Raw genomic sequence first — 144179 nt, forward strand, 5'->3', positions numbered from 1 at the left:
CTGTTAATTACCAGAACTTTAAATATCACATGTTTCTTCAACTACTAAAAATAATATTTGAAACATTAGACCTACATTGAACAGTCTGTATAATTAGAAGTATAAGAAAAAATCAGAAATTTTAAATTAGAGTAGGGGCACTCTATAGTACTGCAATAAAAAGCACTGGATCAGAGTAGTACGTAATGTCCAATAAGAAGTGAATATCCCTACTCAGCAGTGATATCAGTGGAGATATTCACCTTCCCTACTCTAATTTAAAATTCCTAATTTTCTTATACTTGTTTGTGACCTTTTTATGCAAGCTCATGACTACTATATACCCTGGAAACCAGTCACAGTATTATTATAGAGTAAATAATAAATGTAAATATAATAGTGTTACAATATAATACTCTCAATAGCATCTCGACATATTATTTTGAAATACATCAAGTGATTAGCCAATAGAATTAGTATTACATTTGTTTGTCAAGGTCCCTTGACAAAAACCTGTAATACCGGCTAAAATAGTGTGGCGTATTTCTATTAAAAGTAAATGTCCTACTTGACAACTAGTGTTACCATAGTGATAGATGCTCCAAGGCATGGCAACAGTATGGTTGCTTAGTAACTGTTGCTAGTTGCTAAGGTTAACATCATTTTGAGACCATAGCTGTTGCTAGGCAATGATCACCAAGTGTGATTGGTATTTTGCAGTTTTTTTTTTTTTGAAGTTGCTATGGTTGTCGGATTAATTTGCATTGGACGGATGGCTCATGGTATTTGGGATTAATAGAGGAAGGAAATAGTACTCGGCTTCACCTCACACTATTTTACTCCTTCCTGTTTACAATGCTTACACTATTGATCTAGAATACCACAGCCATCCGTCCTATTACATATACTAATCACAGCACTATCAACTAGTATAACACATGTGCACCACTATAGCTATAAATTGCTAAACTGTAGTAAGTTGGATTCACCTAACTAAACATATTGTTGGTCACAGCAAAGAAATGCGTTTATCTCGGCATTTAGAAACACGAGCAACTTTGCCAAGTTGTAAGATAGATGCAACATCGCTACATGCAAGACCTTGCCAAAAAGGGTGTGGCAGCCATTTCTATCGTGAGTCATTACCCCTTATTGTGAGGGATAATGACTCGCAATTGAAACGGCTACCACGCCCCTTAATTGGTGAGGTGTTTAATCACTGGAACTTGCATGCATACAGTACGTGGTAGCTACGTTCTATCATAGACTGATCATCAAAAAATTCAGGTGAAGCGCCATTTGCCAAAGGTATTTTGCTGTTGCCAATTTTGGAATAGTGGGTTTTTGTCACACACTTTACGGCCAAAGATTTTTAACGGTATCAGTTGCCACTTCTGAGCCATGTGTGTTCAAATAGTTTGATACAATGCTACATGTATTTGAATAGTTTGATGCAATGTGCACCTGCAGATGGAAGCCCTACTGTAGTCTAGTAGAGAACCTTGACAGATGGCCATGGTAAAGAAGGATAAAAGGCAACAAAATAGCGCACTTTTTGTATGTTTATCAATATACCAAAGGGTTTTTCTTAAGCGAACTAGAAATGTTTCTGTGAAAGAATTAGGGCTGTAGCCAGTTTTCCACTATGCTTGACTGAAGGCATCAGGCAAGCAGGCAGTAGAAAATTCTGTTGAATAATTTTTTTAAAACAATTCTGTAGCAACTGTATAGACACATTTTGGGTCGATCTGAAGTCACTTTTAGGCTTAACTTTACCCACTGTCATGTTGTTTTGAGGAAAAGTCAAGGCAGGTGTTTGAGTTATATTATATCACAGGCCACGCCCACACCTTTGCAATCCCTACTATACAGTACTATCATACTGTATGATATACGTACACTGGAGGTGTATACAGAGTTTGCATGCATACGTTTTGTGTATGGGCTGATAAACCTATGTGAGAGTTTGTTATGTAGTATATTACAGTATCATGCTACAGTGCATGTACCTAATAACTACATGTATGTAGTTACAGATGTAGGCATGTATGTATGTACCATGTGCAGTATATGGTTACTCACCAGGTTTTCCAAGTGTGACAACACCTCTAGTATCCATGTTCATTGATCTTTACACAATGACAACAACTAAGATGTATGGGACCTAGTTTACTATCCTACAGTACAAAATACATTGTTATGGATTTATATGTAGTAAAAATTCCTCACTATGTAAGAGCATTAAGTGATAACATATACACATGTACGTATACGTGTGCACTATATTTAGGTGTGTATAAGCACAAAACTTAGACCTACAGTATGTACTGTACATGCTGTAAGTATCAGTGCACACTTGATTATCCAAGTGTAAAAATGATTAGCAAAAAGATAGTAGTGCAGTAAAGACCTGACTCTTTACTGTATACTCTGCGTATAAGAACAGGATTGATTTACATTTACCTTTATAAATACTAATTCACTTATCTGAACAGTGCTGAAATTTAATGAGTACTTAGCTGTTGGGAAAATTGAGAACCCATTGTTCTTGTAAATGTTCAAATGTAAATGTTCCTGATTTGTTACATGATACACATTTTGAAAAGACCTATGTAGAAGTGCCTGAGGCCCACATTAACATGTATATCAATTAATCAACAGATTCATTGCCAGTTACTAAATGATCACAGCATTTGAAACTTGGACTTAAACCTCTGAACATCAACATGATGCTCAAATATTGTTGGTCAACAAAGCTACAGTACCTCCTTCAAAATTGTTAGGCATACACAAGGAGAAAAAGCCGAAACGTGGCAATACTATATAATCAACTCAGCTACCCACAATTCTTTTCCTACAATCTCAAATTGTCACCACTGTGTAATGCTTCTTACATTATCAATCTCACAAGGTATAATGGGTGAAACTTTTGTGGCTACTCAATACCACAGCGAAACACTGTAAAGCTTTTAAATAGATGACACCAGGCTTTTGCCCCTTTTAAAGAGGTGTTCATATCATGGCTTGGTGTAATGTTCCATGCAACTATGCTAGGGTCTGCAATCCGAAAAATCAAATTGATCCCCTATCATTGTGGAATATTTATTTTAGTATCCCACTGCTAGATCCACCATGAAACGGAGGTGTGATCATTGTCTTCATAGAAATATCAATTTTAGTATCTCATTAGATGCAAAATTTATTTTTAAAATATTGTGCTCCACACATTGGAGTGGGTGAAACTTGCTACTTAGCCAGATCATATCCATAGTTGATGTAGTTAAACTATGCACAGTGATAAGCAAATGATTTACTGGGTGCCCAACATAGGGTTGCTTTCTTTGAAAAACTACGATTTTTTAAAATTTTAAACTGCCCTACAACACAGGGCAAGAGAAGCCAACTCTTCCTCATTGTGTTTCGATACAGTTGGATGCATACATAGTCTGTCTATGGAAAAATCTGAGTACTCTCACCATCTGGGTGACGAGTGCTAAATTTTTTTTGCAACATCATAAAGAACTATATCACCCTAATTGACTAGAATTATGACAAAAGATGTCCCTGGAGATTTGGTACCAACAGTTGTCAATTATTAGTTTGTCAATAGCTTCCACATATTGTTCTAAGCTCTGTACCATGGGAAGCAACTAAATAATCTAAATTTGACTTCACCTCTCATGGTCCACAGCAGCTTCAAATCTTTACAAGATCACCCTATACACTGCAAAATATCCCAAAACAAACTGAATTTTTCATTTTCTGGGTATATATTGCATCATACATATGAAATCACAGAAACGCCAACTGCCACTACTACCAAACGTTACTGGAAAGGATTTGGCACCATTGAGAGAATCCTGTGGAATGACACACGAAAATTTTGGCACTCTTCACCCAGATGGTGAGAAGTCTCAGATCCTTTTCAGACTAACAGCATAGACAGACTATGCATTCAACCTTTACATCACTATGAGGAAGAGTTGGCTTTTCATGCCTTGGCTGTTAGGGCAGCTTGAATTCGAAAATTTCTGTTCATCTTCTAGAGAAAGCAACCCTGTGCCGGCAACCCAGTAAATCATTTGCTTATTACCAGTGTTGGGAGTAACATGTTACTTATGTAATGCGTTACATAATATTATTACTTTTGTGGTAACTAAGTAATATAACGAAATACGCTATAAAAACAGGTAATATAAATCAAGTTATTTTACTAACAGATGTAATGCGTTACCTAAGTAATATAGTAACTGTAACGAGTCTAATATTATGTAATATTATTACTACAGGTAACCAAGTTACTAATCTCGTTAGTAATCCACTGAGTAACGCCTAGCCGCAACGAAGTAATGAAGCCTACTGAATGAAGCTTATTCACCAGCTTCTTACTTACAACCAAGATTTGCACATTGCCCAACAACGCCATCATGGCACGTATTAAGGTGGTAGTTTCACTTCGTGACAGCTTAAAGCTGTGGACACAAAGTAACATATGTATAGTTACTTTATTTTTTGTGTAATAACTGTAACTAAATAGTCCTGTTGCAAGTAATATGTAATTAGTTACTTTTACAAGTAACTTGCTTATTACTAAGCATACCTCTCAATAACTCTAGCTAATACGTACCTAGCTAAGTAGAAAGTTTTATCCGGTCCTTTGTGTGGAGCACAAATTTTTGAAATACGTAAACCGGTTTTGCATCTCGCGAGATACATTCTATCATAGATTATCGAGAGAGTCTATGATTCTATGAAGACACGAGTGACGAAAACAATCAGTCTTTCCTCGGGTTTTAGTGGAACATGTAGCACTTAATGTGATACTACAATGAACATCCCACAATGGTAGAGGGATTTACAAAAGGTGGGGATTTTCGAATTGCGGACCCTAGCCTATGGAACGAATCGCAGAGGCTAAAGTTTCAAGTTGAAGCCGCCAGTTAGGCGTAGCCGGTAGACTAGACTAGACGATAGTTTGGAAAGTATGATGTGAGGATTGCAGTATTGTACTAAATTATGACACTTTTACCCACCACACCACTCACCACTGATCCGAGGGTCCTTTAGTACTAGCTGACGCTGAGCCTACGCCTACAATATAGTTCCAACTAACGCACACTTTAACTATGCGCATGCGCTTCTTATACGAAGCGCGCTTATTTGAATTTACTGCTGATTGCACGAATCTTTAAAAATATGCGTGTGTGTGCATACAAGATTTAAAAACATTTTGTTTCACGGAACAGGTTGCTGATGTCGGTGAATAACCAACGTAAGCAACTTGTTCCGTGAAGCAAAGCATTTTAATTCTTGTGTGCGCATACACGCATGCGTCACGCAATTTTTAAAGATTCGTGCAATCAGCAGTATTGTAGGTGTAGTATTCACATTTTATAAATGTGCCACGTGCCTTATTTTTGCAGGCCCGGTCACAAATTTGTTATCACCATTTTAAGCAACTAATTAATTCTCCAGTTCATGTGTCAATTGATCAAAATAATTACATGTATTAAATCATAGATGCATGGGGTAGCTACTAGCTAGGTAAGGAGTTAGCTCCATGTGACAACCTAGCCAGCTAATTGCTGAGGGGGAAATTTTTTTATTATTTTATTATTATCAATTTTTCCAAAGATGGGTAACACAAAAGGCAATACTGCCTGTACAAGGTGATCCCCAACACAGAACATACATTCACATGTACAATTACACACAAACAAATACAAAAGGAACATGAACTACTTAATAATTACAAAATCAATAACCTAATTACAAAAAAAAGATAATGTTTTAACCTAGTCTTAAAACTGCCAGCAGTCCTTTGAGATAAAATTTCAAAAGGAATTGAATTCCAAAGAAAAGATGTGGTCACAAAAAATGAGTGCCGAAATGCGTTGATAGTTGACGATGCAAGATTTAATGTCAAAGTATGTGACCTTGTAGCCAATGTGTTAAAATGAAAATACCTTGAGAAATTGATGGCACAGTTCTTTTATGATAGCTAAATGGAGTAGAGGGTCCAGATAGATATATAGCTTCGACGTGTTTTAAGTGAAGGCCATCCCAGTTCACTGATGCAAACCGATGACGACTTAGACCATTTTTGAGCAGCTGCATCCCAAAAGCTTTTAATCCAGCGTGCAGCTCTATTCTGCACTGATTCCAGCAAACTAATATCCTGTGCTGTGTACGGCGCCCACACTATACGCAAGCATATTCAAGGTAGGGTCTAACCAGTGCTTTGTAAGCACTAACTTTAGCTGCTTGGGTACAACCAAACATAGCACGGCGTATACGGTTCAGGCACTTAGTAGCTTTACCGACTACATATCGACAATGATCATTCCACCTATAAGTTTTGAGCTGATTACAATGCCAAGATATTTAACTTTCTGTGACCATGGAATTGGATGAGATCCAATAAAGTACTCAAAGTTGATAGGATGGCGTTTATTAGTGATGTTAACTGCTTCACACTTCTTTGGATTTAATTTAGGATGCCACTTCAAAGACCAATTATGAGGGGGAAATTTGAATGCATATTAGTCATAATTATTTTATCATAGCCAAGTAAAACAGGAGAACCTGGCGGCAAAGGTTGCATGATGGCTCCTGGTGAAAATGAGTTTGAAAAACCTTGAGGAAAGGTAATTGCAGATTGTTAGTTTTAGAATTTTTTGTATAGCATCAATTCAAAACCATTTTGAAGATTTTAACTAAGGAGTTGCACCCCTGAAATTCTACTTTATAGCTACTACACTATAACAGCAATGCATGCTTGCTGTACCTCCCTTGTATCTGACAGTAGGGCTGTTGGGTGGCTTGGGCCCTCTCCCCAAAAAATCTCAGACTCACCCCCTAAAATTGTGAGTGACCACTACACTATACTTAGGTTAACCTTGTTATAAAAATAGGACACAAAATTATCAAAAGTGCCTTCAGATTTCAATCTCAGAGTATTTAAGACATAAAATTTTCCCAGGTTAACAACTGCAAACACAACCTTAAAAATGTTCTCAGGTTCTGAATCATTTTTAATTTAAAAAAATCTTTTATTATATACTTATTATACGACTGACAAAGTTCCTATATGATGGCTATTTTTAAAGCTATTATTTTCTGAGAGCCAAGCCTATATAAAGTGTGCCCAGGTCCTTAGTTGTTATCTGATAGCTTAACTCTCAAAATTGTCTTTAAATTCAATCTCAGAAATTAAGTTAGTTTTCTTTCAAAGTGGCATGCATGCACAAAATACACCCAGATTTAATCTCAAAAAGTCTGATTTTAAAACTTTCCTTGTTTTACTATAATCATGAAAATACCCTAACATTTCTTTGTAAGATATCCACTCAGATCTTTAATTTCAGTGCTGCATGGTATCATACAATTTGGCCAATACAATGTCACACAGAAATTGTTTATTCAATTAACAGATACAATGTACAAACTATTCACTACTAATAATGTACATAAGGTACACGTGGTTAAGTTGTCCTAAATATTTCATTATTGCCATCATTACAACACTCATGTATCAAGCTCTACCAATCTGGCTTCACCCTATCACCAAAATTAAAATCAACACTTGTAACCTTAAATAAATAGTTTGGCAACTGTTTCAACTGTTTTACATAGTACTGAACTTGGACATGTACTTAGCTAGCCTTTACCTGGTCACCCCAGCCCCAAATTCCTGATTCCTCCCAAAAGAGAAATTCTATACAGTAAACAATGGTCCAGAATCGGGGGTGGTAAGGACATGAGAGAAACACCCATGCATGCCTCCTTCCCACCTTTGCTGGACAATGGTGGAGTGTTTATAAGTTAGGAATCCAACCCAAGCTTCTAAAATTATGAAGAACCAAAGGTGTGGTTCCTAACCAACTTAGAACATGTCCTAGTGTTTAATTTCAACCATGTTATAATTTTGAAACACACAATATAAAACTAATTTTCATATTTCTAAGTTAGTTGTATCTATGATTACATTCCATTTTTCTCAGTCAGCTCCTAGCTATACTATATACTTTGCCCTGTTAGCACCCTCTTGTGAAATCCTAGAACAATTTATTGCTGAGCCCTGTTTCAGACTTTCATTAGCTAATTTTCATCGTATCATTCAGTGTGCTCTGTCATTAGCTCACTTGAATTTTATGTCAATCATTTAATTCAGACAACTATGGGAGTGGAGTAGCTATGACCATCAAAATGGGATGGTGCAGAAATTATATTTCTATAAGTGGAACTGAATTATAAATCTGCAAAAACTTAATGTGTCCATAGTCTAATACAGTACACAAATACCCTAATAGTGCAGTCAAAATGCTTCATAAAAGTGTGTACTAAAGCACTGCTCTTACAAGAGATTGATCCACTTACCCACCTATCATATGTTATAGTCATGCACATTAAGTCTTCATTGTACAAAGCTTTTCTCCACATGCCTAAAGACAATATATAACATTTTTATAGTTATAGTTTACATTGACATGGTTAATTTACACAAGGTCCTAGATTGCACTCAGTCATAACTTATAATTACAATGTATGTATTTAATGGTACAACACCAATCCATCTCATATTCCGATAGGCTACCATACAACTAGCAGGTAATTCTAGCTAACAAACTATAAGCAAATAATTTCCCTCTTCTAAATTCCCCAGCCACTTGATCGGATTGAGTCTTCCTAAGTGGAGCACAGCCTGCATGTGATATCTACCTATACCAAAATGTAAAGCTGTAAACAGGGTGAGATCATCAAATTTTCTAGGTTGCAATTTTGTATGTAGGCATAGATTATGAAAACTTTACTTATAATCTACTGCACTGCCATTGTTAGTTATAAATCATTTAAAAATAATCCAAGAAAACACTTCATGTCATTTTGTAAGGATCATGACATTTTATTGTTTTGTTGTGAAACAATATGGTCAAGAAAATGGATGCAAGCTGGTTCAAGTAGCTTATCCTAACCTAAACATTTTAAAGTGATAAAACGCTTAGCAACACCAGCTCCTGGAAATCATCAATTAAAACAAAACAGCATGGAGTTAGATGCCCACCCATGATAGTGGTATAATTTTGAGCAGATATCTGGAGCATCAAGCCTTTAGTGCTACACTGTAAAAAATTAGTAGTGAATTGCTCTGCCACAATACTCACTACTTTTTGCAGTTAACGTCACTACTTGGTGGTCAGTGTAGTGACGTTCACTACAAACTTAGTAGTGAATGTCACTACACAAAATAGTGAGTATTGTGGCAGCCATTAGTAGTGACGTTCACTACATTTAGTAGTGACATTCACTAGTTTGTTTTTACTGTGTAGCAAAAAGACAGAGTATAATAGACCAAATTGTATGTGAATATGCACACAATTTATCTACTCTAATAGAACAGTCAGTAACTGAACTATGGTGGAGCAGCCAAGTACTGTAAGCTAATTATATTTTTACAAAGCAGCCAAATTGATGCTCATAAGCTAAAATATAATCTTATTATAGATGGTTCAAAAAACTATATAGAACCAAGGCTAAAGTATAGTTGTGAGCACAATTTTAAAACTTAGTTTTTGCAGCATACTGTAGTGTTATAGGCTGGTGTCTACATGACATCCTACCAGTGTGCAATCCATCTGGAAATTGCAAGATGTCTAAAAAAAGTCCAAAGGGCATAATATAAATTGAACATGATCCACATTGCATGAAAATGTGATCTTTCTTGACTTTCTGCAGGCCTTGCTGATGAGTCATCACTTTTCAATGCAACAATTTTTGAACAATTTAGATATATATGCTGTTGTGTTTTCTATACTTTTACTAATACTTATTTCTATATAAGTTATTACTGTTATGTATGTATGTATTTATTACCCAATTGCATGGAAACTACAGGGTTATGCGCAAATCTGTACAAGGAGTCAAGGGAGTCTAAGAGAATCATATTACTAGCACAAAAGTATTTAGGCTAACTGTATGCTATATAGGTTGTACTATTATAGTCTGTTGAATAAGAAGGGGTGGGGCATTCAAAACAAAAAAAACTTTGAGTCATAAAATGAAAGGTGCATGGCAGCCATGTTTATAAAAACAACTAGCATAACATCCTTGTAACTAACCATTCTTGCCTGCCTTTCATTTCACATCTTTCACCATAGCTCTTTGTACATAGAGCAGACTCTCAGTTATCCAAAATGACTGTTCTGCCAGAGTATTAGTGTATGTTCTATTAGAGAATTTAAACAGAGCTGTGTATATAAATGTATGGACTTCAGCTGTATGAACAATTCACTTATCTGAACATTTTTTACCATTGCTGAAATTTGGATAACCAGGGGTCAACTGTATACAGTAGTAGAAACTGATATTATTATGCACTCATTAAACGTTCTCTGAAAGTCACTGTACATGAAAGTTTTAGAGTAAATTGGGTGGTAATTTGTGGTTATTTAATTGTAGGTTTGCAACTTTCAATCATCAAACTAACTAGGCAGATGTTCAGATGTTAACACTAACAACATCATGATGCAATGACATTTTGTATGGTAGACACTTAGTGTAGTACATGTAAACTTACAAAAAATGTATATACATATAGCTACCTGCACAAATGGTTAGCATAAGTTGAAAGTTGTTGCCCTATTACAATAATGCTCACAATAGAATTGTTGGTTCCATTCCATTGTTGTATACTATAAGAGCAATGAAAAAGCCTAACTTATGAGAAATAACTGATCGATATGCATGTGATAACTACTAAAAGGTAATAAAAAATGTACAGCATTTGACCACGCAATTTGAAAGTATGAAAATCATTGATGATGGCTCACTCTGTCCTTTTCTGTCACCTTGCTTTATAGTACATACAAATAGAGAAATAAAAGTTCGATTATCTGCAATGTCAATATCCTTACATATGTACTTACAGCCTTCAGGTATATAACCTAAATAGAATACATTTCAAGAGCATTTTGGACTAAGGAGGGACATCCTAACTTGTCTATTACACCCCTACTGCCCACTGGTCACTTCTAACTAGTGTCTCACATGATCCTAGTTATGAGGTGTGGAATGGTTGTAGGGCTGAGTCAAATATGCTCAAAATTTTTCCCAAATTGCTTTCAGGAATTTCTCAAATATTTCACCTATCATGTGTTTCCATTATGTTTGCATTATGCTCCTAGGTTAGCAACATTTCTTACAATTATCTTGGAATATTGTAATCAATAAAATAATGCTCTATTAGAGTATTTCAATACAAAGTGACTGTTCTATTAGAGAGTATCAATCTAAGGAGCTATGTACAATGAATTTGAGTTCTCTACTACAATTTGCACTTGCTTTATTAGGGAGTATCAAAAGATTTTCATGGAATTAAGCTTCATAATTTGAAATATCCACTTAATATGCTAGCATTATGCTGGCATACCACTCCAGCCTATTATGCTTTTTATTATGCTGACATATTTGACAAAGGCATAAATGGTTGTATGTTTAATGTCAGTGAAGCAGTAGCTATGGCATCACAGTATGGTAGGATTGGCACCATTGAAACTGAGCTGAGTATGTTGCCCAAGGAGGTCTGGTAAAGGATATCATTTTAGATAAACGTATCGAGACAGATGGTGAAACTAGTGATGAGTTTGTTGTTGACTCCAGTCACAATTATGTCAGCATTTTAACAATGTTAGTACCAAGTGCTGATCAGATGGTAAGAGTGAGTTGGTTAGATCTTTGTGCAGAGTTGTGCTTCACAGCAACTAAATCAGAACATCTAACACAATTCAAATGAACAATTGCTCATTTGGTTACTTCACATTTGAACTACTAGGAGGTGAAGAAAGACATGAAGAACCACCTCAGTCTTGTACCTGTCAACCAAAAGGTAATACATAGCTGTCAACCAAAAGATAATACATAGATGATAAAATACAGGTGTAATCCTTGGAATGAATGGACGCAGTGGTGTAGCTACATGGTTGCAAGTTTACCTATACACAAACCTATAATGTAGCTGATGTTTTCTGTCTAGCACAGCAAAGTCCACTTCCCACAGGCCATATAGACCTGTTGGAGACTACCATGCAGCCACATCATGTATGCCATGTATAGCCATGACACAGGTACCACAACATGACATGTAGTATCATTCCACAAGTGAATGTACACCACAATATATTTATAACACTGGTTACATGTGTTCGTAAGGCTAGAAAGTTGCCCTCAATCACAAGCAATGTCTGTCTGAGTGATATAACACTACAAATATAACTACATATACATGTTCATCTTACCTGTTGTTATTGTTTCTCAAAGGGTGATAACTACACTTGGGACTTCAAAATTATCAAGCTACTGTTCTTTTTTGTTATAGCTATAATTGTGCATGAACAAATAGATTTAACTGCTGTGTATATCATTGAGATCTTAGTTTGGAGCCTTGAGATGTTGTTTGCCTGTCCTGCTGCAGTTGTGGATTGAAAAAAAGATGTACTAAAACTTTTAACCATACATAGTTATGTAGTTACATTACAATGTGCATACAATGCACTTAATCCACCATAAGCCTATCAATTACACCATGACACACACATGTGGGATTGGTGTGTATGCATGGCCACACCCCTTTGATCCAGGTTATGAAGTGTGGAATGGTTGTATGTTTAATGTTGTAGCTCTGGTATCATGATGTGGTAGGGTTGACACTGTTGAAGCTGAGTATGCTGCTCAAGGAGCTATACCATTAGGTACGAGTATCAAGAATGGTAATGATTTTGTTTTAGACTCCAGTCATAATGATGTTAGTGTTTTAACAATGTTAGCTCCAAGTGTTGATCAGATGGTAGGAGTGAGTTGACTGGACCTTTGCAAGGGAGACACATGGAAACAACATGTGAACATTTGTGTAGAGTTGCTCTCTGCAGCAGCTATGTAGGAATACCTATATTCAAATGAATAATTGCTCATTTGGTTACTTTGAATTCTGAAATCTTGAGCCAAGTTATAACACTGGTAAGCAACAATTTTCACACAAAATAGATTTTAAAATCTTTGAATTACAGGATTTAAACTGGAAGATTTCACCAGAAAATTTTGTAGATCAATAGATTTCAGTAAGTTCAGGAAACCCATAAATAAGTCAAATAGATTAGAAGTCGTTTCAAAACATGTTTGTTTGAAACAAGCTGCTTAACACATCCTTGACATATAGATTATTATGTGACAATGTATACTTTTGTGTGTATGGTCCACACTGTAGTGCAGTAGGTAAATGTGAAGCCATTACGTTCACCTCTCTGTTAAAAATAACACAATCACTGTATGTATGTATGTGTATTACCTATAGGTGTGCTAGTTAATGTTCTAAGAGGATACCGCAGTTATGATGATCCAATGTACCGTATATGACCGTATTAAAGCCGGGCTCAAATACACGCAGGGGCTCAAGTATACGCCGGGTACAGCTAGTGGACTGTCATAATAAACGCCGGGGCTCATTTAAACGCCAGGGTGCTAATGATATGCACTGAAAGGGGTTCTAAACTCGTGTCAGCTGCTAACTATACAGTGATGTCTCGTCACCAGTCTTATGATGTCTTGTCTTGTTCGACTATGCCTTCTCTTCTGGTGATGGCCATAGCGTATTTATCGTGGTTATTGTCATCTTTCCGCCCAACTTCCAATGTTTCACCCAGCAGAGGAGTCCAAATGGGTTTATGTACGTGATGGGCTATGGATTTCGTATTTCGTAGGTACTTGTACTGGCACCTATCATTCTCAACGAGTGGCTAGTAAGAAATAAACGCCCGGGTCCAAATTAACGCCGGTCTCGTTTAAACGCCGTGTTAGGCGCAATCTGTGAATTTGCGCTGTTTATAAATTGCGCTGCGCATTTTGTGAATTCATAAAATGCGCAACAATTTATAAATTGCGCAGGTGTCGTGCTGCCATATGGCAAGGCGAGATGCGACACGTACAGCCTGTTGTATCGGTTGCCGCCCTACTGTCGTTCCAAGTGTTGGATCACGAGATTTCCTCGTGGCAGTGTATGCGAGGTGTGAATTTCACTATGAGTTTGTGAGGTACGTCAAAAGAGGGTCACAGAGAGCCGGCTATTTGAAAGGTTCTGTAGAGGAAAATATCTTGGTCCCAATCACACCTCCAAAAAGCAAAACAAAATAGTAACGGAGGAGAAGGTGCAGAAGATTATGTTTGATATCAGACCGTTTTGAATGGAGTGGAAAGAAGTGATGCTGTAATTAGCTCTGCCTTTCATTACTACAACAAAGAAGTTTGTTTTGTTAAACTACCCAGAGCTGAAGTTGGAACAAACAAAAGGTAAGAAACTTTGTGCTTGCCCTCACAAAATTTTGTAATTACAGAATGAGAATGACCATCATTTAGTTGCAACAGTTGAGAAATTTTATGACATAGTAGAGCGTGTGCACTCAACTGAAAATGGACATGTAGACTACAAAAAAATACTTGCAGAGATATGGAAGTATAGTGAATTATGTATGCTATCATATTCTCAAGCATCACAAAAATTTATAGCCACTAGTCATAATCATACGTTGTGGAGATGGGTGATACCAATAATTATTCTGTACTGAACAAGTAGTCCGATTCCCAAGTTTGTAATAATGCCAAGTTGTGAAGGACAAGTCAGGCTGGATTTTAGCTGATATTTTTGCAAGAGACCAAACCTTTGTGGTCCCCATCGACCTATCAATTTATGGAGCCCACCTATCAATTTTCTGATATATTAGTTTGCAAAAAGATTGTGACACTCTAATAGAACAGTCAGTAAGTGATCTCAGAAGGAATCTGTAAGGGCATGCCTCCAGACCCCCTAGTAAGACCATGTGTGTATTTTGCACACGGTATTCAGCTTTACAACTACCTGGAACCATAGATAATGTATGTCACATGGATTGGAAACGCCCGTATTGGGCTATCCTCGTTTCGCTGCGTGTAAACTTTATGGCCTCAACAGGTGGAAGATTTTGCTGTTCTTGTAACCAGCAAATTAGTGTTTGTTGTTTACAGCTGGGTGACATTCACTGCTTTGCTGTATATTTCCACTGCTTCGATAAAACTTCAGAAAACAGGCACTACTTTGTGCTATTGTTTAGCCCAAGCTGAGCAGTACTGTAGCTTAAAATTTATTTCAATGTATCACACATTTCTTTGGTTGTGTAAATGCGGTGACGAGAAGTTGGCTAATAGTACTGCTGTTGAATTATTAGCTGGTACATACCTGCCATTGTCACCTGTCGCAAACAATATTTCTCCCAGTACCCACAGACACGCAACACAACACAATAAACAATGTAAAAGGAATGTCCACGCCTTCAAACTGGCCTTCAAACAAGCGAGAGAAAGCCAAACAATCACTCAACAAATTTCCCAATGTATTGGCACACCGTAACTAGGATAAGAAAATAATTTAAAACTGGGATAAGATAATTTAACGGCCGTTTCCAATCCATTAGGAACGCATACATTATCTATGCTGGAACAGACCCCCTGCTACGGGCTTGATTTCTTCACTGTTCAACATTGCTTGGTACCTTAATTTGACATACTGCAGTACGTATAATGAGAACATCATGGACCTACTTGAGTCCTCCTTTATGTATCTTTGCTGACAGTGGAATGTGTTGATTTGTGGTAGCTAGCACCATGTAATGGCTTCCCTAAAAAATTATTATAATTATGCACCTATTAATTGCTTCAGCAATCAGTTCGATATACATCATCACATTGTGTCATTTGTACCATTAAGTAAACATGTAGTGTTTGTTCATGTTGTGGTAAAATGTATCTATATTAGCTTAAATAACCTTCTTGATGAATAGTTGGATTTCTTGGTGAACCAGCAAATTTCTTTTCATCGTCTGTTGTATTATACTGATGAGTTATGATGTGTCACATGAATTATAATGTAGAATCATTGGATGACTATTGTCAATCTTGTGGAATGATTAGTTTGGATGATGATACAACTGACATGGTGAGGTCTAGTTATGCATACAAATTAATGTATGGATTCCATAGGTCAGGTACAATAGTTGCTCATGGGGGTACCATGAACGGTGTTTAGGAAGACATGTGGTTATAGCCAGGCAAGATGAAAATGGATACAACTTTTCTGGGTCTTGCTGTTCATCAAATGGAGCTGTACCTTTGTAACTCATGTATTGGAGCATACTTAGCTATATGTGTAACACAGCATACCTGATTCCAAACACTATATGTTTGCACTAATAACTGTATCACACAGAAGTGACATTTTGTAGCTAACCACGTGTTGTGTTACATCTGGATGCATGGGATAATGTGAGAGTGAAACTAACTACGTGTACCATTTAAGGCTGGACATTAAATATATGATGTTGGACTTGAGTTACAATGTACCAAACATTATGTGCTAATATTCATTTCATTACTTGTGCAGTGCTTGCATGTGCTGGACAACTGCTAGGAAAAGTAAAACGTGCAGGCTGGACTGTGCCCATCAATCTCAGCTGATCAAAACGAATGGCTTAGCCTACCACAAATGCTGTAGTATACGTAGCGCAACACTGAGAGAGAAAGGCAGTGCACCTTATCCGGGCCAGCTGCAGAGTACGCAAAGGAACCTTGGAGGGAGAGATAGCCGGGTAGCCTGAATGCGTCTTCAGTTCAGTTTATCCATGTCCGATGAGAAGCCTGTCATTCTTCCCTGTGATACGTACTTGAATCGGCCAAGAACGTAACGGCGGTACCCAGTTCATAAAATGCGCAGCTCTTACGGTAGTTCACAAACTGCGCAACAATTTATAAATTGTTGCGCATTTTATGAATTCACAAAATGCGCAGCGCAATTTATAAACTGCGCAAATTCACAGATTGCGCCTAACAGCCGGGTCAAAAAATGGTTTATAGGAAATAAACGCCCGGGCTTCTATACGGTCATATACGGTACTACAAGTATTACTCCATGACAGTCAGGGTCACAAAGATGTACAGGGACAAGGGATCACCACCAATAAGATGTCACTCCACTATCACAATCCTTGTCAGTGATCTGTCTGACTTTGGTGAGAGCAAATGGCAAGCCTCGTAAAGGAAACATCCTGTTCATGGGATACCGTGACTCTGATTTCAACTTGGTTGTTAAAGAAAATGGCTACCTTGAAGCTTATAAGGGAGAAATCACCAGTAGAAAGAGACATGCTTGTTAACTTTTTTGTGTGTAAATTTGGCTATGGTCAATATGTGATTTAATCAGCACCTACTGAACACATGTACAACATGTACCTTTTGTCAGTTTTTTTTTGAAATTTCCAGATAAATGATATGCTTGCTGTAAAATTGGGTGTTCTTCAAAACTTTCCTTGTGTACTAAATATTTCCCATACAAATGTATGTATTGTCTAACACCGGCCAGCCAACAATTCATCTACTGTATTAATCACAACTTCAGACTCTGTGTGTGTGTTGCTTTATAACATCACTGTCTCAATATGTTTCTACTAATACAATGTCAACCTCCTTTTTAGCTGTGATAGATTTAGTTGTTCGTAACGTGGAAATTCCACTGTAGCCATGTTGGTAGTCTCACAAACCTGTGATTGTGTGAAAAATCCCACCTGGTAACCTCAGCATTTTTTTTGTAGACACTACCACAATTCTGGTGGAACCAATCATTGTTTTTCAATTGTTAAATGCCTGAAACCTCAAGGGGAAGGTAGTCTGAGGAAAGTCACCACAACCGTATTTCAGTCCACCGATAAGAAACCACCTCAGAGCAAAGTTCACCTGTGCAGAAGTTTAATACAGACTTCATTTCACTTTTACTTCTTACGTAAAAGCTGCTTTTACCGATATTAAACGACTTTGCTCACGTGGGTGCATACGGACAAACATAGATAGGTAGATAGGTACACACACACACTTTTATGAATTAATTTCAGTAAACCAGGCGTACGCCCATAGCCGGGCTTCGGCCGGCTGTGGGCGTGCGCCTGGTGTAAAAAAGCGGGTAATATCTACAATAGATCATGCAATCACACAAGGTGGAGTGTGCTATCAACAACAGTGTCAAAGTTTGGTGTTGTGTTTAACCACCTTGTTTTCAAAGTTCTCTTTAGTGTTGTGCAAACTGTTTACATACAAGTATAAGGAAAAATAAGAAATTCTCAGCTTGATTAGGGATCATAGAAGAAAAATTACTGAATTAGGGATTAAAAATTCACTAGAATATTTGCAGGTGTAGGCGACCTCCCTTGTTTTCCTACTATGATACATATTAAAATTCCTATATTTTCTTTATACTTGTTTGTTTACTTCTTTTGTAACATTATTACGACTGGTGAACCCACGCATGCTGTATCAAAGAGAAGTATGGTGCCAGAATACGGTTTTCGTCTGAACATGTGCACCAGCTATCAATTACTGACTTGAAAGTGAAGTGGTCATTACGCTTCGCTTCCAGCTATGTTCAACCTGTTACACAGTGCTACAAATAAAGAACAGTAGTAGAAGCACTTCTGCTAAGAAAAGTTAACAAATGAAGTAGTCTGCTGGTTTACAGACAACCATAATGTAGTTCCAATTGTGCAGTATGGTAGTCCCATTTTGTAAGCTGAAGCTTTAGAAATTCTCTATTGCACATCAGCAATAAAATCATACTGGAACCTGGATGGATTCCAGAGAGAAAAATGAATTGGCTGACTATTTCAACTATAATGTAAATGATAATTACATACTTAACCCATCTATATTTAGAGATTTGGCAGTTACAAGAGCTTTGAAAGCCCAGTATACAACTAACTGGATAGATTAAACACAAGATTTTGGGTCCCAAATTGTAAAATTGGCAAAAAGGCTTGTTGCAGGCCAAAGTGATAGTACATGATAAACACACATAAATCCTAAACATAAGTCTCTTGAACAACAAACACTAATGAACAGCATTTGATACAAGTTGCCCATTATACGACACGACACATACCTTTAATGACTTTGATCTTGATCAACAACAACGTATGCACATAAAATAAAACACAATTATGTATGTACATTCATACTAACCAATACGCACATTAATACACAACATTACAATCATGAACGTAGGTGCAAGATCACGCACAATGATCAAACGTCAACAAAATACTGACTGTATGCTAGGGCTGAGCAATACTGCCATTTTAGTATCATGATCAATACTAAAGCCACTATTCACAATACTAAACAATTCATGATTGGCGAGCCTTAGCGAGCCACCTCACAGTAGCTTTTGTTAAACCGTACGTCCGACCATTCCCAAAACGAATACGGACAGTCAAGCTAAGGCTTGCCCATGATGCCGTGTAGCATCTGTTGAGTACTTACAAATAAGCAGCTGGTACTACACAGTGTATTGCTCAGTCTTCCTGCAGGAAGTCCACATGCTTTTGAGGTTATGTTATGGTGTTCACACCTCTCTGCAGGGGTAATCAGGTTATCACTTACAAGGATTCTTAGCCAAGTATTGCATAACAAATGGATTTTTCTATGACAATAATGTACAGGAATGGTATCACGATAGTTAATAACAAAATATTGCGATATTGATACTTTCAAAATATCACAATATATCGCTAAAACAATAATATCGCTAAAACGATAATATCGCTAAAACGATAACATCGCTCAGTCCTACTGTACGCTATCCCAACTTAAATCACATATTTTGTACTCATGTATCAATTCACAATAATTTCAGCACGCATGCACACGGACACACACACAAACAGTTCTACACTTACTCAGGTTTATTCCTATTAGAGTTAGGACTGTAGATACTGGAGTTATAGCCGGGTAGTCTCAGTAGGTCCCTAGCACCTTCCTCATCCAGTGAACTACATCAATTAATATTATGATAGAACAAATACAGTATTGTAAGCACACAAACACCAGGGCTGGGATGGTTAGTATGGGTGAACAGTGAACTACAGGCAGTAGCATAGCCCAGTAGTGATGCACCGATACCAATACTAGTATCGGTATTGGCCCTATTTTGGCGGTATCGGACTTGTATCGGTAAAGCTATAAATTCCCGATACCAACCGATACTTTAAATGACGTCATTTTATTATTTATCAAGATGGCGGCATACATAACGCATCAAACAGAGTTGAGCAAAAGCTGATATAAGCCATGAATTCCTTAAAAGAAGCCAGCCAATAGCATTATTAGTACAGTGGAAACTGAAGTAAGCCACGAAATAAGATTCATTGAAGCCATAAACTATTATCTTCACATAATTAATAGCCACAGAACCAGCAAACTGCAGTTGATGAGATTAGAAAATGAGTTTAGTGAGCTAAATCACTAGTTGGTTCTTGTGAGAAATGCCTGTGGGGCAAAGTATCGGTATCAGCCATTTCCGGCTCAAATGTATTGGTATCGGATTGGTAGTGAAAAAGGTATTGGTGCATCACTATTGCCCAGCTCTATACCATAATTTGCTTTATTTTCATGCAAAAAATTTTCGTGCAAAAAAATTTGTGACAAAAATTTTCATTGTTAAAATGATTTACGTGAATGACTCTTCTATTAGAGTAGTTCGAACTTTATAAAAATTTTCATGCAAGAAATTTTCGTACAAGTTTTTGCATACAAAAATTATTTTACAACAAAAAAAAAACTATGGTATGCAATATCAGGGGTGTAACCAGAAATTAAAAATAGGTGAGGCAGACTCCAGAGGCAGATGTAGGATTGTGCTAAGGGTAGTAGAAGTGGTAGAAGTGACCACACAGTGTGCGAAACACACTCTGCGAAATGCGAAGCATTTTTCCTTCTAGGAGGTCTGGGGGCATGCCCCCCCCCCCCCCCCGGAAATTTTTGAAAATTAGGTGTTTCAACTTTGAATCTGGAGGCAATTTTAGTCATACCATGGTAATAATTATTGCAAAGAATGTGCACTGGAAAATTAATACAATGAAAATAATACAATTATTAGCTTATATACCTTCTGTAAATGCATGCCCCTTGGAGTTTTGAACTGTCAAAGAAGCACTTGGTTCAAGCTCAGGTGTTGACTGAGGCTGAGAAGAATGAGCAGCATACCCTACAAGCATAAAGGGCATTACTTAATCAATAGGACAAGGCTATTCTCTAGATTAGTTAGTTATTACTAGCCTATTATATGCAAACTAGCATTGGTGTGCTTATAATAGAATACTTTGGAATTTATTATAATATCTAAAATTAACTAAACTCACCCCATAAATGTGGAATGGTCTTTTTGTGCTTCTTTTTTTGGTTGTTGTGACCATAGGCGTAGCAAGATATAGTTTAGTGTTGAAGAGTAAAAAAAAAAAAAAAAAGGTCAACACCTACTAAGAATGGCTGCCCTCCACTAAATAATAATTTATATCACTGATAAAAATCCTTATTCACAACTTCATAGTTTGCTACATTGCTCAGTTCTCTGAATACTGTGACTGCTTTATTAGAGTAACTGACTGCTCTATTAGAGTATCTCGATCTTTTTTGAATTTACAATCATAAAATCACAAGGGGGGCTCCAGTCCCCCTTGCCCCCCGGGTTGCTATGCCTATGGTTGTGACTCAATGTGGTCCTCACTCTGATCATCCATTTTTAGCAACAAAAAAAGAATCGCCTAACCATTCAAAAAATTCTAATAAGTGCCAACTGTTGTTTGTAACGAAGCAGTACCGAGGGTAATCTGCTATGGATAGATTCGTACTAATTTCCATGGTATAAGTTGCACTAAATAACATAAATTGTTGTAACATTAAGTTTCAAGTATCAAAAAGTCCACTACTAGCTTCTCACTTCAATTGCTAATATTTGGTGAGGCAGCTGCCTCACCTGCCTACATGGTAGGTACGCCCCTGAATATAGTAGAACATTACCATTCCATATACTAAGACCTTCATTACATAACATGGCAAAATCTATCCATAATTGTATGAGTGAGAATACAAATGTATGAATTTTTGATTTTTAGAAATACAGTAGGTTGAACAAAACTTGATAGTTAGACTTCTTTCTCATTCACACACTGGGTTTAGTGTGTGTCCATTCAACAATGATACCTATCAAAATGCATAGATCAACATGTAACAGCATTGGTCAGTGTTACCAATAGCATACCATTAACATATCCAATGCTTCAAGAACTCAATGTCCTATAAATGGCAGATTAATTTAAAAAGTAGTAGACATTACGACTGTCAGCTAAGCCAAAGACACTAAACAAATCTTTCTTTGGTGATTTTCTTGGGTTACAAACTAACCACGTGTATCATATACATCACACTTTCACGCACATTTGATTACGCATCTTCAATCTTCCTCTTTTCCTTGGAGCACCAAATACTTTACGTGCTCTCTTCCACCCTGTGTGTACAAACAATAGACCAAGTGTGATGGTAGAAACAAGCTTGAGTTACTACTTTTAATTCTCAGGGTAAGCAGTATTCTTTGCCAGACTCATAATATAGAGGTAGCCAAAATGTATAGACACATCAAATGGGAAAAGCTGTACTTAGACTTCCAGGTATTTCAATTCTAACACCTTGTGGTTTACCACGTATTACCAGTTAGGCCAATGAAACTTGATTACCAGTTTCTCGCTCAGATTTTTTAAAATTTGATGCGGGCGGGCGGTTATTATTCATTATTTTTCCAAAATCACAACACACATCCAAACATGAAGATTTCTGCCAAAAAACAGTGAGATCTACACTGATTATTCTTGCATTAAATAGCTAAAGTACGTTACTAATCTATAACAAGTGATTTTCCATTAGAGTATAGCTGATTGCTCTATTAGAGTAAAAGTGACTGTTCTATTAGAGTATTTCGATCTGAAATACCAATAATGAAATTCCATGCGGGTGTATCAAAAGCATGCGGGCGATGACGCGAAACTGCTAATCAAGTTTCATTGGTCTTAGGCACTAGAGGGAGAAAACAGAAGGTGGCATAGCTAGTCTCGCGTGGCCAGACCGCTTTTTTTCGGCACGGCGCTTATAATGCAATGGATAAACGCCGTGCCGAGAAAAAGTGGTCTGGCCACGCGAGACTACGGCATAGCCTGTGTACATTGTAGTACCATGGGAGTACCGAACTAAAGCAGCAGAATCGTTGGACGAAACAGCAAAACAAAAACATAACCAGAACATTACGGCAACAGACAACGCATCACGTACAAAATTTCTCACTCACCACTCACGTCTACCCACCCGCTCCCAATAAATGCACACCATAAAGACGCGCATGCGCTAGTATTTTGTACATTACAGAAAATTGCATTGTCTTTGCAACTACCGGGGTTTTCAAGTCCGTTGTCCTATTATAATTGCGCATGCGCTAAAAACCTACTAACCAAAGGGCCATTCACTGGTGATAAAGGAGTCACAACAACACAGTAATAGTTTTATCACATTTACAATCATCCATCATAATAGGGCACACACAGTTACCTGATCTCAATTGAATCTGCCATTTCTTTCGCACTGCTAAGCGCATGCGCCAAAATACATAGGACAACGGACTTGAAAACCCCGGTACATTTTACAGTAATTTTTTCTCGCGGCTTTATCAATGCATGTACGTAGTTTGCACTACGGATAGGAACTGTCCAATGGTGGACTGACCCTGTGTCATGATAACTTCACATACATGGAGCAGTCAGAAACCCGCAGTCACTGGGAGAGACTGTTTTGTTAGCGTATAAATCAAATATAGAAACTCATTGTGGGACTTAGAACCGAGGGTTGTCACGCAGGCCAATTCTCATTCATCCTTCATGCTGCCTCCAATCCCTACTGCTGGCCAAACGTCGACGTAGCTAGCTATAGTTATTTGATGTGATGCCAGCAAAATGCTCAGTCCACTACAGCTCATATCTTAAGTGGCCGCCCTGTTGCTTTGTCCCAAGAATGCTTCACAAGTTCACATATCAACAGGATGAAGTTTTATAGTCCGGTAGATATAACTGAAAAAAGGGGTGAACCCAGAAAAAATACGAAGAAAGCTGATTTTGGTATCATTAAAAGCAAAATTTTCATAGAATAACATATCCAAAATCCTCTAAAATCCACCTTGGGGAAACTTTTTATAGCTAATTTAGTATTGAGGCATATGTGACTGGATTCAGGAAAGTGGATCTTCCACATATATCCAATTTACCAACTTTGACAACTCATAACTTCAGATTGGAAAATGGTGTTGACTTGATATTGATACTCAACTTGAACACTAAGTTGTGGTTTCTCAATTGGATGCATTTGCAAACCCATTTTTGCAAATCTGGTCATTTGTGACCAACAAAAATGTGTTATCCTTAAATTATTTTTTCATAAGAAACAGTTTCCTTAGCACTTCTGCAACTCTCTCCTCCACATTTTGCAACACACTAATAATCCATGTTTGCAACAAGAGCATAATATTGCTAGCTACCACATGGATTTGCAGTCAGGCAGGAAAGCTGGAATATATATTGTACAAAATTAATATATAAGATCTATGGGACTGGTCCCATGTCTATCATCATCGGTTGCAACCTTAATCGTTCTAGTTTCCAGCCCCATATTAAGTTCCCTCAAATGAATAACTTCTTGCATCAACTAATCAACTAAAACCATTGATCCTGAAAACTCCATCCAACTGCAAGGGTTAGCACACTTTCACAGCTCGCATGTGTAATAACTTTCTGATGCCACCATTTCCATGTACTTTGTTTTGTACACCTGAGACTCCTCAATGAATCAGACTGATTCCCATATGTCAAACTCCAACTTCTTCAACATGTGCAATTGTTGCATTATACAATCCATCATTAACTTTTCAATCCTTGCACATCATTTGATTGCTGATTAGACCGACTTTACCTATTCAAATGTTGCGAACATTGTATCACAGTCACCCCAGGCATGTGAAAAGAGGACCTACATATGTGCCCAATAACACATTTTTCCAAATCTTCAAATGTTTTACAATCTCTGAATGAAAAGAGATACGTACTTGTCATGTTCTGCTTCCAGCATGCACCAGTAGCACAAGAACTTCATTATTGTCATCAGCTACAACATTCACTCTACTTCCTTCAATTGCAAAATTGAAGTGCGCATTGGACCATCAGTATGTCAGAATCTCCATGTGTACAATCAGTGTGTAGGGCTGTCAGCATCCCCAGGTATGTTATGGTATGTGCAGGTACAGATATCTAATCCAAAACAGCCATGCTGTAAAAAAAGAGTGCGGCCCTGAGAAAGGCTATGGTGAAAAAAGATGTGAAATCCAAGGTGGCGGCCAAGAAATGGCTGTGATGGTAGGTTAATGGTAAAAATTTTAATAACGACAATTCAAGTGAATTTTGTGCCAAGACCAAGCGGCACCAAATTCACCTGAATTGTTGTTATTAAAATTTTTACCATTAACCTACCATCACAGCCATTTCTTGGCCGCCACCTTGGATTTCACATCTTTTTTCACCATAGCCTTTCTCAGGGCCGCACTCTTTTTTTACAGCATGGCTGTTTTGGATTAGATTTCACTTCTTTTTGTATTTGTATACCCCAAAGCCGGCCTATGGCCAGCTTTAGGGCTTTTTAACCTGTCATTTTTTCTTTACTACAGGAAGAAGAAAAGATGAAGCAGGGTGATTTCTTTGTAGCTGACCTCTCTGCAAGGTGATCCTTCTAGCTGATCTCTCTACCGGATGACTTGTTTGTAGCTGAACTCTCTACAGGGTGATTTGTTTGTAGCTGAACTCTCTACAAGGTAATTTCTTCTAGCTGATATTTCTACAGGGTGATTTGTTTGTAGCTGAATTCTCTACAGGGCGATTTGTTTGCAACTAAACTGCTGAACTCTCTACAATGTAACTTCTTCTAGCTGAACTCTCTACGGGTGGCTTGTTTCCAGCTGAACTCTCTACAGGGTGATTTGTTTCTAGCTGAACTCTCTACAAGGTAACTTCTTCTAGCTGATCTTTCTACAGGGTGATTTGTTTGTAGCTGAATTCTCTACAGGGCAATATGCTTGCAGCTGAACTCTCTACATGGTAGTTTCTTTGTAGCTGAACTCTCTACAATGTGACTTCTTCTAGCTGAACTCTCTACAGGGTGACTTGTTTCTAGCTGATCTCTCTACAGTGTAACTTGTTTCTAGCTGAACTCTCTACAGGGTGATTTGTTTGTAGCTGAACTCTCTACAATGTAACTTCTTCTAGCTGAACTCTCTACAGGGTGACTTGTTTGTAGCTGAACTCTCTACAAGGTAACGTCTTCTAGCTGATCTTTCTACAGGGTGATTTGTTTGTCTCTACAGGGAAATTTGTTTGCAGCTGAACTCTCTACATGGTAGTTTCTTTGTAGCTGAATTCTCTACAATGTAACTTCTTCTAGCTGAATTCTCTACAGGGTGACTTGTTTGTAGCTGAACCCTCTACAGGGTGATTTGTTTGTAGCTGAACTCTCTACAAGGTAACGTCTTCTAGCTGATCTTTCTACAGGGTGATTTGTTTGTAGCTGAATTCTCTACAGGGCAATTTGTTTGCAGCTGAACTCTCTACATGGTAGTTTCTTTGTAGCTGAACTCTCTACAATGTAACTTCTTCTAGCTGATCTCTCTACAGGGTGACTTGTTTCTAGCTGAACTCTCTACAAGGTGATTTGTTTGTAGCTGAACTCTCTACAAGGTATCTTCTTCTAGCTGATCTTTCTACAGGGTGATTTGTTAGTAGCTGAATTCTCTACAGGGTGATTTGTTTGCAGCTGAACTCTCTACATGGTAGTTTCTTTGTAGCTGAACTCTCTACAATGTAACTTCTTCTAGCTGAACTCTCTACAGGGTGACTTGTTTCTAGCTGATCTCTGTACAGGGTGACTTGTTCCTAGCTGAACTCTCTACAGGTGATTTGTTTGCATCTGAACTCTCTTACATGGTGGTTTCTTTGTAGCTGAACTCTCTACAAAGTGACTTCTTCTAACTGATCTCTCTACAGGATGACTTGTTTCTAACTGAACTCTCTATAGTGTGATCTGTTCATAGCGGAACTTTCTACTGGGTGATTTGTTTGCAGCTAAACTCTTTGCATGATTGTTTCTTTGTAACTGAACTCTCTACAATGTGACTTCTTCTAGCTGATCTCTCTACAGGGCAATTTGTTTGTAGCTGAATTCTCTACAGGGTGATTTATTTGAGCTGAACTCTCTACATGATGGCTTCTTTGTAGCTGAACTCTCTATTAGGTACCTTCTTCTAGCTGATCTGACTACAGGGTGACTTGTTTGTAGCTGAATTCCCTACAGAATAACTTACAATGTAATATAACCAGGGGCGGATCCAGGGGGGGGGCACAGGGGGCACGTCCCCTCCCTTAAAAAAATGTATATAAGATCGAGATACTCTAATAGAGCAGTCAATCACCAATCACTCTAATAAAGCAGTCACAGTGTTCATGGGGAAGTGTAGCTTACTTAGGAAGCTATAAATAGGATTTTATTTTTACATAACATACGTGATATAATATATTTGGTAAAGGATAACTAGCTATTATTGTTGTGACCTTTTTTTTTTTTTTTTTTGCTCTTCAACTTTTTTTCAGCAAGGTGCCCCCCCCTCTTTCCAGACTCTGGATCCGCCCCTGATAACTGTGTAAATTATACATGCAGCTGAATGCTTTATTAGGGTGACTGTTCTATTAGAGTATCTCGATCTCGCATTTGCCTCACGTAGTTTCCTTTCGAATCATAACTCAGTGATTTGTACTCCGATTCTTCTGTACTACTGCAAGAACTTTCTATGATGATTATTCCAGCTACATACTGATTTTCAGCTCGTTGCTCTAAGCGGTTTGCCTGGTAGACACGAAAACTAATAGTTTTTTTATTCATAAAAGTCGATCGCTTAATTTTGACACAGGTTGGGTTTTGAGTCATATCTCCATGGTCTTTATCCCGATTCTTTTCAAACCACAAAAAGGCACTCCTACGATGGTTGCTCCATCTACATATCAATTTTCAACGGATTCCTCCAAGGGGTTTACCCTGTAGGCGTGACAGACCTTCGACCTTATTTTACGCAAATAATCGGTAATAACTCCGTGAATGTTCATCGGATTCCTACCAAAGTTGGTACGGAGATCCGCATTAATGAGCCCTTTAAGTGTGCCAAATTTCAGCCCAATCCGAGCACGCATTCGTGTTTTATGGCGAATTTTGCGAAGTGTGCGAAATGAAGAAGATGAAGAAGAAGAAAAAAACGAAGAAATTAAAACGAAATTTGGTTCGCTCATATCTCGGAAATGGCTGGAGCGATTTTCTTCAAATTTGGTATGTAGACTCCCCAAACTGGGCGGCACGTCTCCAGCAACTTTGGTTCCAATCGGATAAGGGATCACAGAACTACATAGGTGTGACAATTGCGTTTTCTTTCTTCCTGTTAATATACTCACGGTGTGGCGCGCCGGCTTCTTGGGCCGCACGACACACTATTGTGTGTCTTGATTCAGTCAAGTGAATCTATGGAAGCATACAAAAGTCAGGAAGTTTTCTTGCAAATGAAAAGAGCAAACATCCCAATATCTGAGAGATGATGGCCAGGTTGTGCATCAGAGTAATTTGGATGCTGGCATACTGATTGTTCAATGTGCACTTCAATTTGCAATTGAAGGAAGTAAAGTGTGTTGTAGCTGATGACACTGATGTTCTTGTCCTCCTGCATGGTGCAGCAGAGCATAGCAAGTATATATTTTCTTTCAGAGGTTGGGAATAGAAAATCAATGGCATTATTGGGCACATAGGTCCTATTGTAACATCATATTTACATCTTCTCTTTTCGCATGCTTGCATGGAGTGGCTGTGATACAACATCTGCGACATTTGAACAGGGTAAAGTTGGCCTAATCAAGAAGAAAATGATGTGCAAATGATTGGAAGAGCAACGCACTTTCACAACTTGTATGTGCATCTACAAGTTATTCATTAGAAGGAACTTAATGACTAACTTGATCCATTACCATAATGGAGCTGGAAACTAGAAGGATCGAGGCTGTATGCAACTGATGATGACAGACATGGGACTAGCACCAGAAGTTGTAACTTAAATTTGTACAATATAAATGCAAGCTTTCTACTGCAAATCCATGTGGTAGCAATATTATGCTCTCAGTGTAATCATGGATTAAAGTATGTTGCAGCATGTGGCAGTTGCAGGGGAGAGAGTTGCAGAAGTGCTGAGGAAACTGTTTACAATAATCGTGACAAATATATTTGTTCAGAACTTACATGATAGGCACCTTTTTATTTCTATAACCAGACTTATTCTTATTTCATACAGCTAATATTGATTGGAATGAATTTCTTATGAGAAAATGTTTTAAGGATAATATATGTATTTTTGTTAGCCAAAAAATGACCAGATTTGCAAAAAATAGGTCTACCAAAGCATTTTATAAAGAAACCACAACTTAGTGCACAAGGTGAATATCAACCTGAAATTTTCTGCAACTAATAAGTGATGCTGGTGCTCACTGCTGATCAAATTTCAAGTCAATACCATTTTCCAATCTGAAGTTATGAGTTGTAAATATTGGTAAATTGGATATGTGTGGAAGATCCGCTTTTCTGAACCCAGTCACATACGTATGCCTCAATACTAAATTGGCCATAAAAAATTTCCCCCAAGGTGGATTTTAGAGGATTTTGGATATGTTATTCTATGAAACATGTGCTTTCTAATGATACCACAATCAGCTTTCTTCGAATTTTTTTCTGGGTCCAATCTTAAATCTACCGGACTATTACACTGCCTGGCTTCACAGTTTTTAGTACAGCTGAGCCAAGTGTCATTCATAATCAGTTATGCATGCAGATTTACCAGGATGAGAGCTAGCGAATCTCTGAAGAGTATACATCTGTAATAATTTCTCCTTACTGTATGAAACATGGAATTCCAGCAGTGGCGTTACTGTCCAGTGGACACCTATCATCACCTTGAAGCTGCAAGAAACTGCAAACTAAGCGATCTAATTCCAAAAAGATTTTAGATAATATTAGTCTTCCTTATAGTCTAAGGGAGACTAATATTATCTAAAATCTTGTCGGAATTAGATTGCTTAGGAATCCTATCACATCGTGACACCATTGAGCTTAGTATTCAGGGCCACCATCTACCAGCATGTATAATTACACCATATAACACCATGAATTTCTTTGATCAATTAATCTAAACTAGGAAGATTCTTGACAAAGCTGCAGAAATTGCAATCTCAACATCAAGGAAGATATTTCTGGCTAGACTAACAATTAATTTTATTCATTTTATCCTTGCCACACCCGTGGTCATGTGAGTCCATGCAAGAACACATCACATTAATTATTTATTATTTTTAAGTATATTGTTTATGCCTTTTACATCAATAATGATGGTTCTCTCTTTCACAAAGAAGCCAAACTGATGCAATTCTGTAACACATTTTCTCTAGCACTCCGGATAGCACTGAGCCAGAAGTCTAGCTATAGTCAGAATTGAAAGCATGCTGGCATACAAATAAATAACATGGACATAAAACTGAAGTAACATAATAACAATCGTGGGCAAAACATAGACAGAATTTTGAGCATATCATGAACATAGGGATATTAATATCTGCCTTCACTAGACAGCTGCATGCACATGCTCATGGTTGAATATTTTGGTGACTGGACTACATAGTACTATAGTTCTAAGAGATGTTTTATAATTATAGCATGTAGCTATATCAGTATTACTATAAGGGATAGTGGTGTTTATCATCCTAGTCACATGAATGCTATCAAGCTTACGCCCATGTCACAATGGGTTACTTTAGTAGGTGGCTTGTTTGTGTATATATAACTAGCTACCCAAAAGGGTTGCAATGATCGATAACATGTTCCAAACTAAATAAGAAACTAAAATTTTATGTTGTGGCAAGTTTTCTCAAAAACACAACAAATTATGTGATGTACCAGAATTTACTCTTGTGTAGGAAACATGGTTCCTACATGTGTAGGGCTATACTATTATTAAGAAATTTGTAGGAAATATTCCCGTGCTGTTGAATTTTGTACGAAAGATTCCTACACATGGCACAATGTGTAGGACATTAATTAATTTTTAGGAATAATTCATACAAGTGTAAGAATTAGGAACATTTTTTACACTTGTAGCCAGTTGTAGGAATGATTCTTACACTTGTAGGAATTATTCCTAGAAGATGTTTTACACTTTGCTCAATGTGTAGGATCTTTCTTACAAATTCAATGGTGCGGGAATATTTCCTACAAAATTTTGCAAATTTTCTCAATAAAGCTCTACACATGTAGGAACTATGTTCCTATACAAGTATAAAATTCCTTCCTGCACTTTATAGTTACCCCAAATTATGATTTCTTATTTAATTTGGAATATGTTCGATCTTGCTAAAGAAACTTTGTGTGCTATACATAATATTGTGTTCTATTAATTCAATGTAAAACTATATAGGAGAATCTAACTTGTCAATTAAACCTCAGATATTGGTACCTGCTCTACACATATACAGGCAGTGTTGTTGTCACAGAGCTGTTGCCAAGTGATTAATTTCACAAATGAAAATAATGTACAAAGTAAACAATTGTAATAAAATTCAATGCCGGAATGTCTATAGGGAGGTCACACATGCATATTATGTGGTACTGCATGTACTGACAGTTGATTGTGTGCATGCTCATTCTCAGATGTGAGCTATCTGGTGGCTTTATACAATACGCAGCTGTCATCATAATCACCAGAAAAGGTATTGTTGAATAGCTGATAATCATAGCACTTATTAATATCATTATAGAATAATTAGCTAAACTGTTAAAACTGTAGTCTATGGTATTAGAGGTTCTACTTTTTGATACTACCATAACACATCAATTTTAACAGTACATGTATGTAATTTGCATACGCATGGTATATCTCACATGTGCGTATTGTAATACACATATTAAACCTTGAATGTTTGAAAATGATATAGACTGCATGTATATGCTTGTCTCTAATTATAAAGGTAAACTGACCAACTGTGTTGAACTGACCATGGTTGAATGAGATATAGCTATTATGATCATGATGTGTGCATGTATGACAATTTTAAAGATAGGGAATTAATAATAATTTTGATAGTAGTATCAGTTTGCAATTGACTATATAGCATATAATTATAGTCTGAATCACATATATATATATATATATATATATGTAAGCTTCACATGACTACACAGAGCGCAAAAGAAGCAGTGGATGGGTTGTAGCTACGTACTTAAACAAGAACTTTAATTTATAATAACTATACACTATACATTACATGTTTAGTGCTCTTCCCTATAACCAAGAGTATATAATGGGGAGGGCTATACTCTTGCTATAACCAATAGTGTTATAGGCACTGCAAACCATGGTGGACATCTAGAAACATTTTCTGTCAAATCCAATAGATGAATAGAACAGATTAGCTAATACTCATAAAATTATCAAGGTTTTCAGCTATATCATTTAGTAACTCTTAGGGTAAGTGTGATAAAGTGTCAGTAGAGAGCACAGGCTCATTGTTAAAGAAATTATAGTGTGCTTTTCTAGTGTGCAGTATGCTTAACATCCTCCTTTTGCTGATCAGAGACACACTACTTACCAGCAAAAAATTTCAAAAAGTTAATTATCATGAAATTGAAGCTACAAAATGAATGGAGTGAAAAAGTTATGAAAATAGCTAACACAATTTTGTAGAAGTAATTGCGAATAAACTAAACTGAATTCAAAGAGAAAAATGGTAGTGTGTGGCATATGCCTGTCTGGTTTATATAATACATGTCTGTAAGATTGAAATTGATAGCTTCTAGCTAGCTATGTCCTATCACATTATTAGTACATACTTGTATATGCTTAGTTTAAAGTGCTGTAGGCATGACTGCTAACCCTTGGTTTTCCATCAATAGTTTTTACAAGATTAAAAAATTGTATTTTTAGATGAATGAAAACAGCTTTATTCATAACATACATTTTTATTGGGTCAGTAACCTCTCAAGCACACTTTGGAAATAAAATTTTCCTCACAAGGATCTATTAGAGGAAGCCATCTATATAATATATTCCTATATTGTCCTACATCTACGTCATGACAGTATATTTGTTGTAAAACCATTATACAATGATTTTTGTCCTGAATTTTTTTCTGCTTGTGCTTATATGTGACCGGGCCTGCGAAAACAGGGAATGTGGGCACAAACTACACTCTGTGACTCTACAGGTCATATCTCAGTACTGGAATAGAATATTTATATTCTGTAACTTGCATCATAAAGCCGTTTAAATGCGTACTAAGGGCTGAAAATTGCATTGCCATAGCATAATAATACAAAATGTCACGGGTGATGAAAGTTTGAAGAAGTAGGCAAAAATCATATGCCCACATGCCCTATTTTCGCAGGCCCGGTCACATATATTGTAGTAATCTTAAAGTTGCAAATAAACAGAGTGCATCTATTGTAGTAATATCATACACAATTATTTACCCATTTTGCAAATTTAATGACATCATAAATTAATTTGTATATACCACTATAATTACCATTATGTAAAGAAGTGCTGCTAAAAATTTTGTGATGATAGCTACAATATGCAAAAGTTATGAAGTTTAACACAATGGATTGTACACTTGAAGGATCGAATTTGTACGATTTGATGGACCGAAAAAGAAACAAAATATACAGCTATGATATAGCATCTTATGGTACTTATCAGGGGTAGATCCAAAGGGGGGTGCTAAGCTAGGGACATCTATACTTGGGGCTACAAAATGTGGCAACTGGTTGATACAACTACATTAGTTGTATCAACCAGTGACTGGATTTGCGAAAAGGGGTCTTCCACACACATCCAATTCTATGAACTTGGAAGACTGTAACTTTGTGTTCAAGTAACGTAAAAACCTGAAATTTTCTCCATCCATCCATTAAGCTATGTTGGTACTCACTATACTGATCAAATTTCAAGTCGTTAGCTTTTTCCAATCTGAAGTTATGGATTGTCAAAGTTAGTAATTTGGATGTGTGTGGAAGACTCCTTTTCGCAAATCCGGTCACCTATATAGTACCTAGTGCAGTGTGAAAAGTGCACTCAGCATGAGAAGCATGCTTTTTTAGGGTATCTGGGAGCATGCCCTCACAGGAAATTAATGTAGCTTTCTCCTTGTTGAATGAGTAATGTGAGCCACTATAACTAAGTGAAATCATTAGTTTCTATAACAGTGGTAACTAGCTTCCATATAAGGACATAGCATAAATGTTGCAGTATTGTTTAAGTTCAGAGTTGAGTCTAGGAGTTAGTCTTTTAATTTGTTCTTTATAATGATGAATGTTCTATTAGAATAGTTGACTGTTCTATGCATACTTGATTTTAGTAGCTTTTAAAGTAGTTTTACGCCTTTGATCCTTTCCAAGAAGAGATTAGCTCTTCTTTTCTCACTCTTTCCATGTTTTTCTTTGCCCATGTATGCTTTAGGTGCAACTGCACCTGTACTGTGGTTTCTACTATCTTTAATTTCTAGTTAGTACACAGTAACATTTTGGAGGGGGAAGCTTCTAGCCCCCCATGCATCCCCCTAAATCTGCCCATGACTTATAGTATAGAATATAAAGGAGAATATCTGATTCGATGATTTTAATTTTGCAGACTTGCAAAACTCTGATTATCATTAAAGTGCAGCTTGCTTTTTTTCACCAGAGGACTATCCATAACAACTATAACCTGCCATTTACCACTAATCATAGCATTTTGGCTCCTTTTATTTACCCCAGCATGGATTGGTGTTGGTGGTTATATAAAGCTATTTGCAGCAAATTGTATCACTGGTTCATGATGGCAAGCTAGCTAGTGTGGTGAAGTTTCTAATGATATTACACATGTACCATTTGATTAAAAGATATATACAGTAGTTGCTTTTCATGTTTCTTGTGACCCACCATTTGTTTGAAATTCAATTATTAGCCATTAAGGAAGTGCAGGTAAACTGCAAAATCCTGTAAAACCTGATCTAAAAATATAAACATTACTATACAATAAGTATTGGTAAGTCATTTTATTTACTAGGATCTAGAATTAAGTTTTAAACAAGTATCAATATTGGCAAGCTAATTATGGGCCATTCAGTTTCAATACTGGCCAAAATATATAAAAGAAATTTACATACAGCACACAGAGTCACTGTTCCATTAAGGTGTCAGACCACTTGTATAGCTCACCACTGGGCTTGGGTAAAGCAGCCAGAAAAAGCAGACCACTTATATAATATAAGCCTAGCTGATTTTGATTGTTATCATGATTATATTATCTAATCCAAAACAGCCAAGCTGTAAAAAAAGGGTGTGGCCCTGAGAAAGGCTATGGTGAAAAAAGATGTGAAATCCAAGGTGGCGGCCAAGAAATGGCTGTGATGGTAGGTTAATGGTAAAAATTTTAATAACGACAATTCAAGTGAATTTTGTGCCAAGACCAAGCGGCACCAAATTCACTGAATTGTTGTTATTAAAATTTTTACCATTAACCTACCATCACAGCCATTTCTTGGCCGCCACCTTGGATTTCACATCTTTTTTCACCATAGCCTTTCAAAGGGCCGCACCCTTTTTTTACAGCTTGGCTGTTTTGGATTAGATTTCACTTCTTTTTGTATTTGTATACCCCAAAGCCGGCCTATGGCCAGCTTTAGAGCTTTTTAACCTGTCATTTTTTTCTTTACTACAGGAAGAAGAAAAGATGAAGCAGGGTGATTTCTTTGTAGCTGACCTCTCTGTGATCCTTCTAGCTGATCCCTCTACTGGATGACTTGTTTGTAGCTGAACTCTCTACAGGGTGATTTGTTTGTAGCTGAACTCTCTACAAGGTAACTTCTTCTAGCTGATCTTTCTACAGGGTGATTTGTTTGTAGCTGAATTCTCTACGGGGCGATTTGTTTGCAGCTAAACTGCTGAACTCTCTACAATGTAACTTCTTCTAGCTAAACTCTCTACCGGTGGCTTGTTTCTAGCTGATCTCTCTACAGGGTGACTTGTTTGTAGCTGAACTCTCTACAAGGTGATTTGTTTGTAGCTGAACTTTCTACAAGGTAACTTCTTCTAGCTGATCTTTCTACAGGGTGATTTGTTTGTAGCTGAATTCTCTACAGGGCAATTTGTTTGCAGCTGAACTCTCAACATGGTAGTTTCTTTGTAGCCGAACTCTCTACAGTGTAACTTATTCTAGCTGAACTCTCTACGGGTGGCTTGTTTCTAGTTGATCTCTCTACAGGGTGACTTGTTTCTAGCTGAACTCTCTACAGGGTGATTTGTTTGTAGCTGAACTCTCTACAAGGTAACTTCTTCTAGCTGACCTTTCTACAGGGTGATTTGTTTGTAGCTGAATTCTCTACATGGTAGTTTCATTGTAGCTGAACTCTCTACAATGTAACTTCTTCTAGCTAAACTCTCTACGGGTGGCTTGTTTCTAGCTGATCTCTCTACAGGGTGACTTGTTTCTAGCTGAACTCTCTACAGGGTGATTTGTTTGTAGCTGAACTCTCTACAAGGTAACTTCTTCTAGCTGATCTTTCTACAGGGTGATTTGTTTGTAGCTGAATTCTCTACAGGGTGATTTGTTTGCAGCTGAACTCTCTACATGGTAGCTTCTTTGTAGCTGAACTCTCTACAATGTAACTTCTTCTAGCTGAACTCTCTACGGGTGGCTTGTTTCTAGCTGATCTCTCTACAGGGTGACTTGTTTCTAGCTGAACTCTCTACAGGGTGATTTGTTTGTAGCTGAACTCTCTACAAGGTAACTTCTTCTAGCTGACCTTTCTACAGGGTGATTTGTTTGTAGCTGAATTCTCTACATGGTAGTTTCATTGTAGCTGAACTCTCTACAATGTAACTTCTTCTAGCTAAACTCTCTACGGGTGGCTTGTTTCTAGCTGATCTCTCTACAGGGTGACATGTTTGTAGCTGAACTCTCTACAAGGTGATTTGTTTGTAGCTGAACTCTCTACAAGGTAACTTCTTCTAGCTGATCTTTCTACAGGGTGATTTGTTTGTAGCTGAATTCTCTACAGGGCGATTTGTTTGCAGCTAAACTCTCTACATGGTAGTTTCTTTGTAGCTGAACTCTCTACAATGTAACTTCTTCTAGCTGAACTCTCTACAGGATGACTTGTTTCTAGCTGATCTCTCTACAGGGTGACGTGTTTGTAGCTGAGTTCTCTACAGGGTGATTTGTTTGTAGCTGAACTCTCTACAAGGTAACTTCTTCTAGCTGAACTCTCGACGGGTGGCTTGTTTCTAGCTGATCTCTCTACAGGTTGACTTGTTTCTAGCTGAACTCTCTACAGGGTGATTTGTTTGTAGCTGAACTCTCTACAAGGTAACTTCTTCTAGCTGACCTTTCTACAGGGTAATTTGTTTGTAGCTGAATTCTCTACAGGGCGATTTGTTTGCAGCTGAACTCTCTATATGGTAGTTTCTTTGTAGCTGAACTCTCTACAGGCTGATTTGTTTGTAGCTGAACTCTCTACAAGGTAACGTCTTCTAGCTGATCTTTCTACAGGGTGATTTGTTTGTAGCTGAATTCTCTACAGGGTGATTTATTTGCAGCTGAACTCTCTACATGGTAGTTTCTTTGTAGCTGAACTCTCTACAACGTAACTACTTTTAGCTGAACTCTCTACAGGATGACTTGTTTCTAGCTGATCTCTCTACAGGGTGACTTGTTTGTAGCTGAACTTTCTACAGGGTGATTTGTTTGTAGCTGAATTCTCTACAGGGGGATTTGTTTGCAGCTGAACTCTCTACATGGTAGTTTCTTTGTAGCTGAATTCTCTACAATGTAACTTCTTCTAGCTGAACTCTCTACAGGATGACTTGTTTCTAGCTGATCTCTCTATAGGGTGACTTGTTTCTAGCTGAACTATCTACAGGGTGATTTGTTTGTAGCTGAACTCTCTACAAGGTAACTTCTTCTAGCTGATCTTTCTACAGGGTGATTTGTTTGTAGCTGAATTCTTTACAGGGCGATTTGCTTGCAGCTGAACTCTCTACATGGTAGTTTCTTTGTAGCTGAACTCTCTACAATGTAACTTCTTCTAGCTGAACTCTCTACAGGATGACTTGTTTCTAGCCGATCTCTCTACAGGGTGACTTGTTTGTAGCTGAACTCTGTACAGGGTGATTTGTTTGTAGCTGAACTCTCTACAAGGTAATTTCTTCTAGCTGATCTTTCTACAGGGTGATTTGTTTGTAGCTGAATTCTCTACAGGCGATTTGTTTGCAGCTGAACTCTCTACATGGTAGTTTCTTTGCAGCCGAACTCTCTACAGTGTAACTTATTCTAGCTGAACTCTCTACGGGTGGCTTGTTTCTAGCTGATCTCTCTACAGAGTGTCTTGTTTCTAGCTGAACTCTCTACAGGGTGATTTGTTTGTAGCTGAACTCTCTACAAGGTAACTTCTTCTAGCTGATCTTTTTACAGGGTAATTTGTTTGTAGCTGAATTCTCTACAGGGCGATTTGTTTGCAGCTGAACTCTCTACATGGTAGTTTCTTTGTAGCTGAACTCTGTACAACGTAACTTCTTCTAGCTGAACTCTCTACAGGATGACTTGTTTCTAGCTGATCTCTCTACAGGGTGACTTGTTTCTAGCTGAACTTTCTACAGGGTGATTTGTTTGTAGCTGAACTCTCTACAAGGTAACTTCTTCTAGCTGATCTTTCTACAGGGTGATTTGTTTGTAGTTGAATTCTCTACAGGTGATTTGTTTGCAGCTGAACTCTTTTACATGGTGGTTTCTTTCTAGCTGAACTCTCTACAAAGTGACTTCTTCTAGCTGATCTATCTACAGGATGACTTGTTTCTAACTGAACTCTCTACAGTGTGATCTGTTAATAGCGGAACTTTCTACTGGGTGATTTGTTTGCAGCTAAACTCTTTGCATGATTGTTTCTTTGTAACTGAACTCTCTACAATGTGACTTCTTCTAGCTGATCTCTCTACAGGATGACTTGTTTCTAACTGAACTCTCTACAGTGTGATCTGTTCATAGCGGATCTTTTTACTGGGTGATTTGTTTGTAGCTAAACTCTTTGCATGATTGTTTCTTTGTAACTGAACTCTCTACAAGGTAACTTCTTCTAGCTGATCTTTCTACAGGGCAATTTGTTTGTAGCTGAATTCTCTACAGGGTGATTTATTTGAGCTGAACTCTCTACATGATGGCTTATTTGTAGCTGAACTCTCTATTAGGTACCTTCTTCTAGCTGATCTGACTACAGGGTGACTTGTTTGTAGCTGAATTCCCTACAGAATAACTTACAATGTAATATAACTGAGTAAATTATAAATGCAGCTGAATGCTTTATTAGGGTGACTGTTCTATTAGAGTATCTCGATCTCGCATTTGCAGCACGTAGTTGCCTTTCGAATCATAACTCAGTGATTTGTAATCCGACTCTTCTGTACGACTGCAAGGACTTTCTATGATGATTATTCCAGCTACATACTGATTTTCAGCTCGTTGCTCTAAGCGGTTTGCCTGGTAGATACGAAAACTAATAGTTTTTTTATTCATAAAAATCGATCGCGTAATTTTGACACAGGTTGGGTTTCGTGTCATATCTCCGTGGTCTTTATCCCGATTCCTTTCAAACCACAAAAAGGCACTCCTACGATGGTTGCTCCATCTACATATCAATTTTGAACTGATTTCTCCAAGGCGTGTACCCTGTAGGCGTGACAGACCTTCGACCTGATATCGAATTCATATGGACTTATATCAAAGCTGCAATCACAACTGCTATTGATTTATCTACTCCAAGGGTCAAGCTTCGTTCTAAGGAATATCCTAAGTGGTCCACATCTGAAACCAGACACCTCTCTAACTGTACACGAACCTTACGCAGAAGGGTTAAAACCCATCCTACTGACGCCAACCAATCTAAACTTACTCTATATGAATCTCACCTTAGAGAAAAACTTCTTTCAGCTAAGCAAGAGTATGAATTTAAGCTAGTTCAACAATTTGCAGGCTGTAAGAATGGCAAAATTTATAAGTATATGAACAGTTTACTTAATCATTCTTCTCTTCCAACTATAATGTATCATAAAGATTTGTCTGTTGCAACTGACCCTGAAAAAGCAGAAGCCTTCAATTCATATTTCTTCTCAGTTTATACAACGTCAGATTTTATTCTTCCTCCAAATGAGGACCTAACTCATCCAGCAACATGTATCAGTGATATTACCATCTCACCTACAGATGTGCTGCAATCATTAACTGGTTTAAACCCCTCTAAAGCCAAAGGCTTTGATGGAATAGGTCCAAAGATTCTCAGAGAATGTGCTCACTCATTGTATATCCCTCTACATCATCTTTTCACCAAAAGTTTGGGGAATCACAGTATTCCACAAGAATGGAAAATACATCAAATTGTACCTACTTACAAGAGTGGCGACAAACAATGTATCCGAAATTACCGACCGATTTCCTTATTATATTGTGTGTCCAAAGTACTAGAACGACTTGTGTATGATAAGATCAGTGATTTTGTTGTTTCGTCAATCTCTCCGGCTCAATTTGGCTTTCTTCCTAACCGTTCTTGTCTTCAACAACTCCTGCTATTTCTCAATTTTATTACCTCCACTCCTAAAGCATGTGTTGATGTCATTTATTTAGATTTCCGTAAAGCGTTCGACAGTGTTCCACACAAAGAACTGCTTTTTAAACTTTATAGTCTGGGAATTACTGGTAATATTTGGAAGTGGATTGAGGAATATCTTACTGGGAGGAAGCAATGTGTATCCATAAATAACAACTTATCTGGCTACCTTCCTGTCACATCTGGGGTACCGCAGGGAAGCATTTTGGGACCATTGTTCTTCATTGCTTATATTAATGACATATCTCAATATATATCTTTCTCAAAGTTATTCTTATTTGCAGACGACGCCAAGCTTACCAAAATTATTAACTCTCTTCAGGACAATAAATCCCTCCAAGAAGACCTCTGCTCATTTATTACCTGGAGCTCACATTGGAACCTTTTCATTAATTATGATAAAACATTTTTACTCCGATTATTCTCATCGTATTTGGTTCATGAATTCACCTATGAATCCCCCAACAGCTCATCCATAAACATTGTCACTTCTCAGAAAGATCTAGGTATTTACATCAGTAGTGACCTTTCATGGACTCACCATCACAATACTATAGTCGCTAAGGCCTACAAGATGTTAGGACTCCTGAGGCGCACATTTGGTGCCTTTCACTCCATTACAACTAAGAAACAACTATATTTGACGCTTGTTTGCTCTCAGTTAACCTACTGTTCACAACTCTGGAGACCACAGTTAACTAAAGATATTACTTCCTTTGAAAGAGTTCAAAGACGCGCTACAAAGTTTATTCTAAATGATTACGATTCTGATTATAAGTCTCGTTTAATTACCTTAAATGTACTTCCATTGATGATGAGATATGAACTAGCTGATATTTTATTTTTTATTAAAAGTCTCAAGAATCCTACTGCAAATTTCAACATTACTGACTTTGTGATTTTCTCCTGCAGTTCAACCAGATCTTCTACCCATAATAAATTACAACATGTTAGACAATTTAACAACCGTGACAGACATTTTTATTTTTGTAGACAACCTCGTTTGTGGAATTCTCTTCCCCCCGTTAAACATTGAATCTTCAGTTGCTTCTCTCAAACGTCAACTAAAATCAATATTTTATAATCACTTCTTAGAAAATTTTGATTCTTCTAACCCTTGTACATATCATTACTCATGTCCTTGCTGTAAATGTATGCATACACCGCACACACCCCTATATAATTAATTGTAATTACACCTACTTTTAGTTTTAAACTTTTTAGGCTACTAGCTATGCTAGTAGACCTTCAGTGTATTCCTAACTAATTTCCGTCTTTGTAATCATATCTCTATTTGTATCGTACACTGTAAAGCATTATAATAATAATAATAATAATAATGACCTTATTTTACGCAAATAATCGGTCATAACTCCGTGAATGTTCATCGGATTCCTACCAAAGTTGGTACGGAGATCCGCCTTAATGAGCCCTTTAAGTGTGCCAGATTTCAGCCCAATCCGAGCACGCATTCGTGTTTTATGGCGAATTTTGCGAAGTGTGCGAAATGAAGAAGATGAAGAAGAAGAAAAAAACGAAGAAATTAAAACGAAATTTTGTTCGCTCGTATCTCGGAAATGGCTGGAGCGATTTTCTTCAAATTTGGTATGTAGACTCCCCTAACTGGGCGGCACGTCGCTAGCAAATTTGGTTCCAATCGGATAAGGGATCACAGAGCTACATAGGTGTGAAAATTGCGTTTTCTTTCTTCCTGTTAATATACTCACGGTGTGGCGCGCCGGCTTCTTGGGCCGCACGACACACTATCGTGTGTCTTGATGTAGCTTGCATTCTTGGCAAAAATCTGTTGTCATGGGCAATAACACCAGTTTTCCCAGATTCTGCGACATTTTCAATCACAATCTAGTGTATCCTTCAGTAGATAGTTGTTTTGTACTCCAAAAATTGCAAGTAGAGGGACAATTATTGTGAGATTACATGCAATCAATCCAGGGGCAGATGTAGGATTAAGCGAGGGGGGCTAAATAAAGGCACACTAAGTACGTCGTGTAAAGGTATGTGAGATACAATGCTTAGCATGCTGTAGCTAGCTACAGGGGTTTGGAGCCCTTAAGGAATGTTTTGAATAATAGATGCCAAAAACAATATTTAATTTAGTATTCACTGCTTCCGCTCTTTTTGTGGTAATATATTGTTTGTTATATTTTATTTGCTAAGGTGACAATGCATCTTTTATAGATGGAGCATGTGGAGACCATCCACTGAATATACTTGATACAGAGCATGGCCATCAATGACTAATCTCTGCATACACTTCCTGAGTGGACGAGGAGCAGCTAGAAGACGGTTAAAACTTTGTGAAATATATCTGGCAATGCACCCACATTTCTTTTATATGTCCTCTCTTAGAATTTGAGGTAGCCCTTTTGCTCATGTTTTTCTTTAACTAGTGACATAGTGGCACAAGTCATATGAGGAAACCGAGGCAGGTTTCTTGGTGAAGATCAGTGCTGAAAAGAAAGGAGCTGAGATGTTCTAATAATGCAGAATTACCATAATAAATAAAGTATTTATTATGGTAATTCATGAATTACCATAATAAATACTTTTGTTATGAGTGCTTTATTAGAATGGTATTAATATTGATCAGACTAATTAAAGTGATAAGATCACTAATACTTTACACTGAAACACATAGCCATATGCAAGTGGACATAAGATGGAGTACTAACTTATATGGATAACATTTGAACTCTGCCTGGTATATTCATGTGGCTATGGTGCCCAAAAGAGTGCATAACGTAATGAACTCATGTGTAAGACCCCAGTTGGTAACAAGTGTTTAAACATTTTTTTGATGAAAGGTGCAAAATTCACAAGTCACTTAATTACAGCAGTGCACGGTGTCACTGTCACCTTAACAAATGGATAGGGTATGGCCACTAAACCAGCCACAAATTGTTTAAATGCCATTAAGCTGTAAGGCTGTTCTCCAGCAAACAATCCTGACCAGAAATGTATCAATGTAATCAGAAGAAATTGCCTGATGCTGCTTTCGCCTGGTTCTTTTCATTCTGCAGGCTGATTTTACCTTTGCTAATTTGTTTATACTGAGGCTGTGCTGCCATACAAGATGTTCACATGCCATACTTGCAACCATGCATACGCAAAACTAGTGCTTGGTACTATATGCTGTGAAGAATTCTTGCAAGTTTGAGTTCAGCAATAAATGAACTGTTTGCAATGCACTGCAGTATATGGCAAAACCATGCCCTGTTGAGTCCTAAGCACTGGAGGTTGCGTTTAATTCAGTGTAGCTAATCATCACTCTACTAAAATAGGCATGTTTTGTGGTTAGAACCATCAATGTCAGAAGCCATAAGTATATTTAAACAAGTCACCACTAAGCCTATATACAACCAGCCACAATCATAAATGAGTGATATCATCGTCCTAAACAAGTATACACTAGCAACTAGCATGATGCATTGGAGAACGGGGGAACTGGCTTAGTCATACACCATCATTTAAAGTAATAAAGGTACTTTGTTTACAATCTTAGGTATTTGTTACAAATCCATGATTAATGAATGACTAAATAGTTGCTAGTAATTCAGTAGTGTCGTGTAGTAGTGAACGTGCTTTACTTCTCTGTATATTAAAATCCATTAAAGTAATCACAATCACTTGATGGATGACAGTGACACTATATAGCTCAATAAAACTCAGCAGGTTTATCTTCACAAGTTTCCATATACATTTAATTCCAACATGAGTTGTGGCTATAGAACATTAAATGCCCACTAGTATATTTCCAGATTTTCATTACTTTTATCATCCTTTAAAATTCCTAGTTTTCCTTGAACTTGTTGTTAATACATAAGCAAACCATCCAAGCATCTTTTAAATACACTGTAGAGTTTGAGGATGTAGGGCTGCCTCCTGACAAACTGTTTTGAGTGGAAGAAAGTAAGTTACAGCTCTATGTAATGTGTTTACACCAGTCAGTAATCTGTGAAATCTCCCTCCAAATAAAACCGAGCCTGTCCCTAGTCTCATTGATCAGCAATAATCGAAAGAATTTGGCTTGGCGGAGAGCTCTGTTCTATTTTCATCCTTATTGTGTTAAATGTGTGCTAATTATAATAATATTTTTTCATTATGACATCTACAGTGTACAAAAATGTAAGGGGGTATTATTTTTTCAAGTATAAGTGCCTTTAGGGAAATTTATGTTGCAGCTGAAATAGAGTATCTGGAATTCCAAGTAACTGGTGTGGGTAATAATTTACTAATAAATTACAGAACTTACGTGCCATGCTTTCTTCCAGGACCTCTGTCATCTAAAACGTAACATTCCAATTGATTCTATTATATGCAGAATGCCAAAACTCAGTGCAGGACTACAGGTATTGAATCCTGTTAATAATATCTAATCAAAAACAGCCAAGCTGTAAAAAAAAGGTGCGGCCACTAAAAAGGCCATGGTGAAAATAGATGTGAAATCCAAGGTGGCGGCCAAGAAATGGCTGTGATGGTAGGTTAATGGTAAAAATTTTAATAACAACAATTCAGGTGAATTTGGTGCCGCTTGGTCTTGGCACAAAATTCACCTGAATTGTCGTTATTAAAATTTTTACCATTAACCTACCATCACAGCCATTTCTTGGCCACCACCTTGGATTTCACATCTTTTTTCACTAAGGCCTTTTTAGGGGCCGCGCCTTTTTTTACAGCTTGGCTGTTTTTGATTAGATATCACCTCTTTTTGTATTTGTATACCCCAAAGCTGGCCATAGGCCGGCTTTGGGGCTTTTTTAACCTATCCTTTTTCTTTACCACAGGAAGAATAAAAAGACAGAGCAGATTTTTAATACTTCAACTGTTTTTGATTTTATCAGTAATTATATAAATATATTTATTACATGTCTATTATTCCCTACTGGATAACTTGTTTACAGCTGATCTTTATACTAAGGGACTTGAAATGTAGCTAAACTCTCTACAGGTTGATTTGTTTGTAGCTGCACTCTCTACAGGGTGATTTGTTTGCATCTGAACTCTCTACAGGGCGATTTGTTTGTAGAAGAACTCTCTACAGGATAGTTTCTTTGTCACCGAACTCTCTACAAGGTGACTTGTTTCTAGCTGACTCTCTACAAGACAAGATGATTTCCTCTAGCTGATTTCTCTACAAGGTAAATTGTATCTAGCTGAACTATCTACAGGATGATCTGTTTGTAACTGAAATCTCTACAGGGTGACCTGTTTCTAGCTGATCTCTCTATAGGGCACTGCTTGAAGGTTCTTAGTTTACTATTTTGTTAAGCTGCTTTACTGTTGTTGTACTGATAGTATAATGTCAGTAACTTTAAGTATATGGAACATAATTGTTTTACTAAGTTTTAAACTCTCAGTAAACATCAGTGAATGTGGGTTTACTGAAAAACTACTAAAATAACAAACAATTAACTGTTCCATATACTGGGGATATACCACTCTAGTAAACTAAGAAACTTCAAGCAGTGGGGTAACTTATTTCTAGCTGAACTCTCTACAGAGTGTGTTCTTTGTAGCTGAACTCTCTACAAGATCACTTCTTCTAGCTGATCTCTCTATAGGGTGACCTGATCTCTCTGTAGGGTGACTTTTATCTAGTTGAACACTCTACAGGGTGATTTGTTTGTAGCTGAACTCTCTAAAGGGTAATTTATTTGCAGCTGAACTCTATGCAGGGTGATTTGTTTGTAGCTGAACTCTCTACAGGATGGTTTCTTTGTAGCTGAACTCTCTACAGGGTGATTTGTTTGTAGCTGAACTCTCTACAGGATGGTTTCTTTGTAGCTGGTCTCTACAAGGTGACTTGTTTCTAGCTGATCTCTCCACAAGGTGACTTCTCCTACTACAGGGTGACTTGTATCTATAGCTGAACTATCTACAGGATGATCTGTTTGTAGCTGAAATCTCTACAGGGTGATTTGTTTGTAGCTGAATTCTCTACAGGATGACTTGTTTCTACATATAGCTGACCTCTGTATAGGGTAACTATTTTCTAGTTGAACTCTCTACAAAGTGGGTTCTTTGTTGCTGAACTCTCTACAAGGTGACTTCTTCTAGCTGACCTCTCTATAGGGTAACCTGATGTCTCTGCAGGGTAACGTTTATCTTGCTAAATGCTCTACAGGGTGATTTGTTTGTATCAAAACTATCTATAGGGTGAATTTTTTATACCTGAACTTTCTACAGAGTGATTTGTTTGTAGCTGAACTCTCTACAGGGTGATCTGATCTCTCTACAGGGGTGATTTGTTTGTAACTGATATCTCTATGGGTAGATTTGTTTGTAAGTGAACTCTCTAAAAGGTGATTTGTTTGTAGCTGATTTCTCTACAGGGTAATTTGTAGCTTAACTCTCTACAAGGTGATATGTTTGTAGCTGAACTCTCTATAGCGTGATGTGTTTCTAGCTGATCTCTCTACAGGGTGATTTTTTGGTAGCTTAACTCTCTACAGGGTGATTTGTTTGTAGCTGATCTCTCTACAGGGTGATTTAGGTTGTAGCTGCTCTCTCTACAGTAGGTGATTTGTTTGTAACTGAAATCTCTACAGGTTGATTTGTTTGTAGCTGAAGTCTCTATAAGGTGTTTTGTTTGTAGCCGATCTCTCTACAGGCTAATTTGTTTGTAGCTGAACTCACTTCAAGGTGATTTGTTTGTAGCTGATCTCTCTACAGGGTGATTTGTTTGTAACTGAAGTCTCTACAGGGTGATTTGCTTGTAACTGAATTCTCTATATTGTGTCTAGTGTCTATATAGCAGATCTCTCTACAGGTTGATTTTTTTGTAGCTGAACTCTCTACAGGGTGATTTGTTTGTAGCTGAACTCTTTGTTTGTATCTGATCTCTCTACAGGGTGATCGTTTGTAGCTGATCTGTCTACAGAGTGATTTGGTTGTAGCTGATCTCTCTACAAGGTGTTTGTTTGTAGCTGAACTCTCTACAGGGTGATGTGTTTCTAGCTGATCTCTCTACAGGGTGATTTGTTTTGTAGCTGAACTCTCTACAGGGTGATTTGTTTGTAGCTGATCTCTCTACAGGGTGATTTAGGTTGTAGCTGCTCTCTCTACAGTCGGTGATTTGTTTGAAACTGAAATCTCTACAGGTTGATTTTTTGTAGCTGAAGTCTCTACAAGGTGTTTTGTTTGTAGCTGATCTCTCTACAGGGTAATTTGTTTGTAGCTGAACTCTCTACAGGGTGATTTGTTTGTAGCTGATCTCTCTACAGGGTGATTTGGTTGTAGCTGATCTCTCTACAGTGGGTGATTTGTTTGTAACTGAAATCTCTACAGGTTGATTTGTTTGTAGCTGAAGTCTCTACACGATGCTTTGTTTGTAGCTGATCTCTCTACATGGTGTTTTGTTTGTAGCTGATCTCTCTACAGGGTAATTTGTTTGTAGCTGAACTCACTGCAAGGTCATTTGTTTGTAGTTGATCTTTCTACAGGGTGATGTGTTTGTAACTGAACTCTCTACAGGGTGATTTGCTTGTAACCGAATTCTCTATATTGTGTCTAGTTTCTAGATGATCTCTCTACAGGTTGATTTGTTTGTAGCTGAACTCTCTACAGGGTGATTTGTTTGTCACTGAACTCTCTACAAGGTGACTTGCTTCTAGCTGATCTCTCTACAGGGTGACTTGTATAGCTGAACTCTCTACAGGGTGATCTGTTCATAGCTGAACTCTCTACAAGGTGATTTGTTTGTAGCTGAACTCTCTACAGGATTGTTTCTTTGTCACTGAACTCTCTACAAGGTGACTTGCTTCTAGCTGATCTCTCTACAGGGTGACTTGTATAGCTGAACTCTCTACAGGGTGATCTGTTCATAGCTGAACTCTCTACAGGGTGATTTGTTTGTAGCTGAAATCTCTTGTTTCAAACTGATTTCACTGTAGGGTAACTTGTTTATAGCTGAACTCTCTACAGGATGGTTTCTTTGTAGCTGATCTCTCTACAGAGTGATTTGTTTTGTAGCTGAACTCTACATAGGGTGATTTGTATGTACCTGAACTTTCTACAGGGTGATTTGTTTATAGCTGAACACTCTGCAGGGTGATTTGTTTGTAGTTGATCTCTCTACAGGGTTTCTTTGCAGCTGAGATCTCTACAGGGCAACTTCTTCTAACTAAGCTCTCTCTTGTTTCTAGCTGTTCTCTCTACAGACTAACTTGTTTGTATAGTTGAACTCTTTACAGGTGGTTTTTTGGTTGCTGAACTCTCTACACTGTGACTTGTTTGTAGCAAAATTCTCTACAGAGCAACTTGTATGTAGTTGAATTCTCTACAGAGTGACTTATTGTAGCTGAACATTGTATAAACTATAAAGTGACTTGTCTGTAGCTTAAATCTCTACAGGGTTACTTGTTTGCAGCTGGCATGGTCTCTATAGGTTAACTTGTTTGTATAGATGAACTCTCTACAGGGTAGTTTCTTTGTAGCTGAACTCTCTCCACAGTGACTTGTTTGTAGCTGAACTCTCTAGAGAGTGTAGCCGAACTCTCCACCGGGTGCATGACTTGTTTATAACTGAACTCTCTTCAGTGTGACTTGTAATGTTCTGATTCTTCTGAATCACTACAGCGATATATCTGTAGCTGAACTCTCTATAGGGTGACTTGGTTCTTGCTGAACTGTCTATAAGATTAACTTTTTGCAGCTGAACTCCCTACAGAATAACTTACAATGTAATAGAATTCTATAATAGAGTAAATAAATTAGCTGAATGCTCTATTAGGGTGACTGTTCTATTAGAGTATCTCGATCTCGCATATGCTACACATAGTTGGCTTTGGAATCAGAACTCAGTGGTTTGTAATCCGATTCTTCTGTACTACTGCAAGGACTTTCTATGATAATTATTCCAGCTTCACACCGATTTTCAGCTCACTGCTCTAAGCGGTTTGCCTAGTAGGCGTGAAAACTAAAGCCACTCCAATTGGTAATTATGTTTCTGGTCCACCGCCCGAATCCTCTTTTGGAGAATGTGAAATTTCAGAAATACATGGGTAAAGATGCCCGCATCAGCTTTTTGAAAAACCTGGATTTCAGAAACAAATATTGGGCTGCAACAAGTGTGCTAATCTAACTATATAAGTGCCTTGATTTGTATTTTATCAGTGAAAACCTGCAAGAAATGCGAGAAGAAATGGGTGAAGTACATAGTACGGTTCGATATACTCTAATAGAACAGTCATGCAGTAAATCACAAAAATGCTCTAATGGAGCAGTTACTTCATTGTTGCTTTGTTGCTGAATTCCGCCCGCCCGCACCTAAAACTGATTTTCAAAGGACCAGAAACATAATTACCAATTGGAGTGGCCTAATAGTTTCTTTATTCATAAAAATCGATCGCGTAATTTTAACACAGGTTGGGTTTTGTGTCATATCTCGATGGCCTTTAACTGGATTCCTTTCAAACCACAAACAGCACTCCTACGATAGTTACTCCATCTACATAGCAATTTTCAGCTCATTCCTTCAAGTGGTTTACCCTGTGGGCATGACAGACCTTCGCGTAATTTTACGCAAATAATCGGTCATAACTCTGTGAATGTTCTTCGGATTCCTTCCAAACGTGGTACTGAGATTCGCCTTTACGGGTCCTTTACGTGTGCCAACTTTCAGCCCGATTGGAGCACGCATTCGTGTTTTATGGCGGATTTTGCAAAGTGTGCGAAAAGAAGTAGAAGAAAAAAACGAAGAAAAATAACCCAAACTTTGGCCGCTCGTATCTCGGAAATGGCTGGAGCGATTTTCTTCATATTTGGAATGTGGACTCCCCTACCTAGCCGGCACGTCTGTAGCAACTTTGGTTTCAATCGGATAAGGAATCACGGAGCTACAAAGGTGTGAAAATCGCGTTTACTTTCTTCCTGTAAATATACTCACGGTGTGGCGCGCCGGCTTCTTGGGCCGCACGACACACTACCGTGTGTCTTGATTCACAACCTACTGTACTGTACATGTACTAAACAGATGAAATGTATGCATAAGGCAACCAACAGTGTACGCAATGTCATTAGAAGAATAAATCGTATGGCTACTCCTTTTGACTGTAAGTTCCTATCCATGCTAACTAGCTTGGCAGTAGGCCAGCTCAGCTGTACCATACTGCTTAATTACTCTTGATTGACAACAAATGCTGTAAAGGTAACTAATTTTCAACTTTGCTATCACTTCCTTTGATGCTCATGTTGGCACATCTAGATTGATTTCCATAAACAAATGGCACATAAGGTTCTTCCACCACGCAACTGGCACAGTGTAGATTTTGTGCCTACTGTAAGAAATTGATACTTACTGTGATATTGTATCGATGACCATTTATGATATCAAACAACAGAGCTCCAAATAACAAATAATAATAACAAAACTGATGTACATCATTGAAATTTTTAATTAAATGTGGTACAAAATCAAGCAACAAATCAAACATTGCTTTTAAATCAAATGGCCTACCAAATCAGTAAGTGACAGCTTAGTTTAATGCCTAAAATATGCCTAAAATGTAGTATATGCATGCTAAATAAAACATCTAGAGAGATAAATTCTATGTAGTTAAATTACCAGCTATTCAAGAAATGTATGATGGGAACAATGTGATAACCTTTTCTCTAGTGTGGTTGGGTGGATTTTTACCCCAGCCATGTGCAATAATGAATCCCTTTATATTAGTAGTATCAATGTGACCTGCATCAACCTGTGATTTTAAACTTTCCTCTTGCCCATTCTCAAGCAGGACATAAAACCATTGTTCTCCTGTATATCTTACTAAATGACATAGTGGCATCTTTTTTTTGTCAATGGAAACAACATCTTCCCATTTCCACGAGTATTTAGAATCAGTGTGCTGTATTTCTTGTAGGCGACATGTTTCTGATAATGGTTCAGTACATGTGGGCCATGTAAAGTCACATCCATAAGTTGTCTGTGAGTTTGATAACCTTTTACAGTTGTCATGGTAAATGGTTTTATTGTAAATATCAAACATAAGCCCATCTTGTGTCATATGAGCACCAAAAGTAGCTTTCTGTTGAGGTTCGCAAGATGCCCACACCTTGATCAATATTTCTTGTTCCCTGGTCTGATGACCACAAGCTCCGATTCCCATCTCATCCAAACACTTAGCACACTCTACTACCCACTGACCTGAGTAGCTACAGTCAGTAGCAATGTATAGTAACTTTCCTGTGAGGTATTTTTTATAAAGAGTGAAAATATCTAGGAAGCTAATTGTTCCATCTTTGAAGCACCAGTTTCCTGTTCCTTCCTCTCCATAACCGGTGTAGTAAATTAATGCTACAACAATAGATGGAAATAATACCATGCATACATGTAGGTAGCTACATGCTAATAGTATAATTTAACAATTCAAATTTGTGTGCTGTGATAAAAATAATACACACACACACACACACACTATTTACCCTATATATACAAAACAATTTGGCCAACAGTGATGGCACCATATATATGTGGGTGAAGTGAGGAATTTCTATATAGATGATTATATTAGCAAGACTATAGCTTAAGAAGGAAAATTTTTAGTTTTGAGTAGAAATAAAAAAGCAGTGAGGTCATTAAACCATACTAGTGCACATTCATCTTTAGTCACATACAGTCTGTCAATGGTGCAGCCATGGATAAAGTAGGGGTTACATGCCAACCGGTATACTGCAGATGCAGCTCCTTTGTTTTATTGCAAATCTATGTATCATCCCTACTCATACTGTATGTAAAACGTATAATTTTTATATTTATAATCGTTTATTACATGCAGGTGAACTATAATTGCATATCACATTAAAGAAATAAATGGAACAGTAAAATTTAATTCTTCGACTAGTAATGTATATGTACCCCTGTTCATTCGATGACCATTAGGCTTGAGTCAATTATGTTTTGAAAATTTCCTATTGTGCTTGCCTATTGTGTTCAAAATTATATTTTCACAATCAAGATTTGCTCAAGTGCTGACTGTTTTGTTAGAGCATGGCAATACCGTACAGTAAAAAACATTGACAGTGAAAAAACTTTGGTGAATTAGGAAAATAATATCACAATCGCCAAAGTTTTTCTGCCAATCACCTTTAGCAGTCACATGTGCCATGCTGAAAGGATGGGTATCGAAGTATCATGATGGTACGGTATCATGGGTATTTCACCAAGCATTCCCTTCGATTATCACGAGGTTCATTGTCCCACAAGAGTTCACAAAAAAGCCAAACATTGCTCTCAATATTTAGAACCAGTGAATGATGCTTACACTTGTACGATACTTACACTTAACACTATGCAAGTAAACCATACAGAGAAGTTAATTTAATTTCCTTATCAACAATTTTCTCACATATTTATATAGGCACCACAAAACTATTTGAAACATTTAATAAGCTACTATAAGAGAAAGTATAGATACCCATAGCTGTGCATGCACTTATCATCTGTTTTACTGGGATAAAACAGTTACATTGTGACCATACCCTTATAAAAGTCAGAGCATGGCGACCATGACCACTAATAGCATAGACAGCTGTTTTGCTGTAAGAAATGAGATATGACAATGAAGAACATCCTACTGTGTAGCTCAGTCAAGGCAAGATTGAGATACTCATGTATATAATAGATGCTACAAAGTATGCATAACAAGTAATATAATAATAATTATTATGTAATAGTTATACCACGGACATGAGTGCTTTGCCTGATATATATGCATATGTCCGAGGGCCACAGGCTTGAGAGCAAGTGTATATATACATGCAAAGTCTACTTTAACATGCAGACTTTCCTGGCTAAATCTTTAGTTGCTATACCCTTCTCTTATATAGGGAACCAAGTAAGCTGTGATTGTGGGATTGAATTTTGCCAAACAAACTGTGATTGTGGGATTCAATTATAATATATCAAACAGTTGTTTGATTTTACTTTTGCTAATATAACAATGTTAAGAGACTAGTGTTAATTATGTTACTTTAATTACTACATTTACAAAAGCAAAAAACAAACTACTGTTGATGTATTAAAATTGAATCCCACAATCACAGCTTGTTTGGCAAAATTCAATTCCACAATCACAGTTTGCTTGCTTCCCTATATATGAGAAGAGAGATTAAAGTATAACATCAAAGAAATCTGATGATTTTTGGATATAGTGTGCACTCCTATTAGGTGTGCAATGTCTTGAGTCAATGAGATATACGCAATGGCTTAATGAGATGTATACCACTTAGCGTGAGCGTTCAAAGGCACTGCTTGGTGTTTAACTCGCACATTGCCCAGGCAATATCAAGATATTGTCCGGGCAATATCATGGGAAAGCGGTTTGCCAATGACTTTGATTCCCAGCCAGTCCAAAGTAATGATATGCTTTGACTCGTTATATTGAGCGACATAGAGCTTTGCACTGTGGGACTCGATTTTGTAGCGGTTGCTAAACTGAGTATATTCTCTAAGATGGACTAGTTGGTTGTTAGTAAAGGATAATGAGGGCACAAAATAATTGTTTGGGCAATCGTGGATGCGTATTTCTACCCACCGCATATCAGCCTTTGAACAGACCACAGAACGGAATAACTACTACTGCTATGCTGAAATAGGTTAGTAACTTACAGTCCTAAGTTCTTAACTTAATATAATAACTTACTTACTTCCCCAATAGCGAAGTTAGTTGGCTTAACTTAGTACAAAGATGATAACAATTAAACTGAATCCCACAATCGCAAGTTTTCTAACATAGCGTGTTGAAACATAGTAATGTATTAATGACATTTTAACATATGGACAATGTTTTGATGGCTATTAGCCCACGCTTTTAAAACCACAATTGATTGTCAGATGCTACTGTATAAAACAAATGAGATGAGTCCTCAGTAGTTCTTTCACCTATTAGGTGAGTGCACCCCAAGTGATATATATCACTTATACCATGGCTGCTTGGGATTTTGCTGACATATACACCTGCAGCCCTCAGGCTTTGGCTGTATATATCAGCAAAATCCCTCGCAGCCGTGGTACAACTATTAAATATGCACTGTAGCAGTGCGTATATCTCGTTAAGGCATATATGCACTGGTACAGTGCATATATCTTGTATAGGCAGAGCACGAGTACACGTTGTATAACTGTTATGTACCATTCACCTAATAGGTGGGGAGAGTCTCACAAGACAGCTGTAACACTTATAAAGGCCAGGTTTCTAACATCAATTGTGGGTAACCAAGCCTGACGTTGCGATGACGTTCCCCCTGCAGTACTGCAGCCACCTGAGATATTGAAAGCTAGTACGCTATGGGTTATATCACTAACCTGCATTCGCTGTTCCACTCTCATCATGTAGTGCTCAGCATGCCAGCGTGAATTCATGCCATATAGACTAAGCACCAGACTAATCGCCATAGTGATTCTCTCGAGCAAAAAAAATCAGCTAAATAGATGGTTTAAGTAAACAAAACCTAACTACTAAACTCTAATTCTTACTATTCACACTGGCTAAACTCGAATCTGGTGGCATGAAAAAACTGGTTACCACAATCGAACGTAAAGGTTAGTATTATTTAGAATATATTTGTTTTATTGAGTCATTGTCGAAGTGGACTAAAGTTTAATCTGGGCTAAGATGGCACCAGACTAGTAAGGTGTATAAGTATGTTTATATATAATTATGTAGACTAGAGTTGTGGCCACCCGCGTTGGCTTTTTCGATCGCCATTGGCTGCTTGTAAACATTATACGTATTGGTGACGTTATGGCCCACAATCGACCTTTACATGTCAGGCTATAAAAGAATTCGAGTGATCTGTGTAGTGTCTTTCCACCTATTAGGTGAGGTGTTGTAGTGGTCTTCGCCACCGGCACTTGTGCTATGCTGCACAAAACCGCAGCCAGTGAAATATCTGTATATTGCACTGCGGTCGGTGCATTATAACTTATAATGCACTCGTTGTGGTCTACAAAACCGCAACCAGTGTGTTATAAGTTATAATGCACTTGCTGCGGTATGCAGCAGTGCAATATACAAATTATGGCACTGACGGTGCCTTTGAACTGCCCACACAGAGTGGTACATATCTCTTTAACATTTTGAGTCAGTGCAATATGTGATATTTATGTACTGGCTTTCCTTTGATCTGAACAGGAGGTGTGAAAGTGGTACATATAGGTGTGAAAGTGGTACATATATAAATATATTTATATATTAAAAGAACTTTGCGTGGGAGTATAAAAGTAAAAAAAAAAGAAGGTTTTATATTCACCATAAAAGCCCAAGTGTTCTATATTGGTCAGTTATAGAACACTTTAATAGACCACAGTTCTATATCAGGTAGTTATAAAACTGCCAGGTCTATTTTGTAGGCTAATAGCCTACTTTAAGTAAGTAATCACTCATTCTGGTCAGTACAACCAATCAACCAAGCCAGTGTAGGCTGATAGCCTGACTGTGCTAGCTGACCAGTGCAACACAGGTGCAATGCCTATTCTACCCATGATAACACTCCTTCGTGAGTTTCTAATTGTTTCATGTGTGTTGTGTGTGTACCTCAAGTTGACAGTTCTCTATACAAGTCAAAGCACTGCCTTTTGCTTATGCTAGCACTCAAAGAGTGGGCAAGAGACAAATATAGCACGAGGTGAAGCCGAATGCTATATTTTGTTGCCCACTCTTTTCATGCTATATTTTCCATATAGCACTCATGGCAGTGATTTATCTAGTACATATATATATATGTGTGTGTACTTACCTGGGAACAGGTGAGTATATACAGCTGTACTCACCTGTAGAATACAGTGCATATATACACACCTGTGGTTTGAGGCATGTCACACTAATATTCCTAGATTACTAATTCCCACAATCGGTTGTCACTACCATTTTGATCAAGCTGACTTGTGAGAGGAAAGCTACCAGTGTGTTTACCATGCCAAACTAATAAGTGTAAGTCGTGTTAGTAAGTTAGTATGTGTGCATGGGTGTTTAGTATGTTGTGTAGTGCGGGTTGATTTAGACACATGGTATATTATATGAACTATGGCTCACTTTGGTGTATTGCACTTATATACACTCCTTTTCCTTAGTCATTAGAAGATTACTGTTGATAAACCCCTTGGCTTCATCTCAGGGTTTATCAACAGTAAACTTCCTCTGACTTCAGAGTCATAAGTGCAATACACCTCATTGCCATGGTTTTTATGTGACCAGATTTTGCAAAACCAATGTAAATCACACATCAGGCAAAATCAAACTACCGCTACTACTGGATAGCTACAATATCATATTATTAGTTATGACCCTTGGTATTACTCAAACTGCTGTTAAGAGACATCTTTTCTGTGTGGTGTGGCGAGCTCAAATGGTGGTTTCTGATTTTGGAAGGGCCTGGCTTAGCAATAATTAGTGGTGAACTGGTTGATGGTCTGATAAAGTTGATTGGATTTTTCTGTGTTGATTTTTCTGCATATCAGCCACTAATTAAGAAGCCAGCACAGCCCTGTAACCTTGCGTCTGGACTTCATTTGTCATCTGCCTTTATTTTGAAGTCAATCTCTTTTAATTAGTATCCCATCATCCCCCACCCTCCTGCCCTTTGTGAGCACTTGTGATACTACTGTACTTCACTTGTCCAACTGCTTAGATCTTTTATCTGATTTGGCAGAAAACTTTACAAGCAGCTACAAGTACTGGAAATGGTCTAAAGGGTATTACATTGATGCATCCCTTGTGTAAATTTGCATATGTTTTTGCATTATACATGTAGCTGTCTGCCAGGTAGGATAGACCACACAGCAAATTTGATTAAATTTGCAACTGCCATTTGCAAAATATAGGCATTCAAAGTTTTGACACTTTTTTAATGTTTTGTTCTCATGTTATGCCATACAGGGGCTCTGATTTATTTTGCACACTTTGCAGAAATTGCTATAAACGTGTAATTCAATTGCCTTGATCCTTGGTACAAATGAAAAGGTGAATTCAAGTTTGCTGTGAATCTGAGCCAGGTACTGAGCCAAGCACAGACTGAGCCAAGTCTGAGCCAAGCACAGACTGAGACTGAGCCAAAAGACTGCTGTGAGACTGAGCCAAGCACAGACTGAGCCAAGTTCCATCTTTGTAGCTTGTTTCAGTTGTGAGTTATGATTGATTATAAGCACTTGTAATTTACTGTATATACAGCCAAGCTGTGAAAAAAGGTGCAGCCTTAAAAAGCCTGGGTGAAAAAAGTTATGAAAACAAAGGTGGCAGCCAAAAAATGGCTGCAATGATGTTATACTAATAAAGTTTAACAATGCACAGCCATTATCAAATTTCATTAGCATTAACATCATTGCAGCCATTTTTTGGCCACCACCTTTGATTTCATAACTTTCGTCACCCAGGATTTTTAAGGCTGCACCTTTTTTCACAGCTTGGCTGTTTTTGTGTAAATATCATTTCTTTTTGCAATAGCAAGTTCCAAAGCCAGCCTATGGTTGACCTTAATAATTCATTGTAACTTTTTCCCTTTACTACAGGAATCATCAAAGACTGCATGGCTGAAATAAGATGAATTTTGAAGGTGTGTATATCCCAATGATGGCTGGGCAGATTTGACTCAAACTAGGAATGGGAGATGCCCTACCCTGAGGAAGTTTCCATTGCAGAAATGGTTAATTAATGCCGTTCAAGCACTGCACAGCTACGGATACATGAGAACTTTTTTATTTAAAATTTTATGTTATTATTCCCAGGGTTACCAGCACCCCTTGCCACAACCCTGACATCACAGAACTATATGACACTACTCCTTCTGAAGAGAGACAAGGAGAGCAAGTCTTCTGTAAAATACAGCACTGAGCAGCATGACCCATACCATCCCTTAATGTTGAAAATACAAGTGGGGTAAAAGAACCAATGTCAATTTTGTTGTTCATACTTCCATTGCTTCTCACGTTTAAAACGTCGATAAACTACGGTGAGGATACTTGGGTACCATGATATGAAGGTGCAATAGCCTTAACTTTGACATAAAAATGCCTTCAGATGTTTGCTTACCTCCTTAGAATCCTGAAGCATAAATGTCTACACGAGCTCCATCCTCATTATTGGTTGTCGGATATCAAAGGCTGAATCTCACCTGTAAAAAGGCTGCGACGGATACATGAAAATGGCATTTTCTGGTTTTGTAAAATGAGTATTGCCCACCCACACTGGCTGTGCTGTACTTGGCCACATGACATGGTTATTTCCATAATTTTTGTAGAATGTTCTAGAACAATCTAGATTTTCCATTGGTAGATCTATGAAAGATCTATGAAATTATGAACTTGACTATTGAGTAAATCATAGCATTCATAAAGTAGAAATAAAGTGAGGTAATCAGCAGTGATAATAGCGGCTCAGTGGTTAAGGATTTGGATGTTCAGTATGGAGGTCCCTGGTTCAAACGCTGGTCAGTAACTTTTTTTGACATTTTTAATGCATCTTTTTTTACCTCGCAGTGACTGTTCTATTAGAGTATTTTGACCCCATAGTTTACAATTGTTTGGTTTTTGCCTTGTAACTCTGTAGCTGTCAATGTGATTTGTTTTAAACCACAAAAAGTTTGAGCTACGATGGTTCACCTATACTTATGCATACCAATTTTTACATAAGTGGTTTACCCTGTAGGTGTGACAACAAGTTGGCCTTTTTAATGCAAATAATCGTCCATAATTATAACTCGATGAATATTATTCAGATTTGCACCAAACGTGGTACATGATTGTGCCACAATACGTTTGTAAAGTGCACCAAAGCTCAAGACAATTGAGCTACACATTTGAATTTTATGACAATTGAGCTACACATTTGAATTTTATAATGGTTGTTGTAAAGTGTGCGAAAAGAATCTAAGCCCCCCCCAAGCCCCTAACGAAGAAAAAAACCTGAAGAAATTAAGCCAAATTGTGAAGGCTTATATTTCACGATTGCATTAAGCAATCTTTCTCAAATTTTGTATGTGGGGTCCAGAAGGTGGAGGGCATTTGCAGTATAAAAATGATTTTAATTCGAGAAGGGAGCATGGAGCTACATATGTGTGAAAACCACGCTTTGTTTCTTCCTGCAAATATGCTCACAATGTGGTGTGCTGGGTACGACACACTACCTTGTGTCTTGATAGTAGCTAACAATAAGCTGAAACAGAAAATGGGATAAAGAAAGGAACAAAATCCCTCCTATTTGAACTGCAGGCCACCCAATATCTAGTCAGGTGCCACACTAAGCCTCCTACAGGAGGGATGGATTTTCTTCCTTTTAACCAAAGTACTGTATTTATTATTATTACAGCTTTACAGTGACCAGCACTGAAGGTCTGACATCAACATGTGCTGCAGCCTTTGGATTATCCTAACCTAACAAACAGGAACTAGGTAGTATCATACAGTACAGTAGTACTGGGATCATGAAGTTTTGGGTTTTCTTGCCTAAAAATATCACCTTAAAACCAGCCTCAAATTTCCTTCATAACAGCTTGGCAGTATTGGTTAGACATAGCCAAGCCCAAAAATGTGACCCCAAACCCTTCCAACAAGTTTCCATGGAATTTAAAAAAAATTCTATTTAACTGAATTTTCTACTAACTGACGCCTTCAGCCAAGCATAACTTGACAATGGATAAGGCTATATTCAAATGGATCAATTTGACCTCCATGGGTAAATTTAAACAGCAGAAGTTTTGGTTAAAATGACCATCTAAAAGTGGTTGTAACCGGAGTAGGTATTTGAACTAAATCAGTAAAAATAAGAAGGTCAATACAACTGTTCACTTAGGATGTTGAAATAACATATTTTGGTGATTTGAGTGTGAATTGTCAAGTCTACTATGGCAAAGTTTAGATGACCAGCTACATGGTTAAATTTACAGTACCCTGGCCGTTATAACAGTTGTGTTACATCCCACAATCAAAAGTGAACATGGAGAACATAGGTTTTAAATACAATTTGAAAAACTTTATAAGACCAGGTATGTTTAAAGTATCAAAATGCAGTATGTAACAATTATTGTGAATATGTGTCATAGATACATTAATGTATGTTATTACTGATGATGACTGACTTGTTAATTAATTTAAACAAACAAACAAATTAACAAATCTTTTGTGACATGGATTAATTTTACCACAGATGGTTAAAATGACCATGATGGCAAAGTTATTTCAAACGAGGTTGAAGAGACTATAGAGCATCTGGGTAATATGACTGTATCTTACAAAGTTAAAATAAACCAATACATCCTTGGGTCATTACTACCAAAACATCGGTCATTTGAATTGCAGGTAAAACAACCCAAAAATTTTCAACCCAAAAATTTGGGTTGTTTGTACCCATTTGAATTTACAGTGTATACGGACTTGATTTTCTCACTGTTCGATGTCGCTTCATCCCAAGACGTGCCTTTTCACCAACCACAGTATGTACAATGCATGTATTATGGACCTACCTTTGTCCTCCTTTGTGTTCCAGTTCTTTTCGCCGACAATGCAAAGTGTCAATTTGCAATGGCACGATATGGCTTCCATCTGGCTGTGTCATGCTTTTCATGCACATTTTCCATAGTGACTGGATTCATTGCAGAGAAGTTTCTTGTGCTGCTCTTCACTTGTAACACTGTGTAACGAGCAGAGCATAGCTACAAACGAAGCGTAATGGCCACCCCACTGTTCAGTGCGTAATTGATTATTGGGGCACACATTCAGATGCAAAATTATTTTATGGAATGGCTGGTGCCTTACCTGCCACAATTCTTTCTTTTGATGTGGTGCACGTGGATTCAGTAGTCATGATTGTGTTATTAAAAAAGTAAACAAACAAGTAGAAGGAAAAAGTAGGAATTTTAAACTGGATTAGCGATCAAAGAACGAAAAATCAGGGAAACAAGGGAACAGCTGAAAGTTGCAAAACAAGGGAGGTTGCCTATATCTGCAGATATACTAGTGGACATGTAATCCCTAATTCAGTCATGGTTATAGACTGAAGAGTAGGGTATATCTGCAGGTATAGGCAACCTCCATTGTCTCAGTTTCACAACTTTCAGCTGTTCCTTTGTTTCTCTGCTTTTTCATTCTTTGATCCCTAATCCAGCTTAAAATTCCAAATTTTTCCTTCTACTTGTATATAAGGAATACGTATGTCCATACCTCCACCTCTAGTCCTAGAACTTGTAAACAGTTCCTTGATACCATTCAGGTAAAACTGCCTGGATTCCTGAAGATCAGAATCCTTGTACATCTCCTGGAGCTCTTTAAGTCGATCTAGGTTAAAAAGGTCTTTGATAGACTTGTTTCCACCATCTTCACTAGAACATTCTTCCATGGCAACTGCTTTTCTAAGTCTTTTGTGATGGTTTCCATTTGTGTCAATAGTTATGCATTGTACTAGTGCTTTAAGATAACCACGATCATTTACATGTATATTTGGATCATTTTTATCTGCTGGCAATTGTCCTTGATCCTACATTAGGAAATGGCCATCGACACACACACACACACACACACACACACACACACACACACACACACACACACACACACACACACACACACACACACACACACACACACACACACACACACACACACATGCTAATTTCAGGAATTTTATTAATGCAATAAATGTATATATACTTGAGAAGGGATCAACTAGTGGAGCAGGGGAGGTGCAGCTTGTTACTAATGCATGAATGAAGTACAGATTAAATGTCTACTAATATAGTTGCAATAATATTGTCGGTGACACCTTTGTTATTTCTATGATCCTTACTCAAATTTTAAGATACCTATTTTGTGCTTTTTGTAACATGATTGTGCCTGGTGAACCTGAGCATACCACATCAAAGGTAAGAATGACTCCAAACACATTGTAACACAAATGTTTGGGCCAATTATGCCTTGAGAAAATAGCTCATTATTATAGAGAGAAACCCTGTATTCAAGCTTAATATATAATTTTATTAAGTTATCAAAAAAGTTAACAGTTTTGTGAGGATATTTTGGATGGCGTATAAGCATAAGTGACTGCTCTATTAGAGTACCTTGGTTTTCTACAGTGTGCAAAGAAATGGTAGAGTAAAATAATAAAGAGTTTGATATGAAATGCAGTAATAATGCATAGTGTTCATGTTTTGCTAGCTTTTTGGTGCACAGATATGCAATTTAATTTGAAAAATGTCCTATTATGCAAGCATAATTTTTGATGCTTTTAAAACCTATTATACTCAAAATCATGCTGACATAGTTAGTGCAAGCCTATTAAAAGTACAGCATGTACCCTTGCAATCAATCCAGTCACTACAGATGGTCCCTTGTTATGAACAAGAAGCCATTATTGTTACCATGCCTACATGGTAGTGGAGAAAAATTGGACACATAGGCAGACTAAAGTAAGCCCACGATGTATAATAATACAGTATGTGTAGACTGTGCTAGGCAAAAAAGCACATCTCAATCCTAAGTGATGATTAATAGCAAAGAAATCAAGCACGCAGTGTCGAGCTACTATATACAGTGCTTGACTGAAGGCGTAAGTTGGTCAGCTAGTTGAAAATTTAGTACACATAAAATAGATCCATGACTTAATGTATCACTATGCAACTTTTGATGTGTATCAAATGCTTTATAACAAGCAGAACAGCTATTCTTGTCCTCCGGTAGTAGTACCAATGGGTATCCCTTGAGGAAATAGTCATGTGTATCAAGTGTTGATGATATCACAGTTGTACAGTGACATTATGAGCATTGCAAAAAGTGCATGATTTATGATCCCTTATGCCAGCTGTGTTTCAAGTATCTCCCCAGAAAATATAGCATATCAGGGAATAATTTCAGGAATAATCAATGAAAAACAAAAGAAATGCTAGCAAGAACCTGAAAAACACATTTCACATTTCCATGGTTCCATAATTATGGAGCAAGCTCTTATACGTAGTGAAAACCAATTAATCTACAGTATTGTGTACACTGTAAGTTGAATGTACATATGTGGAGAGCTTGTCTCTTACAAGTACACAGAAAAATTTGGAATTTTCAACTAGAGTAGGGAGCATAGCACATCGATAAAAAGTACTGAAACAAGTTGGAGTAGGCACGATATTAAATCACAGTAAAACAATAAGAAGTGTTATATCCCTACTATGCATTTCCATTATGGTATCTTGAGCACAGTAGGGATATAACATTTCTTATTATTTTACTGTGATCTAATATCATGGACTACTCCAACTAGTTTCAGTACTTTTTATTGAAGTACTATGGTCCCTACTCTAGTTGAAAATTCCAAATTTTTCTGTGTACTTGTTTGTTAACATTTTTTTTGTAAATAATCATTATGATTGGTGAACCACGTATACCACATCTGAAATGGAGCCGCGTGCCCCAGCAATATCAATCGTCTAAAAGGTAAAGTATCCATAACACTTTGTTGTCTGCTATGTTCAACCCGTTTCGGATCAAGAACTGTCCGAAAAGCACCTCTGCAATCCTCACATATACTAAAAGAAAGAAATGGTGCTGTGCGCCCCAGTTATATTAATTGTCATTGGAAAAGTGAAGTATCCATTATGTTTCGTTGTCTGCTATGTTCAACCCGTTACACAGCAGTATGAATCAAGAACTGTTCGAAAAGCACCTCTGCAATCAAAATAGCTACTACGAAAAATTCAGACGATTTCTGTTATGAAGGGAAGCCATCATGTGCTACCACCAAATTGACACTTTTCGCTGTCAGCAAAGATGAATGGGACACAAAGGAGGACACTGGTAAGTCCATGAAGAATGCATTGTACATACTGCGGTATGCCAAAAGGCACCAGTCGGGCCGAAGCGACGTCGAACAGTGAAAAAATCAAGCCCATAGCCTTAGCCGTTATCGAGTTACGCTTGTCTGAAGGCATCAGGCAGTCAGTCAGTCAGTAGAAAATTCCATTAAATGGATTATTTTAAAAATTCTGTAGCAACTTGTTGGAAGTTTTTCTGGTCGATTTGAAAGCTTTTTTGGGCCTAGTTTTACCCATCCAATACTGCCTCATCATCGTCAGGGAAAATTGAAGCTGTTTTTGGGTGATATTTATCCGTGGGCCACGCCTACTCCTTTGTGGTCCCTACTATACAGTTACTATCGTACTGTATGATACATAGTGAACAAGATCTTGGATCTATACCAAAACACTGAGCCAAGCTGTGAAAAAGGGTGTGGTGCAGAGTGAAGAAAAAGTTGTGAAATCAAAGGTGATGGCCATGTAATGCCAATCATTTTAATTATCACACTTGTCATTAAAAAGATTAGTAATTTAGCATCATTGCAGCCATTTCTTGGCCATTACCATTGATTTCACAACTGTAAACATATATGACTTAAGCTTGTGAGCTGATCCAGTCTTATACTGCTTGTACCCATAAGGTACTTACATTTAAGATCCTGTTGTTGTCTTTAATTTTTTTTATTTCTTGTTCATATTTCTTTATTTCATCTTCAATAACTTTTATATTTGTTTTTACATGATATAATTCCTTCTGAAATGTTTCCTTGCCAGTATCCAGCTGATCAAGCTCATCCTTCAATGGCATTATCTTTCCGGCCAGCTTGCATAATTCTTCCTTGTACTCTGCTAACTGCTTATGGATGTAATTTTTAATGGATAGTTGCGGAAGTTTTAATATCTACAATGTAAAGTACAAAGCACTTGATATATTGTAGCTAAACACCTATGTAAATATATTGTCATGTTTGCAGGCCAATATACTCATCACACTGATTTGTCCATATACTGACTGTGTCTAAAGTTAGAAGTGAATTTGACTAGTGTTGAGTAATGGTAGTAACATGTGGGTGGCTTTCTGTTTGTGCGTATGTATCAGGCAAATCACAAATTCCCAAGTTACAATAATATAATACATTCGGGTAATTCACCTGTATGTGTGGGATTCATTTTGTATTCGCCGTGCATGCGATTCCCAGTTTCCCAAAGTTGACCACACACTGACTTTGAAGCCTGTGTTTCTTTTACTTGCTACATGTACAGGGTAATTATGTGGAAACTGCAGAAATGCTTTTCAGGAGTATTTACATGTATATTAGGCCATGTAATTTTAATCGTGAATAATCTACATGTTGCTGAGGCCAAATATAAGTATAACAATATGAACATGCAGAATAAAATGGATATGCAATTAGCTAAGCAGAGAAAATCAAAACACAAGCACAAAAGAATGTTTAAAGCGATATCAAGAGTTAATCCTCTCTTATTATTAACTCTTGGCGATATGAATAAACTAGTCATAGATATGTTTATAATGCTAATGACTAAATTAAGGCTCAGACGAATACTGGTTTACTGTATTCGAATATTTGCTCAGCTTTAATGAAATTCAGTAGTCGAATAATCGGTGTAAGGTTTCATTGCAATTCAGTACTGAATTAAGGCGGCCACTACCAAGAAGCCTGCAAATAACCACAAACAGCTTTGTGGCTTCGTATGAATAACTTTACTAAGAAAGAGATGCCATAATTCCCTTTCTGAAAGGATTATCACAGCAATACTGTGATAGCGGAAAGTGATTGTAACAAAGTAGAAGTAGCGTGGAGTAAGCCACAAATCCGTACGAAGCCCAGCCGGTCTTGCGCTTACGGCGATTCACCATGGGATTAGTACACTTCACCAATTAGTGGCTGCCTAATTCTATTACTACCATTTGCTTTATCGCCATAGTCCTTTCCTTTTGTTGCTTTCATTAGCATCGCCTTCCACTTCGTTAATTACTGAAAGCTAATCACGTGTCACCATATAAATGATCATGTGCAAATAATCGTTTGTTAATTTCATTATTCGGCTACAAAGCAAACAAATATTAATCCGAATATTCAGCTAATCATTTGAGCCTTAGACTAAATCCATTAAGTGCCATTTGTTTAAGACTATAAACTCGCAAAATAAAACCCAGCTGTATAAAGTGTCACTATTAGTAGAGTGGCATTGTGCAAAAAATGTGTCATATTTGATACAACCCCGCAACTTTACACACAAACTGCACTCCTTATGACATTATTTTACTACTTGATATAGTGACATCACAGATTTGATCTCTGGTGATCTTTAGAGCCATCTTTGCATTGAAAATTTGTCCTTTTTGTCTTATTTCCTGAGGCATTACTTTACTTGGTTAAAACATGGCTTTAAATTAATGATCTTGATTGAAGTAACAAACCTGGTTTTTATTTGAAGCCAATAGGTGATTTTATTTTAAGTTATGATTGTTTATATTAGCCATGAAATTATATAAGGTTACACACACATTAGCAATTTATATCCCAACCAATCACTAACAACTCATCATACTTTCTCCACTTCCCTGCGTAATCCATGATTTTCATCTTGCAATTGTTCTAGCTTCTTCTTCCAAGGTTTTATTTTGTTTAGTCTTTGCAAAACTATGCCTCTCTGTAAAGGTATGAGTAGACATAATGCACGTGTACTAAGTAATGCTGTCTATACTGAAATTTATGTGTGAAATCTTATCTTCAATTGACAAAACAATTCATTTTCATTTCTGTGGCTTGCAGGTTACACTTACACCAGATTCGGCAATTTTTTTCCTACTGATAATCGTGTGAGAAAACTTTATCACTATACATTCATCTAATAGGTGAAACATGAAGCACTCACCCTGTTCCTTTTTTTACATCGGTATCTCATGATCGATAGTGGGTTTAATAGTGTGGGCTAATAGCCATCAGAAAATTATTCATACATCATTATACCTTACACACCAACTCCAGAAAAATTACAATTGTAGGATCCAGTTGTACTATATTAAGCCTACTAACTGACAGTAAGTTTATTGTCCTATTAGATGTGTAATGGTAGACTGATGAAAGACAGACAAAAGCCATAGGCCAGTCATGGATAGGAAAAGGAGGAGCCAGTTCAGTGGTGCCCATCGTACTGGAGGCAGGACTGAGGAGGATCATAAACTTTCTCAATGTTGGTTATGAAGTATGCCTAAAGTGCTCAGTGTGTGCAAGTAGAGAAGAAAGAAGAGGGGAAAAAGAAGTTGATACTGATACTAGCTTAGTCTAATAAGCTGCACTGACGCAGTGTACAGTAGCTAGCTAGGTATAAATATTCACTTTTAAACAGTTTTTAATGTAGTAAAGAGTCCAAAGAGATTGTATTGCATTTCTTGCTAAATAGTTTGAATCGGGACAGTCAGACCTTGTGCTCTGGAAATCCTGAAAAATAGCTACACCCTGTGAGGTCGATTGGTTCTATACTTGTACAGTAGCCACCATGCACACTATAAAGGGCCAAGCAACGTTTTTTGGATTGTCAGGTTTGTGCAGTGAGCCCTGCAACATTACAATATTTGTGAACCAGTCTGACAAAATTGGTCTTATCACCCAGGACACAAAGCTACATGAATAAACTATCTAATTGCAAAATCAAAATCAGCTAGACTTGAGTGGTCTGGTTTTGTTGGCTGCTTTTCCCAAGCCCAGTGGTGATCTGTACGTGTGGTGTGGGGCCTTAATGGATCTCTGGTCAGCCTGGGGATGCCTGTATGTGGCTGTACAACTCTGTAGTGTTGAATAAGCACCTCTGCTGTGAGTTTCCTTTCATTTTAGCCAATTTTGAGACCTCAATGGTCCAAACTTGGCCTAATTCATCTCTTGGCCTTCCTTTTCAAGTTTTGAACACCATTTTGCCTGCCTTCCAGCCCCCCCACCTCCCACCCATTTTGCAGCTCACCTGATATAGTCAACCTTGTTCTAAAAACTATCTAAAATGGCGGGAAACTTAGTTGTTGGCTACTTGCACAGTGGATGCTGTGGAAGGTAAGGAATTGGAGCAAAACGTGTGAAAATTTGGTACACATAGCTTCAACCATTGGCGAGCTACAACACACTAAATACTTAAAACCGGCATTTCTCGATACTTTTAAATAGGTGATAAGCCCGGTTTTCCCAGACTGGGTCACATTTACAGAATTATTTTTGTGAGCAAGTAGTTAAACTGATTAAACATGTCAAATAGATGATTTGAGTGCCACTGCACTTGTGCTTGTCAGTGTTGCTAACTGTACATCAGCAGTGTCTTGTGATAATTGGTAGCAATATTGCCATGTAGTGTGATAATGGATAATGGCAAGAACCTGGCCACCCACACTCAGATTGCCTTTATTGACAGTTTTTTTTGTTACGGAGGTTTGAGTCAATTATTTAATGTGTCTTTTAACAACTTCTTAAGAAACTCAACATCCATAACTAATTTCTGTATATCATGCCATGAAAATACTAACTTGCATAAACAAATATACTCTAACAAATAACACATTACCATTTCTAATGTAACTGGATCTGTTGTACCGTTTGTAAGTTGCAAAGTAACCTGAGCAATATAAAGTGTTTGAGCAACACAGAAGAATGCTGATTTCACTTACATTATCAGAAACAGAAGATCTATGTCGGCGATGATGAGTAAATGTTCCACTGCTCACTATATGTATGTAAACATGCAACTGATTAGATATGTACACACTTTGTATATATACACACACACTATAACATTAATGCATGTACATAATGGTTGAGTTTATATTATAAACCCTAGAAATATCTGTGACTGGATTAGTAAAAGGTACCTTTTCCACACATTTTACATGCCAGCAAACAAAATCATGTAATTTTGACTCCTTACACTGCTCTTAGTATCAAAATGCAGCCTGATACTGTAGCTACACTTATGGAAAATTTCAAGCAATGTTAAAAATGGTTATGAAGATTCAAAGTTCAAAAAATGGATGTGTGAAAAAAGCACCTTTTTGCAAATCCAGTTTCATATGTAACAGTTATACCATGGCCAAGAGTGATTTGCCTGATATATATGCCCAATCTTGAGGGCTGCAGGCCAGAGTGCACTGCTATATACCTGGCATGAATGATGTATCGCAAGTACTATAGCCCACATTTTAACTAAAAGTAAAATCATACTCAGAGGGCATAGCCAGCTCCAGCTAGGTGGTCACTTACATTTCATTACATTAGATTACAGCAACATGACCGTGTGCTGCAGCTTTTGGATTACCTAATGTCAACAGAAATGGAGACTTTAAGATTACATAACAATAATGTGAAACAGAAAGCAAGCCTGAGAAAGGGAAAAAATTTCTCCTATCCCATATTATATAGGAATATTTAACCAATAATCAAGAACACCGGCAACTGACTGCTCTATTACAATATCTGACTGCTCTATTAGACATTGCCAAAGCATTGGGTCAGGTTGAAACCTGACTAACATGAACAGTGTTGCCGCTTCTGCAGTCATGCAGCCCTATCCACTAAAAGACACTGAATATTTCAATGCTCAAAACTAAACAGATTGCTATTATTCATGAAGTAATATAGTATATGAAGATCAGTTAAATAGTAATGTTTCCCCTGCAAAACAAAAATATTTAGTGAGTTTACGCATTGTTACAAGCATGAATCCACTGACAAACACTGTAAAATAATTTATAAAGACTATTTCAGTTTCTAACTACTATTAATTGAGGATGCATATTGTACACTTAAACTATTATAAACAAGTACACAGAAAATTTTGGAATTTTCAACTAGAGTACGGACCATAGCACATCAATAAAAAGTACTGGAACAAGCTGGAGTAGTGCACGATATTAAATCACAGTAAAACAATAAGAAGTGTTATATCCCTACTGTGCATTTTTATTATGGTATCTTGAGCACAGTAGGGATATAACACTTCTTATTGTTTTACTGTAATTTAATATCGTGCACTACTCCAGCTTGTTCCAGTACTTTTATCTAAGTGTTATGGTCCCTTCTCTAGTTGAAAATTCCAATTTTTTCTGTGTACTTGTTTGTTGACTTTTTTTGTACATATTATTATTATGACTGGTGAACCCACGCATACCACATCTGAAATGCCACCGCGAGCTCCAGCTATATCAATTATCATCTGAAAAGTAAGGTATCCCTTACGCTTTGTTGTTGGCTGTGTTCAACCCGCTACACAGCAGTACAAATCGAGAACTGTTCAAAAAGCACCTCTGCAATCAAAATAGAGACACTATGAAAAATATAGATGATCTCCATTATGAAGGAAAGCCATCACGTGCTATTGCCAAATCAACACTTTTGCTGTCAGCAAAGATGAATGGGACACAAAGGAGGACACTGGTAAGTCCATGAAGAATGCATTGTACATACAGTGGTATGCCAAAAAGCACCTCTAGGGCTGAAGTGATGTCGAACAGTGAAAAAATCAAGCCCATAGCCTTAGCTGTTACTGAGTCACGCTTGCCTAAAGGAATCAGTCAGTCAGGCAGTCAGTAGAAATTCTGTTAAACAAATTATTTTTAAAATTCCATAGCAACATTTTGAAAGCTTTTCGGGTTGATCTGAAAGCTTGTTTGGGCTTAGTTTTACCTAACCAATACTGCCTCATTGTTGCCAGGAAAAATTGAGGCTGATTTTTGGGTGATTTTACTTTGTGGACCACGCCTACTATTTGTGGTCCCTACTATACAGTACTATCTTACTGTATAATACAGAAGGTCTATCTATTTCCCATGACTAAAAACCTGCAGTTTCTCATGGAAATAAAAATCATGAAATTCAACACCTTATTTCAAACAATAATAAGGTTCTTTCTCATGCATACACTGTATATGAATATTAATTTATATAAATAGTTTCTTTGACTGCTCTATAACACCACAATCTTTCAAAGAAACTTTTGAGAGGACTTACAAGTACATATGTATGTCTAAACTTATATTCCCAAAGAGGTGAATATAAATTCTGTGCTGTATTGCTTGTTACTACACATTACTGTTGTGCCACTAGACAAAATGACGTGTTTGATCCTGAGAATTCAAGTGAAATTTCTGAAACCGCACGTCTGTATAGCACTAGACAGTAGGAAGAGCAAGGAAGTGAAATCACTTGTATAGCAACTAAACTATAGGTGCTTACATTCGTAGCCATAACTTTCATTACTATATTATTTAAATGTTCACCTATTCCAGCCCTGTAGTCACTTGTGCACATACATAATAAAGGTGATTTTATTGAAGAAATGATAATGATCTTGAATACAGTGTAAACAAACATACATGACATGCATACCATTGGGGTTTCAGAAAGAGTTTTGAACTTTCTATTAGCAGGCAAATAAAATGGTGTACAGGTTTCATGGGCAGATCTAGGATTTATAAAAGGGGGGGGGGGCTAACCCAAAGTACTAATCTCTTGGATAGAGGTGTGCACTTCCCAGCATGCTTTGCATGCTGGAACTGGGGGGGTCTGGGGGCATGCCCCCCCCCCCCCCCCCCCAGGAAAATTTTGAAAAATAGATGCTTAAATACTGCAATTTGGAGACATTTCCACATAAAATTCATAATATTTCCTGCCTGTAGATATTTTATATAGCTACTGCCTTTAGATTATAGGTATGGCTCTCTGAAGCATTTTGCTAATGGAAAAGTTTGGGTAGGTACAGACAACCAAGTACATGATGCACTCTCTCACAATTGCACAACACTGAATAGGTGCATGTTAGCTAGAATAAAAATGTTGAAAGTGGAAAATTTTGAAATTTGAACAATACAGGATTGAATCTGAGAGCATTTTCAATGGAAATTGTGTACCTGAATTAAGTTTTGCCATACATATTAACTACACAAGCAGATGAATGAAGCCTTTTAAACAGACCAATGCACTTCATTGTATGTATAGGTGCAGGCAGATTTGGAAACATTCCATAACAGAAACATTCCATAGCAGAACCAACTACATGTTTCCAGTGAATGTTCTATTAGAGTAGTTAGATGACTGCTCTATTAGAGTATCTCGATCTTGTACACCTCCAATGCTGATCCGGGTCCTTGTTGCATAAACTTTAGCATAAATCCACTGATAATACCTTGGAAAGATGTTTATAAGGTGGTTTTATGAGTATTTGTATTATTAGTGATCATATAATTATGCTAAGACAAAATTTCATTATAATACTCAGCATATTGATCAAGTAAAGCCTAAATATGAAGGGGGGGCTTCAGCCCCCAAAGCCCCCCCTGGATCCGCCCCTGGGTTTAATCAATGTAAGATTGTTTCTAAATACTTTTTTCAAAATGTATGGTTGTGCAAACCACAATTTTTTTTGCTGTGATAGCCACATATGAATGCTGTAGCCCCAACAATACAATTATATCAGCGTACAGCTATCTGTGTGTGGAAGCATAATCAAACAAATATTATAATACTGTGTATTATATATATATATATATATATATATATATATATATATATCAGGGACGGATCCACGCTTATGGAAAGGGGGTTCAAAATGAAGTAACACTACTTTTCTGGTTTGGTAAGGTGAGACCCAAAAAAAGGTCACAACCTGCTGACAACAGCTGCCCACCCCACCGACTATGCATTTATCACTGATAAAGTATGTAAAAATCCTTACATAGCTCGCTACACACTACTCTAATACTGTAACTGCTTAGATTGACTACTTTATTAGACTATATCAATCTTAGTATACTACAAAATTTGGAGGGAAGTCAAGAGCCCCCCTTGGCCCCCCTGCAACCACCACTGATACATATATATATCATACAGTACGGTAGTACTGTATCTAATCAAAAACAGCCAAGCTGTAAAAAAAGGGTGCAGCCTCCAAAAAAGCCAAGGTGACACAAGATGTGAAATCAAAGGTGGCGGCCAAGAAATGGCTGTGATTGTAAGTTAATGGCAAAAATTTTAATAACGACAATTTAGGTGAATTTGTGTTGCCTTACACTAGCATTCAGCACCAAATTCACCTGAATTGTCATTATTAAATTTTTTGTCATTAACCTACCATCACAGCCATTTCTTGGCTGCCACCTTTGATTTCACATCTTTTTCATCTTGGCTTTTTTGAAGGCCGCACCCTGTTTTTACAGCTTGGCTGTTTTTGATTAGACATCACTTCTTTTTGTAATTTCATACCTAAAGCCAGCCTATGGCCAGCTTTAGGTATTTCTTTTAACTTCTCTTTTTCTTTACCACAGATCTAGAGAGAGAATTATTATGAAGAAGATTTTAATGTTTTGATTAGCTACATGTGCTTTAGAAAATAACTTTTAATTGTGTTGATTGATCATAAAAATAAGTTACACAGGTTAAGCTGTTTGCAGCTGAAGGAATATGTGTGTATAGTTCTACAGGGAGTCTCATAATGTAACTGTACTCTTTGACTGCATGGTGAATGGTTTGTAGTTGAACTCATCACATGGTGGCTTATTTCTAGCTGAAACACTCTACAAAATGTAGCTGAATTCTCTGCTGTTTCCAGCTGATCACTCTATATACAGGAAGACTTGTTTCTAGCTGATCTCTCTACAGGGCAATCTGTTTCTAGCCAATCTCTGCAGGGTGAATTGTTTCTAGGTGATCTTTCTACAGGGTGACTTGTTTCCAGCTGAATTCTCTACAGGGTGACTTGTTTCTAGCTGATCTCTTTACAGGGTGACTTGTTTCTAGCTACACTCTCCACAGTGTGACTTGAAATGTAGTCGAACATACTAATGGGCAACTTGATCCAGCTGATTTCTCTACAGGGTGATTTATTTCTGGCTAGTCTCTCTACAGGGTGATTGTTTCTAGCTGATCTCTCTACAGGGATGCTTGTTTCTACTGAGCTAGCTATCTACAGAATGACTTGAAAAATAACTGAACTATTTGCAAGCAACAGGGTAACTAGCCTAACTGCTCTCTCTACAGGGGGATTTGTTTCTAACTGAATACTGTGCAGGGTGATTCATTTCTAGCTGATCTTTCTACTGATAGATTTTTTCATAGCTGAATTCTCCATGGGGTGACTTGAAAAGTAGTTTGGCTCTTACAAGGGTGACTTTATCACACTGATCTTTCAACAGGGTGCCTTGTTTCCAGCTGATCTCTCAATTGAGTGATTTTTCTAGTGGATCCCTCTACAGTGTGATTTGTTTCTAGCTGATTTGACTTATTTCTAGCTGAACTCCCAGAGAAGAGTATTCAAGGACACTGACTATAAAAATTCATGGACACGGCCTATGAAAATTTGACAATTCATGGTCACTGCAACCATGAAATTTTCTTGTGCCATGAAATAATTTGTCAGTGCTATAAAATTACTATGAAATATCCACTTTTCATGAGTATTTCATGGCATGGATATTACAATGAAATATCAATGAAATGACTTTCATGGCACTTAATGGGGATTAATTTACTGTTCATGGATAATCCATAGGTGTTTCATGGCACTGTTCTCTGGTAGTGCTACATGGTGTGGACTTCATTCTATATGATCTCTCTACATGGTGACTTCTTACTGGCTGAATTCTCTACAGGGTGACTTGTTTCTACCAGATCTCTCTACAGGGTGATTTGTTTTGAGCTGATCTCTCTACAGGATGATTTGAAATGTAGTTTATCCCTTTTCAAGGCTATACTTGTTTCTAGCTATTCTGTACAGGGTGACTTCAAATGTAGTGAACCCTTTGCAGGATAACTCTTTACAGGGTTGCTTATTTTTAGTTGAACCACTCTATGAAATGTAGCTGAATTCTCTCTAGGTGGTTTGTTTTTAGTTGATCTCTCTACAGATGACTTTTTTCCAGCTGAACTGTCTACAGGATAACTTATTTCTAACTGATCGCTCTACAGAATGATTTGTTTCTAGCTGATCTCTACAGGATGAATCGTTTCTAGCTAATTTTTCTACAGGGTGATTTGTTTCTACCAGAACTCTCTACAGGATGAGCTGATCTCCCTACAGGGTGATTTGTTTCTAGCTGATCTGCACAGGGCGAATTGTTTCTAGCTGATTTCTCTAAAGTTTCTAGTTGAACTCTCTACAGGGTAACTTGTTTCTGGCTGATCTCTCTACAGGGCCGCACTCTTTTTTACAGCTTGGCTGTTTTGGATTAGATATATATATATATGTACCACTTTCACACCTCAGATCAAAGGAAAGCCAGTGCATATATATCACATATTGCACTGACTCAAAATGCTAACAAGATATATGGACTGCTACTAGTGTGTATATCTCGTTAAGGCAGTGCGTATATCTCGCTACACACTGCCTTAATGAGATATACGCACTGCCACCACTGTGTATAAGTAATAGTTATACCATGGCTGTGAGAGATTTTGTTGATATATACACCCAAAGCCCGAGGGCCGCAGGCCCTACGGATGCGGGTGTATATGTCAGCAAAATCCCAAGCAGCCGTGGTATAAGTGATATCTATCACTTGGGGCGCACTCACCTAATAGGTGAAAGAACTAACGAGATATCATCCCATTTGTTTTATACAGTAGCATCTGAAGATCGATCATGGTTTTAATAGCGTGGGCTAAAAGCCATCAAAACATTGTCCATATGCTAAAACGTCATTAATATGTTACTATGCTTCAACATGCAATATTAGAAAACTTGTGATTGTGGGATGAAGTTTATATTGTTATCATTTTTGTACTAAGTTAAGCCAACTAACTTTGCTATTGGGACAGTAAGTAAGTTATTATATTAAGTTAAGTACTTAGGACTGTAAGTTACTAACCTATCTCAACGTAGCAGTAGTAGCTTTGCTGTTCTGTGGTCTGTTCAAAGGCTGATGCATGGTGGGTAGAAATACACATCCACAATCACCCAAACAATTATTTTGTGCTTTCATTATCCTTTAGTAACAATCCACTACTCTATCTTAGCAAATGTACTAACTTCTACAAAAACAAGTCCCACAATACAAAGTTCTATGTCACTCAATATAACGAGTCAAAGCGCATCAACTCTTTGAACTGGCTGGGTATCAAAGTCATTGGCAAACCGCTCTCCCATGATATTGCCCTGACAATATGCGAGTTAAACACCGAGCAGCGCCTTTGAATTCCCATGCTAAAGTGGTATATATCTCGTTAACTTGATACATTGCACACCTAATAGGAGTGCACACTATATCCAGAAATCATCAGATTTCTTTGATGTCATACTGTTATCCTCTTCTCTTATATAGGGAATCAAGCAAGCTGTGATTGTGGGATTGAATTCTGCCTAACAACCTGTGATTGTGGGATTCAATTTTAATACACCAACAGTAGTTTGTTTTTTTACTTTTGTAAATGTAATTAACACTAGTCTCTTAAAATTGCTATATTAGCAAAAATAAAATCAAACTGCTGTTTGATGTATTAAAATTGAATCCCACAATCACAGTTTGTTTGGCAAAATTCAATCCCATAATCACAGCTTACTTCGTTCCCTGTATAAGAGAAAGGTATAGCAACTAAAGATTTTGCCATTTAGGTGGGTCTACCTGCTAAAGTAGAACATATTAGTTATACCATGGGCACGAGTACTTTGCCTGATATATATGCACAAGCACAAGGGTTGCACTCTCAGATTCAATATTAGAGAGTATGATTTTCAAAATTTTTATAAGGGTGACATGCCCCTCAGATCCATAGGTTGGTATGCTTTGTATGTACACATGCATTCCTTAGTTACACACATGCATTCCTTAGTTACTCATTCCTTAGTGTAGGCTCTGATATCACCAAATACCTGGATATCCTATGAGTCTGAAATATTATCTTTTCTTCTTTCAGTATGGGTATTCTCATATTCTGACCCTACACTTCCAAAAGTCTGGATTCACCCCTTACAAAAAGATCATCACACACTTTAAGTAATCTAGTGCAGTTTTTAAGATACTGAATTTTCAAGGTGAGGGGTAAAATCACTACTTCTTTCTTCCTTCCAAATAATTATGGGTTGGTGATGTTATGATGTTTACTAAACTGCTTGAAAGCTTAATTGGATCATTTTTCTGTCCAAACATTAAAACAACATTTTGTTTTCACATTTCAGTGTCTATGGTATGTTCGGTAGAATGAAGAACCTACAGTAAACTGTAGCTATAGCTGCTGTAAGTTGTACAGTATTTACAGTTAGGCTTGAGCCAATTATGCTTTGAAAATTGCCTATTAAGCTTGCTCAAAAATTCAGCTTATTGTGCTCAAAATTATGCTCTCAAAATCAAGATAATGCTCCAGAGCTGACTGTTTTATTAGAGTATATCTGCATTTCCTGACTGCTGTAAGCGACTGCTCTATTAGAGTATCTTTATCTTATTTCCATAAAGTGTGTATAATCAGTCAAGAAATAGTAAAAATAATAACAGTGCAAGGTTTTTGATATGAAATGTAGTAATAATTTACAGTGTTCTTGTTGTGCAGTATTTTTGGCACGCACATTGCACGTTTTAATTAAAATTCTTGAAAATCATCCTATTATGCTGGCATAATGCTTGATGCTTTTGCTAGCCTATTGTGCTCAAAATTATGCCAGCATAATTGGCACAAGCCTATTTACAGTAGCCATACATAGGTACAATCCTACACGCAAAAGTTATGCAATATTATTCACCTCCTTGTTTATGCCCATAAGGTTGCTTTTTCAAGTTTTCCAATTCATTTTCTTTTTCTGTGAGACTCTACACAAAAACAAGCCACTTCTTAAAAGCCAGGCACCTAACCAGTACTACTTGTTAGTAAAAACTAATACATGTAGTATACATTTATGCAAAATCAATTATTTATACCTTCTTAAGTGTCTTGATTTCTGCATGAGCTTTCTCCAAATCTGACACCTGTATTTGCTCCTATAGTCATACATGCACAATACTGAACACTGATTATACTGTACGTGCTATAATATACATTGTGTAGAAATGCATGTAAATTATGTGCATAATAAAGTACAGAGGTGTATGTGTAGACAGAAATACGCAGTGTATAAAAGTTCAAGTATGTAAGGAATTTCAAGAGCTATTTAATAGGCATCGCTACAAATAAGTGCTTAAGGATCATTATTTCAATTACATCACATTGCATACGTATGTAGCTAGCTATAACAAAAGTACAAATCCTTTTAATTTTAAGTGATTATTATTGTACCGGTAATCCCTTACATTAATTTTGTGTTAATCTGTTTTGTAATATTTTTCATCACCTTCTTTAACATTGCAACAAAGGAGAAAAGATGAGGTTATAATTTTACAACAAAATGTGCATAAAGCACATGTTAATAATAACTAATGTAACTGTTTGGAATACTTTTTGACCATGTTCTGCCCATTGCACATCTCTATACATGAAGAATGATATGTTAGCTGTCATGGGCACGCTACTAAATACAGTATAGTAGTGTGACGTGAGTAACAGCTGAGGAAGTTTAGTCATTAATGAATTGAACTGTTGGCACTAAAGAGTTTGTCAGAGGTGAATTCAACCAAGTGACAGTGTGAAATAGGTGGGATATAAAGTGAAGTAAAATATACCTGGACAGAAATAAGGCAGACACTCAGTCAAGCAGCTACATTAGACAACGATTACATATTGACTTACCAGAAGGCCTACTTGTGTCTAGATGTGCTAGCTGAACCTTTTTACCAGGTTGAATGGTCAGAAAATAATCTTGTGAATTTACCTCTGCAGCTTCATCCCCTGCATCATCAAGTCTTTCACAATGCTACCATACCCACGTGCACAAGAAAAGAAATGTTATGGCAAACTGCTGGTAACTCAAGAGGTCTGCTCAAGCGACAGCTATACTCTGTTCCCAAGGGATAGTAAATAACAGTATAAACTGGTAAGGGCTGCCAGCCAAATGCAAACAGCACTAATGGGGTTACTAACTGGTCCTTACCCGCTGAGTACTATCACCCATTTATCTTTAGTGGACGCTTGTGCTTACCTGATTCGGATGTAGAAAGTGCCTGCACTGAAAATATTAGCACCTGCTCTTTTAGAGCAGGTGCTTATAATTTCCAATCAATACACACTATGTGGAGAAATAGTGTCTGCCTATGTGAAACTAGTTTGAGGCACCATAGGACCATGAAGCCATAGATGTATTACTTCAAAATGCCACTATCAGAAATTCATGGAGCTATAAATTCATTAAGACATGTTACTGTAGTTTATACATTAAATCTACTCACTGAAGTCCATTTATGAATGTTTCAGGTTTTGGAAATTTTATCAAGTTCATTTTCTGTGTTGTCACAAAATCAGTGTGTTCTTACACTAGGCACTTTAATTGGAGTTGAGTTTGTTGCTTGCTATTTTGCCCATGTTTTTCACAACCACAGCCCACCAAGTCATAACATCATTGCGTATCTGGTGTTTACTGGGAAAACAAATGCTCAACTGTCCTTGTCTCTCTCACTGTACTGTTGGGGTTGTTGTGAACTTTGGAATTTATGACCTTTTTCTATGAGACCTGGACAGTCCTTTTGCAGTTTACTAGTCCTGTCCCAAGAGAATGTCCTTGCACAAGGCTCAAGTTCTTTAGTATCCCGGTAGGAGGCAATTAGGGCTGGGCGGTATTGGAGTTTCGCTTCACGATATATCGTGCAGAAATATATCACGATATTACTATTTATCGCGGTTATTAAAGATGACTGCTATATTAGAGTAGCTGACTGCTTTATTAGGGTATCTCGATCCTAGCTGACTGTTCTATTAGAGTATCTCGATCTTTGTAAAAAAAATTGACTAGCTAGTACTAGGTCCTTGTTTGCAGTAGTATCACGTGATTATTTGAGGTGCATTATAACAACCTTAAGGGCTTAATAAGCTGTCACAAACACTAAAAATCGTAATAATATCGATGTCGTGATATTATCGTTTCATCGAAATCTACGCGATACAGATATCGTTTCATTGCAATACCGCGGTATTACTATAATACCGAGAAACCGCCCAGCCCTAGAGGCAATAGCTATAGATGTGTCTGCCAGTATCTTTATTTTGTTATGCTTTGCTTATGTATGTATGCATGTGTGTGTGTGTGTGTGTGTGTGTGTGTGTGTGTGTGTGTGTGTGTGTGTGTGTGTACATTACCCCACACCCCCCTCATGGCACCTGATGAAATTTTCTGCTCCAATTGCTGTTGGTTAGTGATACCTAACCTTAACCTCAAACACCTATGATAGAAACTGTCCAACTTCCGCAGCTGCCCACAATGAGGTGTCCAGCACTCACTACCATACAACAGTACTAACAGGACACACACTGTATACACACATTCTTAGTATCAACAGTGAGGATGAACCTATTTTGCTTTTTTTCCACCTATTTTTCTTTCCAGCAATTCTTTTATTTCTTACTTATTTTGCTCGAAAATTTTCTATTTTGGTGAGTATTAGTAAAAATTAATTGCAGTATCTCAAGCTAACAAGCATGTGTGACTGCTCTATTAGAGTGTAACAGTATGTATGAATACAGTCTTTGTAATATCTACACTTGCAATGAAGTCTTCTTCTCGTGGGCGCGGACCACTATTGGGATGTAGTAGGAGATGTTATTGCAAGAGGTGATGGACCCACAGCAGTGGAGTCTAAGTTAGGTTATTTGCTCTCTGGACCAGCTCCAATCACAGCTGGACAATTTATTACCACTACCAACAGTGCCATGATGCTCACTCTTTTACCTAATCATTTGAACTTGGAACGTTTTTGGGACTTAGAATCTGTAGGTGTGATCCCTCCTGATGACATTTCAGAAGACAAGGTACTAGACAACTACTCAACCTCTTGTGTCACATGTGATCATGATGGAGCTTATGTTGCTAGATTTCCGTGGAAGCTAGACCACCCTGATCTTCCTACTAATTTCACCGTAGCCAAGCAGAGAACCAATCAACTTGTGAAGCGTTTGTCCCAAACTCCTGAACTACTGAAGGTGTACAGCCGAATCATTGCAGAGCAGGAAGCTAAGGGTTTCATTGAATGTCTAGATGACCAGTCAACACACACCAGTGTTCACTACATTCCTCATCACGTTGTGGAAAAAGATTCTACGACAACACCCATACGTATTGTGTTTGACTGCAGTTGTCGACAATCATCGAAACACCCCAGCCTCAATGATTGTCTGATCATTGGTTCACCATGTGACAATGATTTATGCACCCTTCTTGTCCGCTTCAGGTCTCACACATTTGGTTTATCAACAGACATTGAGAAAGCTTTCTTACATGTACGGCTACACCCGGACAATAGGAACTATACACGCTTCTTTTGGCTTTCTGATCCAACAGATCTTTCCAGTCCACTTTGTGTCTACCGTTTTAAAGTTGTACCATTTGGTGCCACTAGCTCACCAATTATGCTGAATGCCGTGTTGCAATACCATCTCAAGCAATACAATTCACCTGTGTCGAAAGATATGCTCTCTAACCTCTATGTGGACAACATCATATCTGGCTGTGATACAGAACAAGCAGCAGTGGCTTAATTATTACAGACAAGCCAGAACCATCATGGGTGAAGCAAGACTCAACTTGCATAGTTGGTCTTCCAATAGTGCTGAACTTACAGCTGCAGCTACCAAGGACAACACTGCTGAAGGAGCCATATCCGTTAATGTATTGGGACTTCGCTGGAACCCCACATCAGATACAAACAAGCCAAGATAATGATGCAGAAGCTATGGCAGTTAAAGATCACTTGGGATGAGCCATTAGATGATGATCTGCAAGCCCAGTGGAGACACATTGCTACTGATTTAAAGAGTACAGCCAAATTTCCCATAAGTCGATGTTATTTTGATTCACGCATGACACATCCAACTATCCACTGTTTTGCTGATGCTAGCCAACAAGCATATGGAGCTGTAGTGTTTTTTACCGAGAACAACCAAGTGTCATTTGTCATAGCGAAAGCCCACATGGCACCTCTGAAGTCAATAACTATACCACGCCTGGAACTTATGGCAGCAATGGTGGCCACTTGTCTGATACATTTCGTGCTGAAGGCAATTCCCTTTGATGACTCACTGATCTATATATGGTCTGACAGTCAGATCGTGCTACACTAGATTAAGAGCCGTAACCCCCTTCCAGTGTTCGTATGTCATCGCACAACAGAGATGAACTCCTTGCTGCCATCTGCCAACTGGAATTATTGTCCTACTTCTGAGAAACCAGCCGATTTGTTATCAAGGGGTACTAGCACTGAAGCATTGATGTCCTCATCACTGTGGAATTATGGACCTAAGTGGCTCACTACACCAAGCCAGTGGCCATCATTCCAGCCACCACCCTTACCACCACTTGTCTTAGCAGCGGCAGTAGTAACAGAATTTATCCCCACTCAACGACCTCCACCAGACTTAGGTCTGCACTGTGTCATTTCTACTGACAGATACAGCTCACTTAACAAGTTGTTGCGTGTCAGTGCATATGTTATTCGTTTTGTAGGCAATCTGAAGGTGCAGCCACAGCGAAGACAATTTGGTCCTGTCACTGCTGAAGAACTTCATATGGTTAACCTCAAGTGGGTAAAGGATACACAGCAAGCAATATACTGGAAAGAAGTCAACAATCTCCAGCTGATTATGAAGCAACCCAGAACCCCCAGAGTACTACTTGTTAGGCAGCTCCGATTATTCTTAGACACAGACGGCTTGCTACGGTGTGGTGGACACATTCATAATGCTCCAGTGAATGAGACGACCAAGTTTCCATACCTGTTGCCACCAAGACATTCATTATCAAAGTTAGTTATTGTTGATATACATGTGAGACTTTGTCGCTCAGGTACCACTGCAACATTGACAGCTTTACGACAATCCTATTGGATCCCGGCTGCTCGACAGTACATAAAGTCAATTTTACATCACTGTACTGTCTGTCATAAGGTATCTGGGAAGCCTTATTCCACTCCAGACCCCCCTCCCCTACCTAAATTGCTAACACAGGATGTACACCCCTTTACATTCACAGGAGTGGACTTCACAGGGGCCTTGTATGTACAGCAAGGAAGGCAGGAGGTGAAAGTGTACTTGTGTCTCTTTACTTGCGCCACTACTCGCGCGGTTCATCTGGAGCTAGTGCAGGACTTAACAGCTCAAACCTTTCTGTTGGCATTCCGCAAGTTTGTAGCACGGAGATCCCTCCCAAGAATAATGATATCCGATAATGGCTCAACCTATTCATCAGCGGCAGAAGAGTTACACTCCTTAATGCAGTTGCCAGAAGTCAAGGAGGAGCTGGGGAAGAGAGGCGTCTCGTGGAGATTTATACCCAAGAGAGCTCCCTAGTATGGGGGGTTTTGGGAGCGTTTAATTGGGCTCACCAAGACTGCTATCAAGAAAGTGTTTGGAAGATGCCATGTCCCACTATCAACATTAGAAAGCATCATTGTTGAAATAGAGGCGATACTCAATGACCGCCCACTGACGTTTGTTCCTTCAGACCTTGGAGACCCAGAACCCTTGACACCTGCGCATCTCTTACATGGGCGCAGAATTACATGACTCCCACACCAGCAAATTGACATTGATGAGCTTATGGACCTGAATTATGGAGCAGCAGTACAGCTACGCAAGAGAGCTAGAGTACAGGCAGCTGTGCTCAGTGACTTTAGGAAGAGGTGGTGTCATGAGTATCTCACTTCATTACGGGAGTACCACAAGGCATCAGGGGATAACAAACAATGTGTGAAGAAGGGCGATGTCATCATTGTTCACGATGACACCCCACGAGTAACCTGGAAAATGGCTGTAGTTGAAGACTTGATTGTTGGTAGAGATGGACTTGTGCGAGCAGCTACCATACGCACCAGTAATGGAACCACAAGCAGACCCATCACCAAGCTGTATCCCATAGAACTTAATGAAGCAGATGACGCCATAGTTGAACCAAAAAGAACTCTTACAATGTAACCTAGTAGTGATTCAGATCAACCCAGGGGCAAAGATAATCGTCCACAGAGAGCTTCTGCTAGAAAGGCTACTGATAGAGTGAAAGAGTGGGTTCAACTTCTTTCTGCCCCCCTGGAGGATGTCACGATGGATGAACTGTAGAACTTGTGTATAGGTATTTATTATGATGTAATATTATTAGTTAGTATATTGCATGCATGCATGCATGCATGCATGCATACATACATACATTCATACATACATACATACATACATACATACATACATACATACATACATACATACATACATACATACATACATACATACATACATACATACATACATACATACATACATACATACATACATACATACATACATACATACATACATACATACATACATTCATGCATGCATGCATGCATGTTGTTACTTTAGTACCATAACTTCAAACAAAAATGAACCTTTGACTATGTGGATGAAAGAAAGCAATACGGTATATACAGTAGATAATTTTACTGCACGAATATTTAGGTGAAGTATAAATGCAACATCAGCTGCTTGCACTGGTTTCTCAAGTCACAAGTTGACTTGGTCAATTGGAAGGTCAGGCTATACTTGTGGTTAAGTAGATTATTTCCACAAAAGCTCTACTTGTGAGTCATCTGTGACGGATGAGCAATTCTGTGATAGAGGCTCTCTTGTGTGGTTAATGCTGGCTATTGTATGTCTTTATTGCTTGCAACCGGCCCTGTATGCCTGCTTATTTTTACCTAGTTGGATGACATTTACTTCATTGGAAACCATGATGGAAAAGAACTACATACCACCAGATACAGTGTATTTTACAATAAATATGGTGTCAAATCAACTTTGTAGAAATGTGACACACACTAGTGATATGACTACTATCCACTATTCACATGTCATAGTGTGGTAGGTCATATGCCCCTCACACGACATCCTTCAATTAGTACACAAAGGTTCAGTAGCCCACTATAACTCAACATAAATTACATAAAATATATGTGTGAATATGTGTGCATGGTAGCAGCAGGAGTATATAGCTATACAGTTGATCATCACTCTGGCCCTATCTGCGGTAAGCCTGTTGTACAGATGGCTAGATCATTTTGGAAATCCAACGCTTCTCTTCAATCACTACTGGATTGTACATTCAATTACTGTACCAAACCAACTTGCAATCTTCATCTCAAGAGCATAAATCTCTTGACAATCATTCTCTCAAGTATCAAGTGCGAGTATCCGAGATGCAAGTAGTGAGTGACAAGCAAGTGCAATTTCACATTTGAGTGATACTGTGGTGAAAGCAACACCAAGCTTGAAACAAGGGGAATGTTTTGCTAATATGGTTACATGTTCCCTGCTGGACATGTCAGCAAATTAAAACTCCAGCTTCATGCCTGCATAACTGTGGTCATTAAGGGCATGGTCGTGCCATGCTAGCCATAACACTAAACAAAATGGTTTCTTTACCTGCCAATAATCAGTATCAGGACAATAACTAGTATCCCAGGACGAGGGCAGTCGAGCAGGCCAGAGTGGGGGACCAACTATGGCAATGAAAGTATCACAGTGCATGGAGTTCGAAGCATACAGCAGTCATGGATGTAATTCTGGGGGACTGCAGGAATATACAAATTTTAGGAGCCCTGAAATAGCATTTTAGACTTTTTTGTGCGATATTATGGGTCTACTAAGTATGTTGGTACTTCAAGTTCTAGGAGATGGAAAATTCTGACTGTCTCAGCAAATTGTTTGCACAAATTCTGATTTTTTTTTTAAATTTCTCAGCATTACCTAGTGACAAGGAAGAGATTATCAAGTTTCAGCCAATTCTGGTGAGTAGTTTTGAATTATAGTGCTAGACAGTAGGAAAAGCAAGGAAATTGATTGTACAGTGATTATACAGTGGATCCTGGCTTTTCTTGATTATTCCAACACCCAAATTATCCAAACACAAAAGCAGCAAGTATTTTCATTAGTGGGTGTTCCATTATAGTAAATTTATGTTAATTGATTGTGCTCTGTATATTACTTAATGAGCTTCAGTTATTCAAGCAAACTCACTTATACATTTGAACAGTTTTGGCTCACTATAGAAACAAAGGTGTTCAGATAACTGAGGATAACTGAGGATCCACTGTACTGAAAATAAACCGCAGGCGCTTACATTTGCAGCCATAACTTCTGTTGACATTAGTCTACAGCACTGGGATTAGGCTTTAAATGATCACCAGTGATTGGCAAGTCATGCATTTAGTTCTGTAGTCACCTGCGTATGCATTAATGGAGGTAGTTTAATTGAAAAAATGATGACGATCTTGTTTACATCTACTGCATCATAAACAAATGCATGTGACACCAATGCTACAGAAATGAAACAAAGATTTTCAAACTTTCCATGAGCAGGCAAATTATAGGTTTAGTTGATTTAAATAATGGCTTGATAAAACTTGCATATTTTTTGGAGTATGCATAATTTTATAAAATTTCAATACACATGCTTGTGCAAACAATGCAGGTTTTTGCTGAGATGGACAGAAATATTATGATAGTTCTATTAGAGTAGCTGACTGCACTATTAGTATTTGATAGCTCTGATCTATTAGAATACAATCGGGCAATTGGAAACAGTGGAAATTGAAAACTGAAAACGGAAAACTGAAACTGAAGTTAGTCAAAACTTTATAAATGCCTCTGGCTTTATAATAAGTAGGGCTGATGGATTTTAGTATTCCAGTACTCTCTAGCATTTGCATGAATATTTGCTACTTTATCCATAGATGTTTTGTAACATATACCATATGTAGTAAACCTTTCAAGTAACAGTGATGCTAAATAAACTACATTAAAGTACCCAGTAAATGTTCCCGACTGCACAAATCAAACTTCACAGTGTCACTATCTGATAACAAATGCATCATGTATAAATATTGGATCACATGATCCTAACGAGTACCAATTTTAATATCCGAGTAATAAAGTCCTTAATGAGTACCCGAGTATTTGTAGTATTTGTTTCAGCCCTAATAATAATGAGATATTAATCATAGTGTACTATATAATGTCAACTACACTCAAAATTAGCTGATTTGTAGGTACTTCATGACCTTGTTAAAACTTCAATAATTAGTACGCATTATTCATGACCTAAGAATAAGTCCCTCAATAAGTCCTTTGATTTAATGAAAAATGTGTAGTGCATTGCAGAAGAATCTATGAAATCAAAATGTGAATGTCTAATTTTACAAGATCAATGTATATAGAGTGTTTGCATTGATCCACTATACTGAAGATCACAAAACAAGTAATAGCATTACTGTATTACAAAAGAGCTGTGATAAGATTGAGGAGACCCAGGGATGCACCCAGAGTGGCCACCACTCAAATAAAATTGCCACCATTACCACTCACCAACCACTACAGCAAGTTGAGATTCCCACACATTTTATCTGGACATCTGTTTCTTGCAGCTGCCACTATTCTAAATAGCACATTCCTCAATAGCCTGCACAGCTATGTACAAAATAGTGTCATTAGAATTGACACATAACTTCAGCTAGATGACACACTCACTTTGAAGCGAAAAGGATGATCACATTACAGCCAGAAGTATCAATCTCAATCTTGGTATGAATTTCTGCAAAAAATCCAAAACAAACAAACTATAGACAACATGCATGGTAAAACACACTATAATGACATGATGATGACACCTACCCTTCAGCCTTTGTGAAAAGCACAGATTCAGTTGACAGGATCAATCTTCTCAAGCACAAGCCCAATGGGTGGTAAGGCTCCTTTGAGGCAGCCACAAACTTGTCCCTCAGCTTCATCTGGATCACATGCTTGGTAGAATCTCAGTAAGGTTGGGTATAGGTAAGAACCCAAACTGTTTCTCTACTTCAGTCGGGCACATCTGTATGTGAAGATTAGAAAATATCCATATATGAAGACATGCACACATGCTATGTACAGTTATGTATGTTTCTAATATTAGTGAGGATGCACCCCACTATTGGTAGTGGACCAAATCATGGCTGTCTCTTCTTATCTTGTGGACATGTCATTTGACATTAATTTTGTGTTTGATAATGTCCTGTCTCCTTCAAAATCAACTATAGTGGTGGCAGGTATATCCCATGTAAATGGTATAACATAATAGGAAGGGCAGTGTTCTACATCCAGTGGCATACACCTCCATATACATACATTGTTGTCTTGGCCAAGGCAGTGCCAATCAGCCTCAGAGATGTATGATTAGTAATGCAGCCATGCAATCAATATAATCCCATTATATAATAGAAGCATAACATACAGCATGCATTGACTAAAGCCAATGCCATCCTAGCAGTGCACATAGTTAGCAATAAGGTGATATTGAAGCAGGCAAGCAAGATACATGCATAGCTATATGTATAGCATCATGATGATGGCATCATCAGCCACTTTAATCTTTATGCTGTAAAAAATCCTCAAGACTTGGGGAGGCCACAATTGCAGTGTGTATGTATATGTATACTTCAATCATGGCTGACCAAAAGAGTTGAAATTATTTACTGGGGTAAACCTCCAGTAAATATGTCCACTTGTACCTACCTGTTTTATTAGAATTAGCTGAATGTTCTATTAGAGTACTTTGATCTGTTATTGATCACCCCTCCAGCTATCTTAAGAACTAAAATCTACCCCTGACATATATTAAGGTTGGGATTGTGTTTATAGCTATAATTCCCATACAATCACTGAACACAGAGATGAAATAATGGTGAAAACTTACAATAATAATGAAATTTAGGTGGGATTTGAAACATAAGATTGACATGTGATAGATCATATAATTATTTAAAGTATGCATGTCCTGTTTCAGGATGGATCCTTAGTTTCTTGATGTTCCAAGCAGCTGTGTAAAATCAGAAGGGGTTTCCTGAAACCCCTCTGGGTGTGCTATGTGCTGACAACATTAATGTAACAATGGTGGAATGCTGATCACATCTACTTTTATTATGATTTTTTGAAATGCTACTACAATCGTTAACCATATATATAGCAATAATATGCGTGACCTCCTAAATTCCCATTAATAATATTTTCAGTTGTCAGAATGGTTCGCAATTGCTTGATGAGCAATATTACAGTGGCATTGCTTTGAACTTGGTTGCTATATGACATAGATGCTTTTGTGAATTGTCTGAGAGAGCTTTTGGCACTTGTTACAGGCACTCAATGCATGCTTCCACAGATGACTAAATGGAGTGTCAGTTGAAAATTTTTATCACTAAACCTTATAAAATCTTGTTAGAAGTTTTCAGATTTAGACCAGTTCCATTTAACCTTTGGTGTACTTGTGTCTTACTGAACTATTCCATGGTCACTGATTCCTGCATGCCTGGTTGACAATGGAAATGTTTAGTTAAGGATGGTCTGTTAGTAATAAGATATTTCTGTAGTGTATTGTATATAGACAACATAGGTGGATCTAGGAAATGCTGTTAGGGGGCTGAATTCGAAGGAGGCGATAGTTTTAGCTAGGATAAAATGGTGTTTATTCCACTAAGAGGATAAGAATGGAACTATAGTACACAATTATGCAAGTTATGACCACTTTGTTTGGTATAGCTAGCTGAATTAATGAATGAAAAGTACGTATATACACTTTCTAAGACTCTAGTTGGATATCTTCTGAGAAAACTTTCAAAATTAGACCTCCTATAGGTTTGAAGTTGGGCGCATATTTGATAATTATTTAGCTAAGTGTATATACTTTGGAAAAATTAGTTAGTCTACATGTATATATCTGAGATAAAACCTGAGTCAAAATAAGTTATAATTTGTAAAAATCAATGACATTAAATAATTAGAATTGTGACTGTTTTCTAGTAGTGACTGCTCTATCAAAGCACAAAATTCATAATTTTCCTCACCTTCTTATAACTGTTGTCTACCAAATTCTGATGATATGCAGAGACACTGCAATATGAACTTCAAATGCTGCAGTGTATACACACTGTTATTGTGACTCATGAGTGAACTTATATTATTTTATATTGCATAAAGTGCATATCATCTATAGCTATTTGTAGTGTGTCAACATGCATGCAATTGAACATAGGCATGCGGAAATAAAATAAACAATATTATTTTTTTCATTATTAATCATGTAATGTGTAATCAGAACCATGAGTGGCATGTAGCATGTATGGCTATGAATATTTCAACCATTGTTACAGTATACTATAGAGGAGGATGCCCAAAGTCAATGGATAATTCTATTCCATGGACTATATCATTTGACAATGCATGTAATAGTTATACGACTGGCACGAGTGCTTTGCCTGATATATACGCACACGCCCAAAGGCCACAGGCCCGAGGGCAAGTGCGTATATACAGGCAAAGTACAAGTGCCTGTGGTATAACTAATATGTTCTACTTTAGCATGCAGACTTGCGGCCCTCAGGTGTGTGCATATATGTCAGGCAAAACACTCGTGCCCGTGATATAACTATTATATATGTCTTGAAAGTTCAAGTTGGTGACTTAGGTCATATAGCTAAAATGACTACATGGGGACAAACTTGAAAATCTGGAAAGACTAATTACAGGGCTGCATAGTTTTTGTAGAGGTAATCCACACATTATAGTATCATCTGGTAGAATCTGAACGCGCATGCATGCATATATTGACTCTGAGTTATAGTGCGATTCTCTTAACTTGAGTAAATTATTACAGTTAAAACAATGCATATAGCTAACCACTAGAAGGTGCATGTTAATGTGAACACTTTAGCTACTGTACTCTGTTAATGTGAACCAGAGTATAGAAATCCCTCTAGGTTGCATAATAGTTTATGTTGCACACTGTACAAACTGTTAGTGTCCCCAGGACAACAAACTTGGTGTCCAAGTTTGTCAGTCACCAAATTTTGTGGTCCTCAGGACACCAAAGACCAAGGTAGTGTCCAAACTCAGTGTCCCCAGTACTCTAAATACATTGTCCACTGTACACTATCGCTAATTTTTCTCCCATGAATTGCTATATAGCTATAGTCTTGTTTCAACACAGATCAAGTCATGATGGGGTTGGCTTTTTTTCAGCCCTTCTAGGTATTTGTCCCATTTCACTTTAGGATATTTAGCTCAGAGATTTTCGCTTAGGCTCCTAGGCTATAGGTAAACGCATCGAACAGGCTCTGCCTTCTGTGTATACCCTCCAGTGCCTAACTGGTAAAGTAGATCATACAATAACAACACCAACATGTATAAGTGCCAGAGCTCTAAGCTTATAGACAGTATACTGTAGATCCCAATTGCAACCTAGCTAGATGTAGCCTTAAGCCCTGCTACAAAATAATCATAGCATTAAAAGCTGCAGCATGGATATAACTATTGTTGATTCTTCTCAGTCCCAGTGTACAGCAATGATTTCAAAACACTCTAGACCAGCAGACATTACAGTAATTGCTTAATTGATTTTGTATAGACTAAGTACATAATTTGCCTATGGATGTACAGGCACAAGCCTTTATCCTTAAAATACAAATCTATATTACAGCGTGCACGTGCACCCCTTGATGTTGCTATGGAATGCATTTACTTGCGGTCACGTGACAGCTGAATTGACTGCTCTCTTCAGTCCAGGTGTTCTCTCCGACAGATTGGAACTATGGAAAGAGTGAGACTAATTGTTGAGTAACTAGTGTGTATGCAACCTCTTGCTAAAAAATCAATTTTATTCCTGTTTAGCCAAAGGCATCGTGACGACCTTACTCACTTGCAGTTTAATTAGTCTTCGCTTTCAAGTAACTGAATATTTTGTGGGCGGGTACATTCAGTGTAACCTTCGTGGTGATGTTTTCCGATATGACTGAGCAGTTAAAAAGTCATGCCTGACTGGATTGCCTGCTGAGTGCTTTGTTTACTTACTTCATTCCATCGAACTAAAATTAGATTCATTGCCCACTTCATACTTGCAGGGTGTAGAGTTTCTTGCGTAGGGCACAGTTGTTGACTTTTTCCCGGCTATTATAAGATGCATAGCGAAATCGACTTACAGTGCCACACCCATCTGGTTTGGAAACTAGTGTTAATGAAGACTTATTAGAGTCTACTATTAACCACTCGTCACAATATTAATTGCATAGTGAACTGTTAGCTGTAGAGACTGGTGCTTGGCATTGCAGGGTGTATGTATACCATCTCTAATCCAAATCCAAATTCGAATACTCTTAGTACTTCGTATGTTCTTAGCCCATCACTACCAAACACATACAATTATATAGTCAAATGTTCTGACCTCATTTAAACAGAATGATTTTTATTTTTGTAGCTACATATTAACTGATCACGAAGGCAATGAACTGAACTATGTCTGTAGAATGACAAATTAATCCTAATTATGTTTCACGGATGCAGCAGGTCAATGTTTTGGCAAACCCAAAAATAAATGTAAATCATGTGATCTCTTAGTGCTAAAATGGCTGTAGAGTTTTCAATATTGTGCAAGCAGTAACAGGTGTAGTAGTAGTAAAGGAGAAGGAAATGGAGCTTCATCACGGAAGAATCAAGCATAATGCTAGCATAATAGGCAGAATAATTGTCATACTGTAAGCAAAACTGCATGCCACAGAAAAGGTTGACTTACAATAATAGAACAATTGATGCCACAGATGACACCACTGTTATTATAGTTTACAATGCAGCCAAATTCTTAATGCACAACGAGTAAATTTTACATTTAACCAGTTGTTCATAATAGTGTTCCACCGATAATCGGATCGGTATCGTATCGGAGCCGATATTGAGCTTTTAATATCGATCGGTATCGGTTACTAGGTACTCCGATACCGATCAATGACTACTCGCGCCAATCGTCATCACCATAACTATCATCATAAATGCTATGCTAGCAAAACATGAGGTACAACAAACTGGAAATAGTGTTGAGCATTATTCTAGCATAAAAGGTGCTGGAATTGCTTTGTTAAACATTGAGCAACTGCTACTTACTATGTTTGCATGAAAAAGATCGAAATACTCTAATAGAACAGTCATCACACAATAAATATTCTAATAGTGCAGTCACACATAACTAACTTGAGAGGCGTGCAAAGTGTATGGCAATTATCGGTATCGGTGAGAATTTACTGCTAGATATCGGTATCGGATCGGTAGGTATTTTTCTGTATCGGTGGAACCCTAGTTCATAAGCCAAAGTTTATCATTATCCATAGAAAGTAACAAAACATGAGAACTGTGGCAAAAATTTTGAGTATAATTATGAGCATAATAGGCAAAAATTTTGAGCACTGCAGCATAGCATAATAGGCGAAATTAAAAGCATAATAGGCTGATGCCTAGCGGGTATACACGAAGCCAAATTCATTGCTCTCTGTCTGCTTATATGGTGCGATGCCCACTAATCGCTCTGTATACACATGATCTAGCAGTCGTGCTTCTTTTCTGAACCATGCCCACTTGTCAGGAATGTGTGAAACTCTTTGTGGAGCCACACCCATTTATCACTAAGGTATGTGGAAGTCTGTAAGAAAATTGTGATGCTGTATTTCTCACACCTCCCTCTAAGTAAGTTACACTCAGTTTTCATACACAAAGTATACCTTGTTTTAATAATTATACAGGAGTATAAATGTTATTACACTACTTTAAAGGCTAGTTTAATTTATCAAATTAGAATTTTGTGCCACTGTCTTAAGTAACAGCTGTATGTATATATCAATTTCCACTATGTATGTGTCGTATCCTTTTTCATGGCAGGTTATAATTGTCACTGGCCTGATTTTCATGGTATGCCTTGTGGTTGGACAGCGACCTCGTCCTGCAAGTTGTTCAGCTGGCAACACTTGTACAATGCAAGCACCATACCACAATGTGACAATCACCACTGATGCTAACTATCGCTACATCACCACTACACAGTGTCCCCCTTATGATAATCCTCAATGGAGTAACCCAAATTCAGCCTGCAGGACTGAAGTCACCTATAGAATTCCGCTGAGTCCGACACGTCCGACTATGGCAGATAGTATTCCTGTGGGAGAAGCACTACAACGTCATGATGATATACTGTATTTAAAAAATGATCCTCGACCTGTGTTAGGAGTTCTGGGAGTACTGTTGAATGGTGTTAACATATATGGTGTCGGGTCTCCATGTGGGTTTGGTGCTAGTTGTCCTAATGATGGAGGACCCAGTAACTATGTAGATGCAGTGGAGTCTGAAGGACATACTGTTGACCAGTGTGGAGGCCATGCCAGCCCTAACGGAGCTTATCATGTGCATTCTAACCTTGGTTTTAATGATACTGATGGGAGACAAAGCTGTCAACTGCCTGTAGATGTTGCAGGGGAACATTCTCAACTTCTTGGATGGATGTTTGATGGTTATGGAATTTATGGACAGTTGTCTTTAAATGGTGTCGTCCCAGATGATTTGGACGAGTGTGGGGGCCACACACATCTACTTGATGGAGCTATGGTCTACCATTATCACTTCCCTTATCCGTCTCAGTTTCCATGGGTGGTTGGCTGCTTTAGAGGATGTCCAGAGGTCTCCAACAATCCATCAGAGTTCAGTGGAGTAACACAGTATGGGTGTACTGGTAATAGCAGTACTAATACAGGAGGTGGTGGCAACGGTGCTGGTGTGTCTGTCACTGCTAGTGTGTACACTGTGTTCTTGGGAATAGTTATTTATTTGTTGCACTTTTAACTGGTCAAACTATTGTAACGTTCCAGTCTGGAACTACACCTTTTATATTCAATGTTTTTAATTTGAACTCTATAGTAAAAGTAGCTAATACAACTGTGATCGTGAAGTGTATTAAGTGCACAAATGAGTACTGCTATGCTATGTAGTTAACCTGCACTGTACAAAGTATGTGGGTAAGAGACGAAATTGAAAGACATAATTAATTCCTGCAGGTATCTGTATGCCCTAGCTACGCATCACATACAGTGAAGCCTCTAGATCTCTTGTATAGTGTGACTGGCTAGGATAACGGACCCACCAATGTTATGCCCCTATGCATGTGGTTACCACAAGACATGAATATCAGACTGGTTATCGATAATTGATTCTCCAGTCCAGACAAGTTATTCGTTGTATGGCAATGCAATGTGCATGTGGCCCCAGTTAGATGCTATATTATGCGTGTGGTACTGATAAGTGATAAGACCTATATACTTTATACACGTATAGTTAGTATTTGAAGCCAAAGAAAACATCATTCAAGTTGAGCTTTTAGTTATATGATTCCAGCCATAAGGACTGTTTGTATGCATCTGGCAACTACAAACTGATCATAAGTTGGTTTGTTAAATCCTCCATAATTATATAATTGTGACTCATTTGTGAGCATGATTCCCCATTGAATTTACTCAAAAAGTTGGCTCATGCATTAGTTCATAACATTTGTATTGCCCTTGCTGTCATTACTAAAGCATACAGTACCTATTAAATCTAATTACATTGCCGGCATGGACTGGACAGGCTCCTTTTTTTCAACATTGAATGATAAGCTATAGTATGTAATCATATGTTGGTCATTTGTGCTGGTTAAGCCTGCACATGTGACCAGCCTGCTAGCACTTTGTGCTTTTATCAGATCAAACCATTTGGCTATAACTGACTTTTTGTAGCTAACTTGAACTATCATCTAGCTACCAACCCCTTGAGAGCCTTTTGTTTACACAACATAAAGGCCACAAGTTGGCTTATGTTAGCTATTTCTCTTGATAATTAAACCCACTTTCCTTTTGGCTGCTTTGTTAGGTATCAGTTCAAAATACATAATTATGAACATACTATAACCACATAGCTATAGCAATGCTCTGTCTGCATGATCAGGCAGTAGAACATGCACTCAGGCTGCTGACACAATGCAGTAGTTACATGTATACTGTATAGGTCTGTAACAGTTGCTGCTGAAGTCGAGTAAGTGTCTACACTTGTATCCTGCTAGTGTAACCGCACCGATTTGTTCAATAAAACTTTACTATTTTATAATGTTTGTTTCCTAATTTCCTAATTATACGTATCAATAACCTCAGAACCAGTTGAATGTAAGTGCAGTGAAGTGGGACAGAAGTGACATGTATCGCCGACTTTTCGCTTACGTTTCGGGAGAAAAATCACCACAAACAACGTGTAAAGGTGAATACACGAGGTGTTAATGATGCACTGACCTGTACATGTCACGCGAGATTTTAGAATGTAACAACAACCTCCTCCCATCGTCTCCTCCTTTTGAGCTGTTTTAAAAAGCAGACCGTACACTTTATTAGATCTGTTTCACTACGTAAAGTGTGACCTTGAATACGTTGTTGTTGGTGACCTCAATGAAAAGCTTCGTTTTCAGGTTGCGCGCAGTTGCAATTGCTGGAAGAAAACCAAAAGCTGAAACAAAGGATAGTTGAGTTAGAAGGTAAGAAAAATTCCGTAGTGTTATTATGTGGATATAACCCACTGTCTACCTGTAGACGAGAATGCTGCGTATAGGGAAAAGGAGGATTTACAGAGAGCACAGTGCAAACGGTTGAAGGATGAACGAGATGATGCCATTGTGAAGTATGCTATTGGTGAAGGTATGTATGATTCTGTTGTGTAGCACACGTACATACATGTAAATGTGTCTTTGACAACCTTTGAAAGGACTTGTAGTGAAACTTGTGAATCATTCTGGTTTAAATTTGTGACCCCAATGTCACCACAGAAACTGAGATGGGATCCCACTCTATAACTGTGGTGGGTGTGTGTGTGGTGTGTGTGTGTGTGTTTGTGTGGTGTGGTGTGTGTGTGTGTTTGTGTGTGTTTGTGTGGTGTGTGTGTTTGTGTGGTGTGTGTGTGTGTGTGGTGTGTGTGGTGTGTGTGTGTACCCAGCTGTTTAAATGGGGACCTGGTGGTCTGGCGTCAACTGGGGAAGCAGCCCACCCAGCTGTAACATCAATGGGTACCTGGTTGAAACTGGGGAAGCAAATGTCCAACTGTCCTTGTCTCGCTTAGTGGTGTTGGGATCGTTGTGGAACTTTAGGTTCTGCGACCTCTCTCCATGAGTCCTCCTGGCCCTGCCCCAGTAGGATTTTCCTGCACAAGGTTCAAGTGCCTGAGTGGTGCACAGGCATCCCAGTGCTGGTTCACTGGGCGGCAGTAGCTATGTTTCGCATGGCTGCTGGAGACTTTGCTTTGCTTTGAGGCTTTGTGTGTGCGTGTATGCGTGCGTGTGTTGTAACTTCGTGTGTGTACAGCTGCTGTCCGTTAGTTATCTTTGTGGTTATTATACAGCTAAGCTGGACAGCATTGACAGTGATGATAGACAGTTGTTGTCCCAGATTAGATGTGACAACTGTAACTGTGGTATGTTTTACCATAAATGTATACTGCTATGTTTAGTAACACTTAACTATATTTAGAAAATTTTGTGGTTTGCAGGTTGTGGTATATGTTGAAAGTGTTCCATGCTGTGTATGTAACTGATTTTATTGCTAAGTGATTAAATTTTACTGTTTCAACAGCCAAAGTAGCTGATCTTCAAAGACAACTAGAATTACTGAGGTCAGAGTTGGCAGATTGTCAGGAGCAACAAAAACTAAAGTTGGAAAGAAGTCTAAAGATATCCCAGCAGTCACGTACTCCATCTCACTACCATGACGATGCTACGCCAGTTCCTGTCAATGAGAGCAGTAGCTCACATGTTCCTCATGTGAGCCTTCATAGAGGAAGTACTGAGGTAATGATGTTTATTGTTGTGTTATATAGCCCTTCGTGATTACTGTTGTTGATTGTTGGAAGATTCTAAGGTTGTAGTAAAGGCTTACTTAGCGACCATCTTTTTAATAAGATCCCCCACTATAGTGACCACCTCTAACATAGCTACCACCTCATTCACACTGTCTCAGGTTACTTTCAACTATGGCCAACTCTAGTTATCAAACTGGAGTCGGCCCTTGTCATACCACTGTTCAACTAGTGGGCTGGGGATTGTGTGTTCCAAATAACAATGAGTACAATGTATAAGCCATTCTTTGTTTAGGCACTTAATAAAACTACTGAAATTGTAGTGATGACACAGAAGACTAATCTGTACAATGTTATAGGCGCTTTATTATAGCCATTGAGTGCCTCTTTTGCCAATGTTAGTAGAACAAAATGGTTGTAGAGTATAGAAAATACTCAGAAGCAATTTATGATTATTGTTACTGTAACCAGTCGACCAGCTTGAAATGTGTTCAAATTGTATCCTAGCCCATGCTAGCCCACCTCATCTTATCGTGTCATGCTGGGCCTGGTTCAGCATGGCTTGATTAATTCACCCTGCGGTTTATTTAGTGCTATACCCAGGTTAGAAGGTAGTGTGAACAGGGTGCAAATGCTCTTCCACTAGATACCTGTAAGGTAAGCTAAACTTGTTATTACAGGGAGTAAGAACCATGTATTGTGAATTGCACATCCGTGGTCATCAAAGTTAATAGTGTCACGTGAAAATGAGCCAATGAAAATGAGAATTGCTGTTGTTTAACCAAAATACTTTATGAATATGGACGTGCAATCCATGCAGGCTTGGGGTCAAATACAGTATTTAAATACAAATACAAATACAGTGGAACCTGTCTATAATGGTCACCTTGGGACCAGATATGTCTGGCCTTTATATACAGGTGGCTGTTATAGAGAAAACCTGTATAAGGTGGTCAGCAGCATTTTAGTGGCTATGGCCGTTATAAATGAGTGATTATTATTAAGAGACTTGCGCCAACCGCAATGCAGTAATATTTTAGTACAGAAAGGACAAGGTGAGCTTGTTGTGAACGTTAGTTATTGCTATTGAATAAGTTTAAGCAATGAAGCCTGATAGATTATATAGTATTCAATGAAAGGCAGGAAGTGTGATAATTGTGCATTAATTGAAACAGTGCCGTGGTGCCAGACAGTTGGCTTAAGGGGGCAAGCAACTATGTCCTATGGCTTCCGTGAATAAAATTATGTGTTTTATATAAAGCTGTAAAACCAACATGGATACTGTTCTCCACCTGATGGACAACACATGTTTTAGTTGAGATACTGAACTCCTGTTTAGTGCTAATTTGAGTGAAATCCTCTGAAGTATGCAAATTATGGTGTGGTTACAAATCACTGTAATTTTAGCACTAAAATTGATTCTCCTCCTACAGTTAATTGCGAAACTCCGCAAAAATTCTTGTAGCGGCTTGTAATAACATTATCTTTAAAAGTATGGAAACATATTTTTAGGAATGACTACTATGGCTTCAAAAGAGGAGATTACTGTTTTTCATAGAAAATTTAGAGAGTTCAATAGCTCAATTGATAAAGTACTCCAAAAAATTACTTCCATACTTTTGTTACAAACATACTTAGGTAGCAGATGACAAAGTTTATGAAGCGCAGAACTAAAACTGTGAGACTAGATCCAAAATTTGTAGAATTCTCATTCTTTACATCTAAAATACTAAACCGAGCCTTAAAGTCAGTACTTCTAACTGGAGATGGTGATTTTTTATTACCACAAACACATCTGATGCAAAAGGGGATGGAAAGCAAGCACAGATCAATGAAAACCAAGATTTTGCATGTGAAGCCATAGGAATTAGTAGCGTGCCCCCTTAACAAGCCACCATAAAAGGTAGCGACCGCTATATACAGGAGAAAGTTATGTATACAGTGATTCATAGGTGAATTCTTGGTTGGCTGTTATACGCGTTAAACAGGTGACAGACAGGTGACCATTAGACAGGTGACCATTAGACAGGTGACCGCTTAATGCAGACAACAATGCATACATTTGTATGGGAAAATATTTGGGACCTCGTGTCCATGGCCGTTATGCAGAGGTGACCGCTTAATTCAGGTGACCGTAACACAGGTTCCACTGTACTCTGAAAGTATGGAATACAAAATACAAATACTTATATCCAGGATGTATTTCAAATACAAATACAAATACTTTTAAAATACTTCTATACTTCTGTACTTTGATCCTTTGATCTGATCTACACGTTACACAACCACCCAATAGTACACACCTCTGTTTTAATATGGTTCTAATAAACTTTCAAGTGTACGGTAAAAACAACTGTATAACATTATAATGCCGGAAAGCAATTGGAGTAGACTTCTTGCTCTTCTTAGATGACATTATGGAATGCTTGTATGTACTTATACTTTAATTAGTAGTTGATATATTTTTACAGATTAAGGTGCCAATAAGTCAAAGAGATCATCTTCCAACCAAATAATTAAGTCATCTTCCAAGCAAAGTATTTGATACATTTCCAGAAAGTATTTTAAGTTTTTACATAAAGTATTTAAGTACAAATACAAATACATGTTGTTTCAAAACTTCAAATTACAAATACAAATACTCAAAAATAGTATTTAAATACAGCTAAATACAAATACTCATGTATTTGACCCCAAGCCTGAATCCATGATTACTAAAAGTCTGTGGAATGTAGAAAAACAAAGCCACCTCATTATGGGGGCTACAATATTTGGTCCAATAGGTGGACTAGGTTTCACCATAGATAATATACCCTCCTGGATTGGAAACTAGTAAGCGCCACTGGTTACAGGCTGGTTTCGCACCCCCCTCAATAACAAGACAAGTTTTTCTTGGCGAAACAAGACTCACCACTGTTAAAGGGTTCTTTCTCAAGATGTTTTGGAAGCCAACAGTGAGTTTCGAGGCAAATTGGCTCTTTATTGTGCGAATGGTAGAAGCAAAACTGAACGCGAGATTAGATGGTTTGGACACTTTCAAGGAAAATACCGAAACCCTGTATGCTACACCCTTCGCACCCAGACCATACTATGGAGCATTATTTGATGACTTTGTAGTATAAATTGTGTAGCGATACTGTCTAGAACCACAGAGAGAACGTGCTTCCAGTTTCGCCGAAAAATACCTTCCCAAAAACCTGCCAAAGAAGTTATGGGTAGGTATATTATTTAGCCGAGACAATTCTTTATAGCATAGTTAACCTTGTGATACTTTCTTTTTCTACCTACAGCACTTAGTTTAGCCAAGAATGTGCTTCCAAAAAAGCATGTACAGTGTGGTCCGCCATTGTAAGCCTTCTGACTAAAAGTGAAGCGAAGTGGTCAAACTAACCAAAACAATTACCATAACAACACCACAAGTCATTCTCGTAACAAAGTAAAGTCGTTAATGCCGCCGTTCTGCTGTAATAGGATTACATTGTTGAGGCGCGAAACCAGTCTAAAAGCACTGGTTCTTGTACAAAGTCTATGGGCGTGCGGCGCAGTTTCCAATCCAGGGGGGTATATTATCTATGGTTTCACTGTACAACTCTTGGTTGAAGTACTTCAGTAGATTCAGTAGGTTTACATACTTGTGTTATATAATTCCAATGTGATTTCTGCTGCCGACCTGCTCAATACTGAATTGAAGTCTAGAACCAAATTTGCTACTGTTTATACACTTGTTGAGAATATCCATGTATCACCCTACAAACTATAACTCAACTATGGCTTTTTAAGTGCTCCATGACTCTACTGACACTCTAAATGGTCTAATATATACATGTATTAGTGCATGTGCAGCTTTTGTGATCTATAAGATAGATCTGTTTAGATTGATAATGGTGGTGGTGTCTCCAGAGCTAGATATATGTGCCAGTTTTATTGTGTGAGTCACAACCAATAAATCCATTCATTGAGTTCAGTCAGCATAATACACTAGGCCATCTCACAGTTGGGATGTATACAGGTAATTAGTATCTGCTAATTTTCTTGTCAACACTTATTCCATATAGGGTAAGCAGTGTACAATATAAGGGAAAATTATTGCTCGGACAGAATGGCCGATCAAAAGTAAATTTGATTGGCCATTTCTGAAATTGCATGGCCATAAAATAGAGGTGTACTATCCTGGTGTGTGAAGCACAAGCCTTCTAGGGGGTCTGGGGGCATGCCCCCCCCCAGGAAATTTTTGAAAAGGGATCACTCTGAGATTGAATCTGAGACCACTCTCAAATACTTATCACTGCACATGCATTTTACAGAGTTTATTAGTAATACATGTACAAAATTTGTGTTGCTGCATATATTTTACAAAAAAAAACAACTATGAATCAATGTATTGTACTGCCAGTTTGTAGACTTAGCTGTGCTAAATGCTTTGTTACAAGTGTGTTGAGTCCGCACAGATTGAATTATCAACTAGCTATTGCTAAAGTTTCTCTTGTGAATAGCAATAGATCAAAACTTACTCTCGAACTTTCCATGTGCAGAACACTTTTATCACCTTACTTTCATTCCACCTTCTCCAGCCAGTGCATTTCTACAGATTCTAACCACGAAATGGCCATTGTATACTTAATATCATACCTCCACTTCGCAAAAAATTACTTTCTTTTCTTCTGGAAGGCGCCACTCGTGTAGTCAGTGTAGTGATCGCTTCTTCACAACATCGACAGTCACCCACAATCGATAATTGGGATAATACGAGGTGCAGTGCTCTAGCTTACGCATGCGCATCGAGTGATGCTTCGACGGGATAGAGACTTCACGTAGCGATTAAATAGCTTCGGTAAGGAAAGGTAACGATACGACAATAATAATAACTATAATAATACATGTTATAAAGACTAATAATAAAGAATTACAGTTGTAAAAAAATTGATCGGCACAAATGGCCGACCAACGGCTACATTGATCGGTCAACAGCATCACTTGGTCGGAAAATGGCCGATGGCCGACCGTTATATTGTACTCTGGGTAAGCCACACATACTGCCACCATGATAATGCACTTTCTATTTCACAATTTTTATCTTTGGGTTTGTGATTTTTACATGGTAACAGCAGCTCTTGGTATCTCTTTGATCTTCAGTTGACCCGTGCCAGTACTGTATCACACAAGGAAAAAAACTGATATTGAATGGGTCCTATATGTTGAATAGAGGTTGATGTTGTTTAAAAGCTTCTTAAATTCCTTACACTGTTTCTGTCATATAGTACCAAGAGTACATTATGGAAAAGGTTTACTGGTGTGTACCTACAAACAGGTTGGATTGTCACAGGATCATGTGATGAAGTCTAGAGTACTCAGTGAGTTGTTGTTCAAGGATGACCAGTTGGTGAATGACCTTTCTGACAGCTTGGAGACTACTTCTGTAAAAGGTGGGTGTGTACATAGGGATCGAGTGTAACAGAATACTGTAGTCTGGCTGACTCCTAGTGTGTTTAATGTGTAGACCTGTACACTAGCCCCTTAATATTCAGCAATACTTCGGATATACCATATTTGACCGGTTAATAGCCACGGCTATTATTACTTTCAGCTAGCAAGACCCTGTGGCTACTATGTGAGGGTGGCTACTATGGGCTTGTGTGGCAGCAGCCCACGGTGTTTATACAGATTCACAGTGACTGACCTTGTTTAATCATTCTTCAATACTTTCATTCATTTTAACTTGCTATTTCCTGGCTTAAAACAACTCCTTTTTTCTGGTTTCTGCTTCAAATTTATCTTATCAACACTTGCAACAGTATGTTCAGATATACAGTAAGCTGTGGCTCTTATATGATAATAATTCTAGGCTGTGGAGAATCTGCTATCCAGGGGTGTCTATTATACGAGCCGCGGCTATTAACCGGTTAAATATTGTACATCAGTATACTACTGGTATGGCGTATGTATGGCTACTGTAGTGTAAACGTAACTAAAGGAACCATCCATTCCTATAAAGTCTTTGCCTCAGTACAAAACCGTATGTTGTACGATGCTTCATAGCTAACACCGTCACAAGTAACCATATTTTTCCAAATTTTGTGCCCCATCACCACAAACTGTGAAAGCTATCTGTTTGAAATTTGATCACAGGTGTTACATGATAGTTGATCATACCAATGGAGTGGGTGGAAAATATTCAACAAAATTGAAATGTATATATAATTAGAATTATTCACACCTAGCGTGACAAGCCATACAGTACATTGAACAACCAAGGTCTTCATATTGTCAAAATGTGGTATATTTAATTGTTATCTATTGTACTTAATTGCAGGACATCGTGGAGATTGGATATGTTTATGCAAGTCCTTGAGCATCAACCATACCAGTCTGTATCACTTAGACCCCAGACAAAGACTTCTGGACATTTTGAAGGAATACCAAAAGTCTTGTACACATGATTTAAGTGTCAAAGACCTATATGGAATATTCAAACAGGTCGGTAATGAAAACTCTGCTGATAGATTGATAAGAGAAGCACAAAGACAGTTATCTGGCGAGTTCCACGGTACTGGTGATAAAGAACGGTCACCCACAGATGAGGCCCACAGTGGAAGATACAGACATCGGTCACAATATTGTAGCATCACACAAGATCAGAACAATGATGATGTTCGCGATTGTGATATCAATAAGTCTTACTTGGAAGATTATGTGGTGGTGTAAGCTGGACTGTATCATTCTCAACAAGAAGTGGATCTTGAAGAGACCACATATTGTTTGGCGTAGTATATACCTCAATGTACCTGACATTCAACTCTCTCATTGTCTCTCCCCTCCCCATTCCTCTCCACTTGTTTTTGTATTGTTTGTACACTGCATGGGATCTAGTGAATCAATCGATCTCCTACATTTTTTTAATCCTGAATAATTGCGTGAATATATTAGTGTCGGTGTTAATTAGTTTTTATGTAATGTCATGTGATTCGTTACGTTGTACGCATGACCTGCCAAAGGTACCGAAGCTCGACGCCTGCTCGACAAAGTCGCTACTCGTGGTATCAGATAGTATGATGGTATGTATTACAATGTACTGTAAACGTACGAGGAGGGTGACCTGGGGTCCATTCAGTCAGCGGGTTTACAGCCCTGCATGCTGCAGCTTTTAAAGGCGGGGCGCACTCTAGTAAAGAAAAATGTTTTTCAGCCCCTACACTTTATGCTTTCCAATTAAAAAAAAAAAAAACGATCACAATGGCTGATCATTCCCCACCCCGTCCCTTAGGCTTAGTGGAGTCCAGCTCTTTATTATACTAAGTATCCACTATCCAGGTATATCACTGATAACTGAAGGCCCGGCACGGCAAACTTGATTACTTGTTTCTCGTCCACAAAAAATCGGATTTCCATGCGGGCGGAAGGTCATTTTTCATTATTTATTATTGAAGAAAATACCCCAAATCAAGCTGTATGTAACTATAAAGGTTAGCTAAAACCTTTTAAGAACTGATACTTACGTTTTACCACCATTTCTGAGGTTCAAGTGACATTTTCTGTACCAAGGTAGTAGGCATGGGGGTCTGGAGAGCACAGCCACAAGAGGCTAAAGGTGCTTTATATGTTTTAGGACTTAATTTTTTTTTTTTTGTAGAACAGTTTTATGCACAATTTGTGTGTGTGTGTGTGTAATAATAAAGTATGCTAAGTGTTCTACATCAATCAAGAGTTGTAGGGATCAGTGACAGTCATAAGTAGTTCACTTATGAGCCAATTGTCATATACCGTAGAATCAAGAGTTCATAATATATTATATACAATGGCATACAAAGGACCATATGCATTTTATCAGCAAAATTCCTACCTGGCTATTAGCTAGTGGCTAGTTGTCCATGGGATACAGTTTTCATAATACCCAGCAACTATGGAGGATTCTTAATAGTGCTCCATGTGGTGGCTGTTCTATTAGAGAATTCGACTGACTGTTCTGAGTATCTCGATCTTGTTTTTTTTGTTTTTTTAATTGTGTGTGTGGGGGAGGGGGGGGGGGGCACAGGGCATCATCCACCACTGCTATATGAAGTAATCAACTGATAGTGGTTGTTTTGGTAGGTGTACAGGGTCCCAGTGTTAACTTTCAACTTGATTGTATTATTCTTTACTACTGTATTATGCATGCACTGGGGAACCCTACAACAAAACTTGTTAAAGTAAACCACAAGATTTTTCCACTTCACAAAACTTATCTAGACATGGGATGGCTCATGTAACAAGGTTACTTGAGGCGGTTGTCAGGTTTCACTCTTGCATACTTCGGTATTCTCAGCCTTTTTCTTGCTCATAGAAACCATATAACAGCATTAATGCCAATTAAAGGAAGAACCTTGGGAAGAACACACTCCCTTCTCTCAAGAGTCAGCAAGTCAAGTATGTTGACCAAATAGCACTCACAAACTAGGTACCCAAAACCAGATTAACCAGCTACACAGCTGCACTATTCTTCATGCTTGTGAGTACCAATACCAGTACTCTGGGTACCCAAAGCAAGCCACATTTAGAATCAACATTGGTACAGACAGGGGCAGAGGAAGTAGTTGACAATAGCTGCCCACCTCACCAGCTACGCATTCATAACTATAAACTACATAAAAATCCTTACATAGCTCGCTACACACTGCTGTAATACTGTGACTGCTTTATTAGAGTGACTGCTCTATTAGAGTATCTCGATCTTCATCGCAGTTTTCAGCCCCACTCCAAGAAGGATAATTTTGGCGTAGTATCATTCTGAGGGGGGGGGCTAAACTAGCCCCCCCCTTTCCGCCACCTATGGGTACAGATACACCCCATTTTAGTCCACTATCTCAGATGGTCCATCTAGCTTCCTGTGGTGTCTGTTGCTTATCTTGCCACTACTGCATGAATGTAGAACAGTAGTACAGTTCATGCACCAAATGGAGTGCTCATTATCACATTAATTTTGTTAAAAGATCTGTCATGTGTAGTCTATGGCATGTTGAATTTAAGCTAGCCATTAACCCAAAGGTCCTGGGTTTGATTCTTCTAAGGCCATAGCCGGATTCTTCCTATGATTTTTCTTCTCATGCATACACTGATCTTTTTGTGACACACTTGTTAGCTAGGTATTCACGACTCTTACTACACTATTTATACACAATAAAAGCAGCTAACTATCTGGCTATATTCCTTATGGATTTTACTCTGCATGGTTTTGTTCATCTGCCATGTGCAGTACATTGAAGGCCATACATGCACTCCATTAGAAAGCCTGCCTTAGTTGCATATAGGCAGAGCTTAATAGAGGTTTTGGTACACAGGTTGCTTTAATGTACAGGGAGTCTTAGACATTTTGATATCAGTTTGATGCAAGTTTATGTATGTTTTAGCCTGGCATGTATGGCTTGAGAAGTTTCATAAGTGGCACCATTGGGACAGACAGTGTTGTATACATTTTGTGGTTCAGTTCTATGTATCAGTGGTGGCGGAAAGTGGAGGCTAGAGGGGCTAGAAACCCCCATCCCCCATGTACTTTATTGTGTGATGTCACGAGTATATCACATGATTAAATATCATTGTGGGGTCCAGCTATATATATCATATAGTGGAAGGATTCATTGTATGTATGTCGTACCTGAAAGATTTTAATTCACAATACTTTTGCAAACTGTGCCACCAGATTCAATCGCATAGCACCTATTTTTCAAAAAATTGCTAGGGGGATGCCCCCAGAACCCCCTAATATCACCATGCTTTGCATGCTGAGTATTGCAGCTTTGCACACTGTTGTAATCACTGCAACCATGAACAAGCCTCCAGATTCCATAAAGGCTCAGCTCAAATAATTATGAGGATCCCCCCCCCCCCCCCCCCCCAACGTTTTCATCTTGCTCTGCCTCTGTATGAGTGTCACCATTCATAGTTGATTACAAGAATAGTACATATGAAGCTTTCATGTACTGTTCACCAATACTGTACCATTATTATTTCTTTTTACTCTACTCTGTAGGTTTTCACAATCGCACTAGTGGTGATAATCAACTTGGCATTGTCAAAGTCACAAGTCTGTCCACCAGCCGATGTCTGTGTCAGACAAGCTCCATACAAAAATGTGACCATCACTACTGACAGTACCTATCGATACGTTACCACCTCTCAATGTCCACCCTATCAGAATCCTCAGTGGACTAATCCTAGTGTTGCTTGTGATAGAGAGATCACATACAAGATACCTCTTCATCCTAAATTGCCCACTGCTGTTAAAACTATCCCTGTAGGTGAAGGATTGAAAGTTTGGAACAACATTTTGTACCTGAAGGAAGATCCTGCTCCAATATTTGGTGCCATGGGTGTTCTCTTAAGTGGCGTGAACATTTTTGGTGTTGGGTCCCCTTGTGGTTATAGCTCCAGGTGTCCAGAAAATGGAGGTCCCAGCAAGTATGTTGATGCTGTTGAGTCAGAAGGCCACACTACTGACCAGTGTGGAGGACATGCTGATCCTCATCATACTTATCACATTCACTCTAATACTGGCTTCAATTCCAGTAAAACAGGAGGAAGAAAAAACTGTCAACTACCAGTGGATGATCCAGGAAAACATTCTCAACTTCTTGGTTGGATGTTTGATGGCTTTGGAATTTATGGACAGTTTTCTGAAGATGGTAAAGTTCCAACTGACCTAGATGAGTGTGGTGGACACACACATAGTATTAATGGAGTGTCAGTTTATCACTATCATTTTCCTTACCCGTCTAAATTCCCATGGACCATTGGCTGCTTCAAAGGTTGCCCAGAAGCTTCTAATAACCCACACGAATACAGTGGATTTACTAAGTATGGATGTTAATAACAATTTTGAAACTGAGTGCTAAACTATGTCTGATTATAATTCAAATTAACACATAATTATGTATTGTCACAACTACATTTGTGTTGAGAAGATTTCAGTTGCTTTTTATTTGTGTGTAAACTGAATTGCAAGCTTAAGTATAGCTAGTTATATCCTAACATTACACTGTTATTGGAGATTATAATATGTAATTGATAAATATTTCCACAATCGGAATGTTGTTGGTGTAGCAAGGTTGTGGAAATTAGTCTGCGGATTATTGTGGTTTAATTATGTATATGTGACCGGGCCTGTAAAAACAGGGCATGTGACAAACTACACCCTGTCACACAACAGGTCATACAGTATCTCAGTACTGGAACAGCATTCTGTATCTTGCATCATAAAGCCAAGTAAATGCTTACCTAGGGTTAAAAATGTCATTGCCATAGCATAATGGTATAAAATGTTATGAGTCTAGGAAGTTTGAAAAACTGCAGCTGGACAAAAATCATGTGCCCACATGCCCTGTTTTCTCAGGCCCAGTCACATATTAACCAACTACATTATGCAGCCAAATTGAAGTAAATGAACAAAACAGGTTTAGCTTTAATTTGGTACATACCATGACAACTACTATAATACTGAGCAGTATTGTATGAGTAATCAATCCTGAGCATCCATTCAAAGCCTGAAAAGCTTTTGATGTGCTTCAACAAAATTACCACTGTGAACACCCACAGCATGCAGGCAGGCTGGCTGTGGGTACACACCTGGTGTATATATATGATCATGAGTGTTGTGTTGATGCATGCATGCAGAGAATTGTGTAGTTTATGTGTATATGTATAGCCATGTTTGTGATTTGTAGATTATTTCTTTGAAATGGGCAATTAACAATCTTGAACTTGTGATGTGTTTTCATTCTTAAAATTTTAGACACCGACAGTTCTTTCAAATATGTATATGTCAGTAGACAATTCATTTGGCTGATGGACACATCCAGTGCATTTGTCACAGAAATATTAATGTTCATGATTGATCTCAAAACCCAACATCAGCTAATTCATTTGTTGTATAATTAATTTTGTGTATGCTTTCTTTTTCATGATACTGTATAAACTTTCTAGTTAGTATTCCCACGCACACATACCTATTTGAGTCCTAATAATTGTACAGGAATTATCATGTATACTTGCCATGTTCAGTGCATCAGTAAGAAAACATGTAATAAAGTCCATTATTTTCAAAGAATGATCATGCAATTCTCTAATAAAGCAGTCATACTGAAACTAGCCAAAGATATATAATGGACATTTCTCAAAAGCATAGCTATAGGTGATTTTTTTCAACACTGCATACTCAGGAGCACATAATACTTGGTTTTATGAGCAAATATTAGTATCATGCCTAACTGGATGCTTTTGGCAACTAATAAACTGGAAAATATAACCGCATCTCTGACTATTCATGTGAAGAGTTGTTTCTATCAGCGTTAAAATAGCTTACTGTTATGCATAGCTGCATGTTCATTTACTGAATCATTGCCTTCTTCCAATAATTTTAACTTGCGATCAACTCTAACTGAAAGGCGTATTTTCATACAGCATTACAGGTGTTTAAGATCTCTTTTTCTTATTTGCATGGAATTTTCTCTTATGCTGTGGATGTTACTAGTCGCTCTGATAGAAATGTACACACATTGTTTGTTCCTAGTGTGAGGACTAATAATGGTAAGCAGTCACTGTAAATTAGGGGCACAGCCATTTGGAACAGTTTACCTAAAGCACTGTACGGTGCTAAAACTGTTGATGAATTTAAAAAATTGTATTGCGTGATGTAGCTAATTTTTCTTTTATGTGTATAATATGTGTACTGTATCTTGTGTATTTTATTGCGTTTTCAGGGCACAGCTGAAAAACAGCCTTCCTTGGCTGATGTTGTTTTCTCTGACTAAAAATAATATTTGAAGAAAAAATGTTTTCGGTTCCTGCAAGACAATGTGTGTGTGTGTATCTTTCTTGTTAGATTGCTATATATCTCTACAGTCTTCTTAACACTATAAAGATGATATGCCCACATCTCAGTCAAGTCATAATTATACACCTTTGATGTACAGAGATCACACTCCTCAGTATACAGGGGCAGCATGGTAATGGGAGGGGCACAAACAGGTTAAGTTGTAGGTGGTTGGGGAGAGCAGATTCTCTTGTTAGTTGCCTTATTTTTTTAAGCAGCAATGATCACTCCTTAGTAGGTTGATTTTTGTCATTATTGCCTTTGCAGATGATTGTGAAAACTATTTAAAGGCTATAAAGTCTTCAACAGTGTACTGAAGAGTCTGATTTGGGTGTTACATTTACATCATGTATATTAATAATGCAATTCGTAAAGCGTCTAAAATGGTTTGAATTATTTATCGTCCGTTTCATGTACTCTCTCCACACACTTTGCGCTTGTTGTACACATCTCTCGTAAGACCACATTTAGACTATGCATGTGTTGTTTGGCAACCTCATCTTCTTAAAGATATCAGAGCACTGGAAGCTGTTCAAAGAAGAGTTAGCTACTAGATTGTCACATAATCTTGCACACCTGACTTATTCTGACAGACTGAAATATTTAAACCTGCCCTCATTGTATTATAGAAGGTTGAGGATGGATATGATTATGACGTATAAGATATTGCACAGACTTGTGGATATACCAATTGATGAGTTTTTTTCAATACAACACCTGCTGTACAAGACTGAATAGACTGAAACCTCATGTGAAAACAAATAATAGAAATACGGTTTTGCTGCAAGAGTAATAAATGATTGAAATTCTTTCCGTTAGTACCATCTGACATTGTTATGGCTACTAACATTAATTCTTTTAAAACTTTGCTGGATGTACATTGGACAAACAGTAGATTTACCGCTATATTGTATTGTACAGTATTATAAGCTTTGCTTTTTCAGAACCACTAAAATTAATTGACCAGTACCACGATAATTATTTTAGAGGCGCTTAGTGCGTATGAAGGTGACAGTTCTTTTAACTTTGGTTTCAATCAAAATAATGGAGTAATATATGAATTACTGTATATTTTTGTCTGACAAAGTGTATATTAAAAGTAGCTGTGGCTCTTCCACAGAGGAAGGAAGGGAGGGGGCAATTGCCCCATCCTGGATCCGCCATTACTATAATTATAACCTGCAAGCAGCTTAATGTTCATTGCATGTGTACTCTACTGACCTAACCTTGCACCAGGGGCGTATCTAGCCCAAACATGATGCCCGGGAAAGCCCATTTACCTGTACATCTACTGACCTAGTCCAGTGAACAACCTGTGTGGGTTTATACGTGCATTAATCAAATTGTTGTTTTCAAGTGCATGGCATGGCTAGCTACAGTTATTAACTCTTATCTGTATGCAAATATAATAGCTCATCAGTCTGCAATCACTCCATATAGTCTCTAGCTACGATGCATGTAATCGATTGTGGGACTGCAGCATCACGTGCCACACAAAAGAATACCTTCAACTCATAATGAACAATACTACTGAACCGCCGATAGATTTCTTACACTGACTCGTACTTGAGCGGATCACAAAACCGTCATGACACCGGTTCATCTACGTACTCACTAGGGGCATCCATTCCCTGCAACCACTCGCCAACCGCTCTACCACGTCCTGCTGAGTGGTCCTACAAAATATCGTCAGCAGTTCTCTCACGTTATTCCCCTGACATTCCTTCGTCGTAGTTGTATCACAATAAATCCGGGCACTCATTATTCAGAATTAGACCGCTACCTGCTGAAATCAAGTAGCCAAACAGCTGGTCGTTTTCCACTTCACGCGGTACAGGCAAACTCCAAACTATCATCACTTAGATGAGACTACAAATTGGCACTACTCACTAGATTTTGGGCGGGCACATCTCCGTTTTTCAGATTAAATAATATAGTAACTTGTAATCTACGGGGCTATTATTAGAAATCAGACTCTTAATTAAACGCGCAGCGCTTATTTTCCATGCAAGAATTAGCTGCGAACGTTCACTACAGTGAATGGTGGATATCGTAATTACTGAATTGTGAGCAGTGTATTTTCATGCGTGGCTACTACGCCAGAAGATTTTCTGATGCCCGGGCAAGGTGAGCTGATGCCTGGGGTCCTGGGCAAATGTCCGGGTATGCCCGGGTGTAGATACGCCACTGCCTTGCACTGCAGCTGTTTTTGACTCATGCATGCATGTGCATAATTATGATTTAATGTTACGTTTCACATAGCTATCGGATCAATTTATAGTAGCATATCACACTTCTAGGCTATAGCTACACAATGGACTGTACTAATACGGCCACCGGCACTTACTACTCTAGCATATTGTGGTTATTATGCAAACTGCAGTACAAACCTTATACTTTTGCAGTGCATATATTTTATATGTAGCTACACTACAGTCTATTTCAGGTTGGTTGTCCACGCAAGCCAAATGCAAAAATATCACGTGAATAGAAATAACCAATGAAATTTCACGCCAGGGGACGGCGCTAGTTTAAACTGAAGGCTACTGGTCTCATTGGCTACTTTCAAGCACGTGACTTTTAACACTTCGTTTCTCTAGTCAACCAACCGGAAATAGACTGTAGCGTTGTCTAAATTAATAAGCCTCCGAGGTCACATGATTCCAGGTCATGTGACCAAGGGCTGAAAGTGGCGCAGAATACCTGAGCATAGATTATCGAGAGACCTGAGCTCGTGGCATTGACAAAATGGTAAGTGTAATATAATGAACGTACCTCATGTGTAGAACTACTGTGTTTAGAGTGGACAGTATACCGTATAAGGGGAAAATTTCGATGGGAAAAAGTTTCGCGGTAGAGAGCAACAAAACCTTTTCGCGGTGAACAAAAGTATGGCGGCGCCTACCCGTGCACGCAAACGATGCACTTTTGTCGATAAGAGGGCGTCACGCTGATTGTGATGTAGCATAGATTTGGTAATCTATGCACATGGCTTCGTGCATGCTTTGCAACACACCTTACTAAATGGGTGTAGCTTCACGTTGATTAGCTGATGTACAATCCCAAAAAGTGGGCGTGGCTCACAAAAAAGCTCGGATGTTGCAGAACTTTCCACGTTGTTAAACAAATTAACTTGTGTGACATGTCAACCAATCTAGCAGCAGAATTCGCGGGGAAACTTTCGCGGTTTTTGCGAAATCCGTAATGCGATTCAGTTTTCATTATAGTATTTATGTTAGTGCTATCCCACTAGGGACCTGTGAGTAGTTAATTTCTTTAGCCGTTATTGAGTGGAATCACTTTCCATCTGACATAGTCTAAACACCTACTAGCTATATCTTCCTTTAAATACAGGGAGTTAGAAACATCTCAACACAGTGCCTAACTGGTAAAGTAGATAATAGCAACAACAACAACACACAGAGCTGGGGAGAAGAAAAAGATGGAGTTAAAGAAGAATACTTCCTTATCTTATAGCTGACTCTGCAGAGTCTTCCAGCTGGCCGGTACCACTTGTGGAAGTAGATAAAGGACAAGGGTGTCTGAACAGGTAAAGTCCCAGAGCCCCGCCACCAAGGAATAATCAATTATGTGCCATCTGGCCTACTACCATCATCACGACACACACCAACCAGCAGGTACACATCCAGACACAAGAGCATAATGAAAAAACCACCGACTCTTTTTGTTTCCAACACCATAGTCAAACAGCCAGTTAGTGATTTTCTGGCATTATTTAAAACTGGTGAGATGGATGGATTCATGGGATGGATTCGTGGAATACTCTAATAGAGCAGTTGAAACTTTAAACGCAGTGGCTATTGATATTGATTGTTGATGTTCAGCAGTAAGCCCATTAAAAAGCTGTCAACACTCAAGTAACTCAAGCACATCAAACACACTAGTTATATGAAGGTACTTAAGCTTTTAGTGAGTTCGAGGTGACGATTACCAATGTAAAAATCGACTTCTTTGTTTGAATAATTTGCTAACTGCTGCCGGTTACATGTTGGGCTAATTTTGAATACAGCTGCTGGTAATATAAATTCTATTGCTTTCTTGGGGTGGAAATCGATCGAAATATCTGCAACTCACGAGATTACAAGCTGTAACTCCCAAAAACAATGATCTTTTATCACAATACTGCACTTCTACCTTCTTCTGTGAGCAAACCGAGCTTCCCAAAAAGTATCAGTGGTTTGCAATTGATCAGTGAAGCATGATTGCCATTGCTGCATCATTTAGACAGGATTTTGGAGTGGTTTTAATCCATGAAGACCAAATGAATGATAGCCAAAACTTCTAGTAGTTACCCATCAGCAAGGAAGTCGTGTACTAAGCATGACTAAATTTTGTGGTTGTTAACCAACTGGGCGATCCCTGTATTGGTTAAAAGTCGTCCAAAATGGTATCTTTTTCTCATCACTTGCTCTCTCGACAACTCAAAACCATGATTTCTTGCTGTAAAACAACTTTAAGATCCATAGGTGTATACCCTGTAACTAGTACCAATGGTTTTGTAGAGTTTCATTGTTAAAAATTGTAATTATAAACTAATAGGCACCAATAACTTCGGACTCACGTGATTGTGTATGGCTATACCTACTTAGTAGTACCATAGGCCAACAAGTTATGGCTGTTAAAACCACTAGACAAGACATCAAGTGTAAGGTCAAGTGTTAAATCATTGTAAGGATGGAAATCACGTAAGCCTGGTGTTATTTGGATAAGCACCTATTGGTAACAGCGAAACTTGTGCTAGCTATATGTTCTGAACTTAAGTTGTTTTACGCCAATAATTTTAATTTTAGCTGTTGAGAAAGCAAATGATAAGGAAAAGATGCTGTTTTGGGTGATTTTTTCCCAACACTGGGCTCGCCTAGGTAGTTAAAAACCACAGAATTAACCATACTTGGTACGTGACTTTTTGCTGATAAGTAACTACTACTGTGGTGTGAGGAAGTTTTGGCTATCAATTGTTTGGTTTTCATCGACGAAAACCCATTTTGGACCCCAAAATCCTGAGGCTCTCTACAGATGCAGTGATGGAAATCATGCTTCACCAATCAAATCACCAATACTTTTTGGTGACAATTTGCTCACAGAGGAAGGTAAAAATGTAGTACTGTGATGAAAGATCATTGTTTCTGGGAATTACAACTCATAACCTCATGATTTGCAGATATTCCACCCCAAGAAGACAGTATAATTTACCACCTCTGCAGCTGTACATGTATTCAAGTGAGAGTTAGTTCAACATGTAACTGCAGCTTAATTACTTTGAAGATGTTATTTTTTTTACATTGGTAGCCCTAGGTAGGGTTGGAGGGACAACCGTCCTGGCAAAGGTCAACCCTAGAACTCAACAAAAACTTACCTTCAGTTGTGTTTAACAGGTAAACTTCAGTACTAACATTAGGGTTAGGGTCAGGTTCAGCTTTGGTTTCTTCTTCACAAATCTTAAATGTAGCATCCTTTTTGACTCACATTTATAAGGTAGAAAAGATTAGCTAACACTGGTATAGTTGAATAGTTATCATGGTGGTCTAGACCATAGGTAGCGAGTGGCCATCTGCTTTAGGGATATTTTTGTTTTTCTTTTTTTCTATGTTTTTTGTCTAAGTTTTTGCCGGTCAGTGTCAATAGCTTAGATGGCACTTATTCACACTGATTATAAGTGTCAACAGCCTTGACCAATATTTAATACTCACGTAATTATAAAATGTGTATTGCTGGTTGGTGTCCATGTTGACCGATTGAGAGTGTTTGATAGTCACTGCAAACCATAACTCAGATGATTTAAATTGTTCAGTGGATATGCCTCTGGTGAGGAAGTAAGTATGGTTGCTGATTTACAGTATGGCCGTATAAATGACCACTGCTGGCTGAAGGAACTTTTAGTTAAATTCTCAAAGACTTCACTTTATTCACTTTTCATGCATATTAATATTTGCACCTATAGCATTCAGATATCATTGACATTACTGTACTCAGCTTGTATCCCATTATTGCATAGCTACATACAAGCTGATATCTTTAACTTGAACTACTGGATTTTAGAGCTACATACCATACCACTGTCCATATACACTTTACATTAATGCTACTTAGTAGAACTTTGGTTGCATAAAATGAATTTGGCAAATTGTCCTCAGATTTTCCACCAAAGTATATTCCCAGTTATTGTTAGCTATTGCTAATATGTATAGTGGCACATGACAAAACACGAAGATTTGTCAAAGTTTTTTCCAATAGCTATTTGTGCCGTAAAAGTTTCCTACTGTACAGTAACTGAAGGTTAAGCTGCTTGACTTGCAACAATCTTATGTACAGATGGCATTGGGCAAAGTATTTCAACAACCCAGAGTTACATATACAGGTGTAGCTATCTACATGCATGTATGAAAAGAATACAATGACACATGTTATAAAATCTATATGATATGTGAGATTTAAGAGCTAAAACATCTACTTTTGTAACACCCAATGTACAATATGAAATTGCATTCCAAATAATACTGAATTATGTTCACAAAGAAGGAATCCCAATATAGTGGTACTGTAATGGGGATGTGGCCTTCACTGGAAACGTAGGAAGTGGTCTGAACCAAATTTTCTCTTGACAGATTGCTACAAGCTTATATGCATATGAAGATGGCATGACAGTCAACTATCATTATAATGCTATGACAGCTTTATGGAAATTGGTAATTTACTGTCTAAACTTTTCTGGAGCCACTAATGACAACTACAGCTGGCCAAATATATTTGATTCTTGATCAAGGTAGGCTCTGCAATCCGAAAAATCAACTTTAAAAATCGACCCCCCTACCATTGTGGAATGTTCATTGTGATATACCATTGCTAGTTCCACCATGAAACTGGAGGCACAATTGTTGCCTTCACAGAAATATTGTTTTTAGTATCTCGTGATCAAGATGTAAAATTTATTATTTTTAATTTTGTGCTCTACACAAAGGACCGGATGAAACTTACTACTTAGCCAGATCATATCCAGAGTTGTTGTAGTTAAAATGTACGCATAGTAATAAGCAAATGATTTGCTGGGTACCTGCTTTCTTTAAATTAAAAAATAAAAACAGATGAAGAAATACGAATTTTTGATTTAAAACTGCCCTACCACCCAGGGCAAGAGAAGCCAACTTTTCCTCATACTGTTTCGATAAGGTCTGTCTATGCTATAGTCTGTCTATGCTGTTAGTTTGGAAAAGATATGAGATTTCTCACCATCTGGGTGACGAGCGTCAAAATTTTCTGCAACATTAAAAATTGTGTTACATTTTCTAGCCATTTCTAGTGTTTCTGCAGCCACAGTAATTATTATTGACTAAAACTATGGCTAAAGATGTCCCTGGACATTTGGTAGCAGCGGTTGTTGAATATTATTTTCATCCATAGCTTCCATGCCTTGCTCTAAGCCATGCACCACGGAAGGCAGTAAATTTGAGTTCACCTCTCACACTCCAATGCAGCTTCAAATCTTTACTAGATCACCCTACATCACCACTATGTTGCAAAATATCCTTAAAAAATAACATTTTTGATTTGAATTGGGTGGAGCTCCTGGTTTACTGCATCACATGAAATCACAGAAACACCAACTGCTACTACTACCAAATGTTTTGGACCATCATTCTAAACAAAAATTAGGTGACCAGTGTGGCATTAGAAGTACTGGAAAGGACTTTGGCACCATTGAGAAAATCCCTTGGAATGATTATGATTATGATGTGATTTGGGTTGAGACCAAAAAGCTAAAAAGCCTGTACACCCATTATATACTGTAGTACACATACATAAATTAGATGTAATAAACAAAAAATTAACTATGAATATAATTATTACATTTTTTTTAAAGTCATAAAAGTAATTATATATAGAATTATGCAATGAAGAATTCTCCACAATATCACTCGTAAGATCATTCCAGTCATTAATTACTCTAGTACCAAAGTAGTTAACTCAACATGAATGGTGGGCAGGGGGCTTAAGTAATTTGTATGTGTGACCTCTGGTTTGTGTGTTGTGAGAAAGAGTGAAAAAGTTGGAGACAATAAAATGACGCAGGAAAATTTTGACGCTCTTCACTCAGATGACGAGAAGTCTCAGATTCTTTCCAGACTAACAGCAAAGACAGACTATTCATCCAACCTTATCACATCACTATGAGGAAGAGTTGGCTTTTCTTGTCTTGGCTGCTAGGATAGTTTGAATTCAAAGATTTGTGTTTCGTTTCCTGAATTTTGAAAGAAAGCAACCCTGTGCTGGGAACCCAGTGAATCATTTGCTTATTACTGTACGTACTTTTTAACTACAATAACTTTAGATAATATCTATATAGCTAAGTAATAAGTTTTATCCGGTCCTTTGTGTGGAGCACAATATTTTAAATATATATTTTGCATCTCGCGAAATGCTAAAATTGATATTTCTGTAAAGGCAACAACCTTGCCTCCGGTTTCGTGATGGATCTAGCAATGGGATGAACATCCCACAATGGTAGGGGGGTTGATTTGTAAAAGTTAATTTTCGGATTGCGGACCCTAATAATTGTTCAGGCTAACCTTTTTATATTTACATGCATATAATATATGATTTACTTATTTTAATCAGTAAAATACAGGCATGCAGCAAAAAAATTATGCAATTGAATTCGAATTGAAATGCACATTTTTTTCACTTCACAGACATTCTACTTTGCTGTTGCACTTGTGATCACAATCAATTTGGCATTGTCCAAGTCACAATCCTGTCCATCAGCCGATGTCTGTGTCCATCAAGCTCCATACAAAAATGTGACCATCACTACTGACAGTACCTATCGATACATTACTACTTCTCAGTGTCCACCCTACCAGAATCCTCAGTGGTCAAATCCCAGTGTTGCTTGTAGCAGGCCAACTACACACAGGATACCATTGCATCCACGGAATGCTGCTACAGCCATCCCGGTGGGTGAAGGACAGTTAGTTTGGAATGACATTTTATACTTGAGGGAAGATCCCTCCCCAATATTTGGTGCCATGGGTGTTCTCCTAAATGGTGTGAACATATTTGGGGTTGGGTCCCCTTGTGGCTTTAGTTCAAAGTGTCCAGAAAATGGAGGTCCCAGCAAGTATGTTGATGCTGTAGATTCAGAAGGCCACACCACTGACCAGTGTGGAGGACATGCTGATCCTCATCACAATTATCACATTCACTCTCAGACTGGCTTTAATGCCAGCAAAATTGATGGAAGGCAAAAGTGTCAACTACCAGTGGATGTTCCAGGAAAACATTCTCAACTTCTTGGTTGGATGTTTGATGGCTATGGAATTTATGGACAGTTTTCTGAAGATGGTAAAGTTCCAACTAACCTAGATGAGTGTGGTGGACACACACATAATATTAATGGAGTGTCAGTTTACCATTATCATTTTCCTTATCCATCTGAATTTCCGTGGACCATCCATTGTTTTAAAGGTTGTCCAGAAGTTTCTAATAATCCACATGAATTTAGTGGATTCACTAAGTATGGATGTTAACAGTGTACATTTGTGCATATATAACATTTTAAATGATCAGTGCATGTGTAAACTGTTACTAAAAGTGTACATAAAAATATTATAAGCATCAACTTAGGCATCTTCTATTATTTCCAGCATTTTCACAAAAGTACGAAGAATACACTAGGGGGAGGGGGTAAATTTACACTTTTTGAAAATGTTGGTTTTAGTAGAATAATACTTTAGTACTATAGTGTTTGGTTAAAATGTTAACTTCACTGTATATGAAAGCTGGGTTGCAGCTGAAGTCTATGATTGTTTCAGAAGGATATCGTATAGACAAGTAGTGTACACAAAGCTCCAAGTAATCAACATTCTGTAAATGCCTACACTGTGACAAATCAGAGGATGAAGTAGGAAGATACATTGAGGAAAACCAAACAAATTGACACTGGCTATTCAGGTACAGTATAACGTCAACATTTTAAATATATAGTACTATTTTTGGTAGGAAGGAGGGGGTAAGTATAAAAAGAGTACTTTCTGTATGCTTGTGAAAATGCTGAAAATTACGGGTAATTCCTTACAAGTTATATAGTGTATATATAACTGATATATGATTAGTGGTTGAACATCCACTTCTTGCTTCACATAGATGACATACTGCAGCTGGTATACATAGCTATAACACAGTGGGTCAAGGGTTCCAAAGGGGGTTGAGGCAGTCCACTTAATAATGTAGTAGCAAGCTTGTGGGTAACATTATCCAATTCTTTCTCACAGTGAAGATGGTAAAAGAGGACATTTGGATGTGTGTGGAGCTTGATTGACTATAGAATTTCTGTAAGCAAACTGCAGGCCACTCCCAGAAAATTCATTGATTCCCATTTCCTGCCCAATTGCAGATTCTCTTCCTGCATGGTCATTCATTATTGCTGTCAACTGAACATTTTATTCATTATTTATCCTGTGATTGCATAGCAGTAACTAGTTTAGCATTCAGAAAGCCCATTTAGCTAGCTTTTTCCTGTTCAGGTTCTTAGTTTAAAGTTTCTACTGTATTCTAATCTTACCTGTAAGTTAGTTATGAATTTCGAAAATATCTATAATGAATAATGGATAATGAACCTCCTGCCCGCATGTATTTTTGAGGTCAATGAAATGGGAAACAAGGAATTTTCTTGGAGTGGCCTATATAGTTTAAAATATTGTGTATTAGCATTTCAACCAAACATCCAGTTCCAGCTGAAACTGCATGATGATATGTGACCGGGAGGGCATGTGGGCATAAATTTGCCTAACTTATAAGACTAATAACTTCTTATGTTATTATCTTGTGGCCATGCAATTTTCAACCCTTTAATTAGGTACATAGATATAATACGTAATATAAATTATACTTAATGCATGCAGGACTGAGATATGACCTGTTATGTGACGAGGTGTAGTTTGTGCCAACATACCCTATTTTTGCAGGCCTGCATTCATGGTCACATATACAAAAGGTTGTGAGTGGAGTAGTGTAGCTATCTGATGCATTACAGTAGCTGGTGAAGAATTATAAAATAATAAAAATCAGGGCACAGTGCTCCTATTATACTCAAAACTGTATCCTTTATACCTTCAAAATCAAGGAACTGAGCATTTCAGTGCCCCGGTAAGTGATTGTTGTGTTAGAGCCTTTGACTATACAGATAATTGTAGTGACATAACCCTGCTGTTGCTATGATTTGAGTGGCTTCCTTCAGTAATGAATTACCCTCCTGCATTAAAATTGAGGAAGTCACTGATGAGAAACTGGCAATCTACTTTGCCTGCGGGCCCTATAAACTGCAATTTCATTGCTACATACAGGGGCGGATCTAGGATTTATAAAAGGGGGGGGCTAACTCAAGGTACTAATCTCTTGGGTAGAGGTGTGCGAAGCACACTTCCCAGCATGCAAAGCATACTGGAACTAGGGGGGTCTGGGGGCATGTCCCCCAGGAAAATTTTGAAAAGTAGATGCTAAAATACTGCAATTTGGAGACATTTCCACATCAAATTCATAATATTTTCTGCCTCTAGATCAGATATTTTATATACTGCCTTTAGATTATAGGTGTGGCTCTCTGAAGCATTTTGTTAATGGAAAGTTTGGGTAGGTACAGACAACCAAGTACATGATGCACCCCTCTCACAATTGCACAACACTGAATATGTGCATGTTAGAATAAGAATGTTGAAAGTGGAAAATTTTGAAATTTGAACAATACAAGATTGAATCTGAGAGCATTTTCAATGGTAATTGTGTACCTGAATTAAGTATTGTCATACATATTAACTACACAAGTAGATGAATGAAGCCCTTTAAACAGACCAATGCACTTCATTGTATGTATAGGCGCAGGCAGATTTGGAAAAATTCCATAACAGAACCAACTACATGTTTCCAGTGAATGTTCTATTAGAGTAGTTAGCTGACTGCTCTATTAGAGTATCTTGATCTTGTACACCTCCAATGCTGATCTCCTTGTTGCATAAACTTTAGCATAAATCCACTGATAATACCTTGGAAAGATGTTTATAAGGTGGTTTTATGAGTATTTGTATTATTAGTGATCATATAATTATGCTAAGACAAAATTTCATTATAATACTCATCACATTGATCAAGTAAAGCCTAAGTAAATATGAAGGGGGGGGGGGGGGGGGGGGGGGGCTTCAGCCCCCAAAGCCGCCCCCCCCCCCCCTGGATCTGCCCCTGACATACCAGCGTTGTAAGTGGGCCGGGTCATCCGGATTATCCGGGTTATATTTTGTCCGGTCTTAACACCTCACTGAATATCTGGGTCTGAACCGGATGAGATCACGTGTGACTATAAGCTAACAAGCTCGATTGTATTGATGGAAATGTAGTTGTAAACACTCAAGAAACTTACGTGGAGCCACACCCACCATTCAGGAATATGCTTTGCTGTCTGTGCGGGGTATGTAGAACCACGCCCACTTATCGGAATTGTACCAGCTGTGCTCTGTGGGCATGCATGCATCATCAGATCCGTGTTGCTACTTGAAATGTAGGTAACTAACTTCTGGAAATTCTGTAACTGCATGTAAACTCACGTGGAGCCACCCCCACTTGATAATAAGTACGTGGAGCCACCCCCACTTGATAATAAGTACGTGGAGCCACACCCACTTGATAATACGTAGCTACTCACTTCTTGCAGGCAATTTTTTGTAGTGTAAAAAATGTAGGGCTAACTTGTAGACTTTTAATCTAGCTCTTGGGGCACGCCTCTATTTTAATTAAACCGGGTCAGATCCGGAGTACTATTCGGGTCATTGGGTCAAACGGGTCAACAGTACTGACCCACTTACAACGCTGCTACATACTAGCCAGCATAAAATTGTATATAGGTAATCAACAAGTATATGAAGTTATAGCTATAGTACCAGTTTAATTGTTTATAAAAGTTCCCTGCTCTTAGCCACTAAACCTCAATTCTCCATCAATGTTCCCAATGCGATCATCCAGGTTAATGCTGCTGTCGCAGTAGACACCAGCTTTGTTACGGCATTTCGCTGTTAATATGGGTGGTGTATCTAATCTGATCTCTTTGGAACTATCTCCAAATCGTCCATTTTGCTGCCATCTCATTTCTCCATCAATGGTCGAGATACAAGCGTTAAGGTCGAGACGCGAAGGCTTCCAATCACCGGACATTGTTTGGCATTCAGCCGTCAGCTCCACTGACGCCACACAAACAACCTAGACATTTTTTGAAGTTTGATAGAAACTCATCTTGCCTTAAGGAAACTAGGCGGAAAAGGTTGCAATGCAATGAAACCTGTAAAACTTGCAATTGGGGGTGGCCGAAGTCTAAAAATTTCCGTATATTTCTAGAGATCAACGCGAAAATAAAAATTAAACTGTTGCAAAGCGTGGTGCTTAAACACAAAGCGCCTGCGCGAAAACTGCGCGAAAACTGCCCGGAAACTCGACTTGGTCTTTGCCTTTGGGACCTCGTTTTGGAGTGTACAGCCTTTATTCAACCATGGCACAACAGGCAGTTCCCGGTAAGATACTGTTGTTCTTCTGCATACTGCATACATGTACCACAGTTGCATTCACTTTTGTAAACGTGCTCTAGATTCTTGACCTTCTGCATGATGTAGCGAGATTTGTTGGTGCTTTGATAATGCACTGTTTGTGTTTGAATGATAGAGTAGTGCTTCCGGCTTTGTGAAGTTGTTGTATTCTAATAATTTGGAGGGCAGTGGCAATAAATACTGGTATGAGTTATCTTCGGTGGTCACAGAGTATAAGATGTGCATGCATGAATTGATCAGCATCCATTTGTGTAAAACCTGTCCAATAAATGTGAACATGAACAGAATTTAGTCTGGCATCATTGAGATCTAGGAAACATACCCGTACAATACAAAATTTGACAGGAGAAACATGGCTTCAATTCACCAAAATATTCTTGTCCAATTATTAGCCAACTAAATAGAGAGAGTGCAGTATGACACAAGGCATTCACTAAAATGTTATCTGCCGAGATCTATCTTGAGTTAAATCACCAAAATTGTTCTCGCCATAATTTTGTATCGTACAGTACTCACTCTAATACATTAGTACGTGAAATGGTGGCTGATCAATTTTGCCAAGAAATCAAAGGATTCACTCAAAGCATCACCTTGGGGTTTACAACCAATTACTGTTTACTAGTTTTGCTATTGAAGCTTAAGTGAAATGCTAAAAATATCTGACCATGTGACTCACCACCGTAAGAAGCTAAAATAGTTATTTGTTTCACTTTTGGTATCGTTTTTTGTGTGTGACATCTACACTAATGGAAAGGATAGTTTACTTGTTCCATCAATTTTCTTTGGGCTAATATCATCGTTATAGTACCACATGTCCTTCATTCCACCAGAATTTTGTAACTTAATTAGCTTCTACCAACCACTGTTTCAACACACTGTATGAATGGATCACCGAATGATCTATTTTTATCTTCCAACTTTCCAGCCACTATTTACGTGATTAGTAGTTATATATATTTCTGTAATTATTAGTTTGTTATGTACATGTCATGTTGTATATAATGCCCACAGGGAAAACACCACATGAAGTCTTTACAGACCACTATCCTGCCTTGTGTAAATTGTTGTCAGCATCAAGTAAAGATCTGCTGCCACATTTTGTTGCATCAAGGATTATTTCAATTTCTGAGGAGGAAGAGATTAACGCTAAGGAGAACCCAATGGATAAAGCCGTGTCGATGTTACGGAGTGTTTCTTCTGGGGTGGAGTGTGGTCGCTTTAATTCGTTTCATAAAATGTTAGGAGTGATGTGGATTCATGGAACCAATGATGTCAAAGATCTGTCATCAACCATCAGTAAATTGGTATCCATTGAGTTACCTGCACCTGTTGGTATGTTAGGCCACTTTTGTTTGTTGATTATACATCCCCAGCCTGTGTTACTATGTCTCATCACATTAATTTGAGCTCCATAATTCTGTAATATTCCATCGCTCAGTTTTTGAGCAATTGTATTGGAGATTAAATGGGCTTGCATATATGGGGTGTATAGTGTGTATGGCATACTTATTGTAAAGCATTGTGGTAGTGTGCCACTTTTACAGGTGCACCTAATGAGGTTCAACGTAGATTCAATAAAATAGAGGATGCTAGCAGGGACTTCACTGCAGTGGTTACTGATATAGCAGAGATACTGGAGAACACGATGAAGCACAGTATTGATAAATTCAAATGCTTTTGTTCCAACTTGACTGCTGAAGGACGGAACCAAAACTTTTTTACCCAAAAAGAAATAGAAGCCATCAAAGGCAGTACATCCTTCTATCAGTTATTTTCTGAAGTTAATAAATTGTGGAGATGGGATAGTCACCGATTGTTAGAAATGATTATTGATAGGACAAATTCAGAAGAGGCTGCTGCTAAGCTACATCATTATCGTCAAAAAATTGACTACCAGATGGAGCTAAAATTGTTGGCTGAGGCATGTCAGTCTAACAACGAGGAGCCTCCACCTGGTTACAAAAAGATGATTGCTATCGTTGATAAAGATTACGCCAAAATTAGTCTAGGGGAATTTAAGGAAGTCGAAGATTTTTTATCTATACACTTTGGAGATACTCCTCCAGCCAAACGCTTCAAACCATCAAATTCAGTTTTCATTCTATGGCATATTCCTGCTGCAGCGGTACCATCATTACTCAAGAAAGCTTATCTAGCCCGAGAAAGCTTGTTACTGATGCCAATAATATTGTACATACAAATTGCTGAAGTTATTATCTGGGATAAACAATGGGGGCTGTCCCCACAGGTCAGTGTCATTGTTCACCTATACATGTACATACATGGTGCCTTGCATTGTTTATGTACAACTGTATGTGGTACAGTAAAGTCAGCTGTATATGTCCAGTAAGAAACATTCTACGCAGAACACTTTCAGAGATTTCTTAGCTTCCTTTGTCTTTCTAATGGTTTTAATACATATTATGTTGTAAATTTTATTACATATTTTGTGATGTACAGTGAACCTTGTTATAATGCGGTGTAATATTGGACAAGATATGTAGCCATAATCTGCCAACTCTAGTAGTACTGCTATGCACATAATAATATTGCATTGTCATTGTTGTGCTGTAGGAGTTGAAGACAAGGGAAGCAGAAATGACCAAGCTTAGACAGGACATTACTGGATTAACAGAAACGGTGGCACAACGTGATGCTCAGTTGAAAACTGTCCAAGATGATTTAGTGAAGGCAACCAATGAATCTAAACATATGCAAGAAAATTTTGAGAAAGTATGTAATACAGTACGTAGGTCTGAAACAAATACTCAAGTGATTTTGGTACTCTTGGATAGTACAATTGATACTTGAGTACTTGTTAAGAACACATGACCCAGCTCACATGATGTATTTATCATCATAAAGTGGCAGCAAGTTATAGTAAACTGGAATCAGGAATGGAACTGAACGGAACAGAATGACTACACCAGGTGAAGAAGAAACCAAAGCTGAGCCTGAGCCTAACCCTAACCTGAGGTTTGCCTGTTAAGCATAATGATGTCTTTCACTGTCTGTATGAAGGTAAGTTTTTAGTGAGTTTGAGGCGAGCTAGGGTTGGAGCTAGCGAAGCCAGGTCAATCCTAGGTCACCTCAAACTTACCAAAAACTTACCTTCATACAACTGATAGTGGAGTTGTCAGAGTGACCGTTCCGTTCCATTCCTGATTCCATTCCAGTTATTATAACTTGCCTGAAATGGCATCATAAAGGTTGCAGAGTTGATCTGTATAATATTTAATGTGCATTGCTTGTCAGGAATACTAACTTAGTACTTTAATGCAGTACATATGTGTATCATTGCTGTTATTGAAATCGTAAACTTCTAGGAACATGTCACTTGAGTATGACTAAAACAGTAGTATGTGTGAATATTCAGTCATTAACTCTAGTTTCAGCCCAAGTACGTAATACCCTGAACATGTGTGTGTTTCAAGATGCAACTTTATGTGAAAATGTTGTGTTTCAATTACATACTAGGGTACTCAACACAGTAAACACTCACACTTGTCATTTGAGTGTCTCATATATATTATTATGCATTTTGTGCAGGCGAAAAAAGAAGCTGAGACTGTTGCAAAGTTAACTTCCCAAAATGAGGAACTGTCTGCAAAACTCACACAAATAGAGAATGACAAGACCTCATTGTCTGAACAGTTGAAAGAGACTCAGACCAAACTAGATGATAAGAGTACTGAGTTGACTGAAGCACAGGAAACACTGAAGGTACTGTATGTCTGTGCATTTGAGGACTTGTTTTTTGTGTGTGGCATTTTTGTACTGTATTTACTCTTGTATTGGAAAATGAGTGACTTTGCTATAGTCACATGTCACACAGTACACTGTATTGTATGTACAGTATGTATGCATGTCTGCAGTACACCCCATGGTCATTGTATGTTTCATTGCATATGTATGTACACTGTATGTACATATGAGTGCAGTTGAAGTCCTACTCCTGAACGTGCACATTTATCTAGGTTCAAATACCTACATACCCCTAGTAAAGGCACACAGCTTCTAACTTTGTCTTAAAGAATATGTTTGTAATAATTATTGTACTTCAATCATGATAAATGTATGTGTGTATTTGAATTAATACTGAAAGGTTAGATGTATTGACTGTTTGTACTATAGACAGCAAGATCTAAACAAGATGAACTTATAAGAGACTTAGATGCCAAACGCTCAGAGATATCTGACATAACTAGCAAGGCCAGAGAACAAGTTGATAAGGTGCGACAAGATTTAGACACAGTTACTAATGAGAAAACTAAACTAGAAACTGACAACAATGAATTGAAAAAGCAAATTGATGTAAGTATGTGTTTGTAACTGTGCGTCCACTCTCATAAGATTTACATTAATCCATTTATTTGTGTACATCTTTTTCAGGATATGAAAGTCAATGAGGAGAATCTCAAACAAGAGATTACAGCTGTGAAGGAAGAGTTAGCAAAACTCCAAGAAGTTGCTATACAAGAACCTGTAACAAAGCAGCCAGACAGTTTACCTGTAGAACTACCGGAGAAAACTGTAAGAACATAATTGTACGTATACACAGAACACACGTGAACACACAGACATGAGTACAGCTTATCATGTGTACAGTATATACGTATGCAACCATGACATGTACTACACAAACACACCACTATTTGTGTACACTGTACACAAACTGTATATTGTATGTATAGTACTGTATGTATATTACTGTATATAGTACTGTAGTACTGTATATTAGGGATCATGGGGGTTTGCACATTGTCACAAAAAGTATTGACCAGCACCTTCATGGTGCCTTGGTAGTATTGGTGAGATATACCCAAGCCCAAAAGTGCCTTTAATGCAATCAAAATACTTATTAAACTATGTTGGTGTTGATTTGCAGTAATGCAAAATGGCTTCCCTGTGCATGTATAGTATACTGCCATTCTTCCTTTTGATGTGGTATATGTGTGGGTTCACCAGTCATAACTATGTTGTAGAAAAAGTAAACAAAATGTCCACTAGTATATCTGCAGGTTTAGATGACCTCTCTTGTTTCGCTATTTTATATTAAACCAGGCGTGTGCCTGAAATTGGTTTGCCCAAAACTGTATTTTTTCGTGTAGGTATGTCTGTCCAACACCCACATCAGCAAACAGGTGCAGAAAATAAATCTTCATTCAATGAGCTGTTTACGTATTGTATTAATGCTTAACTTTCTGTTTTCATCGTGTTAACTTGAAGGGTGTGTGGCCGGAACCTGAAACAGTTTAGTAGGGCTAATCTATAGACATTGTGTAACATTTGTATAATGACTGAAAAACAACATAACAGACTTTGTAAGCTACCAGGAATGGCACATCTTCTCAAGTTGAAAGGGGCGTATCCCCTTTGTACGCAAATAATGCATGGAGAAATTGGCTTATCCTTACCAGAATTCATCCATTTCACCACCAGACACACTAGACATCATCATCTGTTTCACTTGATTATAAACAAATATTAAGAGTAACTGTGAGACTTTGTGCATAATTATAGAAACACGATAGACAAACTATAAAACAGTTAAGAAGATACTTGTTTGCATAATTTGTGGTTTAAAGTGGATTGCTCAAGTTATGCTTCCTAGAGATGCATGGCAACATAATTGATGAATTATAAAATAATTAATAATTGATGAATTACTTTATTTTTAGTGTACTGTATCACTGTGTTACAAAACAAGACGAGAAATAAATTATTAGCATACCGTGTGTTAATTTATAAAATTCAAGGGATAGTATTTACTGGGCACCTGGTTTTTAGAAGTAGCACAGCATCAACTTGTTTCTTTGATCTCCAATCGAACTTAAAATTCCTGATTTTTCCTTGTGCTTGTACAGATAGGCATTACATACCCACAAACACACACACACTACACACACATACAAACACACACTACACACACATACAAACAAACACTACACACACATACAAACACACACACACATACAAACACACACTACACACACATACAAACACACACACACACACACACACACACACACACACACACACTACACACACATACAAACACACACTACACACACATACAAACACACACATACAAACACACACTACACACACATACAAACGCAGTGCATACATACATATGGTTGGGCATGGCCCATGAAAAAACGTCACCCAAAAAACCAGCCTCACTTTTCCCGGATGACGCTGAAGCAGTATTGGTTAGGTAAAGCTAAGCCCATGCAAACAAGTTTTCAGATCAACCCGAAACACTTTCAACAAGTTGCTAAGAAATTTTTTTTAAATATATTAAATGGAATTTTCTAGTGACTGACTGAGTGAGTAACTGACTGACTAAGTAACTGACTGATGCCTTCAAACAAGCGTGACTCGATAATGGCTAAGGGTATAGGCTTAATTATTTTCACTGTTCGATGTCGCTTCAGCTGGACATGTGCCTTTTGGCATACCACAATACGTACAATGCATACTTAATGGACTTACCAGTGTCCTCCCTTGTCTCCCATTCATCTTTGCTGACAATGAAAGGTGTCAGTTTGGCGGTAGCGTATGATGGCTTCCCTTTGCAATGGAAACCGTCTGTATTTTTGATAGTGGCTACTTTGGTTGCAGAGGTGCTTTCGAACAGTTCTTGATTCATAATGTTGTGTAACGGGTTGAACATAGGTGATAACGAAGCATAATGGACACTTCACTTTTCAAAAAATTATTGATAGTTGGGGCACGCACATGCCATTTCTTTCTTTTGATGCGGTATGCGTGGGTTTTACTAGTCGTAATAATTTTATTTCCCAAAAAAGTTAACAAACTTGAATTTTCAACAAGAGTAGGGACCATAGCACATCGATAAAAAGTACTGAAACAAGCTGGAGTAGTGTATGATATTAAATCACGGTAAAACAATAAGAAATGTTATATCCCTACTGTTGGAAATGCACAATAGGGATATAATAGTTTTACTGTGATTTAGTATTGTGCACTTTTATCGATGTACTATGGTCCCTACTCTAGTTGAAAATTCCAATTTTTTGTGTACTTATTATATTATAAACTCTTGGTATTACAAAATATTGGTGTACAATATGTACATTTTCACTGTCGATACTCCTTACATGTACATGTACTTCTGTAGCCTCAAGGTAATATTATTCAGATGTTGAGAAAGGATAAGAAAAATCTGCAAAGTAAAAATGAAGCATTAGTAAAGGAAAGAGATCAGCTACTTGAGCAGTTGAAGTTACTTCAGCAGCCAAAGGTATGTAGTGTGTGCGTGCTGGTGCATATGTGTACGTACTTATACAGTATGTGACATGTAAATAAATAACATAATTATTTGACATCTACACAAATACACACATATGTACGTACACACATATGTACGTACACACACACGCACACGCACACACACACACGTGCACACACACGCACACACATACACACCAATTCATGACCGCATCAATTTCAGCACTAAAGTAATTAATTTTCCATATTACATATTTATCAGTTTAAATTCATACCTGAAAGCAATCTGTTACATACACTGACTTATGGTGGTACAGTGCAACCTCATTATTAGGACTACCTTTTGTTTGGTAGCAGTTATAATGAGGTGTTCCTAGTGATATAGCTAGATGAGGTGGTCCTAGTGATATAGCTAGATGAGGTGGTCCTAGTGATATAGCTAGATGTTAACCCTTTATTACCGAAGTTTTTTTTATAAAACCGCAAGTGTGAAAACTTTTATGGCTTGTGTGAAATGTGGGCGATACGAGTGGACCCCACCCATTAATTAACCCATCAAGCTATATACCGTTTGATAGCCAACTCTCTCTTCTACCAACACAGCTAGAATACTTACAGATCACACACACAACTCACGCGCTATGAAGCGAAGAAAGCGTATCTTCTCCGTATCGCCATGGCATTGAAAGATGGGCGCCGCCATCTTACTAATCAACGCGATGACATCACACTATTTATTTTTAGAATCCTTATCACGTGGGGAATGGAGTAACTCCAACTAAAGCCTCCTAGTAGCAGGGAGAAGGCGAACATGGAGTTTTAAACAGGTATTATTGTTTTGTATATGCTATTTTATATTGCCAAGTGCCATAACTTGCCCATGCTTCTTCCTATCGCCGAACGGTAAACTTCATTAAAAACGCCCGGTCCTTCTGAGCAGTTTGGTAGCAATTTCAGCTTCGTAGCCCCTAGGAAAAAGGAGTTATGGCTCCGTTTATAAAGGGCACTCGTTATGGCAATATATTAGCCATTCGATAATAAAGGGTTAACAATTCAAAAGGAAAGAAAAATTACTGAAACCATGTAAATTGTGAAAATCTTCCCACAAAAAAAAAGAAAAAAAAAGCCACTTGCACACAACATACGTACGTACTCTTATACTCTCATATACATACATGTATGTGTAGTGTGCATGTACGTGTGTATGTGTGTGTACCATATTTACTTGGTTAAAGGTTACCCCTTGAATGTAATGTTGTCTTGCAAGAGTGTAAGTTACATAAAACTTGCTAATTGAAGGTGTGGCGCCCATTTCGCTCGTTAGTAAGTATTTGTCCCATTTCCTTTGGGATGAATACTCATGAGCAAAATGGGTGCCACGCCTTTTAATTTATCATTGTTACCCTTGAAAAGCTGTAAACTGTTTAAGGTTGGTACAAAACATGCCAAATGGGTATGACTACATGCGACTATGATTTGTGAGTACTTGATCGTTAACTCTAGAGAATACTTGAATACTAAAAAACCATGATCATTTTAGTCCTATTTAAAAAAATTGCTCACACACTGTAAAGTACTGCTGTTAGTATCTCTGACAAAAATTATGCCAATCAAACTCTACAGCCTTTACAATATTGTGTCACTCCCTGAACGCAAATACATTATGTGAGCTGGGTCACATGATGTTAACGAGTACTCGAGTACCAATTTTGCTATCCGAGTACCAAATCCTTAATGAGTACTCATCTAGTATTAGTATTTGTTTCAACCCTATTTTTAAAATCACTTGCACTCCTGTGAGTCGATGTTACATTCTGTATGTATGTACAATATAGTTCTCTTGATTCTCTGAATACTGGCTGTTTAAAAGATAACTTAATTTTGTCAAATCACATGTGTTGTATTGGATTGATGAAATTTTAATTTTGGTGGATGATATGTCAAAAAAATTGTGTTATATACGTACAAAAACACTACAGCTATGTATGTTTGTAAGATACTTGTGTACAACCCCCCTGTATGTTGGATTTCATTGCAGGGGGTTGATTCTACTTTGGGTTCTGCTCAGTCAGTGCAGAAGAGAGACTCTTCTAGAGTAAGTGTGTTGTGTGTGTGTATGTGTGTGTGTGTGTGTGTGTGTGTGTGTGTGTGTGTGTGTGTACGTATGTGTGTTGTGTGTACGTGTGTGTGTGTACGTGCAAGGAACCTGGGATCAGCCCACCCAGTTGCAGTATCAATGGCCATTTGTACTTGCTTATATTACAATATTTCTAATTTGTGACCCAGTCTGGGAAAACCGATCTTATCACCTATTTATAAAGTATCAAGAAATTCCAGTTATAGGTATTCAGTGTGTTGTAGCTCGCCATTGGTAGATGCTACATTTACCAACGTTTTACACCAATTTCTTACCTTCAAGAGCATCCACAGTAGAAATAGCCAACACTTAAGTTTTCTGCTGTTTTAGATAGTTTTCAACTTGATGTTGACTCTACCAGGCACACAGAAAAATACTGTACTAACTGCTGAACTGGTTTGCATTTCTGTGACTTCTTAGTAGGTGAATCTTGATTGGCTACTTCATGAACTTGTGTTACAATGAATTATTATCATTACCATTCTCCAAAATGCTCCAGTTGCTGGGGGGAAACTGGGGCATTTTGCCCCGGGCCCCAACCTGAAAGGAGCCCCTCAAATAACTGTTTAAAGATTGATATCATACAGTACAATAGTACTGTATAGTAGGGACATCAAAGGTGTGGGGGCGATCCGTGATATAATATAACCCAAAAACCTGCTGCGATTTTTCCTCACTACGACATGACAGTATTGTTTGGGTAAAACCAAGCCCAAAAGTGTCTTCAGAAACATTTCCGTCAAGTTGCTACAGATTTTTTTTTAAAATTTAGTCAATGGAATTTTCTACTGCCTGCCTGCCTGCCTGCCTGCCTGCCCGCCCGCCCGCCTGCCTACCTGCCCGCCTGCCTGCCTGACACCTTCAGTCAAGCGTAGCGGAAAACTGGCTACAGCTACAGCCCTAATTCTTTCGCAGAAACATTTCTAGATCAGTTAAGAAAAAACCTTTGGTATATTGATAAACATGCAATGCTTGCGCTATTGTCTTACCTTTTATCCTTCTTTACCATGGCCATCAGTCAAGGTTCTACCGCTGAGTGTTAATAGACTACAGTACGGCTTCCATCTACCAGTGTATATTGCATCAAACTATTCGAATACACGTGGTTGCCAGGTGCACCAAACTATTTTGAACACACGTGTACGTGACTTGCTGTTGATATCGATCAGTGAGAGCAACTCGCAGCGAACTATATAGCAATGTGTAAGTCAATAAATATAGTTTATTTAGTAACAATGTTAAACCGAGTCGGGTCATCCAGGTCCCGCTTTACAGATGATTCGGGTCTGACCCCACTTGCTAAACTAAATGTGGACATGTTACTACACGTCATAGTGTAGCCCTGCTTCTTTCATGAGCCACGCCCACTTATGTAAATTACTGTCTATAGACATGTGCTAAATTAAATGTGGATGTGTTACTACACGCCGTAGCATATCCCTGCTTCTTTCGTGAGCCACGCCCACTTACGTAAACTACTGTCTGTAGATATATGATAGCCACGCCAATTCATCAGTCTATAGGTATGCACGAATCCATTGTCTGCAGGCTTATGTAGAGCCACGCCCACTGATCAGTTGTTATTGTATGAGTCATAGTCTAGTATAATAGTGCTGTGATTAACTCTTAAAGTATTGTGACTGGTTTGTGAAAAGCAGGCTATTTTGTGGTCATGAGCTTGCAAAAAAACTTCACAAACAAGTATAAGAAAAAATTCCTAATTTTTTCTTATACTTGTACTCTAATAGAGCAGTCAAGATCTAGAAACTCTAATAGAACAGTCACAGTTTCAGAGAAGCAGTGTATCAAGCTTATAAATAAGGAGATATAGTTGGTGAGGGGCAGCTATTGTTACTGTCAGCACGTAATGACCTCTTTTTTTTTGTCTTTGACTTACAGCTAAGCTGAAGTTGTGATTCATAGTGGAACCCTTCTTATCCCTGGGGCCCCACTTAACTATTTGCCCTGGACCCCTTAATTTCTCTGGGTGGCCCTGATTACCATGTACAAACTTAAGAATACCATAATAATACTACTAATGGTCCAAAATTTCAAGATCACGTTTATGAGTTATTAAATGTTTTTGAGTACAATATCAGCTCTACATGAACGTACTATAGTCCTACCCTCAAAAGGAATCACTTAATAGTACCCAAGTAGTGCAAACTGTATAATAGGTGTCCCTGGGCAGGTGTGATTATGTAACATACACACACACACACACACACACACACACACACACACACACACACACATACGTGTATATAGTATATAATGACATACAATGCTTTATTTCATGACAGGATTCTGGATTTGTTTCAATACCTAACAAAGAATTCGGTTCCATAGCAGAAGATGATGGCGAGAAGAAGGATATGCCTTAGTGACCGACCTTAAAGTGTGTTTGTAGGCAAATGTATCCTACTTTCTTTATATTTGTTCTATTAGAAGGTTTCTCTTGTGTATGGTGCTTTAGTTTTCAATGGCTGATGCCAAATCTAGAACTATATAAGAAACCATTCGCGCAAGCTCTGATATTGAGTTTTCAAACCAGGCGAGTGCCTGGTTTACTGAAATTATTTTTGTAAAAACATGTATGTGTACCTATATATCTATCTATATACCTATCTACATATGAACCCAGGTGAGCAAATCCTTTTAGTGGTAAAAGTAGTCAGCCTACGAGATTTAAACACTAAAAGAAGCACGTCAGCATAGGTTGAGGCAGTTTCTTTTTGTCGGTTTGAAATATGGGTGTAGCTATTTTCCACAAACTTGGTGAATTACCTTCAGGTGTTTATCTACTGAAAAACACCACTGCAGGTCTCTTAGGCTACTAGAAAAAGTGTATCTTTTTGACTTGAAAAGGGGGAGTGTCCTCAACAATACATATGCAATGGAAATGAAGAACAGACTTGAGGGTTTGTAGAAAGAATTTGCAGAGAAAAACATGATAGACAAACTATAAAATAGTTGAGAAGATACTTCTGTATGTAAGATGTTGTTTAAATGGTTTATTTGGATAGCAATTTCTTAGCAATGCATAGCAAGGTAATAAGAGAATTACAAAATAATTCACCGATTATACATGAAATTGCAATAGTTTTCTTAATTTGATAATTCTGTATGCATAAATAAATGTAAATTGGTATATAGACTGTTTGTCCAGTTAGCTGTATATACTGTAACTAGCTAGTTGCATGGTGCCTGGTTCTTAGAAGTAGCACATCAACTTGTCAATCAGTGTAGAAGGTAATTTTTGGCTACCTGGCCACTAATAACAAAATACAACCGCCATTTTATGCTACGATAACAAACTCACTTGTGGCACATTTGATGTACATAAATGTACCCTTTGCACTTCGTACTCTTCTGTTTTGTGTATCATTTTCACCATCATCTTCAAGCAATACTAATACTTTTTTGTTCTTACACTCTTCCTTAGAGGTGTACAGATACCACTAAATTATTTGAAGCACTTTTGCTATAAAAGAGGTGGGTAGCTTTACTGATAATGGGTAGTTTGCTACAAGAACTGAAAATTGTTACTTTATTGTCGGACAACTTTTCAGAGAACTCAGTCTCTAATATCAACAGTGCTTGGCCAGTTTTTTCTTTATTTTTACTAACTGCTACACTTTTTGACTTTTTGAACATGCAATTTTCACAATCAAATCCACCAATCAGCCTTTGTCTTAGCTTGAAAATGTGTGAGAGTTTAAAAACGATGTGGTCTATTTTCAGACTGAGATCAATGTGATGTTTCAGAAACTGTTTGGTATAGAAGCAGCAAGATTACAAAAAACTGTTGTACAAGCAAACGTAGGGATTTATAGCCATAATGCGTAACTGCTAACATCATGCTTGTAGATATTATTTATATGCTATGTATTTCATTCACCATTTGAATTATTCTAATTATATTTTACAGTTGTGATGATCAACAAAGTGATGTACGCTGGAAACTAATCATGTACATACTGTATAGATAAAATTTTCCTTTTTTAATTTTATAATTTTTAAATGTTTTATTTTTTACATCTTTGTAATCGATACAATGCATCATGTCAATTGATCATTAGGTATTTTAAGGGCAGTTTAACGTAATTAGTCGTTTCATAGGCCCAGTACCTTTTTCCTTTTGTGTTTTCTGCAATACCTGATTTCTGGTTTATCTACTGATCCTTTGACCCATGGTAGAACTATATAATCACGTTGATGTCTATACATCATATGTACATACATAGCTAATAGTTATGTGTGATTAATACGTGAGAGTTTAAAGCATCAAGTTGTACACTGTGCAAGTGCTGCTAAAAATACTGTACTTATTTTTCTGCAACTATAACTTTGTACTGTGACACTAGCTAGCTGTGCATACAGCACATGTTCACAGAAACTTTATAGTCTGTATTATTTATTTTTTATTAACACTTTACAGCACAAGTGCTAAAGGTCTGTAATACACCTGGTCCTACAGCCTGTTACATAAAAAGTGTATTATTTATGCTGTACAGGGTGTATATTACAACTTCCTCTCTAACTTCTAGCTAACCAGGTAAACTACAAAGAAGGAGGGACTCTAATAGAGCAGTCAACAATTCTAAACAGTCATTGCTTTAAAACATTAAATTGAGATTGCTAACCATGCACACATTGCTGACCATAGCGTACTATACTCTGCCAATAGATACATCAGAATTGTAAAAGTACAAAGCAGTTCAATTGCTGAGACAATTACACTGAGGTGTTTGAAAAATACAATGTTAGTTGCCAGCTATTTATTACCTAGTAAAGGATTTGACATACTTGGCATCTATCAGGTGCTCACAGTGGCATCTATCAACCTCAGGTGCTCCTATTGGTTCCTTTTGACTTCATAATAAGTAATTCAATTATATTCCACCCAAGCAATGGCGACAGCAAACTGATACTGTTCTAGTGATGCCACGATATGAAAATTTTAATGTTACAATAACCACAACATCATGAGACTTATAATCATGATAGTCATGACATATTAAATAAATTTTATATGTTACAGGACAAGTTTTATTCAGTCAATGATTTGACAAAGTTGGCACTTTTCAAAGTATTAGCACATGTTGCCACAAGAGAATATCCTCATATTCTGCAAATATCAAGACACTTTTCACTAAATAATTTTTGTTTTTTGTATCACGATTGAGCTTTTTTCTCTATCATGATTATCATGAAATGTTTCTGTCATGACATTCCATATATCGTGGCATCACTATACTGTTTATAACATTTCCAGTTTAATGTTATAATTTGGTTTTGGTGGCCTGGATCAGTGGATCCCCAAAGAGTATATGCCATGCACATTATGCTTAAAATAATCCATCATAGAGTGCTTGCTTTGCTGGTGTTTCTAAACTGGAGAAGTTTATGGAGAAGGAATTTCAGTTAGGAACTGCATCAGTGCACTTCTGTCATCACTTGGGTGGTCAATTGCAACCTTACATTTTGTACTATAGAGTGTTTCAGTTAGAAATAAGCCACAATGCATGTGGTGAGTTTAAACCATGCCAAACACCGTGTAGTCAAAGAGTACAGCTACAATATGAGGCTCTCTGTAGAACTACATAAACATTTCCCTTACAGTATTCATTTGCAAACAGTTTAACCTGTGTGACTTATTTTTATGATGAATCAACACAATTGTGAATTATTGCTTAAATGTACATGCAATGTAGCTAAACAAATCATTAAATCTTCTTTATGACAATAATCTTCTCTCTAGATCTGTGGTAAAGAAAAAGACAAGTTATAAGACATGCCCAAAGCTGGCCATAGGCTGGCTGTAGGTATGAAAATATAAAAAGAAGTGATATCTAATCAAAAACAGCCAAGTTGTAAAAAAGGGTGTGGCCTCCAAAAAAGCCAAGGTGAAAAAAGATGTGAAATCAAAGGTGGTGGCCAAGAAATGGCTGTGATGGTACCATGGTAGGTTTATGGCAAAAAATTTAATAATGACAATTCAGGTGAATTGCGTTTCCTCCTCCAAGTTTCACTAGCCAAATTCACTTGAATTGTCATTATTAAAATTTTTGCCATTAACCTACCATCACAGCCATTTCTTGGCCGCCACCTTTGATTTCACATCTTTTTTACCCTGGATTTTTTGAAGGCCGCACCCTTTTTTTACACCTTGGCTGTTTTTAATTAGATTCTTAATTACTATACTAGTGATTATAAGCATCGATTAATGACTCTCAAGATTTTGCCACTTATGTATTTTCTAGATATCTCAGACATTATGTTTCTGATTAAGTGTTTAAAATTGACAAACAACACCTTTAATATTAATAACTTTATTAGTTTGCATCAGGAAATACACAACTAGGTACAGGTAACAAATTACAATATAATAGAAACTCCAGTGTATTAACTAGCAACTTTTACTACAATCGAGTAATACGGATCTGGAATGCACTACCCATCATCAATTGTGATCTTAGTATAGCAACAATAAAGAAAAAAAAAACTTACTAGCTAATAAAGATGTTATACGATTAAGTAAAAAGAAAAGGTCACTTTGGTATGAGTATAATTGTAGTACTCTTAGCAGCTTGGATTATAATAGATTTGCTACAGTACATAATGATCTTCATAGTTTGACTCAAAGACTGAAGTCTGATTATGAAGAAAATCTTGTTTCAAACATCAAAACAAATCCGAAAGTATTTTGGAAATATGTCAATTCTAAAATGAAGACTAGTAGATTACCTGTAGATACTTTAGGACTAGTGATAATGGAGCGGAAGCTGTTTCAAATCTATACAAAGCTGGTGCTAATGTTCTTAATGAGTAGTTTGCCAAGTGGTTTTACCCAGGAAGATGTAAGACATATGCCTTCTTTACCTGATGTATTTAATGATGTACCAATGGCTGATATTCAGATTTCTGATAACGATATTTATGACAAGTTGTGTCAGTTAGATGCTAATAAATCACCTGGTCCAGATGGTTGGCATCCCCGCTTTTTCAAAGAAGCAGCTCTTGAGTTGTCAAAACCTTTAGCAGTATTGTTTCAGAAATTCTTGGACACAGGTATAGTTCCTATTGGAAACTAGCAGACGTGGCTCCAGTGTTTAAGAAGGGTGACCGTAAACTCCCATCTAATTACAGATCGATAATTTTGACTCCAGTGATTTGTAAGGTATTGGAATCAGTGATCAGAGATAAAATGTTTGACTATCTATTAAGGAATAATCTGTTAGCTAATGAACTGCATGGTTTTATGCCAAGATGCTCCTGTGTTACACAACTTTTAACTGCACTACAATACTAGTGTTCATGTTGTTCCGGTATCAGCTTGTTAGTGCAGTTCTAGTTCCAGTTTTGGAACCTTAATATTTGAAATTACAGTTCCAGTTCTAGTTCTGGAACCATAACCTTTAGAATTACAGTTCTAGTCGTAGTTCTGGAACCATAACCTTTAGAAGGTTCCAGTTCTGGAACCATAACCTTTAGAATTACAGTTCTAGTTCCAGTTTAGGAACCATGACATTTACAATTATTCTTCAATTTCTAGAGCAACAATTAAGTTAACTTAAGTATTGCCAAAAGCCCATAATGAATTACGGACACTTACTATTAAGTTATATATGCTGGTCTTGCCAGGTTTAATTGTTTCATGTACGTATATAGCTAATACTGTATTCAGCATTATTACACTAAAAGACCTGTAGCTAATTATCAAGCACTGCACAAACCAGAAATAACAATGTGACTGAGCCAGCATTGCATTTGGCATTATCATAGCTAATCAGTTGTTTCAAGCAGTATTTTAGAACACTGATGCATACATGGTTGTAATACATACAGCTTTTATGAAGTTATATACTACATTGTGTGCTTTTGTCAGCAGGAAAATTCTGGTTTTGTAAGAACATAAAATCTCATTGGCAGAAGCTGTATGGTTACGACCAATTCCAGTTGCAGTATTAGTTCCAATACTTGATAAAATTTCTTTATAGTTCTAGTTCTAGTTCCAGTTTTGAGGAAAGCAACATTATTGTTCCAGTTCCATTTCTAGAACTGGAACTGGAATAAAAAGGGCTGGAACTGGAATTATTTTAGTTCCAGTATTGAGAACTGGAACAACACTATACAATACTGGACTGAATCTGTTGAGAAAGGCGTCCCTGTTGATGTACTGTATGTATTTGGACTTCAGTAAGGCCTTTGACTCTGTCCTGCATGAAATATTACTTTTAAAACTTGAAGCTTATGGCATACAGGGCAAAGTTCTGCAGTGGATTAGATCCTTTCTCTCTGAAAGGAAGCAGGCTATTATGATTAATGGTGTTAAATCAACTACAAGTAATGTACTCAGTGGTGTGCCTCAAGGATCTGTGATTGGCCCTCTTTTTAATGATCTTCCCAGCATAGTATCATCCCAAGTGTTGCTGTTTGCTGATGATGTCAAGCTGTTTTGCCCAATTGTAAACCAGCAGAGTAACTTTCAATTGGAACAAGATCTCTTTTTACCAAAACAGTGGTCGATGAAGTGGTTGCTGAATTTCAACATTGTAAAGACGTTTGTTATGCATCTAACCCATGTCATACATATTATATGGATGGACAACCCCTACAGGTAGTATCTGAACATAAAGACCTAGGTATAATAGTGGATTCTAGCTTAAAGTTTCATAGCCAAGCAACCTCTGCTATAAATATAGCTAATCGCTATTGCAAAAAATCATTTAACGCTTTAAATAGCAAGACCCTTCCAATACTCTACAAGGCTCTGGTAAGACCTCATCTTGAATATGCTAATGTTGTATGGGGACCTAATCATATTGGAGAGTGTGATAGGATGGAGAGAGTGCAAAGAAGAGCCACTAAATGTATTCACGATTGGTCCAGTTTAGATTATGATGAACGTCTGGCCCTCAAGCTTCCTACATTGTCGGATTGAAGGCATCGTGCTGACATGATAATGGTATATAATATCTTATAAGGGAATGTTAATCTACAACCTGGATTATTCTTTCACCAGAATTTGTCAAGTGTCACAAGGGGACATGACTTTAAACTTTTCAAACTTCATACCCAAAAGAACGTTCACAGCAAATTCTTTTCAATAAGAACCAACAACTCATGGAATAATTTGCCCAATTATGTAGTGTCGTCTAATTCTACTGACAACTTTAAAATTATGATTGATAACTTTTATTCTTAATGTGATTGTTTATTGTAATGAGCAGGACTCACAGGCATAATACCTTTTTCTCTGTATTTAATAATAATAATAACTACCTATGGAATCATTTTGATGTTTGATAACAATGCATGTACATATTCATTTTTATTTTCCTGTAGACATTGTGATAAGTCCCCCAAACCACCTAATTTAGAAGCATTGTAGCCCTTTTAATAACAATCACTTTTGTAATATACATTCCTAACTATAATCACTAGCTAGCTAACTAATCAATTGTAATTATTTTTAGGCCACTGCCGAGTGGCACAGGTTTCCAGTGGACCTTCAGCATGCCTGTAGCCACCGCTCCATTGTATTATGTATCATTGTAATTCTGTATGGTTAATGCACCTATCAATGTTAAGCCCCACTACCCCCCTCCCGGGCTTACTAAGGGATTAGTGGGGGATTTTCGCCGATTTGATCAGAAATTTTGCCCCACTAGTCGGGCATTTGACCGTTCGAAATTTTAGGCGTTTGCTTTAGCTTGCGAGCTATGAGAATTGATCTGTTTCCTAAAGTTTATTCCAGCGATAGCGTAAGCGACCGAATGTCGACCGGTATCTTATGTCGACCGGTATCTTATGTCGACCGGTATCTTATGTCGACCACAGGTGTTTACAAAGTCGACCACAGAAATGACTTGAAGTTATCCGTAAATTTACTGCTCTTGAATTGGCGCGTATTAAAAAGGCTATGGCGCGTAAGAGGAAGAAGAAGAAGCGAAGAGAAAGACGCCTGAATAATGTACAAAAACCGGCCAGTAAAAGGCCACCGAAGCTACGACAATGGACTGATGATGGTATGGTACGCGC

The 144179-nt window shown here is 37.8% G+C and overlaps 10 protein-coding genes and 1 long non-coding RNA gene across 15 annotated transcripts in view; 9 read left to right on the plus strand and 2 right to left on the minus strand.

Moving 5' to 3' along the window:
• LOC136254763 (uncharacterized) overlaps positions 1 to 5096 on the minus strand; it is a 106315-nt gene extending 101219 nt beyond the window's left edge. For both annotated transcript variants that reach the window (XM_066047501.1, XM_066047500.1), the window contains exons 1-2: positions 5025 to 5096; positions 2062 to 2156 (exon numbers count right to left, since the gene is read on the minus strand). In XM_066047501.1, coding sequence (XP_065903573.1) covers positions 2062 to 2104 — 43 coding nt within the window. In that variant the 5' untranslated portion in view covers positions 2105 to 2156; positions 5025 to 5096. The remainder of the gene's footprint in view (positions 1 to 2061; positions 2157 to 5024) is intronic.
• The window catches only part of LOC136254764 (uncharacterized), a 64912-nt gene extending 48656 nt beyond the window's left edge, over positions 1 to 16256 (plus strand). The window contains exons 1-3 of one of the 3 annotated variants that reach the window (XR_010700737.1): positions 13862 to 14316; positions 15840 to 15994; positions 16039 to 16256. This is a non-coding gene — a long non-coding RNA (uncharacterized lncRNA). Of the gene's footprint in view, positions 1 to 13861; positions 14317 to 14492; positions 15995 to 16038 lie in introns of those variants that run through there. The other 2 variants (XR_010700738.1, XR_010700736.1) reach the window with 2 other exon arrangements.
• A 34827-nt stretch (positions 16257 to 51083) lies between these two features.
• On the minus strand, positions 51084 to 79311 carry LOC136253296 (uncharacterized). Of its 2 annotated transcripts, XM_066045941.1 has the most exons (9): positions 79214 to 79311; positions 78409 to 78468; positions 78234 to 78300; positions 69181 to 69236; positions 69078 to 69128; positions 67080 to 67181; positions 65152 to 65403; positions 61888 to 62200; positions 51084 to 52032 (listed from the first exon to the last, which is right to left on the minus strand). In XM_066045941.1, the coding sequence occupies exons 5-9, from the start codon at positions 69078 to 69080 to the stop codon at positions 51308 to 51310; spliced, it is 1395 nt and encodes a 464-aa protein (XP_065902013.1). In that variant the 5' UTR covers positions 69081 to 69128; positions 69181 to 69236; positions 78234 to 78300; positions 78409 to 78468; positions 79214 to 79311; the 3' UTR covers positions 51084 to 51307. The 2 variants fall into 2 exon arrangements, with proteins under 2 accessions (XP_065902013.1, XP_065902012.1); XM_066045940.1 differs by lacking the exon at positions 79214 to 79311 and having other exon boundaries at positions 78409 to 78475.
• A 1975-nt stretch (positions 79312 to 81286) lies between these two features.
• On the plus strand, positions 81287 to 82108 carry LOC136253779 (uncharacterized). The gene has a single exon (XM_066046437.1). The coding sequence runs from the start codon at positions 81287 to 81289 to the stop codon at positions 82106 to 82108; it is 822 nt and encodes a 273-aa protein (XP_065902509.1).
• Positions 82109 to 82291: 183 nt separating this feature from the next.
• On the plus strand, positions 82292 to 83914 carry LOC136253780 (uncharacterized). Its single transcript, XM_066046438.1, has 2 exons — positions 82292 to 82627; positions 82691 to 83914. Exons 1-2 carry the CDS (start codon positions 82292 to 82294, stop codon positions 83912 to 83914), a joined length of 1560 nt encoding a protein of 519 aa, XP_065902510.1.
• An 8199-nt stretch (positions 83915 to 92113) lies between these two features.
• On the plus strand, positions 92114 to 95329 carry LOC136253283 (uncharacterized). The gene is made up of 2 exons (XM_066045921.1): positions 92114 to 92219; positions 94322 to 95329. The coding sequence occupies exons 1-2, from the start codon at positions 92211 to 92213 to the stop codon at positions 95273 to 95275; spliced, it is 963 nt and encodes a 320-aa protein (XP_065901993.1). The 5' UTR covers positions 92114 to 92210; the 3' UTR covers positions 95276 to 95329.
• A 1244-nt stretch (positions 95330 to 96573) lies between these two features.
• On the plus strand, positions 96574 to 105196 carry LOC136254769 (uncharacterized). The gene is made up of 7 exons (XM_066047505.1): positions 96574 to 96718; positions 96924 to 96989; positions 97045 to 97149; positions 97847 to 97918; positions 98077 to 98291; positions 103608 to 103722; positions 104610 to 105196. Exons 1-7 carry the CDS (start codon positions 96658 to 96660, stop codon positions 104999 to 105001), a joined length of 1026 nt encoding a protein of 341 aa, XP_065903577.1. The 5' UTR covers positions 96574 to 96657; the 3' UTR covers positions 105002 to 105196.
• On the plus strand, positions 105076 to 109302 carry LOC136254768 (uncharacterized). The gene is made up of 2 exons (XM_066047504.1): positions 105076 to 105351; positions 108300 to 109302. Exons 1-2 carry the CDS (start codon positions 105076 to 105078, stop codon positions 109134 to 109136), a joined length of 1113 nt encoding a protein of 370 aa, XP_065903576.1. The 3' UTR covers positions 109137 to 109302.
• Positions 109303 to 113724: 4422 nt separating this feature from the next.
• On the plus strand, positions 113725 to 120793 carry LOC136254766 (uncharacterized). Its single transcript, XM_066047502.1, has 2 exons — positions 113725 to 113888; positions 119846 to 120793. Exons 1-2 carry the CDS (start codon positions 113886 to 113888, stop codon positions 120680 to 120682), a joined length of 840 nt encoding a protein of 279 aa, XP_065903574.1. The 5' UTR covers positions 113725 to 113885; the 3' UTR covers positions 120683 to 120793.
• A 3779-nt stretch (positions 120794 to 124572) lies between these two features.
• Positions 124573 to 138223, plus strand: LOC136254767 (uncharacterized). Its single transcript, XM_066047503.1, has 11 exons — positions 124573 to 124705; positions 125750 to 126070; positions 126283 to 126986; positions 127313 to 127471; positions 128288 to 128461; positions 128873 to 129052; positions 129131 to 129271; positions 131886 to 132008; positions 134034 to 134090; positions 136436 to 136530; positions 138064 to 138223. Exons 1-10 carry the CDS (start codon positions 124684 to 124686, stop codon positions 136514 to 136516), a joined length of 1962 nt encoding a protein of 653 aa, XP_065903575.1. The 5' UTR covers positions 124573 to 124683; the 3' UTR covers positions 136517 to 136530; positions 138064 to 138223.
• A 5738-nt stretch (positions 138224 to 143961) lies between these two features.
• The window catches only part of LOC136254770 (uncharacterized), a 2684-nt gene continuing 2466 nt past the window's right edge, over positions 143962 to 144179 (plus strand). The window contains exon 1 of the mRNA XM_066047506.1: positions 143962 to 144179. This exon is cut by the window's right edge and continues 1280 nt beyond it. Coding sequence (XP_065903578.1) covers positions 144061 to 144179 — 119 coding nt within the window. The 5' untranslated portion in view covers positions 143962 to 144060.

This window comes from Dysidea avara, chromosome 4 (genome assembly GCF_963678975.1).
Source record: "Dysidea avara chromosome 4, odDysAvar1.4, whole genome shotgun sequence".
Lineage (NCBI taxonomy): Eukaryota > Metazoa > Porifera > Demospongiae > Dictyoceratida > Dysideidae > Dysidea > Dysidea avara.

Bases quoted from the DNA above. Each gene is read 5' to 3' on its own strand.
- LOC136254767 (XM_066047503.1), top strand. From the start codon at position 124,684: ATGGCACAACAGGCAGTTCCCG. The intron at 129,272-131,885 runs GTAAGAACATAA...GTACTTCTGTAG, and splicing joins TAGAACTACCGGAGAAAACT to CCTCAAGGTAATATTATTCA. The intron at 134,091-136,435 runs GTAAGTGTGTTG...ATTTCATGACAG, and splicing joins AGAAGAGAGACTCTTCTAGA to GATTCTGGATTTGTTTCAAT.
- LOC136254768 (XM_066047504.1), top strand. From the start codon at position 105,076: ATGTACCTGACATTCAACTCTCTCATTGTCTCTCCCCTCCCCATTCCT. The intron at 105,352-108,299 runs GTATGTATTACA...TCTACTCTGTAG, and splicing joins TGGTATCAGATAGTATGATG to GTTTTCACAATCGCACTAGT.
- LOC136253296 (XM_066045941.1), bottom strand. The intron at 65,404-67,079 runs GTATGATGAGTT...TTTACATTGTAG, and splicing joins TACGCAGGGAAGTGGAGAAA to ATATTAAAACTTCCGCAACT. The intron at 62,201-65,151 runs GTAAGTACCTTA...TTCCTAATGTAG, and splicing joins ACAACAACAGGATCTTAAAT to GATCAAGGACAATTGCCAGC.
- LOC136253779 (XM_066046437.1), top strand. From the start codon at position 81,287: ATGCTCACTCTTTTACCTAATCATTTGAACTTGGAACGTTTTTGGGAC.
- LOC136253780 (XM_066046438.1), top strand. From the start codon at position 82,292: ATGCAGAAGCTATGGCAGTTAAAGATCACTTGGGATGAGCCATTAGAT. The intron at 82,628-82,690 runs GCAATTCCCTTT...GTGCTACACTAG, and splicing joins TGATACATTTCGTGCTGAAG to ATTAAGAGCCGTAACCCCCT.
- LOC136254769 (XM_066047505.1), top strand. From the start codon at position 96,658: ATGTATCGCCGACTTTTCGCTTACGTTTCGGGAGAAAAATCACCACAA. The intron at 96,990-97,044 runs GTAAGAAAAATT...GTCTACCTGTAG, and splicing joins AAGGATAGTTGAGTTAGAAG to ACGAGAATGCTGCGTATAGG. The intron at 97,150-97,846 runs GTATGTATGATT...GTTATTATACAG, and splicing joins GAAGTATGCTATTGGTGAAG to CTAAGCTGGACAGCATTGAC.